This window comes from Mustelus asterias, chromosome 29, assembly GCF_964213995.1.
Source record: "Mustelus asterias chromosome 29, sMusAst1.hap1.1, whole genome shotgun sequence".
Taxonomy (NCBI): domain Eukaryota; kingdom Metazoa; phylum Chordata; class Chondrichthyes; order Carcharhiniformes; family Triakidae; genus Mustelus; species Mustelus asterias.
The window spans coordinates 7,253,577-7,397,755 of NC_135829.1; the positions used below are offsets into that span (position 1 = coordinate 7,253,577).

Here is a 144,179-nt window from a genome sequence, read left to right on the forward strand (position 1 = left end):
ACAGTGAACCCAAGCCGGGAATCGAACCCGGGTCCCTGGTGCTGTGAGGCAGCAGTGCTAACCCACTGTGCCACCCTTGTTTTGATGCATAGCACTTTTTGGAAATAAAAATTACTTGGAAGCATGTTTAATGGTAGCGTTACCTCGACTATCTCACGCAGCCCTCCTCAGCTTGTGAAGATAGTGGGGGGGGGGGGGGGGTAATGGCAGCACGGTGGCACAGCGATTAGCACAGCTGCCTCACAGCGCCAGGGACCCGGATTCAATTCCCGGCTTGGGTCACTGTCCGCGTGGAGTTTGCACGTTCTCCCCGTGTCTGAGCGGGTTTCCTCCCACAGTCCCGAAAGACATGCTGGTTAGGTGTGCGTTGGCTATGCTAAATTCTCCCTCAATGTACCCGAATAGGTGCTGGAGTTGCAGTGTCAATGTAAGCCTGCTTATAACATTAATAAATTTGAATATGCACACTCAACATTGGGGAGTTGGTAGTCACTGATATTATCACATTTGCTGCTCTTGAATTGTCGATCACAGACATGTGTTTTGGAATCAAACTGATTTGGAAAGAGGGCATTTTGCTTTTGATGTTTAGAGAGGGGAAGTTTAATTGACTGGCAAGAAACCTGTGTTATTTTGGGGCATGCCCCTTTAAGAGAATAGGTCATGTGACCCAGGACTTTGCCAATTCAGTGTTGACTGTGTTTGAGGAGAGGTGTTAGTTCCAGTTGTTAACTTCCATTGACCTTGTCATTATATCAAACCTAAAACCTGTTAAATAAACCATGAGGTCAGTTTTTTTTTTGCGGAAGTGGCCAGTCAGCCCATCGAGTTTGCACCGACTCTTTGACGGAATATCTAACCCAGACCCTCTTGCTCACCCTATCCTCATACCCCACATATTTATCATGGTTAATCCACCTAACCTGCATATCTTCGGCCATTAAGGGGCAATTTAGCATGGTCAATCCACTCAACTTGCAAATATTTGGACTGTGGGAGGAAACCAGAGCACCCGGAGGAAACCCACGCAGACACAGGGAGAACATCCAAACTCCACACAGTTACCCAAGGCCGGGATTGAACCTGGGTCCCTGCTGCTGTGAGGCAGTAGTGCTAACCACTGTGCTGCCCCAATTTCCAGCAGGATTTAATAGCTATGCTTTTTTTTTTAAATATTGAAAAGCAATGGATATCTGGTGAAATGTTATTGCCCTAAAATATTTCTCTCTCCAAAGATTCTGTCTGACCTGCTTAGTACAGGATTTTATTTCCAATTTATAAATTTTGATCTGATCCATGACAAAGTATTAATCAATGGGAAAGAACAAGGCAAGTTAACATGGGGTTCTATAGTCACATCCTGGTTCAGCCCTTTTGATGTCAACATTGCTAAGGTTGCCTGCAGCAGCTGATCCAATGACAATGTTCCTTATTGAGGAGAGTGGGAGGATCTGGGGTTATGAACTTTGCTCCCAATGATCAGCTGACAGAAGGTGCAACTCAAACAAAAGCAGAGGCTCAGCAAGCTATCCCTTGCAAATCATGATAATTACACAATACATAAAGGTAGGCAGGCCTGACCCAGGTTTAGCAATCCAACCCACGCCCTATCCCCGTAACCCCACATATTTATCCGCTAATCCCTCTCCTATGCATCCCGGGACACTAAGGGGCAATTTAGCATGGCCAATGCACCCAACCTGCACATCTTTGGACTGTGGGAGGAGGCCCATGCAGACGCGGAGAGAATGTGCAAACTCCACACAGTGAACCGAGCCGGGAATCGAACACAGGTCTCTGGAATAGAGGCAGCAGTGCTAACCACTGCGTGTAAGTTAGGTGGATTGGCCATAGTAAATTACCCCACAGTGTCCAAAGATGTGGTTAGGTGGATTGGCCTTGCTAAATAAACCCTCAAGTGTTCAAAAAAGTGTAGGTTAGATGGATTAACTATTGGAAATGTGTGGGGTTATAGGGATAGGGCACGAAGAGGGCCTGGGTTAGATACCCCAATCAGAGTCATTGCTGACTCAATGGGCTGAATGGCCTCTTCCACAAAAAAAAATGACCTTATTTCCCAGGTCAATCTATTGGTAGAATTGAATATGTCACTCACTAGGAAGATATTATATTGCTTCAAAAGCTTGCATTCTGTAAAACACTTGTACTCATTCTTGCAGAGACTCATCTGGAGGTGAGCTGAACGGGATCGGGGAAACAGAGGCGACCCAAACCCAAAACATAGAGCCGAAACTACGATGTGTGAGATTCATTATCTGTGTTATTGAAATTGTTTGGCACATGCTGTCTCTGTCTGCCAAAACAATCCTCGCAGCTGTGGCCATGGAATGCTGCTGCTTGCAGCACTGCAATGCATCAATTTTTCTAGCTGACCAAGCATGCCTTCTGAATCTTAAAATGTGGTCACACGTTAGCTGTAGTCAAGTTATTTAACCCCTGCAGTCTAGCATTTAAATTCAACAGCATAGGCAGAAAGATATGATACAAAAGTCTGAGGTCACGTACCAACCGACTCAAGAACAGCTTCTTCCCTGCTGCTGTCAGACTTTTGAGTGGATCCCTACCTTGCACTAAGTTGATCTTTCTCTACACCCTCGCTTTGACTGTGTAACACTACATTCTGCACTCTCCTTTCCTTCCCTATGAACAGTATGCTTTGTCTGCATAGCGTGCAAGAAACAAAACTTTTCACTGTATCCCAATACATGTGACAATAATAAATCAAAATCAAATCTTAAAATGAAGTCCTTGCATAAATTAAGTGAACCATACAGGTGCTCAGTCTGAAGAGTCAAAGAACAACTGCAATTGAGTTAAAGACCTTTATTTGACCACAAATGTTTTAAAAGGACATTTGCATGGAATTAAGTTTGTTTTTAAAACAATGAAAAGCTAACACCATACATTCCATCGGAAAACTTGTTCAAGCGAATGAGCATCCCATTTACATTTGTGAAATCAAAAAAAATTACACCAGCTCACTTTGATATGATTTCAAAATAAAAATACTCGAATTATAAAGGCAAGTCCTGTAAACCAACAGCTGTGAAGCTAAAGGGTGACAATCTCTAAATTGACACTGTACTCATCCTGCCCAGTTTTGTCCTAAGCACGTGTACCCATTCCCTGTTGGTAGCACAGTACCTGTTGTATGCCAAACTAACCTGGAGGGAAAAAGAGGGGGGTCTTTGTGAATAATTCAAAACCAGGAATTTCATAGCTACAGCTTCTTTCTTATATGTTCTAACACTTGGGTGGGGATTACAATCATCGCAGGGGTACTAGTTACAGTCAGCTGGAAGGGATCTGCAGCAGCAGTCCTGGAGGGCACTGGGACTTCCAACTAGATACCAAGAGGCCAAATCCCAGGTCTCAGCCAACACTCACGTACTTGTAGCTTCCTGTGGTTTATCCACTTGCCTGGGAGAAGGGCAAAGAAAGCGACACAGCTCAACAAAGACACCACTGAACCGGTCCATAGGGAATCACGTTTACCCAAGAAGGGTGAAGTTGCTTTTTGGGGGGGGGGGGGGGGGGGGAGGGGGAAAGAGAGAGAGAAGGGTGAAGTGGCAAGAGAAGAAAAAAGCTTCCCAAAATAATTAAAGGTTTCTAACTATTGCAAATATGGGAAGGAAATCATTCTACCGACAGAATACCAATTGGAAGCGGCGATCAGTTTTTTTTGGTCTTCCTGATGAGACTTAGTTCGACAATGGATTAAAACAGGAAAACCCATCGAACCGAAAGTTGGGGGAGGGGGATGACTGGGATATCCCAGTTACAAGAAAAAAAATCGACAAAGGATTATTAGGAGATCAAAAAGGTGCCACTTAAAAGATGAGTTGAAAGAAGACACTTATTTTCCCCCCAAATCAACTAAAAACTGGGTCAACAACTTGAAGCATTTCCCCCCAACTTTCCACAGCTGCCGCCTTACTTGCTGGGTCTTTCCAGCATTTTTACTTTTCTTTCAGGGTTCCAGCATCTGCGGTAGTTTTATTTTGATTCAGTCACATGATTCAGGGTGAATAATTAAATCTGACCAATTAAATCCTATAGCAAATACTCTTCTAATCGTACCCACATCCCCCCAACAATACTTCAGATATAATTTAAAAAGGTGGGGGGGGGGGGGGGGGGGGGTAGAGATGGTTCTTAAAAGGAGCATTAGTATTCCAGAGCAAACATTAAGCGATGGCTTTGATGAAAGACTAATCGCCCGAAAGCACAGCTTTAAATACCCAGAAAGAAAGCGACAGGAACAGAAAATCTACAGCTGCAGGCAAATCAAACGCAGCGAGAAAATACTGGAAATGTTCACAGGTCATTCAGCGTTTGTGAATAACAGATCAGTTCAATTTTTTTGTTTAAAAGTGTGGTCAGAGTTGGAAAAGAAATTACAGGAACATAACGAATGGAAGGAGAAAGAGGGAGCATTGTGTGCATGTGTGTTGTCACCTCTCATTATATCCAAAATATTAACATCGGTTATCGCCATAGATGCTGCCCGACTTGCTGAATGTTATTAGGACATTCTCCCTTTAAATACCCAATTGTTTTTAAATAGCCCAACGTTTGGTGAGAATTTATGATTAAGAAACTAATTGACAAGAGGCAAACCCAAGCGAGGAACTTGAAGCTTTTGCCCCAGGTTTCTGTGATGTAACTTTTACCCCAGTGTAAATAGAGGAAATAAAACCCACTAAGCCTGGCCACCCCATGACAAAAACTAACTGCGCCCAGCATAACCCCCACTCAGTTCACCAGACTGATGTAAAGCTACAGAACGACAGATGACCAGCCGTGGCATACACCATCATAGTGTTGAACAATACTTAAGGTGCTATTAAAACTTGCTGTGCTTAATGTATTATTGAAGACGCTCATTAAAGTATGAAGACTTCAAAAATAAAGAGTTAACTTGATACTTTACTCTCTTCTACAAACGTACCGCCCCAACAGTCCAATGCACCGACCAATGATTCTTCATAAAACAAGAAAATATCAAACGCAAACTGCCAAGCAGTTGGCTTTCTAAGTAGAAAATGCAGCGATATTATCAAACCGTTTGTGTGAAACCCTTTCATTAAAGCCAAGTATATCCTTCCCCCTTTTTTTTTTGTAAAAAAGGTAGACACACAAAATACACATTTTTGTCCAATGAAAGTGCATCTTTATAAAGAACGTACAAAGAGGAAAAGTTTTGAAAGCAGTAATTTCCAATATTTAGTTTCCTTGGAAGGTGCTTTGTGCAGCAGTAGATGCAGCAGTAGCTGCAGCACTCCGCACCGTGGTGTTGGTGAAGACCCCGTGGGAAAATTCTTCCTGTGCTCTCTGAAAACTGGCTCCTGTGCTGCGGAATATCGAATGTACCTGGAAGAGAAAACAGAATAATAGGATTCGTCAGGGCATTTCTTATTCTTCCCCATTTTAAATCAACAGCACGGTGGCTAGCACTGCGGCCTCACAGCGTCAGGGATCTGGGTTCGATTCGCGGCTTGGGTTACTGCCTGTGCGGAGTCCTTCCCCGTGTCTGCGTGGGTTTCCTCAGGGAGCTCCGGCTTCCTCTCTCAGTCCGAAAAGACGTGCTGGTTAGGTGTGCATTGGTCGTGCCAAATTCTCCCTCAGGTGTACCCGAACAGGTGCCGGAGTGTGGCGACTGGGGGATTTTCACAGTAACTTCATTGCAGTGTTAATGTAAACCTGCTTGTGACACTGATAAATAAATGGTTTAAAAAAATGTACTGCATTTATATAGCACCGTTTCATGTAGAGAAACATCTGCTTTAGAGGCACAAGGCAAAAATGGATGTGGAGTCAAAAAGAAAAAGCAATTGGAGGCAGGTTAGAGACCAAAGACTTTAAGAGGTGGGTTATTAAAGGAGTGTCTTGGCTCCTGTACGGAGGTTTAGGGATTCAATTCCAATTCAGTGAAGGCGCAGTTTCAATTAGGGTAGGATGCACAAAACCACCTCATACAAATGAGGTACATAGGAACAGGAGGAACCCATTCCAGCTCAGAGTTTGTTCCCTCAATGGGAGCACTAGATGATTGGTATCTTAAATTATTTAATGGCCTCACTAACAAGAACCTATCAATTTCAGAATTAAGATTAATTGAGCTCGCATCGACTGGTTCCTGTGGGAGTGTTCCGCACTCCGACCCTAACTTGCATGAATAGTTCTTGCCCAAATTTCTCTCAAAAACTGTTTGGCTCCGATTTCATAAAATCACGACAGTGCAGGAGGCCCGCAATTCAGCCCATCGAGTATGCACCGACTCGGACAGAGCACCCCACACAGGCCCCATCCCCATAATCCCATACATTTACCCCGCTAATCCCCATAATGTACACATCTTGGGACACTAAGGGGCAATGTAGCACAGCCAATCCACCTAACCGACACATTTTTGGACTAGAATCATAGAATGATTCTAGTTGGACTGTGGGAGGAAACCCACGCAGGACACAGGGAGAACATGCAAAGTCCGCACAGGCAGTGACCCCAGGCCGGGAATTGAACCCAGGTCCCTGGCGCTGTGAGGCAGCGGTGCTAACCACTGTGCCAGCCCCTTAGCCCTGAACTCCGCCACCAGTGGAGCAAGTTTTCATCTACTCTACAAATTCCTTTCAGTATCCTCAGAATTTCAATCAAATCAACGTATAACCTTCTATATTCCAGGGAATATAATCCTCATAGTTAAACCTTGGGAGTCCCGTTAACATTCTGGTGAATCTGTATTGCACTTTACCAGAGACCAATAAATCCTTTCTAAGCTGCGATGCTCAGAACTGTTCACACAGTATTCCTGATGTGTTCCAGTTCCGGTATTGCTGTTGTAAACCTCCCCCCCCTTTATATTGCAGCTCTTCAGATGTAAAGGCTAATATTTGATTTGCCTTTGGATTTTTTTTTTTTTACCTCTTTGACCCTACACTGGATGGGGTGGAGCTGAGAGAGAGATAAAAGGAAGGATTTAAACACCAGGATAAAAAAAAGTTTAAATTTGATGGGCTGGGGGAATTAGGAGCCAATATAGGCTAGCAAGATAAAAAGCAAATTACTGCGGAAGCTGGAATCTAAAAGCAAAAGAGAAAATACTGGAAAATCTCAGCAGGTCTGGCAGCATCTGTAAGGAGAGAAAAGAGCAGACGTTTCGAGTCCAGGCAAAGCTTTGTCAAAGGGTCATCTGGACTCGAAACGTCAGCTCTTTTCTCTCCTTACAGATGCTGCCAGACCTGCTGAGATTTTCCAGCATTTTCTCTTTTGGTTTTAGGTCAGCAAGGGCGAGGGGTAATTGAGATAGAACAAAGGAAGGTACAGCACCGGAACAGCCGCTTCGGCCCTCCAAGCCTGTGCTGATCATGATGCCCTAACAAAACCTTCCGCCCTTACTCGGTCATTATCCCTCTATTCCCTCCCTATTCATGTACCCATCCAGGTGAATACAAGCAGCAAGTTTTTGGATTGGTTTTGGTTTGATTTATTATTGTCACATGTATGAGCATACAGTGAAAAGTATTGTTTCTCACGCGCTATACAAAGCATACCGTTCATAGAGAAGGACAGAGTGCAGAATGTAGCGTTACAGTCATAGCTGGGATGTAGAGAAAGATCAGCTTAATGGAGAAATTGAATTAAAGCATTGTTAGAGAGTTTAAGAGAGTTAGAATGAAGTTTTAGAAACATAGAACTGGAAGGTATGCTGGGCACAGCAAGAAATCGCTTCCCTCCGGCGCCATCTTGGAAAATCTTTTCACGGCTGAAGTTTACAGGTGAGGGGGTGGAGCGCCAGCACAGCAGCAGAGTTATTAAACCAGAGGCAGCAAACGCTAGGATGAGAGTTTCAGCAGATGAGGAGTAATGTTACAAAGAGCAAATTAGACATTCTTACCCTCTGTACCAGCAACAAAGACAGGACTGCACACACTGTGAAGAATACTGACACCACCATCATGACCACTCCCACAGCGAGGTTTTTACTTGTCCAACTCAGAGCTGCAATCCAACCACTGAAACGAGAGACACAAACGGGTCAGGTTTGTTGCGTGGTGTGAGCACAATTTTACATAATTCAAGGACCATTGTTAAGACCCAGGAGGTAACCCATTCCGTTAGGGGAAACAACTAAACAAAAAAACAAATGCAAAACCATGGCACTTCATCAATATAATAAAAACTTGAAGGAAAAGCCTTGGAGATATTACTGCAGTTCTACGTAACTTACAGAAAGCATGGCAAACGGCAAGTCTTTGTCAACTGTGTAGGTCTGAGGGAAGGTGAAGGAGATTCACAGCTAGCAGACCGTCTGAATTTGGAGCTGCCAGAGATATCTTGAGTTCAGTGTGTCAGCTGCTCCCTAAGCAATCTGGTCACTGTTTTTTTGCCTCTCCCCTGCGCTGTGTATCCCTAGAGCAGTCAGTCAGTCCCGGGAGAGCATTTAAACTTGTGTTCTCTGTGCCTTATACACAGGTACTCCCGTCAATCTCAGAGGATGGACTGAGTTAACAGTAGATATGATGTTCCATGCAATTTGTAAGCTGCTTTACTCCAAAATAGACACTACACCGGGTACAGAATTTGTTTAACTTCAGTTTGTATACCATTATAAGAATACGTGTATGCTAACCAGCCCAGTGGACCCTTTGACATGAAAGGACTAGCTCACCCTAACCAGAGCCAAAATTCTCCCTTTGTCGCCTGGTGCTGCCTGTATTATTGGCATTGGCTCGAATTTTAAGGGCGGCATTGTGGCTCAGTGGTTAGCACTGCTGCCTCCCAGTGCCAGGGACCTGGGTTCAATTCCGGCCTTGGGTCAGTGTGTGTGTGTGTGTGTGTGTGTGTGTGTGTGTGTGTGTGTGTCTGTGTGTGTGTGTGTGTGGAGTTTGCACATTCTCTCCATGTCAGTGTGGGTTTCCTCCGGGTGCTCTGGTTTCCTCCCACAGGAAACTGACACACAAAATAAAAAAAACATAGCACGACCTTGCAGTACCAATCTCCCTGCCGAAATGCCAGGTTTACCAAAGGCCCGCTTATATCTGTTAGTGATATTCTCCCTCAGGTGTATGCGAACAGGTGCCAAAGCCAGGGGATTTTCACAGTAACTTCACTGCAGTGTTAATGTAAGCCTACTTGTGACACTGATAAAACAAATAAACTTAAATCAGACAATACTGGTAAAGGTTTGTGACGTCAGAGATGCATGAAATTCAATTGTAGCATCACCTTGTGCCAATGCAGAAGAGTGTGTGTTTTGGGGCTGCAGTGAATCTGATCAACTAGCAATACAGCAACCTACTGACTATAGCTAGCATAGTCAGTAGGGAACAAGGCTTATCGGCTGCCTGTACAGACTACTGGAGTCTGTTGAAGAAACGTGCTAAAAGTGGGTGACAAATCGCTAAGGGATCAGCCAAAAGCAAGCTTGTTTTGGGATGCTTGAGCCTAGATCTTGCAGAGCAGAGAACACGGATTAAGAAAATGGAGAGGTTTATTAAAAAAAACCGCGCACACACAGCAAGCATTAGGAGTGGGAAAGAATTGCTCAGTGTAAGAAATACGTGCCTCTCCAGTAGCTAGCATAGTCAGTGGGGAACAAGGCTTATCGGCTGCCTATACAGACTACTGGAATCTGTTGAAGAAAGGGTATAGAGAAATATGCAGAAAGCCACACAGACGGTTCACAGAAGACACTAAACTCACGCCGAAGAATTAATGTTTCTTTTGCTTATCACAGAACAGATTCCTTACCTGACCCCCCAGTTGGGAATGCCGACTGCCTGAATGATATAGAGAACAATTTGACAAAAGAACACAAAGAAGAAGAAAAAGAAGTTGAATGAACTGTCGGACCTGAAAAACAAGTTTGAGAATAAAATCAGTAAAAAACATTTGCGTTAGACATTTAACCACTCCCACAATTCATTCCAACAGCAGTCCCTTCACACTTCTTGTTATACAAGGCAACCACTTCTGAAATCAATCTCCGTCCCCCAAAATAAATGACACTTTTGCTGCCATACCGCATGTTTTTGATTTGATTTATTATTGTCACATGTATTACATGGGTGGCACAGTGGTTAATACTGCAGCCTCACAGCGCCAGGGACCCGCGTTCGATTCCCGCCTTGGGTCACCGTCTGCATGGAGTCTGCACGTTCTCCCCGTGTCTGCGTGGGTTTCCTCCGGGTGCTCCGGTTTCCTCCCACTGTCCAAAAAACATGCTGGTTAGGTGCATTGGCCATGCTAAATTCTCCCTCAGTGTACCCAAACAGGCGGCGGAGTGTGGCGACTAGGGGAATTCCACGGTAATTTCATTGCAGTGTTAATGCAGTGATAATGTAAGCCATATTCGTGACTAATAAATAAACTTTACTTTAGTATACAGTGAAAAGTATTATTTCTAGCACGCTATACAAAGCATACCGTTCATAGAGAAGGAAACGAGAGTGTGCAGAATGTAGCATTTACAGTCATAGAACGAGGGTAAAAGATAGAATTAGAAGGTATGCTGTGCACAGCTTGCAAGAAGTTGCCTTGCTCCGGTGCCATCTTGAATGATCTGCTGAGTTCCACAAATTTGAGTTTGGTAGCTTCATTTCAAGGCTGCTAAAATAGTTTTATATTTAGTCTGCCCACTGACTCTTAAAATTTAAAATCATTTCATGCCTGAATCTCAAGGTAAACAAGATTTTTCTATCTCCATTTGTATTCTCGTCTGTTCAGACTATTGTTCTGAAACTTACGCACGGTCAGTTCACCGCCGAAAGCATTCAAGAAAATGTTGGGAAGCAATAATGATATGGAAGCACCACAGAAGACGGAAATAATTACAGTGGATAATATAACTATCAGGATTGAATAGACGGAGGCTCTTTTCTAAAAGGAAAGGCTGAGGTGCGACCCAATAGAGACGTTTAAAATTTCAAAGGGATTTGATATGCTATATATAGAGATGATTTCATTTATGTGCAGTAGGAAGTCTCACAACATCAGGTTAAAGTCCAACAGGTTTATTTGGTAGCACGAGCTTTCGAAGCGCTGCCCCTTCATCGGGTGAATGAAGAGTTCGGTTCACAAACAGGGCATATATAGACACAAACTCAATGACAAGATAATGGTTGGAATGCGAGTCTTAACAGGTAATCAAGTCTTTACAGGTGCAGACAATGCAAGTGGAGAGACGGTTAAGCACAGGTTAAAGAGATGTGTATTGTCTCCAGACAGGACAGTTAGTGAGATTTTGCAAGCCCAGGCAAGTGGGGGGTTACAGATAGTGTGACATGAACCCAAGATCCCGGTTGAGGCCGTCCTCATGTGCGCGGAACTTGGCTATCAGTTTCTGCTCGGCGATTCTGCGTTGCCGTGTGTCGTGAAGGCCGCCTTGGAGAATGCTTACCCGAAGATCAGAGGCTGAATGCCCGTGTCTGCTGAAGTGTTCACCGACAGCAAGGGAACACTCCTGCCTGGTGATTGTCGAGCGGTGTCCATTCATCCGTTGTCGTAGCGTCTGCATGGTCTCGCCAATGTACCATGCCTCGGGACATCCTTTCCTGCAGGATCTCTGACCTTCGGGCGAGTGTTCTCCACTCACCCTGATGAAGGAGCAGTGCTCCGAAAGCTCGTGCTACCAAATAAACCTGTTGGACTTTAATAATCTGTTGAGAGACTTCTTACTATGCCTACCCCAGTCCAACGCCGGCATCTCCACTTCATTTATGTGAGAATACAAAACTAGGGGGCTATAAATTTAATATAGTTGCTAATAAATTCAATAAGGATCTCAGGAGAAACTTCTTTACCTGGAGAGTAGGTAGAATGTGGAATTTGCAACTATACGGAGTTTTTAAAAGTTTATTTATTAGTGTCTTAAGTAAGCTTACCACATTAATACTGCAATGAAGTTACTGTGAAAAATCACCTGGTCGCCACACTCCGGCACCTGTTCGGGTACACAGAATTTAGCACGGCCAATGCACCTACCCAGCATGTCTTTCGGATTGTGGGAGGAAACCCACGCAGACAAGGGGAGAACATGCAGATTCCACACAGTGACCCAAGCCAGGAATCGAACCCAGCTCCCTGGCGCTGTGAGGCAGCAGTGCTAACCGCTGTGCCACTGTGCCACCAAGTAGCTAAGGCAAATGGAATATATTTGCCAACGATTTGCGGGCTAGGTTGATTGGCTATGCTAAATTGACTAGCGTCAGGGGGATTAGCAGGGTAAATATGTGGGGGTTACAGGAATAGGGTCTGGGGTGAGATTGTGGTCGGTGGAGACTCAATGGGCTGAATGGCCTCCTTCTGCATTGTAGGGATCCTATGATGTGCACTTAAGAGGAAACAAGTAAATAGACGAGGGAGAAAGGGATAGAAGGAAATATTGACGGGATTAGATGAAGTACAGAGGGGTGAGGCTCCAAGACTGACATTGAGCAGCTGGGCGAGTCACATTTTTGTTTTGCAAATTCTGTGTAATGTAATAAATTGGCATGTTTACCAATTTGAATTTCTAGCATCTTCTTCAAATGTTGTGCGTTACTGACCAGTGTTGATTTAGTCCTATAAATCATTATTATTTAAGTGCCCCTATCATTCTATAAGTAAGAGCAGATAAGTGAGACCCTAAAAAGCCATTAACAGTTTGACTATTGAATTGGCCCATAATATGCGGAAGAATAGCCACAACTTTAAAAAAAAAATTCATTCATGGGATGTGGGCGTCACTGGCTGGGCCAGCATTTAATGTCCACCCCTAATTGCCCTTGAATTGAGTGGCTTCCGAGGGCCATTTCAGAGGGCAGTTGAGAGTCAACCACATTGCTGTGGCTCTGGAGTCACATGTAGGCCAGACCAGGTAAGGACGGCAGATTTCCTTCCCTAAAGGACGTTAGTGAACCAGATGGGTTTTTCCAACAATCGACAATGGTTTCATGGTCATCAGTAGATTCTTAATTCCAGATTTTTAAAAAATTGAATTCAAATTCCACCATCTGCCTTGGCGGGATTCGAACCCAGGTCCCCCAGAACATTAGCTGCGTTACTACGTTAATAGTAGAGTGATAATATCACTAGGTCATCGCCTCCCCATTTAACTGTTCCTCAGATTCAGTCGGCAAGAGGATGGTTCAACCCCAGGGTGAACTAAACAAAGGCCCAAAGATAATGTACTTTTCCAAGATAGCACTATCCAGTTCTTCTGATACAAGCACCTTTATATCCATCATGTTAAAAACGCTATGTATGTACTTCAAAATTCCTATGACCACATTTAAAATGGAAGCCACCTAAATAAACTTGTCACACTAACTATTCTTCGCCAGCGGAGGCAACACCAAGATGACAGCAGGACGTTAACACAATACAGGTACTGGATCTTAAATCCAATGATCTGAAAATTGGAGTCGCCTGAAGACTGGACATTTTTATAAGCTGCCATGCATCAATTTTAATTGTGATGCGGAGATGCCGGCGTTGGACTGGGGTGGGCACAGTAAGAAGTCTCACAACACCAGGTTAAAGTCCAACAGGTTTATTTGAAATCACTAGCTTTTGGAGCGCGGCCCCTTCATCAGGTTTGGACTCTAACCTGGTGTTGTGTGACTTCTCACTGTGCTCAATTTTAATTGTTATTAAATGAGTAAAACAGACTAACAGGACAGTTTAGTGGTGGCGTGCCAGATTAGTTATTGGTTTTGCAGGCCAGTCCTTTCCTGCGCTCCAACTGGTCTGAGCAACTCTTGACGACACACCCCCCCCCCACAAACAGAACCTGCATAAAAAGCAACTTCTTTCATTTGATTTCATGCATCTGCTATTAATTGAATTAAGGTTCCACTGATTTTCTCCAGACACCAGAAGATCTAAAATTCGGCACTGACAAAACTTCGCACTGATTCAGTCCAGAGATTGTAGCTTTGATGCACAGTAACCGTACGACCAGTTTATACAGGTAGTTTCTAGAATAAATCAGACTTTAGTGCTTGGTTTCTGTTAGGCTCTGATTATCCTTTACATCAATTACAGCCGTGTATGCAGATTTAATTCTATCCCCAAATCAAAATAGCTTTTGTTAGAATATTGTAGAAATATTGTTAGTGGCACAGCATTGCCACCGTACAGCTCCAGGGAACCGGGTTCGATTCCCGGCTTGGGTCACTGTCTGTGTGGAGTTTGCACATTCTCCCCGTGACTGCGTGGGTTTCCTCCGGGTGCTCCGGTTTCCTCCCACAGTCCAAAGATGTGTGGGTTCGGTGGATTGGCCATGCTAAATTGACCCTTAGTGTCAGGGGGACTAAGTAGGATAAATGCATGGTGTTATGGGGATAGGGCCTGAGTGGGATTGTGGTCGGTGCAGACTCGATGGGCCGAATGGCCTCCTTCTGCACTGTAGGGATTCTATGATTCGATAAATCAGACTTTAGTCCTTGGTTTCTGTTTGGCTCGGATTACCTTTCACAGTAAATTACACCTGTGCATGTAGATCTAATTGTGTCCCAAAATCAAAAGAGTTTAGTTGGAATATTGTAGGAATGCGGAGTTTGTTCTGGTGCATTTGCCATCAGAAACGTTCTGTAAAGGCGAGTTCCAAAAGTTCTGCCACCAGAGTTCAGAAGCATTCTGACGCCATCTCATTATTAGCTGCAGATGCAAAGTGAAATGAAAACCACCACCGACCCAAACTGCACTTTACCTGAAAGCCTTGTAAATTGGCCGATACCAACAGAGGAAGGCACAGGGAGTGAAGAGTAAAAACCACAAGATCGCCAAGCCAAAATCTACTCCATGACTGGAGTCAACAATAAACTCAGCCAGACAAGCCAGGAGGTTCAGGAATAGTGTGACTGCGTGAACTGTGGGAAGAAGAAACAGGATTTCAATGATTTACGTGGGCACATTCGACAAGACGATCACTCAAAAAGTACCTTCGGAATCACAGAATTTACACCCCCATTTGAACCTCCTCAGGGGCGGCATGGGTGGGCACAGTGGTTAGCACTGCTGCTCCACAGCGCCAGGGTCCCAGGTTCGATTCCCGGCTTGGGTCACCGTCTGTGTGGAGTTTGCACGTTCTCCCCCGTGTCTGCGTGGGTTTCCTCCGGGTGCTCCGGTTTCCTCCCACAGTCTGAAAGACGTGCTGGTTAGGGTGCATTGACCCGAACAGGTGCCGGACTGTGGCGACTAGGGGAATTTCACAGTAACTTCATTGCAGTGTTAATGTAAGCCTTACTTGTGACAAATAAATAAACTTTACTTATTTCTGTGAACCCTCCAAACAGCGAGGATGCAACCAGAGACCCTCATCATCTGTAGAATTCACTCTTGCCTTTCACCAACTGAGGCATCACAGAGCTTCTAGTTATGCTGCACCTTGATTTAATAGCTTACATCAGTGATGTTATTTCAAACGCTCTCTCTATGCTGCGAGTTTGCACAGCAGTTGTAAAGGTACTGTACAAGCCGCTGAAACTGTTCTCCACGATGCTGCGCCCGTGTAAAACAGTGCAGCTGCACTGTGCACTAAAATGCACTCAACTAAACAGGAAATGCACAACAAAGAAAACACTGAGGAATAATTGATAGCAACTCACACATCCACAGGTAGTACAGCATTTTTACTGTCCTCTGGAAGCCTGATGGGATCTCAGCTGCAAAATCCTGGTAGAAGCATGGTTTGATAGGGCAGAACGAAGGGAGAGGGGGCCAATTATTCCTTTTTGCTGTGTGAAAGAACAAAGAAACGCAAGTTTTCAGGTTTGTTAAAGGAGAAGGCATATTCTAAAACACCAGAGAATTTGGAAGAGAAAGGTTAGTAAATTCATACTTTCAGCTGACCAGCTTTGCAAACTGCAATTCTTATTGCAGCTTAGGAACAGATGCATGACAGGGAATTCTACTCTTTGGGGGCGGCACAGTGGCAGTGGTTAGGACTACTGCCTCACAGCGCCAGGGAACCGGGTTCAATTCCCAGCCTTGGGTCACCGTCTGTGAGGAGTCTGCAAGTTCTCCCAGTGTTTGCGTGGGTTTCCTCCGGGTGCTCCGGTTTCCTCCCACAGTCTGAAAGATGTGCTGGTTAGGTGCACAGGCGCCGGAGTGTGGCAACTAGGGGGATTTCACAGTAACTTCATTGCAGTGTTAATGTAAGCCTTACTTGTGACTAATAAATAAATAAACCTTAATTAATTAGTGATTCAGGACAACTGCTTCCATCATTTTTCACTTCATGCAACAATTCTTCTTTTAAGGGCTCCAAGCGTTAATAGTGTTGCAACACAGAAAAATTGCAACCGATCCGGGTTCAATTCCGGCCTCGGGTCACTGTCTGTGTGGAGTTTGCATATTCTCCCCGTGTCTGCGTGGGTTTCCTCCGGGTGCTCAGATTTCCTCCCACACTCCGAAGATGTGCGGGTTAGCTGGATTGGCCATGCTAAATTGACCCTTAGTGTCAGGGGGACTAGCGAGGGTAAAGGCATGGGGAATACGGCCTAGGTGGGATTGTGGTTGGTGCAGACTCGATGGGCCGAATGGCCTCCTTCTGCACTGTAGGAATTCTATGATTAAACCACTGCTGGAAATGATCACTGTTCAGGGAGTTAACTGTGTTTCCGGTCTTTTCTCAATGCTTTTTGCTGCAATTTACATTTATTCTTGTAATCTTTACCCAAGATTCTATAATGCTGCGTACACGACGCTTCAATTTATAGCTTTTCTTCATCAAGCCTTAATGGTTATAAATAACTTTTACTTACATAGCAGCTTTAACATGACAAAACTGTCCCCACCAGCTTTCCCAAGTGCTGTAACCAGGGCAGCAATAATAAAGGAATTAGAGTAGATATACAAAGAGATAAGCAAGCTTTTGAAGATGGCGAAAGCTGTAAACAAGGATATGATGAAAGAATTCCACAGTATAAAGGCAAGTTAGGTTTTTTGGGGTGGGACAGAGAGAGTTCATGTCCCCTTTTCTTCGCACTCTGCCACTTTTCTTTCGGCTCACGTCCAACCCTCGTCGCCCCGTGATGCCTTGCCTTTATACTGTGGTTTGTCGTCATGCCTTCTGGGCCTCTTCCATTTTTAAAAATATATTCTTACTCCTGTTAGTTTTTTTTCTTGTGCAGGGTGGTGAATGGGGATTGCACAAATCTCCAGTGTCTGCAATCAAGGCAGGTAAGAAAACAGACAGGAGGCGAGAGGCTAAAAGGCAGAAGACTTGAGCAGGAGCGTTTGGTTAGGAGCTAATAACAGATAGGGGAAAAACGAGACGAGGACGAGCAGGGTTATCCCTGCTACCCAAGAAGGGTAGCAGGGATAACCTGGGAAATTATAGGCCGGTGAGCTTGACGTCCGTGGTAGGGAAGTTGTTGGAGAGGATTCTTAGAGACAGGATGTATGTGCATTTAGAACGGAACAATCTCATTAGTGACAGACAGCATGGTTTTGTAAGAGGGAGGTCGTGCCTTACAAATTTGGTGGAGTTTTTTGAGGAAGTGACAAAAACGGTTGACGAAGGGTGGGCCGTGGATGTCGTCTATATGGATTTCAGTAAGGCATTTGACAAAGTCCCACATGGCAGGTTGGTTAAGGCTCATGGGATAAAAGGAGAAGTGGCTAGATGGGTGGAGAACTGGCTTGGCCATAGGAGACAGAGGGTAGCGGTCGAAGGGTCTTTTTCTGGCTGGAGGTCTATATAAATAAATGATTTGGAAGAAGGTGTAACTGGTGTTATCAGCAAGTTTGCAGATGACACGAAGATGGCTGGACTTGTGGATAGCGATGAGCATTGTTGGGCAATACAGCAGGATATAGACAGGCTGGAAAATTGGGCGGAGAGGTGGCAGGTGGAATTTAATCCAGATAAATGCGAAGTGATGCATTTTGGAAGAAATAATGTAGGGAGGAGTTATACAATAAATGGCAGAGTCATCAGGAGTATAGAAACACAGAGGGACCTAGGTGTGCAAGTCCACAAATCCTTGAAAGTGGCAACATAGGTGGAGAAGGTGGTGAAGAAGGTATATGGTATGCTTGCCGTTATAGGACGGGGTATAGAGTATAAAAGCTGGAGTCTGATGATGCAGCTGTATCGAACACTGGTTAGGCCACATTTGGAGTACTGTGTCCAGTTCTGGTCGCCGCACTACCAGAAGGACGTGGAGGCATTAGAGAGAGTGCAGAGAAGGTTTACCAGGATGTTGCCTGGTATGGAGGGTCTTAGCTATGAGGAGAGATTGGGTAAACTGGGGTGTTCTCTTTGGAAAGACGGAGAATGAGGGGAGATCTAATAGAGGTGTACAAGATTATGAAGGGGATAGATATGGTGAACGGTGGGAAGCTTTTTCCCAGATCAGAAGTGACGATCACGAGGGGTCACGGGCTCAAGATGAGAGGGGTGAAGTATAACTCCGATATTAGAGGGATTTTTTTTTTTTTTTTTTACACAGAGTGGGTGGGGGCCTGGAATGCACTGCCAAGTAGGGTGGTGGAGGCAGACACGCTGGCATCATTTAAGACTTACCTGGATAGTCACATGAGCAGCCTGGGAATGGAGGGGTACAAATGATTGGTCTAGTTGGACCAAGGAGCGGCACAGGCTTGGAGGGCCGAAGTGCCTGTTACCTGTGCTGTACTGTTCTCTGATGTGTAGATAAGGATGCAAATTTTTAAGTCAATATACTGGGGAGCAGGGAGTTAAGAGATCAGTGCCCCGTGATGCCTTGCCTTTGTATTGTGGTTTGTCGTCATGCCTTCTGGGCCTCTTCCATTTTTAAAAATATATTCTTACTCCTGTTAGTTTTTTTCTTGTGCAGGGTGGTGAATGGGGATTGTACAAATCTCCAGTGTCTGCAATCAAGGCAGGTAAGAAAACAGACAGGAGGCGAGAGACTGAAAGGCAGAAGACTTGAGCAGGAGCGTTTGGTTAGGAGGAGGTAATAACAGATAGGGGAAAAAACGAGACAAGGACGAGATGTGTAGATAAGGATGCAAATTTTTAAGTCAATATACTGGGGAGCAGGGAGTTAAGAGATCAGTGCGGAAAGGAGTGATAGGCAGTGAGGACTTATAAACCGGTTAGCAAATACTTACAAGGATAACTTTCATTCTTCAGTTCTTGCTCTTTACGGTCTAGTTCTGCAGCTTTCTTTTCTAGCTCTTCCTGTTGTCGAAGTAAAGCCAGCTGCGCAGCTGTAGCAGAGGCCTGAATAGTACATAAACAAAACGTAAGCAAGGGCAAAAAACCAGGAGCTTCGCAGAAAAATTGCTCGTTACTAAATTTTCCAATTCCCCAGAACCTTTTCACTCTGCCAAAGCAAGTGACAACCCAACCGGCAAAGACTGGCAGGGCCGCCATATTCAGCTAGCTATCTGCTATATCATCCTAATATTGGACTGGTCCTGCTCATTTTCATTTCCTTTCTTCCCATCTTGAATCAAACAATACAATGTTAGAACTGGAAGTTCCTCCCCTCCCTCCCTAACTTTGGCACTCGGGTCCGGTACTCAAGTCCAAATCTAACCAAATGTGTTAGAAGATTTGCTCCATTTCTGCTGATGCAAAGTGCCCAACATGGGATGATAGACACCAATGCAACCCAGTACTTGGTGGATACGAACGCACAGCAAAAATAGTCAATAACTGTGTGAAAATAAAGAATATTTGTGCATTAGGAGACACTCTTCCAAGACTGGAATTGGGCTGCATCCTTAAGCTCAGGTAAGGGATGTTTTACTTAGCATTCCATGACGTGAGAACCACTTTGTGCAAAATCATAGCCAAAACAGAAAAGTGAGTTTAAAAAAAAAAATCATTCCTGGGACATGGGCGTCGCTGGCTGGTCAGCATTTATTGCCCATTCCTAGTTGTTTGGGGGCAGGTCTGATGGCAAAGGACTTGAAACGTTAACCCTGTTTTCCTGCAATGCTGGCAAACCTGCTGAACTTTTCCAGCATTCTCTACTCTTGTTTCAACACTTTATAAACCTCCCTTCAGCCCATTCTCTGCCCATCTCCCCCTCAAGATGAATTTACAGTTAACACTTCTGCCGTGAAGCAATCTTTTTTTAAAATTCATTCACAGGATGGGAGCATCATTGACTGGGCCAGCATAAATAACCCGTCCCTAACTACCCCGCATTTCAGGAGACTTTTGATAGTCAACCACATTGCTGTGACTCTGGAGTCACATGTAGGTCAGACCGGGTAAGGATGGCAGATTTCCTTTCCAGGTGGGTTTTTCCAACAATCGACAATGGTTTCATGGTCAGAAGATTGTTAATTCCAGATTTTCTTTTTATTGAATTCAAATTCCACCAGCTGGCGTGGTGGGATTCGAACCCGGGTCCCCCAGAACATTAGCTGAGTTTCTGGATCAACAGTCTAGCGATAATACCACTAGGCCATCGGCTCCCCCATTGGAGTCATTTCCAGATGTTTGAAATTTTAATAATCTTTTGCGAGATGGCTATTAGTGAAACATAATACAATGATAACCATTCTCCTGTACAGGGAATCTGACACGATGTCGACGACAGAAATGAAAGTAACTGAATTTTCAATTCGAGAATGAGGCACTATGTACAAGAAGGGGCTGGCTCACGAAGGGGTAGTACCTTAGTGGTTCCTCACCCCCAGTACGTATGACCACTTGTTTAGCTGTACATATAGGATCCAGAAACCAATGAAGCAGTTGGATTACATTCTCAGACTGGGATTTGAATTTGGGATTTCTGTCTTTGATACTAAGATAGTTTTTTTCTGCAAACCAGATTGAAAGAGAAATGTTTCTTTCAGATAACTGAGCAGGAAAAAAAAAATACGCATAATAACTCCATTTACATATTTCGAAATCTGTCTTTCTTCAAGAAGCCTACCTGATCCTATCTTCCTTCTCACCTGGTCTTTACATTCGAAAGGATTTCCCCCTAACAACCTGCAGGTCTCTGAGTACTTGTCATTGTTAATTGGAGTAGACAATGGGCTGGATAAGGTAGTCAGAAACTTCCTGGCCTGCTGAAAGAGTAGTACCTGCAACACAAGCTAGACAGTCTAACTCCATGATCGTCAATCGCTGAAAGGGCCCATCTCAAAAGTTCTCACTCTTAAACTGAAGTGTGCAGTCACTGTCACAAGTTACGATCACACAGTTAGTGTTGCACATTATAAGTATTCCAAATTGAAAAAAATCAGAATAATTGCTCAAAATAAAAAAATCATAAGGGCCCTACAGTGCAAGAGGAGGCCATTTGGCCCATCGAGTCTGCACCGACCACAATCCCACCCAAGCCCTATCCCCCCCCATAACCCCATGCATTTACCCTAGCTAGTCCCCCTGACAGTAGGGTCAATTTAGCACGGCAAATCCACCTAACCCACACATCTTTGGAGTGTGGGAGGAAACCGGAGCACCCGGAGGAAACCCACGCAGACACGGGGAGAATGTGCAAGCTCCACACAGACAGTGACCTGAACTCAGGAATTGAACTCGGGTCCCTGGCGCTTTGAGGCGGCAGTGCTAACCACTCTGCCACCATGCCGCCCTAAATATTCCATCCCAAGTTGTGGAAAGTAGCCAATATTTTTTTTTTAAATGCTCAAAAATAAGTTACAGCTGAAAGGAAGGATTCTTAAAAAGGATAATAGATAAATAAAGCAAATCATACCAAATATTTTAAGACACTAGCAGGTTTAAATTTGCCTAAAATGCAAAATGCACTATTTCAGGGTAATCTGTCATATGGAGGTTTAAAAGGATCATAACCCTTAAAATCAATGAAACTTTATATAAATCAGAAGCATAACTGAACTTTTGAGACGGACTCTTGTTTTACCATCATGAATATTGAGCACTGTATAAAAGCAACTGTAATTCTTAAAGATACTATTTAGAATAATTCTGAAATTAAACTTGACTAAATGCTAACTTTTAGGATACAGAAATTTGAGTTCAGTTCAGCTGTGAAATGATGCACTATTGAAGCTCAGGTGGTTTATAAATGTCACTAGGTATTTCTCGATTGAATTTCTGTCTCTTAACTCACCCTTGCTGCTGGCTAATTGTCTGTGAAAGTTAAAGTTCAGAGAGTGGATAATGCCCCATGCTTCTCAATTATAGGTTCGGGGGCAGGAAGTGGTTGCAAGTTAGCAAGTAAACTTCAGTATGAAAATTGCAGGGATATGTGGAACTACAAAATAGGGCAAAGTTGGAAGGACCCTGTAAGACACGTTGACTTTAAGTAGCATTTGTGTCAGGAAGAATATTGCAGCATCAGTGCTATAGATGAATCTTGCTCAACACAAGGCCAAAAGCAGAAATTCAAAGTATATGCCTGCTTGGGATTAAGTAGCAGCATTCTAGAACCGGCATTTCAAATTCAGTGCCTATTAAAAATAGACGGCCTAACCCGCTTCAAGGTACTAACACCCGGCAAGGGTTTGGCAGTACAATAAAATTTCAGCCATAGTAATCATCATAGAATCCCGACAGTGCAGAAGGAGGCCATTCGGCCCAATGAGCCTGCATCATGTAGAGTTTCTACATTTCCCGAATTCCTTGTTATAAATCATGGACACCAACTAACTCAATGGTCTGAGCTTTGAAGTAAATGGCAAAGCACATCACTCACTGTTGACCTTAGGAAGCTGCCCACAAAGATCTAGCAACCTTAGTGACGGGATTTGTTTTATTTCCTGGCAGTTTGCACTTGGTGCCAATGCAAGGGAATATATTGACTTACAGCAACAGTCACATCAGCAAGTAGGTAACCACAGAAGCATTCACACATAGCAAACCATAAATATATATATACAATATTCTACTCCAGACAGTGAAGTGATTGGATTCAAATAAAAGCCAAAACGATGAACAAAGTTCTGATTTTTTTTAAATGTGGAGTTTATTATGGAACCACTTAACATTAGAGAAATATAAAATTAGCTTTTCAGGGGCTGTGAGGTTGTTCAGCAGTATCATAGAATCCCTACAGTGCAGAAGGCGGCCATTTGGCTCATCAAGTCTGCACTGACAACAATCCCACCCAGGCCCTATCCCTGTAACCCTACGTATTTACCCTGCTTGTCACCCTCAGACTAAGGGGCAATTTTGCATGGCCAATCAACCGAACCTGCACATCTTCGGACTGTGGGGAGCATCCAGAGGAAACCCACGCGCACACGGGGAGAACGAGAGGGCTCCGCACAAACAGTGACGCGAGGCCGGAATTGAACCCGGGTCACTGGCACCGTGAGGCAGCAGTGCTAACCACAATGTCACTATGCGGCTTGCGACAGTGGCACACCATTAAAATCCGTTTACACCTCATTCAGAAAGATGCAATCTTTCCAAGAGCTTTTACAGCAAGACTAACAGCGTAAAAGTGGAAATTCTCATTCCAGAAGGTTCCCATTGATTATAATCTGGAGTGGGAAGGTGGGAAACTCAGCAACATATCCTCTGGACAAACGTAGAATCACCAAAAGCAATTTCCGAATTTCCACGTTATTGTACATTTGTGCAAACTCCAGAAATGATCAGTTTCAGTGGAGTAATAAGAGGAAGAGAGTTTATTGATCAGTCACAAGTAGACTTACATTAACACTGCAATGAAGTTACTGTGAAATTCCCCTAGTCACCATAGTCCGGTGCCTGTTCGGGTCAATGCACCTAACCAGCAAGTCTTTCAGAATGTGGGAGGAAACCAGAGGAAACCCACTCAGACATGGGGAGAACATGCAAACTCTACACAGACAGTGACCCAAGCTGGCAATCGAACCCGGGGTCTCTGGCGCTGTGAAGCAGCAGTGCTAACCCACTGTGCTACCGTGCCACCCACAATGCTGGCAGTTTCATCAGTATTACTGTTTGCTGGCACTAAGTATTAAAACAAGTGATGTGCCCTCTATCTATGAGAAAGCAATCCCAGTCACCAATTTCATTAGAAACCAAGTTGTACTGAGATTTTGTTTAACAGCTAAGCAAATTGGGAGTTAAGGTGGTACTAGAAATAATCCCAAAATGGAAACAAAAAGGACCCATGAAACTGTCTCAAATCTACTCAAATATTACTTCATAGAATCTCAAACAAAAAACCTAGAATGATGAATGCAAAGTGTCTCCACAAAGTGCGTCAAGACTAAGTAATTGCAGATGCAGGACAACATAATGTTGCTGCAATATGCTGCATCATGAAGTGGTCAGTTAACTTGAAGGACTGTTTTCCTGCAAAGATAATGTTAATTTTCTCCTCGGAGGAAGCGTCCAAGTTACAACAGACTGTTGCTACAAAGAAGTTCCTAATTATAGCTAGTCACGGGCAAAGGCATGGAAACAACTTGGCAACCCAGTCAATGGGAAATTGCAATGGCGGGTCCAGGATTAAACTATGTTGCTCCGAAAATTCTACACAAAATACAAAAATTGACTTCAGCAACAATTAGTTTACAGATTATATCAACTATACTATGAAAATATGGTGAGGAGGGAAGGTCAAAAGTTAGTCATATTTTAGATGTTTTTATTCTCTCTCTACACAAGACAATTAGAACAAAATTGCACTCGTGTAGCATCATCACATCCTCAGGATATTTTGCAGCATTACAATAACCAAGGTACAAACAAAACAACCAATTTGCTCACAGGAACATCCCACAAATAAGTTAACTACCACCACCAAAACCAGGTTAAGGAAGGAACATTGGATAAAAGAAAATTACTGCAGATGCTGGAATCTGAAACCAAAAGAGAAAACGCTGGAAAATCTCAGCGGGTCTGGCAGCATCTGTAAGGGGAGAAAAGAGCTGACGTTTCAAGTCCAGATGACCCTTCGTCAAAGCTCAACGCTATGACAAAAGAGTCATCTGGACTCTAATCCTTACAGATGCTGCCAGACTGAGATTTTCCAGCATTTTCTCTTTTGGTAAGGAAGGAACATTGATCAGGATCCAACTCCCAGTTCATGGGGATCTTTCACATACATAGACAGACAGACAAAAGCTTGGCATCTCTATCTGAAAGATGACTTCAGTGACAATGCAGCATTTAACTGTCAGCCTTGGATTTTGTTCTCAAGTGACTTGAGCCCACAACCTACGATGGGAGCGCTACCAACTGAATTAAGTTGAACTCTACAAGGTTTTGCATTTATTGTATTATTCAGCAGTGCTAACTGCTTAATGGATTTCTGTAACTTCAACTCGTCACTGCATACCTGAGGACTGGGTTCCACTGTAGTCTGCAATATTGCTGGCTGGGAAGGAGTAGTCTTCTGTCCAGCTGGCACTTTGGTGTCTGAAATAGGAGGTGTCTAAAAAAAAAAGCCAAGTTAGGAATGCATTAAATTGCTAATTTTGAATTAAGCAGCTACAATCACTCTCCACTCGCACGCACCGAGAATCAAACAGACAAGGGTTATTTGCAAACTTATAAAACAAAACGTTGAACTTTTAAAAGTAACACTTGCTTTTATATAATTCCTTATTATATCTCCACATAATTAAATTACTTTTAAAGCAGTTACTGCTTATACTCAAATACAATAGCCAATCTTTAATTGGCAACCCTGTACAAGCAGCTTCTGAGGCAAATAACCAACGAATAAGTATTTTTATTGCCGTTAGCTAAGGGAGGAATGTTGGCCGAGGCAGCAACTAACATTGTTGCTTTCTTTTGGTTGCTGCCACGGTATGTAATGTCTAGCTGAAAAATGAAAGGAGGAGACAGAGCTTTTATCTAATATCTCATTCAAGATAGTATGGTATTGAAATAGGTTTGAATTCTGAATGTGTTGCTGCATAAACCTGCAAACTAAATGTCAATTTCATTGTTAATTTCATTCCTGTTCATTTATTCTTAAAGAATGAGTTTATCTTTTCTTAATTCAGATACCAGAAATGTTGGAGAACGAAAGATTTAGAGAGAGGGAAGAACTGAGGGAGATCAATATTAGTAGAGAAATGGTGCTGGGAAAATTGATGGCAGATAAATCCCGAGGGCCTGATAATCTACATCCCGAGTACTTAAGTGGCTCCAGAAATCGTGGATGCATTGGTGGTCATCTTCCAGGATTCTATAAACTCTGGAACAGTCCCTGCAGATTGGAGGGTAGCAAATGCCATTCCAATATTCAAAAAGGAAAGTAGAGAGAAAACAGGGAATTATAGATCAGTAAGCCTAATATCGGTAGTGGGGGAAATTCTCAAACCCATTATCAAGGACTTGATAGCGGAGCACTTAGAAAGCAGTGGCAGGATCAGTCAGAGTCAGCATGGATTTATGAAGGGGAAATCATGCTTGACAAATCTGTTGGGATTCTTTGAAGATGTAACTAGTAGAATTAACAAGGAGGAGCCAGTCGATGTGATGCATTTGGACTTTAAGAAAGCATTTGACAAAGTCCCGCATAAGAGATTATCGTGCAAGATTGAAGCACATGGGATTAGGGGAAGTGTATTGAGATGGATAGAAAATTGGCTGGCAGAGAGGAAACAAAGAGTAGGAATTAATGGGTGTTTTTCAAATTGGCAGGCAGTAACTAGTGGGTGCCACAGGGATCGGGGCTGGGACCCCAGCTATTCACAATATATATTAACGTTTTGGATGAGGGAACAAAATGTAACATCTCAAAGTTTGCAGATGATACCAAATTGGGTGGGAGGGTGAACTGTGACGAGATGCAGAGATCCTTCAGCATGATCTGGACAGGTTGGGTGAGTGGACAAATCAATGGCCAGATACAGTATAATTTGGATAAATGTGAGGTTATTCACTTTGGAAGCAAAAACAAGGCGGCAGATTACTACCTGAATGGCTGCAAATTGAGAGTGTGCAGCGGGACCTGGATGTCCTTGTGCACCAGTCGCTGAAGGAAGCATGCAGGTGCAGCAGGCAGTAAAGAAGGCAAATGGTATGTTGGCCTTCACTGTGAGAGGTTTCGAGTACAGGAGCAGGGATGTGTTGTTACAATTATACAGGGCCTTGGTGAGGCCACACCTAGAGTATTGAGTGCAGTTTTGGTCTCCTTTTCTGAGGAAGGATGTTTTTGTTCTCGAGGGAGTGCAGCAAAAGTTTACCAGGCTGATTCTGGGGATGGCGGGACTGATGTATGAGGAGAGATTGACTAGGTTAGGATTGTTTTCGCTGGAGTTCAGACGAATGAGGGGGATCTTATAAAATTCTAACAGCACTAGACAAGGTAGATGCAGGAGGATGTTCCCAATGGTGGGGGAGTCCAGAACCAGGGGTCACAGTCTGAGAATTCAGGGTAGACCATTTAGGACGGAGGTGAGGAGACATTTCTTCACCCAAAGAGTGGTGAGCCTGTGGAATTCATTACCACAGGAAGTAGTTGACGCTAAAACATTGATTGTATTCAAGAGGCGGCTAGATATAGCACTTGCGGCAAATGGGAGAAAGCAGGGTTAGGCTATTGAGTTGGACGATCAGCCATGATTGTGATGAATGGTGGAGCAGGTTTGATGGGCAAAATGGCCTCCTCCTGCTCCTATATTCTATGTTTCTAAAGAACAAGCTGAAACTGTTTTGGTTGTATAACTGGATCCATGATTTTTAGGTTGGTTTCAGAACAATTTTCTAACACGGTTTAATTTGGGTCAGAATTATAGCCTCATAACATTGAAGTTATTCACACATTCTCAGAATTATAGCATGCACTCAATAAAAGAAGCTCTTCTGAAGTCGTGTAGCGTGGCAAGTCTTCTAATTTTAAGTTTACAGTGCACCGAGTTCACTGCTCTCAAACTAGGATGACAAAATGCCTCAGTACCCCGAGTTAGGAAAGGAAAAGGAATACATTCATTCCTGGTCCTGATCCAGATACTTCCCACTGGCATTACTGAATGTCAGGCAGTGACTGTGTCAGGTTTAATTGTGCTTGCTCCCCCACCTTCACTGTCATGCCCACTTAGGTGAGGTAGCACAAGTCAATGGGTGCTCATCTGTAAATTAGCCAAGCTTGTTTCCCAACCAATTTACAAAATCCACTTCAGCTATTTCAAAGGTATGTTTTGCAACATTTCCATTATTGCATTAGACCAAACTAGACATTTAAAATGAAACTGCCACTAACCCAAATCTCAAAATGGTCCCATTCAAAAACAGTTCGGTGGCACGGTGGCACAGTGGTTAGCACTGCTGCCTCACAGCGCCAGTGACTTGGGTACAATTCCGGCCGCGGGTGACCGTGCAGACTCTGGACAGACATTCTCCTAGTGTCTGTGTGGGTTTCCTCCGGGTGCCCCGGTTTCCTCCCACAGTCCAAAGATGTGCGGGTTAGGTTGATGGGCCATACTAAATTGCCCCTTTGGTGTCAGGGAAACCAGTGGGTTCCTGCATGGGTTTATGGGGTTAGGGCCTGGGTGGGATTGTTGTCCGTGCAGGCTTGATGGGCCAAATGGCCTTCTTCTGCACTGTAGGGATTCTGTGATTACACAGTGTTGTGCATCTTACCAACAATATGCACAAAGTCGAATCAAAAGTTTTGACATGTTAATAATTTGAACACTAAAACCTTTTTATAAAAAAAAAGAGGAATTTCCGGTGGATTAAGCAACTTATGCAATTTACGCAACTTTGGAACAAGTACTTCCGGCTCTAATTGCCTGCTGTATTGTGTTCAATGTCACCTCAGTTACTCATCACCCAACCACCTTGATAATGAAACGCCATAACTTTTCTGAATCCCTTTTGTCTACCCTGCTAAGATTGAAATCTCAATGACACGCAGCAAAAAAAACTTAAGCAGAAAATATATAATCACTTTCTTCCCAAGGTTTCTGTCCACCTACACCTTGCACTACAGTCGGACTAGAAATAAGGTGCATGCTTAAGCACAAAAATCACAACATACAAATCAAACTTACCAATCTGGAGTTCTCAGTGAATGGGTTAAAGTCATCAATACCTTGCTGGTTGGCATTAGTCAGCTGAGTTACTGATGGATCCTGAGAAAAACAAACAATTGTGGCTGTGAGCACCAGTACTTTGCAGTATTAACATAAGGTTCAATCTTCCACCTCCCTTGTGAGAAAGTGCAAATGAAGCTGGATTGATTAATGGGTAATGGTTTAACTTAATTCAGAGCAGGATAAGTGCCTTTGCTAAATTGTGCTCACAAGTGTTGTGATATGTTACAGCATGCACTCAACAAAGGGAGCTCTATTTAAAAAGTCAGATAGTGGGATATATTAACTTTGCTCTGTTTCTCAGTCTGTTCCCCTGATTCCTATTTAGAGCATAGTAAAGAAGTCTCACAACACCAGGTTAAAGTCCAATAGGTTTATTTGGTAGCACAAGCGTTAAGAGTGTCGCTCCTTCCTCAGGTGAGTCACTCACTTCTTCAGGAGTGACACTCCGAAAGCTTGTGCTGCCAAATAAACCTGTTGGACTTTAACCTGGTGTTGTGAGACTTCTTACTCGAGTCCAACGCCGGCATCTCCACATCCTATTTAGAGCACAGAGGGAGTAGATATGAGAATAAAGTGCACCCACTCCAACCCCACCACCTGTGCAGTACCAACTCACTGATATACTGATCCTTTCCTGCTGGGACTCTTCCAGAACTTGACCCAAGGAGGCATTTTGCGTGCAAGCCTAGGTAGAGATAGCAACAAATTGTTGAGGGCAGAGGTCACAACAGCGATCCAGATTTTCAGAAGGTTATCGGGGGAGTAGATGGAAATGTAGAATTTGAAATAGAGGTTGCTGTAAGGGCATTTAATAGGATCTCCTGAAGGCATAACACACAATTATAACACAAGTATTTCATTTATTTTTCAGCCAAAATTCATGCAAATACAATTTCAGCAAGCAACACTGGATAATTATCATGAGGTACCTCGATTAAACTAATTCAATTTTAGTTCTGTTCATTCGCACTCAGATTGCCAAACTCAATCACAAGACAAATGTCTTATTCTTCTTCAACATCAGCATGCTGGTTGAACAAAGATCTTTCAGCATTCAACTGTGTATCATAAACACCAGCAGTAATTATACCCTCATTGACAAGCTGTTTGAGCCTCACAAAATGCATTAACAGCTGGCACGTACAGCACTGTTGGAACGATTAAAAATAAAACTAATGCTAAATTGGATCATTACTGTAAATACCGGGGAGGGAATTTTACTTTCTAACCCAAGATCAAATTAGCTCGCGACTTCAATTAATATTCTAAATAAGGTTACTAATTCGATCACTGCACATTGTAAATTGAGAGAGATGGATACTCAGCGAGACCTTGCTGTCCTCATGCATCAGTCGCTGAAAGCAAGCACACCGGTAGAGAAGGCAGTAAAGAAGGCCTTCATAACGAGAGGATTTGAGTACAGTGATAGGGATGTTTTGCTGCAATTGTTTAGGGTGTTGGTGAGGCTACACCTGGATATTGTGTGCAATATTGGTGTCCTTATCTGAGGTAGGGTGATCTTGCTATAGAGAGATTACAGTGAGCGTTTACCAGGCTGATTCCTGGGATGGCAGGTCCATCATATGGAGGAGAGACTAAGTCGGTTAGGATTGTATTCACTGGAGTCTAGAAGAGTGAGAGGGAATCTCATAGAAACTTATAGAATTCGAACAGGGTTAGACAGGATAGTTTTAGAAAGAATGTTCCCAAATGGTGGAGGAGTCCAGAACTAGGGGTCATAATTTGAGAATAAGGGGTAAACCTTTTAGAATGGAAGCAAGGAGAAATTTCTTCACCCAGAAAGTGGTGAGCATATTGAATTCGATGATCAGCCATGATCAAAATGAATGGCGGAGCAGGCTCGAAGGGCCGAATGGCCTACTCCTGCTTCTAGTTTCTAAACTTCTATGCACTCAGTATCTGCAGTTTTAAACTTCAACATACATCTGGGGAAAAGATGCACAAGCAGGCGATCAACAGTTCAGGTGAAAAAGCAGAGAACGATAGCCGAACCATATCATCTTGTAATACAAACTAAACGATTGCAAATTGCTGATCACCCCCCACAACCTTCCTGCTTTGATGACTATTGGTTAGTAACTGCTTCTGATTATTAAAGTTAGATGCGTCGGAAGGTTTAACAGGTTTAGTGCAGTGCGGAGATAAATAAATCCCCAATATTCTGAATTAATTCTCTTAGCTGTTAATGGAGATCCTTCAATTTCCTCTTCTCCACAACCTCTGGCCAGGGCTTCAAAGGTAAAGCAAGCGACAATGCAAATCAAGAGAAATTAAAAAGTGAATCCCAGGAACACTGATTGAAAAGGCTGCTTGCATTATCTTGGGGTATTCATCCAGAAAGACCAGTCATCCCAACACATCGTCCATTTATATATTTTTAAATTTAATTCCTTTCCCTCTTATTCATCTCCAATTTGTACTTGCAAGTTGATCATTGTTTGTGTGAACTCTCTGAAAAGTGACCTAAATTCGCCTTTCACTCATGTGACCGCTCACGTTTTGGCTCATCTTTAGTGCTGAGATATACCTTTCCCCATTCCATTCACTACTTAGAATCATAGAATCCCTACAGCGCAGAAGGAGGCCATTCGGCCCATCGAGTCTGCACCGATCACAATCCCACCCAGGCCCGATTCCTGTAACCTCACATTTACCCTAGCTAGTCCCCTTGACACTAGGGTCAATTTAGCATGGCCAATCCACCTAACCCGCACATCTTTGGACTGTGGGAGGAAACCGGAGCACCCGGAGGAAACCCACGCAGACACGGGGAGAACATGCAAACTCCACACAGACAGTGACCCAAGCCAGGAATTGAACCGGGGTCCCTGGCACTGTGAGGCAGCAGTGCTAACCACAGTTCTACCATGCCACCCATGGGTCACCCCTCAGTTGCCTCTTTTGAAGGCTGAAAGGCCAGGCTCCTGCCATCTTTTTCACCCTCAATTCTTCGTTACTTGGGATAAATGCCTCATGGTTTGAATACCTCCTTTTCAGCTTATCGATTGGAATTGGACGCAGTAGTCAAGGTATAGTTTTACTAGAGCATGATACTATTGTTTGTGAAATATAGTTAGGCATCCAATTTGCTTTACTGACTGTGCTGTGCTACAGCTCAGAGTCTCTTCCCCCTATTTTATGGTACTTTGATTGCTCCAGGGACCCAGGTTCAATTCCGGCCTTGGGTGACCTTCTGTGAGGAGTTCGAATATTCTCCCAGTTTCTGCGTGGGTTTCCTCCCACAGTCCAAAGATGTGCAGGTTAGGTGGATTGGCCATGCCAAATTGCCCCAAAGATGCATAGGTTAAAGTTTATTTATTAGTGTTGCCCTCTTTTTAGGTCAAACCAAATAAACAAACTCAGATGAAGTCAGGAAAATAGGCTTACATTAACACTACAGTGGAGCCACTGCAAAATCCCCTAGTTGCCACACTCCGGCACCTGTTCGGGTACACGGAGGGAGAATTTAGCAAGGTCAATGCACCTAACCAGCACGTCTTTCGGACTGTGGGAGGAACCCAGAGCACCTGGAGAGAACATGCAGACTCCGCATAGACAGTGACCCAAACCAGTAATCAAACTTAGGTCCCTGGCGTTGAGGCAGCAGTGCTAAACACTGTGCCTCCCTAGATGGAGCCATGGTAAATGTGTGGAATACAGGGATAGGGCGGGGATCTTTGTAAAATACTCTGTCAGAGAGTCAGTGCAGACTCGAGGGGTCGAATAGCTTCTTCTTCACTGTAGCAGATTCTATGATTATTAGTCCTGAAATTCCTTTCTGAATGCTTAAATGGATCAGATTTTTAAAAATGGACTTCAATTAATTTAAAAAACTTTTGCAGCAGTGTCAAGCTGAACCAACCAGGCCAGAAAGACATTAGGTTCAATCATAGCCTATCCTGAGACAGAGAAATGGCCTCGGTATAACAATAAGTCACATCAATCCAGATTGAGGAGAGGGGAAAAATGCAACTAAGATTCTATTCCTATCGAGCAATACCCACAGAAAGAATGCATGTCGATGCTAGGTGAGCACATGATCAGGTTCAACTGTAGTGTCCTCACACAGCCCTTACGGTCAATTAGTCTGAAATTCAAATCATGCCTCAAATGAAACCCTCCAGCTGAAGACAATCAGGTAGCGACTATTTTTCGCAGCACGGTGACACAGTGGTCAGCACTGCTCCAGGGACCCGGGTTTGATTCCCGGCTCGGGTCGTTGGCTGTGTGGAGTTTACACATTCTCCCCATGTCTGCGTGGGTTTCCTCCCACAGTCCAAAGATGTGCGGGTTAGGTTGATTGGCCGTGCTAAATTGCCCCTTAGTCTCCCAGGATGCGTAGGTTAGAGGGATTAATGGGGTAAGTATGTGGGGTTACGGGGATAGGGCCTGCGTGGGATTGCTCGTCGGTGCAGACTCAATGGGATGAATGGCCTCCTTCTGCATTGTAGGCATTCTATGTGGGAGCAAGAAAAATTAAGGATACATCCTCTTGCAACATAAAAACATCCAATACCACAGAAAGATCAAGTGAACTACTCCAATTCCTAACAGCACAACGCTACTTCCCTTGTGTACAACTCAACAATCACTTGCCCGCCACGGTACTTTGTAGATAGAACTAACTGTTATCTTTTGGCAGCCTGGAAGGAAGGTTTGTGAACTCTGCTTTACTATGAAGTGAATGACTTAATAAACATTGTTAAAATTACTTAAAATCAAAGTGCAGTATTAGCCAGAGATGTGGCAGTCATGTTTTGTTCACCATCATCTCAGCACTGTGTGGAAACTTAATTAAAGTTCAAAGCAGGATCAAAACTATTGCATGTTTGTGACGATCCACCAACCAGAAATGATGCATAAATTTGTCTCCAAATTATGTTCCATGCTTGGTGTTTTCTAAGGTGTTGTAGGCATTGGAGAGTAATACTGATCCAAAAGACCATTCGGCCATCAAGTCTGCTCTGCCATTCAATCATGGCTGGTATGATTCTTATCCCCATTCTCCCTGTAACCCTTATCCCCTTAGGAACCTATCTGTCTTAAAGACACTCAATGACCTGGCCTCCACAGCCTTCTGCAGCAAAGAGTTCCACAGGTTCACCACTCTCTGGCTGAAGAAATTCCTCCTCATCTCAGTTTTAAAGGATTGTCCCTTCACTGAGGTTGTGCCCTCACGTTCTAGTCTCTCCCACTAATGGAAACATCCTCTCCACGTCCACTCTATCTGAGCCTCTCAGTATTCTGTAAGTTTTAATTCGATCCTTCCTCATCCTTCTAAACTCCATCGAGTATAGACCCAGACTCCTCAAACGACAAACCCTTCATTCCTGTGATCATTCTTGTGAACCTCCTTTGGACCTCCTCCAAGGCCAGCACATCCTTCCAACTATCCAAATGATAGTTTAAAAAACTCAGTAAAGTACCAGTTGTGAATTGACAAATCCTTCGGGTTGTTTGATGTTTTTTGCCTGCCGGACTAAACAACTTGTGCTTCCTTTGCAACTCCATTTCCTGGCAATCTCATCTTTTGACAAATCCTTTTGGTCCAGAGGAGGTTCACAAGCATGATCCCAGGAATGAAGAACTTGTCATATCAGAAGCAGTTGAGGAGTCTGGCTCTATACTCAATGGTGTTTAGAAGGATGACGGGGGATCTAATTGAAACTTACAGAATACTGAGGGGCCCATTTAATATTGTCTTTATTTACAATTTCATTGAAAAAGTGATTTTCAAATGTAAATATGTTGAGGATCCCATTGCAATATTTTGGCCCTACGCTTTGGGATACTTGGCTTAAACACCCAAAGACAAGTCACTCACTCAAAGCAGTGTTTTCATGTACAGAAAGTTAGAGTCATAGAGGTTCACAGCATGGAAACAGGCCCTTTGGCCCAGCTTGTCCATGCCGCCCAATTGCCCGCATTTGGCCCATATCCCTCTATACCCATCTTAACCATGTAACTGTCTAAATATTTTTTTAAAAAGGACAAAATTATACCCATCCCTACTACTACCTCTGGCAGCTCGTTCCAGATACTCACCACCCTCTGAAAAAAATTGCCCCTCTGGACTATTTTGTATCTCTCCCCTCTCACCTTAAACCTATGCCCTCTAGTTTTAGACTCCCCTACCTCTGGGAAAAGATGTCGTCTATTTACCTATCAAGTTAAGTTATAAAATAGAAATAAGATGTCGGCAAATTAAATATACAGAAAAACAACAAAAAGAACCAGCAGAATCCCCTTTTTGGAGGGGGTTTGAAAACTACCTTCAACAAAAAGTAATAATTGGTCCATTAAAAAAAAACTAATTTTTTTAAGCAAGAGGCCAATACCAGGGCTGAATGAACTTAATGCAATTCAGTTGGTCATTTGGACACGCACACTAGCTGCACAAACTGGCTATGTCAAGTGCAGATGGATATCTCTCTACCAAGCACTGTAAATGTGCAATAAATGTGCTTTTTAAACTCAACTATTGATTCCCCTGCAGACAACATTTTAAATCTTGCTTTTGAATACATAACAGCAACTGGCATGCACGAGTCCGAAAGAAAAACTGATGTAATTAAATTGGGAGGTAAAAGTGGATCAATAAAATGGAATAAGTAACTGTATAAGTACCATAAATGGATTTGCTTGTGTATTCAACACAATATTTTTACAACATGCGCCATTAGTTCTAGTGATATGATGATGAAAGTCAGTTTGAACTAAAAAGAGGGCTCACTGTCCAATAACAACGGCATTTGAAAAATTTGTCAGAAAACAAAGTTAGCAAGGGTAAGTTACCTTGCTTCCTAGCACATACTTGCAGACTGGCACATTCCAAAATTCAAGACTATGTGTTGAGGGACGCACAAAAGGTTGGGGCAGCTGCTGCAGGAGTTCAGTGAGGAAAGGTCACTGTCTGAGGTCCTTCTGAAATAGCATAGTAGGCAGCATGGTGGCACAGCGGTTAGCACTGCTGCCTCACAGCACCAGGGACCCGGGTTCGATCCCGGCCTGTGTTGAGTTTGCACGTTCTCCGTGGGTTTCCTCCGGGTGCTCCGGTTTCCTCCCACAGTCCAAAGATGTGCGGGTTAGGTTGGTTGACCGTGCTAGATTGACCCTAGTGTTAGGGGGACCAGTAGGGTAAGTGTGTGGTGTTACGGGAATAGGGCCTGGGTGAGATTGTGGTCAGTAGACTCGATGGCCGAATGGCCTCCTTCTGTACATAGGGATTCTATCATTCCAAGCATACCAAGGGACTGGAAACTGTAAAACCACACAGGCCATAGCACCAGAGAATGTTTGATGTAAAATGTGTAAATCTATCTTGTAAATATAATCTGCATTAGCAAGCGTGGTGAAGCACCTCATGTACTGTATTGAGAGAAACTGATTGGAATTATTACATAATTGTACAAATTTAATGAGTAATATTTTTGGAAAAAGATGTTTGCTTCTCCTCATCTCCATGTTAACATACTATCTTTCATCCTAGACAGGGAAGCTCCTTAACGAAGGTTACTTGTGAATAAAAGGAGGTAGTTGTAAGTGCAAATAAAATACCCAACAGGGTACAATTCATGACAAAGTACTGTATTTACTTGTTCAGTTTACTTAGGAGTCATGGCTCAGTGAGGAAATGCATCACGTGGTCTGGTACAGAGTTACGCAGACTCGAAAGGTGGTAGGTTCTGCACCAAATTAGGCCGTCTGAGCTGGAGGCTTTATTGGGACTTTTGGGTGTGGGAAAAGTGGGAGGAAGGGAAAGAGTAAGGAACAGAAACTTAGAACAAAAAAAAATTATTAAATTTCAAGCAGTGGCAACCGGTTATCAGCAATTATCGGGCAAGAATGAAACTAGCCCTGATTAAATAGGTCACCACAATTCTCTGATTCACATGATGAATAGTCAAAAACAACATTAATGGTGCAGGAACGTAGCAGTGCTGTGATAAAAATCACACCGACAGCCTGCCCAAACAGTGTTGGCAACTAAATACTTGCTTCAGTTCTGCAGAGATTATTTTACATTGGGGCACTGCCACTAAAACTGAAAGCATATCCCAGCAGCTGGGTTCAAGTCCCTCTCCAGGATCTGAGCGCACACAAAGAAAATTCAAGGCCGACAACTCCAGTACATTGAGACGTCTGTGGTTGTGAAAACTCCAAATAAATGCAAGTCTTTCTTTTCCTGACATGACTATTAGAAAAAAAAATAGTAGAGGAAGGGATGAACATGAGCATAAAAGTAAATTAAGCTGCAAGTAGCATCACATTAAAGATGAATCTGGTGCTAAACTAATTTCACGGAGTTGCATTTTGATTATTGTCCTTTTGTAAATAATGACGCAGAACAGGGTGTTCACTATAGGGGCTGAAAAGGAACCACCCATTAAAATGGACCCAAGATGTACGAGCGTCACCTGAGACTTTCTGAACAAAAAGTTATCTGTGCAGATTGCAACAGAGAGGGAAGGTACCAACCCTAGAACCAGTTGTGACTGCGGAATTTAACCAGTCAAACTTGTATTCTAACTAACTTGCTTGGAAAGTCAGATCATATTACGTAATTTTAAAAAAAGAAAATGAAATTAAGGGAAGCAAAATTTAACAAAGCTGTCTTGGAAGAGATCGGAATGGAGATAGAAAACTGTATTCTGGCCTTAAGAATTATTCAAAATTGCTGTATTTTCATTTATTTTATACATTGTCAGAAATTGTCATATAAATGCACACACACCTTTGTGAGTTCATGTGTGCAGGAAATCTATATGCACCAAAGGTTAAGCAAATATGCAACTAAATCCAAAAGAATTTAGTGCTTAGAATGCACAAAGAGGAGTTGAGAAATTAAAAACTGCATCCACTAATATCATTTTAGTGGGGGACCTGATTCCACAAGGATAGCTTTCTAATCTGTCACCCTCCCATTTTCATTCTTGGCTGGACTATCTTTCCATTTTACTTTTGCATAACAAACCCACTCTATAATTCAAGTAAGTTGCCATCAACACTGTCACATGTCACACTAGTCCAAGCCAGTAGTGTCAAATTGCGATTCATCACACTGCCTGGCTGGCTCCCATCTACACATTTCAGCAAATTTAACTCGACCAAAACTCTGCTGCCTGTATTTTAACCAGCACCAAGTCCAGCTCAACCCTGTTCTTGCCAATCTATATTAACTCCCAGTCCAGCGACATCTTAACTTTAAAATTCCCATCCTGGTTTCCTCACCCATTAGCCCCTCCTCCAGCCCTAGAACCCTCCAAAATCTTTATGCTCCCCCCACTTCTGCCTCTTTCACATCTCCTGCTCCAACGTTGACAGCTCTGTCTTCAGCTGCCCGGGCTGCAGACTTGTATTCCCTTCCTAATCTCCTCCACATCTTTACCTCTCACTTCCTCCCTTTTTCAATGCCCAACTCCAAGGTTCTTGGAATTGTTGTTTGCGTCATACAGGTCAACCAGAAAGTAGAAAGTGTGTATTTTTAAAAAAAACCCAAACATAATCCTGGATTAAAACAAATTTAAATCATGCTGAAAACCAGTTTGTGGACCTTCCACACTCCAAGTGACTTCAGGGTAGGAAGCGGCCATTCGGCCCATCAAGTTTACACTGACTCTCCGACGGAGCATCTTATCTAGGTCCACCTGTTCCGCTATCCCCATAACCCACACATTTACCCCGCTAATCCCCCTAACCCACACATCTTGGGACACTAAGAGGCAATTAGAATGGCCAACTCACCTAACCTGCACATCTTTGGAGTGTGGGAGGAAACCGGAGCAGTCGGTGGAAACCCACGCAGACACGGGGAGAACATGCAAACTCCACACAGACAGTGACCTGAGGCTGGAATTGAACCTGGGTGCCTGGTACTGTGAGGCAGCAGTGCTAACCACTGTGACACCGTAACATCACCTGACGCATAGCTTTCATTCATAAAAATACAATAAACTTTATCATTTGACCCTCCCACGTTGAATCAGTCAATTGCCAGCAGCTCAAGGTGGCTCACTCCCACCTTCTCAAGGGCAATTAGGGATGGGAAATAAATGCTGGCTTTGCCGGCGACACCCACACCTCATGAAAGAATTAAAAACTTATACACAATATTTAGTTTTTTAAAAACACTACAGGTGTTTTTCTCCAAAGCTCAATCAGCCTATATTTTAAGCTCCGCCGATGTAAGCATGCTTGCTCCAAGGACACTTCAGATCAATCCCCATTTCCATTCTCCATCATGCAAATTTGCACCAAACTATTCTTTCCACAAACATTATGGTGCAACCATACAGCACGATAACTTTCACACAGACAACCTATTGCTGAAATTGAGGTGGTAAATTCTTTCAATTCTGCAGGACTGAGCCACATATTTTAGCTGATGAAAGTTAAGGGATCTGAAACGTGAATCATTGTGTTACACAGATACTGCCTGACCTCCTGAGCATTTCCAGCATTTGTCTTCGATGTAAGTTTACCTTCTTCAAATCCAAATAGAAATAATCATGGAAAAATAACTAAGAATCGTTGGCCAGAATATTCCAGGATGGATTCTTGAATTAACTGGAGCCTTCAGTTACAATGTGTGTCAATCTACAGCACACATTATCAATTTACCAGGTTTCCACCATATCCTATCCAAACAGGGCAATTACTTAGATGCTCAAAAGCTCAAAGCATTCAAAAGTATTTTCATAGAATCCCGACAGAAGGAAGACATTTGGCACATTGAGACTGTGCCGACAGCAATCCCACCCTATCCCCGCAATCTCATGTATTACCCTGCTAACCCCCTTGACATGAAGGGTCAATTTTGGCATGGCCGATCCACCTAAGCCGCACATCTTTGGAGTGTGGGAGGAAACCGGAGCACCCAGAGGAAACCCACGCAGGCACAGGGAGAATATGCAAACTCCACACAGACAAGGCTGGAATTGACCCCGGATCCCTGGCACTGTGAGGCAACAGTGCTAACCACTGCTCCACCGGGCCATTCCAAAAAGAATAAACAGCTTCTATCACACTGGCTGCGAGCAGGATTCGAACCTGCATGGAGAAACCCCATTGGATGCCATGTCTACCGCCTTAACTGCGCAGCCATCGCAGTTCCACCTTTTGGGAAGAAATATTGCTCCATGGTTTGACTGAACTGAAGATGTGAAGAGATCATAGAAATTAGCTCACTAATGCACAATATGAAGTGGTTGGGGGTTCACACTGTAACCCTGTCACTCTTCCTATAACAGCGCCCCCAAAACTAGATTTCCACCTCAACAATGATCTTCCAATTCCCTCTGTGGTACAAATATAAATGTCAACATATTCAAAAGAAAACTGTATTTAGAGGAGCAAAGGGATCTAGAAGTACAGTCCCCATGATTAAAATAACAATGCCATTAACGAACACAAACTAACTGGGTTCAGTTCTCGAGTATCAGTGTTGAAAAGCAGGGAGGTGGTGTTAAACTTGTATGAAACCTTGGTTAGACCAAACTTAGTACCACAGACTATCCCTATAGTCCGTATTACAAAAAGGATTTGATGGTACTGAAGGTGTAAAAATGATTGACAAGGATGATCATTTTAACGCTGCAGTTATGTCATCAGCGAAATCTTAAAACAGACTGGGGCTCTTTTCTCCAGGAGTGACCCAATAGAAGTTTTTAAGATTATGGCTTTGACGGGGTGGACAGAGATGTTTCACTTGGTGACAAGTCCGGAACTGGAGGCCATAAAAACGCGACTGAAAAATCCAACACGGAATTCAGCAGAAACTTCTTTGCTCAGTGTCAGGATGGAACTCATTACCAATTGCTGCGTCTAAGGCAAATGGCATAGATGAATTTAAGGGAAAGCCAGATATGGAAATGATGGAAAAAGAATAGAGGGGCCCCAGACAAAGCAACATGCTTCATCAGTACCGCAGACACCACCTGAAATATTCACTCCCTCGATCACAGGAGCACAGCGACAGTGGTGTGTACCATCTACAGGGCGCACTGCAGCAACTCACCAATGCTCCTTCGGAAATTCAGCGCGGCGCTACGACTCTCACCAACTTTTACAAATGCACCATAGAAAGCATCCTTTCTGGTTATATCACAGCTTGGTATGGCTCTTGCTCTGACCAAGACCGCAAGGAATTACAAAAGGTCATGAATGTAGCCCAGTCCATCTCGCAAATCAGCCTCCCATCCATTGACTCTGTCTACACTTCCCGCTGCCTCGGAAAAGCAGCCAGCATAATTAAGGACCCCACGCATCCCAGACACACTCTCTTCCCATCTTCTTCCGTTGGGAAAAAGATACAAAAGTCTGAGATCACGTACCAACCGACTCAAGAATAGCTTGTTCCCTGCTGCTGCCAGACTTTTGAATGGACCTGCCTTATATTAAGTTGATCTTTCTCTACACCCTAGCTATGACTGTAACACTACATTCTGCACTCTCTCATTTCCTTCTTCCCTATGTACTCTATAAACAGTATGCTTTGTAAGTATAGTATGCAAGAAACAATACTTTTCACGTATCTCAATACATGTAACAATAATAAATCAAAAGCACCTTCCAAACCCAATGATCGCCACCAGCTGGAAGGACAACAGCAGCCAAGGCACGGGTACTCCCCCAACCCACACATCGGGACTTTTTTGATTTGATTTATTATTGTCACATGTATTAGTATACAGTGAAAAGTATTGTTTCTTGCGCACTATACAGACAAAGCATGCCGTTCATAGAGAAGGAAGTGAGAGAGAGTGCAGGACTTGCAATTATATCATTGTTCCAGGAAGCCATTCAGCCGCCACCAAGCCGGGAACATCATCCCTGATAGCAATGCAAGTGCACCTACATAGTAGGTTTAAGGCGGCAGCTCACCACCTGCTCAAGAACAATTAGGGATGGGCAATAAATGCTGATCTTGCCAGTGATACTCACCCCCAAGAACAAATAAGAAAAAAAAAGATATGCTGATAGGGTTAGCTGATTAGCAGTGGGAGTACCACCCCAGTGAAACCCTGGTGTCGGTTTCCGTGCTGTAAAACCCATTCGTCTCCAATATTAACAAAAACTAAAGCAAGTCTGGAGAACCAAATGTGACAACTGACGCTTTTAAAGTTTTACACTGGTTGGATTTAAAGTAGAAATCAAACCGCGATAACAATTATGAGCTGGGTGTGGGCAAATAGCTTGTGATGTGATGACCTTTACTAAGGAATGAGCTGCACCTGCCTCCAGCAGAACCCTGTACCCAACCCTGTCAGGAAAATCACTTGCAAAACTTGCAAACAAATATTGCCCAAGCAAATAATAATTTGAGTATGGGGGGGGGGGGGAGAAGAGAGAACTTTCAAACAATTATTTTCTAAAGTTTAAGCTCATCAGTGTCACAAGTAACTTCATTGCAGTGTTAATGTTGTGTGAAAATCCCCTTGTTGCCACACTCCTGCACCTGTTCGGGTCCAGTGAGAATTTAGCATTGCCAATCCACTTAACCAGTCTTTCAGACTGTGGGAGGAAACCAGAGGAAACCCACACAGACATGGGGAGAACTTGCACGGGGAGTGAGTGACCCAAGCTGGGAATCGAACCTGGGTCTCTGGCGCTGCGAGGCAGTAATAATTTAAGTGGGGGAAACTTTTAAGCAAATTATTTTCTAAATGATAATTTAAGTGGGGAAATTTCAAACAAATACTAAATAATAATTTAAGGGGGGAGAAATGTCAAACAAATACTTTCTAAATAATGATGCAGCTATATTAGACCCTCGTCAGACCCCACTTGGAGTACTGTGCTCAGTTCTGGTCGCCTCATTACAGGAAGGATGTGGAAAAGATTGAAAGGGTGCAGAGGAGATTTACAAGGATGTTGCCTGGATTGACTGGCATGCCTTATGAGGATAGGCTGAGGGAGCTCGGTCTTTTCTCCTTGGAGAGACGTAGGATGAGAGGAGACCTAATAGAGGTATACAAGATGTTGAGAGGCATAGATCGGGTGGACTCTCAAAGGCTTTTTCCCAGGGTGGAAATGGCTGCTACGAGAGGACAGAGGTTTAAGGTGCTGGGGGGTAGGTACAGGAGAAATGTTAGGGGGAAGTTTTTCCACACAGAGGGTGGTGGGCCAGTGGAATCAGCTGCCATCAGTGGTGGTGGAGGCAAACTCAATAGGGTCTTTTAAGAGACTCCTGGAAGAGTACATGGGACTTAATCATCATAGAAATCATAGAAACCCTACAGTACAGAAAGAGGCCATTCGGCCCATCGAGTCTGCACCGACCACAATCCCACCCAGGCCTTACCCCCATATCCCTACATATTCTACCCACTAATCCACACATCCCAGGACACTAAGGGGCAATTTTAACATGGCCAATCAACCTAACCCGCACATCTTTGGACTTTAATAGGATGGAGGGTTATAGGTAGGCCTAGAATGTAGGGATATGTTCGGCACAACTTGTGGGGCCGAAGGGCCTGTTTGTGCTGTAGTTTTTCTATGTTTCTATAATTTAAGGGGGGAAATTTCAAACAAGTACTTTCTAAATAATAATTTAAGTGGGGCGGGAAAATTTCAAACAAGTACTTTCCAGGTACTAATAATTTAAGTGTGGGGTAAGGAGCAGAGTCTCAAGTTGCTGCTGTTGCTGCATTTTACACTGACTTTCCTAACACCAGGTTAAAAGGGCGAGGAGGCAGTGTGCGCCTGCAACGCAACTTGACAGAGCCCTCGCTTCGACCCCGCCCCCCGGCTGGGCGCTGCCGGCTCTCCGATTGGCGGAGCGCCACGTCAATCAAGCGGCCCCAGCAGGTTCGGTTGTCTCAGGAATGCGCCTGGGCCTTCGGTGGTGGTGGCGGGGGGGGGGGGGGGGCGCACCCGATTGTTTACTCTCCCCGCCCCGGCCGGCACTCCCAACATTCAAAGATATTCTTTTCACTGACCTGAAAAGGATTGATATCCACCGGATCCGCGAACGGGTTAGCGTCAAATTCCGACATATTGAAGTTGACGAACGGCTCCCCTCAGCCGCCCCTCCTCCTCCTCCCGTCGCTCGCGCTCTCTTCCTTCTGCCAACCGACCGGAGGCGAGTGGAAGTGCGCACGCGCCAATAACAGCTCGCCGTTGCCAGCCAACCGCCCTTTGTGACATCACGGAAGGCATGGGGGCCGGGGCGGGGCCATGCGTCGGCGACGCGCTGACCTCACCACGCCTGAAGAAGTCTCACAACACCAGGTTAAAGTTCAACAGGTTTATTTGGTGGCCAAAGCCACTAGCTTTCGGAACAGGCTGTTCCTTCGTCAGGTGAGTGGGAGATCTGCTCATAAACAGCAAACAGGGCATATAAAGACACAAACTCAATTTACAGAATAATGAATAATGGTTGGAAAGCGAGTCTTTACAGCTAATCAAATCTTAAAGGTACGGACAATGTGAGTGGAGAGAGCATTAGGCACAGGTTAAAGAGATGTGTATTGTCTCCAGACAGGACAGCCAGTGAGACTTTGCAAGTCCAGGCAAGCTGTGGTGGTTACAGATAGTGTGACATGAACCCAAGATCCCGGTTGAGGCCGTCCTCATGTGTGCGGAACTTGGCTATCAGTCTCTGCTCAGCGACTCTGCGCTGTCGTGTGTTGTGAAGGCCATCTTGGAGAACGTTTACCCAAAGATCAGAGACCGAATGCCCGTGACCGCTGAAGTGCTCCCCCACAGGAAGAGAACAGTCTTGCTTGGTGATTGTCGAGCGGTGTTCATTCATCCATTGTCGTAGCGTCTGCATGGTTTCCCCAATGTACCATGCCTCGGGACATCCTTTCCTGCAGCGTATCAGGTAGACAACGTTGGCCGAGTTGCAAGAGTAGGTACCGTGTACCTGGTGGATGGTGTTCTCATGTGAGATGATGGCATCCGTGTCGATGATCCGGCACGTCTTGCAGAGGTTGCTGTGGCAGGGTTGTGTGGTGTCGTGGTCACTGTTCTCCTGAAGGCTGGGTAGTTTGCTGCGGGCAGTGGTCTGTTTGAGGTTGTGCGGTTGTTTGAAGGCAAGAAGTGGGGGTGTGGGGATGGCCTTGGCGAGACGTTTGTCTTCATCAATGACATGTTGAAGGCTCCGGAGGAGATGCCGTAGCTTCTCCGTTCCGGGGAAGTACTGGACGACGAAGGGTACTCTGTCCACTGTGTCCCGTGTTTGTCATTAGCTGTAAAGATTCGCATTCTAATCAGTATTCTGTAACTTGATTTTGTGTCTCTGTGTGCCTTGTTTGTGAGCAGATATTCACTCCATCTGACGAAGGAGCAGCGCTCCGAAAGCTAATGGCATTTGCTACCAAATAAACCTGTTGGACTTTAACCTGGTGTTGTTAAAACTCTTACTGTGTTTACCCCAGTCCAACGCCGGCATCTCCACATCATGACTCACCACACGTGCCAGGCATGGTTGCGTCACAGCAGCCAATGGTCCAGAACTTGTTAGGGTGGCATGTGCGGGTGGCACAGTGGGTTAGCGCTGCTGCCTCACAACCCCAGTGATCTGGGTTCGATTCCCGGCTTGGGGTCACTTGTCTGTGCAGAGTCTGCACGTTCTCCCACGTGTCTGTGTTCGGTTTCCTCCGGGTGCTCCGGTTTCATAGAACATAGAACATTACAGCGCTAAATTGCCCCTTTGGCCCTCGATGTTGCGCCGACCAGTGAAACCAATCTAAAGCCCCTCTAATGTACACTATTCCAATATCATCCATATGTTTATCCAATGACCACTTAAATGCCCTTAATGTTGGCGAGTCCACTACTGCTGCAGGCAGGGCATTCCACGCCCTTACCACTCTCTGAGTGAAGAACCTACCTCTGACATCTGTCCTATATCTATCACCCCTCAATTTAAAGCTATGTCCCCCTCATGCTAGCTATCACCATCCGAGGAAAAAGGCTCTCACTATCCACCCTGTCTAATCCTCTGATCATCTTGTATGCCTCTATTAAATCCTCCCACAGTCCAAAAGACGTGTTGGTCAGGGTGCATTGGCCATGCTAAATTCTCCCTCAGTGTACCCGAACAGGCACCAGAGTGTGGCGACTAGGGGATTTTCACAGAAACTTCATTGTCGTGGAAGCCTATTTGATTTATTATTGTCACGTGTATTAGTATATAGTGAAAAATATTGTTTTTTGCTCGCTAGACAGACAAAGCATACAGTTCATAGAGAAGGAAACGAGAGAGCGCAGAATGTAGTGTTACAGTCATAGCTAGGGTGTAGAGAAAGATCAACTTAATGCGAGCTAGGTCCATTGAAAAGTCTGACAGCAGCAGGGAAGAAGCTGTTCTTGAGTCGGTTGGTACGTGACCTCAGACTTTTGTATCTTTTTCCCCGACGGAAGAAGGTGGAAGAGAGAATGTCCGGGGTACGTGGGGTCCTTAATTATGCTGGCTGCTTTGCCGAGGCAGCGTGGAGTGTGGACAGAGTCAATGGATGGGAGGCTGGTGACGGATTGGGCTACATTCACGACCCTTTGTAGTTTTGTTGTGATACTAAGTAATAAACCTTTTTCTGCTTTTTCTTCCAGGCTTCTTAAGATCATAAGACATCGGAGCAGAATTAGACCATTCAGCCCGTCGAGTCTGTTCCGTCATTCAATCATGGCTGATAAGTTTCTCCATCTCATTCTCCCACTTTTTTCCCTTGATCCCTTTACCAATTAAAAACCTTGCACCCGCAAACTTTGAAAAAGTTTGACGGAAAGTTTGCTGCGCCTCTTTTGATCTTCTGCTTTGTCTGTTTCAGCACCACAGACTGAGAGAGATGTGTAGGTTCGGTGGGATTGGCCATGCTAAATTGCCCCTTAGTGTCCAAAGATCTACAATTTAGGTGGGATTGGCCATGCTAAATTGCCCATTAATGTCCAAAGGTGTGCAGGTTATGTTTTTAATTTGATTTATTATTGTGACATGTATTGGGATACAGTGAAAAGTTTTGTATCTTGCGTGTTATACCGACAAAACATGCCGTTCATAGAGTACATAGGAGAGAAGGAAAGGAGAGGGTGAAGAGTGTAGTATAGCAGACACAGATAGGTTGTAAAGAAAGATCAACTTAACATATGGTAGGCCCATTCAAAAATCTGATGGCAACAGAGAAGAAACTTCTTGACTTGGTTGGAATGTGTTCTCAGACTTTCTCAGACAGGTGGATTGGCCATGCTAAATTGCCCGTTAGTGTCCAAAGATGAGCAGGTTAGGTGGATTAGCCATGCTAAATTGTCCCTTAGTGTCCAACGATATGTAGGTTATGTGGAGTTGCTGGCATTGGACTGGGATAGGCACAGTAAGTAGTCTTACGACACCAGGTTAAAGTTCAACAGGTTTATTTGGTAGCACGAGCTTTCGGAGCGCTGCTCCTTCCTCACCTGATGAAGGAGCAGCGCTCTGAAAGCTTGTGCTACCAAATAAACCTGTTGGACTTTAACCTGGTGTTGTGAGACTACTTACTGTCCAAAGATGTGCAGGTTAGGTGGATTGGCCATGCTAAATTGCCCCTTAGTGTCAAAATATGTGTAAGTTAGGTGGATTGGCCATGCTAAATTGTCGCTTAGTCTCCAAAGGTGTGCAGGTCAGGTGGATTGGCCAAACTAAACTGTCCCTTGGTGTCCAAAGATGGGAGCTCTGACGAAGGGTCATCCAGACTCGAAACGTTGGCTTTATTCTCTCTCCACAGATGCTGTCTGACCTGCAGAGATATTCCAGCATTTTCTGTTTTTGTTTCAAGGTTCCGGCATCTGCAATATTTTCCTTTTGTCTCAAATGGGGGAGCAACAAATGCTGGCCTTGCCAGTGACACTCATCTCATTAAAAACAAAACTGTGAAAGTTAACATTTCAGGTTGATGATCTTTCCTCCAGATATCCATCTGGGAAGCTGGCAATGAGCTGCCTGCTTGATCATCTGCAATCCACCCACTTGCTGCCAGACTGGCTGAGAATTTCCAACATTACCTGTTATTATTTCAAATGTCTAACATCTGTAGCATTTTGCTTTTGGCTGAGGTATGGGTTGAGTTTTATTTTTGAAACATTCTACATATATTACATATAGTGTTAGCAAGGGCTAACATGTGTAGCTTCATTTCTCAGCTGTGCAGATGTTTGCGGGGGACAGGCTACACTGCAGCACATAAGTATAACAAGCACTTAACTCTCAGAAATGGCCGAGCGAGACAGTCAGTTCAAGGGACAATTAGGGATGGGCAACATATGCTGGTGCAGCCAGCGATGCCCACATCCCATGAAAGAATAAAGAAAAAAAAGGTGGATACAAAAACTACTAATCAGAGAAAAAAAATCGAATGTTCCAGCCGATATTTCTTCTGAAAAAAGCTGATCGTTTTATATTTGTGGTACTTTAAGGTGCCTAGATTGGGTATCATGTTTGCCTACATAACAAATGCGGCAGTTCATAGTTAGGTCGTTGGAAGTGCAAAGTCTGCGTGGGTTTCCTCCGGGTGCTCCGGTTTCCTCCCACAGTCCAAAGATGTGCGGGTTAGGTTGATTGGCCAGGTTAAGAATTGCCCCTTAGAGACCTGGGATGTGGGCGGCACGGTGGCACAGTGGTTAGCACTGCTGCTTCACAGCTCCAGGGACCTGGGTTCAATTCCCGGCTTGGGTCACTGTCTGTGTGGAGTTTGCACATTCTCCTCGTGTCTGCGTGGGTTTCCTCCGGGTGCTCCGGTTTCCTCCCACAGTCCAAAGATGTGCGGGTTAGGTTGATTGGCCATGCTAAAAAATTGCCCCTTAGTGTCCTGAGATGTGTAGGTTAGAGGGATTAGTGGGTAAATATGTAGGGATATGGGGGTAGGGCCTGGGTGGGATTGTGGTCGGTGCAGACCCGATGGGCCGAATGGCCTCTTTCTGTGCTGTAGGGTTTCTAAGATTCTAAGATCTAAGATGCATTGCGGAAATTCACCAAAGAGCCTAAGACAGCACCTTCCAAACCCTCAACCATTTCCATCTAGAAGGACAAGGGCAGCAGATACATTGGAACAACAACACTTGCAAGTTCCTCCCCAAGCTACTCAACATCCTGACTTGGAAATATTTTGCTGTTCCTTTGCAGCCGCTGTGTCAAAATCCTGCAGCATGTGGACTGCAATGTTTGAAGAAGGCAGCTCACTGCCATCTTCTCATGGGCAATTAATGCTGGCCAGCCAGCGACATCCATGTCCCACGCATGTATAAAAAGAGGTGGTTGCCGGAGGAGATCCTGAAGATGTAATAAATTATTGGATATGTGTATTATTCTTTCCAGAATATAAAATCAGGACCATCACCCCAGGGACAGCATCAACAGCCCCATGTGTCAATTCAAACTGCAATGACACCCAGAGTGGCGCGGTGGCACAGTGGTTTGCACTGCTGCCTCACAGCGCCACGGACCCGGGTTCGATTCCCGGCTTGGGTCACTGTCTGTGTAGAGTTTGCACGTTCTCCCCGTGTCTGCGTGGGTTTCCTCCGGGTGCTCCGGTTTCCTCCCACAGTCCAAAAATGTGCGGGTTAGGTTGATTGGCCAGGTTAAGAATTGCCCCTTAGAGACCTGGGATGTGTAGGTTAGAGGGATTAGCGGGTAAATATGTGGGGGTAGGGCCTGGGTGGGATTGTGGTCGGTGCAGACTCGATGGGCCGAATGGCCTCCTTCTGCACTGTAGGGTTTCTATGTTTCTAAATAAACTTTATAAAAAACTAAACTTCCCCCTCTCACCTTGAACCTGTGCCCCCTTTGTAATTGACACTGCCACCCTGGGCAAAAGCCTCTGACTATCCACTCTGTCTATGCCCGTGATAATTTTCTAGACTCTACCGAAATATAAAATACAATAGAATATAAAATCAGGACCATCACGCCAGTGAATCTAACATTTCAGCACCAACAGCCCCACAGGTCAATTCAAACAGCAATGTCACCCAGAACCAGCCCCACTTTGGACCTGGGAACTACAACTCCCAGCAGGTGCCGCGGGTACCGTGCATCACGTGGGGGTGACGCGAGTGGCGTTGATGACGTATCGCGCAGGCGCCGTGAGTGGTAGTGGCGATGATGACGCGTCACGCAGGCGCCGTGAGTTGCCTTGATGACGCGTCGCGCAGGCGCCGTGAGTGGCGTTGATGATGTATCGCGCAGGCGCCTGGTGGTCGTGGTGATGACGCGTCGCTCAGGCACCGTGGCGGTGATGACGCGTCGCGCAGGCACCGTGGCGGTGATGACGCGTCGCGCAGGCGCCGTGGTGGTGATGACGCGTCGCGCAGGCGTGGTGAGTGATGATGAAGACGCGTCACGCAGGCGCCGTGGAGGTGATGACGCGTCACGCAGGGGCCGTGAGTGATGGTGGTGATGATGACGCGTTGCGCACGCGCAGAGCCGGCGGAGCGGGGTAATGGCGGCGGTGGCAGTGGAAGGTGAGGAGGGTGAATGTTCAAGCCGCGGGGAATGGCGAATCCCGCCCCCACTCCCACCCTTCTCCCTCATGTGGAGGATGAAGTGTGCTGGCCTTGCACTGGTCACACCTGCCCCCTGTCCAGAGGCTGCTGCAGACATGCACTCGCTGCACTGTCCACCTCTCCAGCACAGAGATTCACAGAGCACACTGTAACTGGCAACTTGGGCTGTGGTCCTACCTCCTGAACCAAATGTTTGGGGGTTGAAATCCCCACTCAAGAACAGCTTCTTCCCTGCTGCCCTCAGACTTTTATTTTTGATTTGATTTATTATTGTCACATGTATTGGGATGCAGTGAAATATATTGTTTCTTATACAGACAAAGCATACCGTTCATAGAGAAGGAAAGGAGAGAGTGCAGAATGTAGTGTTACAGTTATAGCTAGGGTGTAGAGAAAGATCAACTTAATGCAAGGTAAGTCTATTCAAAAGTCTGCCAGCAGCAGGGAAGAAGCTGTTCTTGAGTCGGTTGGTACGTGACCTCAAGACTTTTGTATCTTTTTCGTGATGGAAGAAGGCGGAAGAGAGAATGTCCGGGGTGTGTGGAGTCCTTAATTATGCTGAATAGACCTACCTTATTATTAAGTTGATCTTTCTCTACACCCTAGCTACGACTGTAAGACTACATTCTGCACTCTCTTTCCCTTCTCTATGAACGGTGTGCTTTGTATAGTGTGCAGGAAACAATACTTTTTATTATGCTAATACATGTGACAATAATAAATCAGATCAAAATCCAGAGACTTGGGCACCATCCAGGCTGGTGTCCTGGGTGCAGTACATCTCCATATAATCCCTCCAGTGCAGGAAGAGGTCATCCGGTCCATCAAGTCTGCATCAACTCTCCGAAAGAGCATCCCACCTAGGCCCTCCCCTCTGTTACGGTTGATATAACATCACTGCTGCCTCACAGCACCAGGGACCTGTGTTCAATTCCGGCCTCGGGTCACTGTCTGTGTGGAGTTTCAACATTCTCCCCGTGTCTGCATGGGTTTCCTCCTGGTGCTCCGGTTTCCTCCCACAGTCCAAAGATGTGCGGGTGAGGTTGATTGGCCATGTTAAATTGACCCTAATGTCAGAGGATTAGCAGAGTAAATATGTGCGGTTACGGGAATATGGTCTGGGTGGGATTGTGTTCGGTGCAGTCTTGGTGGGCCGAATGGCCTCCTGCACTGTAGGGATTCTATGATCAAGATGATACCTGGTCTGTCAGGACTTTCCTGCTCTGAAGAGCTGACGAAGATAATTGGTGAGGGAAATGCTGTGGATGTAGTTTGTATGGACTTTAGTAAGGTGTTTGAAAAGGTCGCACATGGTAGACTGCTGCAAAAACTAAAATCACATGGGATTTGGGATGGGCTGGCCAGATCTGGCTTGGCATAGAAGACAGAGTAGCGGTGTAAATGTGTTTTTCAGAATAGAGATCTGTAGCTCGTGGTGTTCTGCAGAGATCAGTGCCGAGACCTCTGTTGTTTGTCGTATATATAAATGATCTGGAGGAAAACGTGGGTGGTCTGATTAGTAAGTTTGTGGATGACGTGAAGATTGGCGGAGTTGTTGATAGTGCTGGAAATTGTCAGAGGATGCAACAGGGTATAGATAGGTTGGAGACATGGGCACAGAAATGGCAGATGGAGTTTAATCCGGACATATGCGAGGTGATGCATTTTGGAGGATCAAATTTAGGTGTGAATCATACTGTAAATGACAGAACCCTTAGGAATATTAACATATAAACATATCTGGGTGTACGGGTCCACAGTTCCCTAAAAGTGACAATGCAGGTGGCCAAGGTTATTAAGAAGCGTATGGCATGATTGCCTTCATTGGCTGGGGTATTGAATACAAGAGTTGGCGAATCATGTTGCAGCTATATATAAAACCTTGGTTAGGACGGATTTGGAGTATTGCATGTAGTTCTGTTTGCCACACTACCTGAAGGATGTGGAAGCTTTGGAGAGAGCGCAAAGAGGGTTCACCAGGTTGTTGCCCGGTCTCGAGAGTGTTGACTATGAGGAGAGGTTGAATAGACTAGGATTGTTTTCACTGGAAAGGAAGAGGCTGTGGGGAGACCTGATAGAGGTCTACAAAACTATGAGAGGCATAGACAGGGTAGATAGTCAGAGGCATTTTCCCAGGGTGGAAGTGTCAATTACAAGAGGGCGCAGGTTCAAGGTGAGAGGGAGGAAGTTTTTCACGCAGAGAGTGGTGGGTGCCCGGAACGCACTGCCAGAGGAGCTGGTGGAAGCAGACACATTAGCAACATTTAAGAGGAACTTGGATAGGTACATGAATAGGGAGGGAACAGAGGGATATCGTCCAAGTAAGGACAGAAGGATTTTTCTTAGGGCATCATGATCGACACAGGCTTGGAGGGCCGAAGGGCCTGTTCCTCTGCTGGTTTCATGGTCATCAGCAGATTCTTAATTCCAGATTTTAAAAATTGAATTCAGATTCCACCATCTGCCGTGGCGGGATTCGAACCCAGATCCTCAGAACATTAGCTGAGTTTCTGGATTAATTGTCGAGCGATAATACCACTAGCCATCGCCTCCCCATAAAGCCTATGAGGTCCTGAGGGGGATTGACAGGATGAGAAGGATGCTTCATCTTGTGGGAGAGACTAGAACTAGGACACACAGTTTAAAAATAATGGATTTCCTATTTAAGACGGTGATGAGGAGAAACGTTTTCTCTCAGACAGACAGTCTGTGGAACTCTCTTCCCCACAGACCAGTGGAAGCAAGGCAAGTGAATATTTTAAGACTGAGTTAAGTTCTTGAATAAACAAGGGAGTCAAAGGTTGTAGGGAATGCAGAGGAAAGTGAGGGAGTGCAGCAGTGCCAATGAGATGTTAAACCGAGGCCTCATCTGCCAGGGCAGGTGGGTGTTAAAGATCCATGGCCTTTATGCATCCTTAATTTTGTCAAAAAAGGACCTGATTTATAAGCAACGAGTGAGCTTGTCAAAGGACGATGGCACAGAATCATAGAATCCCTACAGTGCTGAAGGAGGCCATTTGGCCCATCGAGTCCGAACTGACAACAATCCCATCCAAACCCTATCCCCATAACCCCACGTATTTACCTTGCTAATCCCCCTGACGCTAAGGGGCAATTTAGCACGGCCAATCCACCTAACCCGCACATTTTTGGACTGTGGGAGGAAACCGGAGCACCCGGAGGAAACACATGCAGACACGGGGGGAATGTGCAGACTCCACACAGACAGTGACCCGAGGCCGGAATTGAACCCGGATCCCTGGCGCTGTGAGGCAGCAGTGCTAACCCACTGTGCCAACCACTAATAGGCCGCGCTTTGAGGCTGGCAACATGTAATCAGTTTATGTTCTGTTGGGCAAAGAAAATGAAAAATTACCTCAAGAATTTTAAATCCATACTAATTGTGGACTGATTCCTAGACCAGATTTGGGTGAATAATCAATCAATCATATCCACTGTGAAATGCAAAGAAAATGAGGTTGATGGTTTTCATGGTACTTTTCTAGAATTTGCCTAGATTCGCGCAGCATATGAGGCCATTCAGCTCATTGTTCCTGTACTGGCTCTTCAAGAAAACTATCCAAATAGCCACAACCACCCCTCCTCTTGGCCCTTTTCCATGGTCTGCCATTTTACCCCCTTTTCCGCCAACCCCCTTTCGAGAGTTGTTATTGAATTTACTTCCACCATCCTTTAAGACAGCGCATTTCATAACTCTGATTAAGCGCTTTATAAGCTCTGAAAGATTATCCAGACACACGACATTGGCTCTATTCTCTCTCTACAGATTCTCTCAGACCCACTGAGTTTTTCCAGCATTTTCTGTTTTTATTTGACTCCAGCATCCGCAGTATTTTGCCTTACACTTTGTAACTTGATGCCTTTAAAGAGAAGTTATCCTCATCTCCCTCATCATTTCTGCACTTGTTTTTTTTTTCAATATAAAAATGGTAATATAAAACCGATTTATTTGACCTTTATCCACAATATCAGCCCAACCTACTGGCTGGAGTTTATTATCACCCAACAGATCCCAACGAATATAATCCTGGATGTCATTGACAGCAAAATCCAATCATTGTAATTGCTTGAGTTTGATGGTATCTCATCTTGTCAACAGCTTCATCCTTCTAATCTGAATGTTTAAAGTCATTGAACAGAGAGATTCATTGTTATGTTCTTGAGAACCTTTAATATTGTTATTGCCAAGAAGTTTTACTATAATTCTCAGCTCTTTCACCCTGCCTATATAAAATCTTGGTTAAAAAGGGCATCTTTTGTAACTCCGGCAGGCTTTATAATTCAGTCACAGCTTGTTTTGAATTGCAAACCTATGAGGCAGGGGAGGCAAAGGCGTAGTGGTATTGTCACTGGACTAGTAATCCATAGACCCAGAGTAATGCTCTAGGGATCTTTGAATCCTACCATGGAAAATGGTGAAATTTGAATTCAGTAAAAACAGAATCTGGAATCAGGAATCTACTGATGACCATGAAACCATTGTCAGAAAAACTTATCTGGTTCACTAATGTCCTTTAGAGAAGGCAATCTGCCATCCTTACTTGGTCTGGCCTAGATGCGACTCCATCGCCCATTGTAGATTCTATATGGATTGAGAAACAAGGGGGGCTTGGAGGTCACCTGATTACGGTCCTTGAGATCACGGTGCTGGTTTCTTGTGTGGGCGTTCCCCCAATATTAATCAGCTACTAAGGGTACCACAATTGAATTTGATTTGTGCCGTTGCCCGTCAGTGAGTATTTGAGTAGTGATCGTGCACAAGCTCAAACGTAGTGGCCCCAGTTGCTGCTTCCACTAACATCAGAGGGTTCAAATTCTCTCTCGTTGTTGGATCCCTGTGGGATTGTTGTCGGTGCAAACTCGATGGGCTGAATGGCCTCCTTCTGCACTGTAGGATTCTATGATTCCATGAAATTCAACCTCGCTGGTGTGTTCTGCAGTAACCCACTGCGCAGCTGTTTGGATTTTGATGGTCGCCTGTGACTCACGGGTAAGATTGCATTTCTGTAATCATTGCAGGGTGTGTATCCATTTTAATTTTGTTTTTGTGGCTAGAGTGGTTAATGTTAATAATATGCTTAGTGACTGACAGGTAAAGATGAATAATTGTAACACCACTGCCGCAAAGTTCCACCCCTAAATAATTCATAGTTTCTCACCAGGAATTCTCCCCCCCCCCCCCCCGAGCTATATCTAATTTCTTCTTGAAACCAATGTTTTGGCCTCAACTACTTTCTGTGGCAGTGAATTCCACACATTCACCACCCTCTGGGTGAAGAAATTTCTCCTCACCTCAGTTCTAAAAGGTTTACCCCTTATCCTCAAACTATGACCCCTAGTTCTGGACTCCCCCCACCATCGGGAACATTCTTTCTGAATCTACCCGATCTAACCCTGTTAGAATTTTATAAGTTTCTATGAGATCCCCTCTCACTCTTCTAAACTCCAGTGAATATAATCCTAACCGATTTAGCCTCTCTTGATATGACAGACCAGCCATCCCAGGATTCAGCCTGGTAAACAGTAAATGGTAGAACCCTTCAGAGTATTGATGGGCAGAGGGATCTGGGTGTACGGGTACACGGGTCACTGAAAGTGGCGACGTAGGTGGAGAAGGTAGTCAAGAAGGCATGCGGTATGCTTGCTTTCATCGGCCGGGGTATTGAGTTTAAAAATTGGCAAGTCATGTTGCAGCTTTATAGAACCTTAGTTAGGCTGCCCTTGGAATATAGTGTTCAATTCTGGTCGCCACACTACCAGAAGGATGTGGAAGCTTTGGAGAGGGTACAGAAAAGATTTACCAGGATGTTGCCCTGGTATGGAGGGCATTAGCTATGAGGAGAGGTTGGAGAAACTTGGTTTGTTCTCACTGGAACGACGGAGGTTGAGGGGCGACCTGATAGAAGTCTACAAGATTATGAGAGACATGGATAAAGTGGATATTCAGAGGCTTTTCCCCAGGGTGGAAGAGTCAATTACTAGTGGGCACAGGTTTAAGGTGCGAGGGGCAAGGTTCAAAGGAGATGTACGAGGCAAGTTGTTTTTACACAGAGGGTGGTGGGTGCCAGGAACTCGCTGCCGGGGGAGGGAGTGGAAGCGGATACGATAGTGACTTTTAAGGGGCGTCTTGACAAATTCATGAATAGGATGGGTGTAGAGGGATATGATCCTTGGAAGGGTAGAGGGGTTTAGTTAAGTCGGGCAGCATGGTCGGTGCAGGCTTGGAGGGCCAAAGGGCCTGTTCCTGTGCTGTAATTTTCTTTGTTCTTTGTTCTAAACCTTCGCTGTACTGCCTCGATAGCAGAATTTCAGGTAACATTTGTGTCAAGTCTGCCTTTGTAAATGTCTTTTAACCTTTCCCATGCAAATGAGCTTTTGTGGCAAGGCTTTGGTCATTAGGTAGCTCTGTGTCGTGCATTGTTAAGACCTATTGCCTGCCATCAGCACAATCCTGGACTTTATCAGAACATGTACTTATCGATTAATCATGGCAGTGTTACTGGCACTTTCCTTGTGCCAGAACATTAGGATGAGAAGTGTTCTGCCTATCTATTAGTGCCGTCTCGGGAAGCTCCCTGTTGGTTTGTCTAATGCAAGTATGAACCTGGAGATTTGACAGGTTGGATATAAGCGGGAGGGGCAAACTAAAATATCCTGTTTGACTTGTAAAACAATTCAAAATATGCTTTGTTATTGTTCTCTGTCGATTTGCAGTTTTCTAATTGCATGTTTGGCCGAAAAGCTAAGACTGAGTCTGTATCTTTCTGCTATACATTCCAATCCAAGTTGATGTTACTACAGGGCAGTCAGGTCCCAGAGGGAAGTCTGGCTCGATGGATCGTAACTTTTATTTTTTGTTTAGAGAGACAGAGTTGTAGGACTGCTGGTTAATTAAATGGAAGGATAAAACATTTATTAAACAGGAAAATATTAACTATAGTGCAATATTCCTTCACCCCGGATTTATAAGGATAACACAAGTTGCAAAATTGATCTTACGCTCTAATGTTCTCAGTATGTACACAGAAGGCAAAATGTGGTCCTACTCTGAAAACCAAGACACATACCACTCAATACAACTTCTGTGGCTTTCTCATCAAACCGCCCCAGATACTTGTCACACTGTGAGCCAACTGGTCTCAATGGATCTCTGACTTCCACATGAGTATTTGAGAAGAACATGCTCGTAATCTTCCCCCAAACAATGCTTTCTCTCGGATGCTTTCACCAAGAATCCGCCTCCAGGATTTCAGTCTTTCCTTTTAGTATTCCTCTTCCTTGGGATTGTCATGTGAATTCAAGCTTCCATACACTCAGCCGCCTAGCCATGCCAGAGGACTGCTTCACAGGCTGCATTAAGATGTCACCACACCTTTGCTTTACCTTGGAGAACTGGCTTCTCATCTAGCCAATTTTAAATCTTCAACACAAAGCCCTTTCTCTGCCTATTACTTATTCTCCTGAACAGGACCTTGTTCAGCTTCTTGTTCTTCGTTCCTTCAACTAAACTGCCTTCCTGAGACATTATTTTTGTCCCCACTTCCTGGTTTTTGAGACTTCCTTCGATTCTTTTGAGAAGTCCGCTTTCTGCAGCTCCCGAGTCATGTCCAGCTTGTCCAGCTTCTCCTGCCTCTAGCTTACAACTAACTCCAAGGTTATTTCTGTCCTAGGGTGGCCCCTTGTTGCTAAGCAACAGCCTAGTTTTCCTTTAAGCCCTGTTTTCTTTCATGTCGTAAAGCTCATGAATCTAAACCAAATACAGAAACGCAAAATTAAACTTACTTAAAAGCTATATCGCATTTCTAATATCCACGATTATAATTTATTTAAAACCACCTATGTTTCCGGACATAACCTACGCCCGATATTTGGCGATCAAGTATCTTTAGTGCTGTGCTATTATTTGGAGACCGATCGCGATCTTCACTCTTTTGTTTCCCCAGTGTTCCCGCTAACATGCGCTGTGCAGCATTATGCCTGGGGGAAGATTGGCCTGGACAGCGAAGTGGCAAGACTCACTTTAAGTGATGATCCCACCACAGTCATTGAGCAAGACAAACCCTATGCCGAGGTATTTCTGTTCACTTTGTTCACAGACAGAATCCAGGGTGGTTATTTTGGGGGGTAGGCTCCCCTTTTCCTTCGCACTTGGTCTCTGTCCAGATCTTCAGATAGGGAAAGTGGATCGATCAGAGGCTTAGAAATCATAGAAACCCTACAGTGCAGAAGGAGGCCATTCGGCCCATCGAGCCTGCACCGACCACAATCCCACCCAGGCCCTACCCCCACATATTTTACCCGCTAATCCCTCTAACCTACGCATCCCAGGACTCTAAGGGGCAATTTTTTTTTTAACCTGGCCAATCAACCTAACCCGCACATCTTTGGAATGTGGGAGGAAACCGGAGCACCCGGAGGAAACCCACGCAGACACGAGGAGAATGTGCAAACTCCACACAGACAGTGACCCGAGCTTGGAGATGTACGTTAACATGAGCTTGCTTCCCCCCCCCTCTCGTGATGCTGTGCTCGTGACGACTCTTACAATTATTAAGCAGTTAAAGAGCATTCGAATCAGCATCATCTAAACAGTGTTTGCAGCTGTCAGAAATTTGTGTTGTCAAGTTTGATTTTGGGGCGTTGAGTACGTAATCTAGACTGGCACTTCAGTGTTTTTTAAGTTTATTAGTGTCACAAGTAAGCTTACATTAACACTGATGTGGAGATGCCGGCGTTGGACTGGGGTGGGCACAGTAAGAAGTCTCTCAACACCAGGTTAAAGTCCAACAGGTTTATTTGGTAGCACGAGCTTTCGGAGCGTTGCCCCTTCATCAGGTGAGTGAAGAGTTGGGTTCACAAACAGAGCATATATAGACACAAACTCAATTACAAGATAATGGTTGGAATGCGAGTCTTAACAGGTAATCAAGTCTTTACAGGTACAGACAATGCGAGTGGAGAGAGGGTTAAGCACAGGTGAAAGAGGTGTCTAACTGTCCTGGCTTGAGGCAATACACATCTCTTTAACCTGTGCTTAACCCTCTCTCCACTCACATTGTCCTCCACTCACATTGTCTGTACCTTTAAGACTTGATTACCTGTAAAGACTCGCATTCCAACCATTATTCTGTAAATTGAGTCTATATATGCCCGGTTTGTGAACACAACTCTTCAGTCACCTGATGAAGGAGCAACGCTCCGAAAGCTCGTGCTACCAAATAAACCTGTTGGACTTTAACCTGGTGTTGTGAGACTTCTTACTGTACATTAACACTGCAAGGAGGTTACTGGGAAAATCCCCTAGTCACCTGTTCAGGTACACTGAAGGTAAATTTAGCATGGCCAATGCACCTAACCAGCATGTCTTTCGGACTGTGGGAAGAAACTGGAGCACCCGGAGGAAATCCACGCAGACACGGGGAGAACGTGCAGACTCCACACAGACAGTGACCCAAGCTGGGAATCGAACCCGGGTCCCTGGCGCTGTGAAGCAGCAGCGCTAATCACTGTGCCGCCATGCGTATAGAAGGAGTACTATGCCATCTGATGTGTCTTTTGGATAAGATGTTAAACAGGCCTGTTCAAGTGGATGTAGTCTATGGATGTTCTGCTCTTCCTTATCCATATTTCTCTATTCAGCCCAATCTAATTCGCCCTCAACTCAGACAGGCCTAAAGTTCTCCGCAAAATACCAGCATCCCTGAGATTTTGAGTAATCCTGCTCAGAACGAGAGGAACCACAGGTTCAGATATTTGGTTTATGTGTTTGGTTGAGGAGCCACCATTTGTGGGATTATGACTGAATGTCTCTAAATCAGAATCCTGCCTAAAAGGTTCTCACTTCTGAGAGCTCTGAAGGTTTGTCTAATGCTAGTTCACTTAAAGTTTATTTATTAGTGTCACAAGTAGGCTTACTTTAACACTGCAATGAAGTTACTGTGAAAATCCCCTAATCGCCACACTCCGGTGCCTGTTCGGGTACACTGAGGGAGAATTTAGCACGGCCAATTCACCTAACCAACACGTCTTTCGGATGTGGGAGGAAACTGGAGCACCCGGAGGAAACCCGCGCAGATACGAGGAGAATGTGCAAACTCCCACACAGACAGTGACCCAAGCTGGGAATCGAACCCGGGTCCCTAGTGCTGTGAGGCAGCAGTGCTAACCACTGTGCCACCGTGCCGCCCTTATCGACAGGTACAGAAAAGCACTGAAATAAAAACAGAAAGTGATTGAAAAACTCAGCAGCATTAAGAAAGATCAATTAAAAAGAAAAATTTAAAACTCCAATAAAGAGGCATATTGGACCCAGACCGTTTGCTCTGTATCTCTCGCCACGGATGATGTCAAATTTATTAGAGAAAAGTTGGGAGGTCTTGTGGCACAGTGGGTAGCACCCCTGCCTCTGGGCTGGAAGTTTCCAGGTTCAGCTCCCACTTCAGGCCTCAATGATCCCGGTAGGAGCGTTTCATAGCGTGGAATGTCTCATTAACGGGTTGTTAATCGACCTGTTAATCCTTCCAGTGTGCCTGACGGTAGGCGGTAAGAGCGAGAAAGCTTCCTGGTCAGCCGCTGAAGGCAGAGGCAAAGCATTTGGCCAAACGTAATCATAGACCAATCCAATGGCAGTCCATGGTTGCCAATGCCGCTTTAGGGCATGGTGCCTGAAGGAGAATTAGTTTGGAATTCCTACAGTGCAGAGGGAGGCCATTTGGCCCATCAAGTCTGCACCGATCTACCTTTTTAATCTAACCCAGGCGATATCCCCGTAACCCCATGTATTTATCCTGCTAATCTGCACATCTTTGTGACTGTGGGAGGAAACCAGAGGAAACCCACGTAGACATAGGGAGAATGTGCAAACTCCACACAGACAGTCACCCAAAGAACGGCATGATGGCACAGTGGTTAGCACTGCTGTCGCACAGTGCCTGGGACCCGGGTTTGATTCCCGGCTTGGGTCACTGTCTGTGTGGAGTTTGCACATTCACCCCGTGTCTGCGTGGTTCCCTCCGGGTGCTCCGCTTTCCTCCCACAGTCCAAAGATGTGCGGGTTAGGTGGATTGGCCGTGCTAAATTGCCCCTTTGTGTCAGGGGGGACTAGCTAGGGTAAATGCGTGGGGTTATGGGGATAGAACCTGGGTGGGATTGTGGTCAGTGCATAGAAATCATAGAAACCCTACAGTGCAGAAGGAGGCCATTCGGCCCATCGAGTCTGCACTGGCCACAATCCCACCCAGTCCCTATCCCCATATCCCTCAAATCTCAGGACTCTAAGGGGCAATTTGTAGCATGGCCAATCAACCTAACCCGCACATCTTTGGACTGTGGGAGGAAACCGGAGCACCCGGAGGAAACCCACGCAGACACGAGGAGAATGTGCAAACTCCACACCGACAGTGACCTGAGCCGGGAATCGAACCCGGGTCCCTGGAGCTGTGAAGCAGCAGTGCTAACCACTGGGCCACCATGCTGCCCAGACTCGACAGGCTGAATGGCCTCCTTCTGCACTGTAGGATTCTATGAATCTAAGGCCGGAATTGGACCTGGGTCCCTGGTGCTGTGAGGCAGCAGTGTTAAACACTCTGCCACTATGCTGCCCTAAAGGAAGAGACAGAAAATAACTGACCCACTTTCTGAAATGTCAATTCTTCATTGCAGTGTTCTGGCGACCATTGGATAAACCACAAACAAATCGGTATTGTGGTAAATCTTACCCCTCTGCTCTGGGCCGCATCGGGTCCCTTGCAGTCCAGTTATGGGAGTGTTGATAAATTCAGATGGCAGCTTGAGAAAGAAACTCAGGACATACAAAATTATTGGTAACATATTGCGATTTACCCTGTTAATGAGCTGCGCCGTAACACTAAAATGTGCAAAATAATTAAGGAAAACATGTTTTACAATCTGGCAGAATGCAGAAGTGATCAGTTTGCTTGAAAGGTGACGCTCTTCTGTTGTAATTTTCTATTAGTTATGGATGGGGGCTCATCCCAAAGGCGACGCCGTCATCTGCGACAACAGAATTTCCCAGAAGACTCTTGGGGCATGGATTGCCGAGCACCCCGACTGTTTGGGGTCAAAGGTGAAAGGCGCTTTCCAAGGGCAGCTGCCTTTTCTGTTCAAGGTGCTCTCGGTTAACATCTCGTTATCTATTCAAGCCCATCCAAACAAAGTAAGTGAAGAAATGGTCAATAACAACTTTAGAAGTGCTTCTCGTTATCCGGGCAAATGACCATGTTTATTTTCGCGTAGAATCTACACTTTGTTTGACTTTGGACGTGGTTTTTTTTTGTATACCCAGAATCTTACATTCTGGACAAATTCGCGCTTCTAAGAGAGGAAAACTTTAGCCTGGAGCTGAAATGTAATTTCAAAATGCTTTGTTCTGAAATATATCGTGTGCAAAAGCAAAACTTTTATTATCCTTGACAGTGTTTTCCATCTCCGACTGCAAGTTTAGTTTATTTATTAGCATCACAAGTAGGCTTACATTAACACTGCAATGAAGTTACTGTGAAAATGCCCTAGTTGGCACACTCCAGTGCATGTTTGGGTACACTGAGGGGGAATTTAGCACGGCCAATGAACCTAACTATTGACATACTTCAGATGCCCATGTCCTGTCTTAAAGATTGGAGCAGTTGCCCACAGGAAAATAGTTCTGTTTTTAGAGAATAATATCTCTCTGATGCCCGGCAATGTAAAGAATGTGTTAGTAAGTTTATACAGAATTGTCAAAATATCACGCATTTCTGCTTAAGACAGTCTGCCTGACTCCACACTGACACAGTTGCGGAATCATAGAATCCCTACAGTGCAGAAGAGGCCATTCAGCCCATCGAGCCTGCACCGGCTCTCTGACAGAAAGTATCTTATCCAGGTCCTTTCCCCGCCCTATCCCCATAACCCCGCATATTTACCCTGCTAATCCATCTAATCTACACATCTTTGGGCACTAAGGGGCAATTTAGCACGGCCAATCCACCTAACCCGCACACTTTTGGAGTGTGGGAGGAAACCGGAGCACCCGGAGGAAACCCACGCAGACACGGGGAGAACGTGGAAACTCCACACAGTCACCCAAGGCCAGAATTGAACCTGGTTCCCTGGTGCTGTGAAGCAGGGGTGGGGTGGGGGGGAGGGGTGTGTGGTTGGGGGGGGGGTCGGAGCTGGCCAGCGATTGGGAGGCCAGCAGTGCCGTGTGACTGCGCATGCGCCGGTGTCCGCTCTGACAGATGGGTGCATGCGCGGTGGCCCGCTCAGCACTGTGCTGCCAGCCTCTCCAGCGGGAACAGGCCCTGGCTCAGATTTTCAATGTGAATCTGTGGGAGATTCATTTTGAAAATCCCGCTTTTAAAAAAAAACCAGTGGAAGTTACTCCAGTCTTTATGCGAATTCGGCACTTAGAATTTTTTTGGGAGAATCCCAGCCATTATTTCTGAAAATGCTGAAACAATGAAAATATATCAGTTTATCTATAGACCATGAGATATAGGAGCAGAATTAGGCCATTCAGCCCATCGAGTCTACTTCACCATTCGATCATGGCTGATAAGTTTCTTAACCCCATTCTCCTGCCTTTTCCCCGTAACCTTTGATCCCCTTACCAATCAAGAGCCTATCTATCTCTATCTTAAATACACTCGATGACCTGCCCTCCACTGCCTTCTGTGGCAATGAATTCCACAGATTCACCACCCTCCGGCTGAAGAAATTCCTCCTCATCTCGGTTCTAAGGGTTCGTCCCTTTACTCTGAGGCTGTGCCCTCGGATCCGAGTCTCTCTGACTAATGGAAACAATCTTCCCCACGTCCACTCTATCCAGGCCTTTCAGTATTCTGTAGGTTTCAATGATATCCCCCTTCCATTGGTTGTAGACTCTGAGTCTTCAATTGCTCCTCGTGTGTCAAGCTTCTCATTCCCGGGATCATTCTTGTGAACCTCCTCTGGACCCTCTCCAAGGCCAGCACATCCTTCCTTAGATACGGGGCCCAAAAATGCTTTCAGTACTCCAAATGGGGTCTGACCGGAGCCTTATAAAGCCTCAGCAGTACATCCCTGCTTTTGTATTCTATGGTCCATATTTGCGCATTGATGGTGACTGAGTGGTGTAGAGGGTTTACATGCCCTACGTTCACCTCTGGTGCTTTTAATTCAAGCTGAGGCTGATTGGTCTTGGTTGTCTTCTGTCCCTCTGTCAACTGCAAGGGCCCTAAATGAACACAAGAAATAGTAGCAGGCGTGGGTCACCAGGCCCTTCAAGCCTGCCCTGCCATTCAATACCATCATGGCTGATCTATGCCGGCCTCTGCTCCCTTTGTGTTATTTCTCCACATCCCTCTAGTCCTCAATCTATCATATATTTATCCACCTCCACTTTAAATACTTCTAATGATCCAGCCTCCACCACCCTTTGGGGCAGAAAATTCCAGAGCTTCACCACCCTCTGCGAGAAGACACTTCTACGCTCCTCAGTTTTAAATGACCAGCCCATTATCTTGTAGCTATGTCCCCCTTGTTCGAGACTCTGCAGTGAAAACATCTCACCATCTACTCTGTCAAGCCCCATTTGAATAAGGTCACCGCTCACTCTTCTCATCGAATCCTACAGTGCAGAAGGAGGCCGTTCGGCCCATCGAGCCTGCGCCGACCACAATCCCACCCAGGCCCTACCCCCTTAACCCCACGTATTTACCCCGCTAATCCCCCTGACACTAAGGGACAAGATAACATGGCCAATCAACCTAACCCGCACATCTTTGGAGTGTGGGAGGAAACCGGAGCACCCGGAGGAAACCCACGCAGACACGGGGAGAACGTGGAAACTCCACACAGTCACCCAAGGCCAGAATTGAACCTGGTTCCCTGGTGCTGTGAAGCAGCAGTGCTAACCACTGTGCCACCGTGACGCCCATTCCGAGGAACTCCAAGGAAATGAGCAGTCTTGGTCAAAAGGTGAATACGCAGTACAGAACTATTTAGCTGTTGCAATTTGATGGCCAGTTTCACTGGAGTCAGTAAATATAGCTAATGTTGATTTACATTGGTATATTAAGCGGGACTCTCCTCAGGTTGGAGTTAAGTAGTGGAAGAGTATATAAATATATATCCACTTTCTACTGTTTATAGAATCATAAATGTATAATGTATACATTTATGATTTTGCTAAAAATAATGAAGCGGGTGAATTGGGGACAGAATGGGTAAAGTTGTGCCTCCATGCACTTTGGACAGAATGAATTGTGATTGATGCTAAGCTTTTGCCACACTTGGAAATGCTTCATTCTGTTCCTGCCTTAGTCCCAAGGCTGGACCACGTTGTAAAACCTACATGTGTATTTATTTTTACAGAAATCAACCTGCTCATAGAATCGTAGAATCCCGACATACAGAGGAGGCCATTTGGCCCATCAAGCCTGCACCAACAACTATCCCACCCTATCCCCATAACCCCATACATTTACCCTGTTAACCACCACCCACCCTGAAACTAGAGTCAATTTAGCATGGCCAATCAACCTAACCCACACATCCCCCTAGTCACCACATTTCGGTGCCTGTTCGGGTCAATGCACCTAACCAGCACGTCTTTTGGACAGTGGGAGGAAACCGGAGCACCCGGAGGAAACCCACGCAGACACGGGGAGAACGCGCAGACTCCACGCAGGCAGTGACCCAAACTGGGAATCGAACCCGCGTCCCTGGTGCCGTGAGGCAGCAGTGCTAACCACTGTGCTGCCCTGCCGCTATACTGTACTGTTATAAAACTTGTATGGTCTTTTTCTGAATTGTTTAGAGATTAGTCAGTGCTGTGTTCCTCATGGTTTTACAAAGTTTGTCTTTTGCAGGAACTAGCTGCACAACTTCACGCACAGTATCCAGATCGCTACCCAGATAAAAGTCACAAACCAGAAATGGCCATTGCACTGACTCCATTTGAAGGGCTGTGCGGATTTAGACCAGTTGAGGAAATTATTGGATTTTTGAAAAGTAAGAGAATTTCTAATGTATTGGTAAGAACGCAAGGGAATCTTGATCGTAGACTTATAAATAAAAGTGTGTCTTTTCCTCATTCTAATAGGGTGGATAGTGAGAGCCTTTTTCCTCGGATGGTGATGGCTAGCACGAGGGGACATAGCTTTAAATTGAGGGGTGAGAGATATAGGACAGATGTTAGAGGTAGGTTCTTTACTCAGAGAGTAGTAAGGGCGTGGAATGCCCTGCCTGCAGCAGTAGTGGACTCGTCAACATTAAGAGCATTCAAATGGTTATTGGATAAACATATGGATGATATTGGAATAGTGTAGATTAGAGGGGCTTTAGATTGGTTCCACTGGTCGGCGCAACATCGAGGGCCGAAGGGCCTGTACTGCGCTGTAATGTTTTATGTTCTAATGTTAAGAACACAGTAAAAGCTGGATTATTCCAAATACCAGAAGGGAAACTTGGAACAACTGCCCTCAACTTGCAGTTTGATGCAATCTGAGAAAAAGTTTGAAATCCAGAGAATGGATCATTTGTGATAATTTTAAATAAAATAAATGTTTATTAAGCAAAAAAAAACAATACAATAAACTAGAAGCGCGACACAGTGGTTAGCACTGCTGCCTCACTGTGACAGGGACCTGGATTCAATTCCTGCCTCGGGTCACTGTCTGTGTGGAGTTTGCACGTTCTCCCCGTGTCTGCGTGGGTTTCCTCCGGGTGCTCCGGTTTCCTCCCACAGTCTGAAAGACGTGCTGGTTAGGTGCATTGGCTGTGCTAAATTGACCGTTGGTGTTGGGGGATTAGCAGGGTAAATATGTGGGATTACAGGGATAGAGCCTGGGTGGGCTCAATGGGCTGAATGGCCTCCTTCTAGAATCCTACAGTGCAGAAGGAGGCCATTTAGCCCATTGGCCCTGCATCAGCCACAATCCCTCCAAGACCCAATCCCCATAACCGCATGTATTTACCCTAGCTAGTCCCCCTGACACTAAGGAGCTATTTAGCATGGCCAATCAACCTAACTCGCACATCTTTGAATTGGCCATGCTAAATTCTCCCTCAGTGTACCCGAACAGGTACCAGAGTGTGGCGACTAGGGGATTTTCACAGTAACTTCATTGCGGTGTTAATGTAAGCCTACTTGGGACTCTAATAATTCAACTTAAGCTTGACTAAGATGATGACTATCCACAGTATCTCGACCCAGTTCCAAACACCTTTATTTCACTATGTCCCAAGCTAATTCTCCCCAAGCGTTCCACAACATCTTATACTAAAATAAAAATCCAGTAACAGTTACCACACCATGCAGTTAGATCTCATTGGGTTTGCTTCTGAGGTAAAACAAACAATTGGCTTCTCAAGGCAGGCTTTCTTAACAGACCCGGCTTGTTAAGTGTTGACAGCTATTCCTGCTGTGGCCGAGGTTGGAAACAGCTACCCTTTGGTTCAACCATCTCCTGATGTACAGTATTCCCCTTTTGATCTTCACTCATCTAAACTAATGCCTTCAGAAGTCAAACTTAATCACCATTTCATGAGTCTATCTTTCCGAGCGTAAGTTCAAAGTTCACACCTTGTCTCCGCCTTTTGAATTTCTAACATCTTATTGACACCCATTATGTTCTGTTCCCCATTGCTACCAGCTTGCCTGAGGTAAACATCTCTTTGCAGTGTTGCTAGGCTCATAGGAACATAGAAGATAGGATCAGGAGGAGGCCATTCGGCCCTTCGAGCCTGTTCCGCCATTCATCACGATCATGGCTGATCATCCAACCCAATAGCCTAATCCTGCTTTAGAATCATAAAATCGTAGAGTGCAGAAGGAGGCCATTCGGCCCATTGAGTCTGCACCGACCACAATCCCACCCAGGCCCTATCCCCGTAACCCCATGCATCTACTCTAGCTCGTCCCCCTGACACTAAGGGGTAATTTAGCACGGCCAATCCACCTAATCCGCACATCTTTGGACTGTGGGAGGAAACCGGAGCACCCGGAGGAAACCCACGCAGACACGGGGGAGAACGTGCAGACTCCACACAGACAGTGACCCAAGCCGGGAATCGAACCTGGGTCCCTGGCGCTGTGAGGCAGCAGTGCTAACCACTGTGCCACCGTGCTGCCCCATCACCGACTCATCAATATGTCAAAAGCACTAGTTCTATTAGCATAACCACATCGCACCTGCCTTAAGCAGCTTACATTTTCCAATTTTTTTTTTAAAGAATATAACCAGCAATTTATTGAATTGACAGTAAATATACTGTTATGTTACATCTTGGAATCTTTGGAGCAGTTTCGTTCCTGTTAATATCAGTGTGTGAGATGTCTGAGCAATCAGTGATCAGATGGGTTCATTTGAACTGAGGGTCCTGGGTTCGCGCCACACATCTGGGCTAACACTTTGGCGCAGGAATCAGCGATGACTGCATTGTTAGATGTATCCCCCATTTGCCTGCTCAGGTGGCCATAAAAGCGTCATATACCCCCAACTGAATGAAAGCAAGGAGTGCTCCTGGTATCCCAGCCAATTTTCTCCAACCAGTTCCAACAAAATGGTGTTATCTGGGCATTCATTTATATGCTGTGTGTCAGATATTGCTATATGCAATTAAAACAGAAAATGTTGGATAAACTCAGCAAGTCTGGCAGCATCTGTGGAGAGAGAAACAGAGTTAACATTTCGTATGTTCGTCTGACTCCTTCTCCAGAACTCTTCCAAAGAAGAGTCATAAAGCTTATTTATTAGTGTCACAATTATGCTTCCATTAATACTGCAATGAAGTTACTGTGAAAATCCCCTAGCCACCACGCTCTGGCGCCTGTTCGGGTACACCTGAGGGAGAATTTAGCACGGCCAATCCACCTAACCTGCACGTCTTTGGACTGTGGGAGGAAACCGGAGCACCCGGAGGAAACCCACACAGACACGGGGAGAACGTGCAAACTCCACACCGACAGTCACCCAAGCCAGGAATTGAACCTGGGCCCGTGGTGCAGTGAAGCAGCAGTGCTAGCCTTCGTGCCACTCTGGGGACTTGAAACATTGGGCTTGAAACATTATGTTGGGGAGAATATACAGAGTCGAGGGAGAATTTCTTTGTCTTGACTGGTGTGAGTCTTTAGAACTCTCTTCCCCAGGGAGCAGTGGAGACTGTCATTGAATATTTCTAAGGCAGAGGTAGATAGACTGGTGAGGGTGAGGTTGGAATGTGGAATTGAGGCCACAATCAGATTTTGATTTGATTTATTGTCATGTATTAGCACACAGTGAAAACTATTGTTTCTTGCATGCCATACAGACAAAGCATACCGTTCATGGAGAAGGAAATGAGAGAGTGCAGAATGTAGTGTTACAGTCACAGTGAGGGTGTAGAGAAAGATCAGCTTAACGCGAGGTAGGTCCATCCAAAAGTCTGACAGCAGCAGGGAAGAAGCTGTTCTTGAGTCGGTTGGTAGGTGACCTCAGACTTTTGCATCTTTTTCCTGACGGAAGAAGGTGGAAGAGAGGATGTCCGGGGTGCGTGGGGTCCTTAATTATGCTGGCTGCTTTGCCAAGGCAGCGGGAAATGTAAACAAGAGTCGATAGATGGGAGGCGGGTTTGCGTGATGGATTGGGCTACATTCATGACCTTTTGTGGTTTCTTGCGGTCTTGGGCAAAGCAAGAGCCAGACCAAGCTGTGATACAGCCAGAACCCTATTGAACAGCGGAGCAGGGTCAAGGGGCCACATAGTCTACTACTCCTAGTCTGTCTGTTTGTTTGTATTCAAATACTTTGCAGTATTGCGCACAAAGCATTAGCCTGCCTCTCTCTTTCAGAGGGAAACTGAAGTTTCCAGCATTTAGCGAATGTCTGATTTGCACCTCTTACCTCTGAGATGCGTCCACTTTGTTACAGATGTCCCAGAGTTCCACGCAGTGATTGGGAACGAGGCTGCTGAAACGCTTGGAAACAGCACGGGTGACCCACGCCAGGTATCTGCTGCTTTGAAAAAGTGCTTTACCAGAATGATGAACTGTGAGAAGAAAACCTTTGTCGATCAGCTAAACATGTTGGTGAAGAGGGTGTTGGAAGAAGGTTTGTGACATTAACAATCAGGCTGACAAACATTGTTAAACTCAAACGTAAAATAGTTTGCGTTCACTGAACTAATGTCTATCGTGAATTGTTTTAATGAGTAAGTGTGTTGACCTATGGAATTATTTAGTTTTTGCATTTACCTAATAAATCACAGCTGTCAGAAATGTAAGTGTACAGTTCCTGCTATGCAATATGTGTCACGGCTGTTTTACATACGTCAAGATCTCCCCAGCTAGAATAAGATGTTTTTATTTTGTTTATTTGTTCATGGGATGTGGGCGTCATTGGCAGGGCCAACATTTGTTGCCCTTCCCTATCTACCCTTGAAACTGAGTGGCTTGCTAAGCCATTTCAGAGGGCATTTAAGAAACAACCACATTGCTGTGGGTCTGGAGTCACATGTAGGCCAGACCAGGTAAAGGACGTTAGTGACCCAGATGGGTTTTTACGACAATCGACAATGGTTTAATGGTCATCAATAGACTTGTAATGTCAGATTTTTTGCTGTCGATCTGGAGTCACATGTAGGCCAGACCGGGTATGGGCGGCAGTTTTTTTTAAAGCTTAAAAGTTTGTTTATTAGTGTCACAAGTAGGCTTACATTAACATTGCAATGATGTCACTGTGAAAATCCCCTAGTCGCCACACTCTGGTACCTGAGGGAGAATTTAACACGGCCAATGTTAGAGGTAGGTTCTTTACTACAGATGTTAGAGGTAGGTTCTTTACTTACAGATGTTAGAGGTAGGTTCTTTACTCAGAGAGTAGTAAGGGCGTGGAATGCCCTGCCTGCAGCAGTAGTGGACTCGTCAACATTAAGAGCATTCAGATGGCTATTGGATAAACATATGGATGATATTGGAATAGTGTAGATTAGAGGGGCTTTAGATTGGTTTCACTGGTCGGCGCAACATCGAGGGCCGAAGGGCCTGTACTGCGCTGTAATGTTCTATATTCTAATGCACCTAACCAGCAAGTCTTTCGGACTGTGGGAGGAAACCAGAGGAAACCCACGCAGACACGGGGAGAATGTGCAGACTCCGCCCAGACAGTGACCCAAGCCGGGAATCGAACCCGCGTCCCTGGCGCTGTGAGGCAGCAGTGCTAACCCACCGTGCTGATTTCCTTCCCGAAATTGCATTGGTGAACCAGATGGGTTTTGTTTATTAACGACAATCGACACTGGTTTGATGGTCATCAGAAGACTTTTAATTCCAGATTTTATTGAATTCAAATTTCCCCATTTGCCGTGGTGGGATTCGAACCCGGGTCCCCAGAGCATTACCCTGGGTCTCTGGATGCCCAGTCCAGCGACAATACCACTGCGCCACTGCCTCCCCGTATGACCGAGAGAGTGATGTTGTCCAGGACATCAGGAGAACTCTCTTACCTTAATCCGCAAGGGCTGCTAGTTCTTAAATGCATTTCCTTACCTACAGGACAGTGGCTTTTCAAGTTACTATTCCCCCTTTGAAGTTACTGAATCTCTTTCCACCTTCCATTTCAGGCAGTCCATTCCAGATTGTACTGACCTATTGTGTTAGAAAAGATTCTCCTCGTCCATCTCCCATGAGTCGGGTGTAGGCTATTCAGCCTCTTGAGCCGGCTCTACCATTTATTAATATCATGACTGACCAAATTGTGGCCTTAACTCCACATTCCGTCTATTATTATCTGTTTAGAATCTGTCTCGCTCTGTCTTAAAAATGTTAATTGACCTAATTGTGTGCAGTTCTGGTCACCTCACTATAGGAAGGATGTGGAAGCGCTGGAAAGAGTGCAGAGGAGATTTACCAGGATGCTGCCTGGTTTGGAGGGTAGGTCTTATGAGGAAAGGTTGAGGGAGCTAGGGCTGTTCTCTCTGGAGCGGAGGAGGCTGAGGGGAGACTTAATAGAGGTTTATAAAATGATGAAGGGGATAGATAGAGTGAACGTTCAAAGACTATTTCCTCGGGTGGATGGAGCTATTACAAGGGGGCATAACTATAGGGTTCGTGGTGGGAGATACAGGAAGGATATCAGAGGTAGGTTCTTTACGCAGAGAGTGGTTGGGGTGTGGAATGGACTGCCTGCAGTGATAGTGGAGTCAGACACTTTAGGAACATTTAAGCGGTTATTGCATAGGCACATGGAGCACACCAGGATGATAGGGAGTGGGATAGCTTGATCTTGGTTTCAGATAAAGCTCGGCACAACATCGTGGGCCGAAGGGCCTGTTCTGTGCTGTAATGTTCTATGTTACCTCCAGCGCTGTTTGGGAAAGAGAGTTCCAAAGATTCACAGCCCTCTGAGAGAAAAAAAATCTCTTCCCATCTCCATCTTAAATGGGCGACCTCTTATTTTTAAACCGTTGGGCGGCACGGTAGCACAGTGGTTAGCACTGCTGCTTCACAGCTCCAGGGACCTGGGTTCGATTCCCAGCTTGGGTCACTGTCTGTGTGGAGTTTGCACATTCTCCTCGTGTCTGCGTGGGTTTGGGTTTCCACAAGGTGCTCCGGTTTCCTCCCACAGTCCAAAGATGTGCGGGTTAGGTTGATTGGCCCTTCTAAAAATTGCCCTTAGTGTCCTGAGATGTGTAGGTTAGAGGGATTAGCGGGTAGAATATGTAGGGATATGGGGGTAGGGCCTGGGTGGGATTGTGATCGGTGCAGACTCGATGGGCCGAATGGCCTCTTTCTGTACTGTAGGGTTTCTGTGAAATTCTATTCTATGAACGCCCCCCACACCCCTCTAGACCTCATCTCTCCCACCAGGGGAAATATCCTTTTAGCACCCACCTGTCAAGATCCCTCAGGATCTTAAGTTCCAATGATGTAATTTTTAAACCTGTGCTTTATGGTTACCGACCCCTCTCGCTAGTGGAAAGACCTGCCTGGTTTTGAGCACATCAATTAAATCTCCCTTTGAACCTTACTCTGCTCCAAGGAGAACAAGTCTCTGTTTCAGGCACGGCCCCTCATTGGAGCTAATAAATGCAGCCAGCTTGGAAGGGCTCTCAATTCCCCGCCAGTGCAAAGTTCGATTCCTGCCTTGAGTCACTGTCTGTGCGGAGTCTGCACGTTCTCCCCGTGTCTGCACGGGTTTCCTCTGAGCACTCCGGTTTCCCCTCTCAGTCCGAAAGACGTGCTGGTTAGGGGTGCATTGACCATGCTAATTTCTCCTTCAGTGTACTCGAACAGGCGCCGGAGTGTGTGGCGACTAGGGGATTTTCACATCGGAATATTAATGTAAATCTACTTGTGGCACTAATATGCTGACTACGTGCTTTATGTTCGTATTATTTTTACATTTTGGTATTTGCCTTTTTTTTCACTTGCCGTGGTACATTTTTACACTGTGCATGCCGCAGTTTGGAGCTAACAGATTATGTCCCGTGTTCTGTAGCTGCTGCGGGAAAGGACACCACGGGAAGTAACGGTCAGCTGTTGCTACGGTTACACTCCCAGTTTCCGGGTGACGTTGGGTGTTTCGTCATTTACTTTCTGAACCTGGTGCAGCTGCAGCCTGGGGAAGCCATGTTTCTGGGCGCGAATGAGCCGCACGCATATCTTTACGGAGGTAAGATTTGAAGAAATAGCAAGGCAGCAATGGTATGTGGTACCATTAACTCAATGAAGTGTAACGGTTTAGCTGCTCAATGTTTGGCATTGTTACATTATAGGGTCACCACCCCCCCCCCCCCCCCCCCTCCCCACTCCCATCACTCATTTTGACAACAGCATAATTGTGGCTATTTGTTTTTAAGTTTAAGTTCATTTATTAGTGTCACAAGTAGGCTTACATTAACACTACAATGAAGTTACTGCGAAAATCCCCTAGTCGCCACCCTCCGGCTATAGAGTTTAAACCTGCATTCCCATTAATTCACTTGTATTTCAGCTTGCCTGAGCTCACAGAGTTTGGGGTCCTGAGGTTCTATTTATCCGCCACTAGTGAAAGTTCAAAGTTTACTTATTAATGTCACAAATAGGCTTACTGTACTGTGAAAATCTCTGAGACCCCACACTCCGGCGCTTGTTCGGGTGCACTGAGAGAGAATTGAGCATGGCCAATGCACCCTAACCAGCACGTCTTTCGGACTGTGGGAGGAAACCGGAGCACCCGGAGGAAACCCACGCAGACACGGGGAGAACTTGCAGACTCCGCACAGACGGTGACCCAAGGCTGGAATTGAACCCAGGTCCCTGGCGCTGTGAGGCAGCACTGTGCCACCCTAATGGCTCTCATTCAAGTGGAAAAACAGCCAACAATATTTTTCAAAATTGTCCTTCCACATTTGGGCTGAGTCTGGAGAGTTATTATGACTTGTGTGTGAGCAATGGGAGGAATTCAAAGTGGGTTTAAACATTGCACAACTTTCATGCACGTTAACTCCCATGAAATATATTTCCTGTGCTGTGTTCATATCATTGTTGGTTTAGCAATCAGCAGTGCTATATCTTGACACAAAAGCATGACCAATAATGATGACAGCAGCAAATAATGTTTGTCAGTTGGAATGGTGATCAATTTTTAATAACCTGTACTGTTTAGAATAGTTACATCTATTTCTTTGTTACTTTCCCCTTCAATCATGTTTTAAAATGCACAGTGATAGCAGTGTGTACTGTCTAAAAGATGCACTGCAGGAACTCACCAACCCTGCTTCGACAGCACCATCCAAACCCACAACCTCTACCGTCTCGAAGAGGTGGCACAGTGGTTAGCACTGCTGCCTCACAGCACTAGGGACCCGGGTTCGATTCTGGCCTTGGGTCACTGTCTGTGTGGAGTTTGCACGTTCTCCCCGTGTCTGCGTGGGTTTCCTCCCACAGTCCAAAGATGTGTGGGTTAGGTGGATTGGCTGTGCTAAATTGACCCTACTGTTAGGGGGATTCGCAGGGTAAATATGTGGGGTTACAGGAATAGGGCTTGGGTAGGATTGTGGTCGGTGCAGACTTGATGGGCCAAATGGCCTCCTGCTCTGTAGGATTCTATGGTAAGGGCAGCAGATGCAAACCACTCACCATCCTGATTGGGAAATGTATCATCGTTCCTTCACTGTCACTGGGTCAAAATCCTGGAATTTCCTCCCTAACAGCACTGTGGGTTTACCTACACCACGTGGACTGCAGCAGCTGGAGATATTGGCTCCACCACCAATTCAAGGGCAATTGGGGATGGGCAATAAATGGTGGCCTAACCAGAGACACCCACATCCCGTGAAAGAATATAATAAAAAACAGGATAGTTGGCCAAATCATGCTGTAAAAATCCACTCTCTTATTCTGGAATCGGATCCTGGTGTAACTCTGAAATGGTGTGATGTCCATCTCCAAGGTGGCCGTATTGCTCCAGTGTAGTTTTAAACTGGATTTAAAGGCACTCAGGAGGTCCCTTGCACTTTTAGAAGCTTATCCAGAGTTTCCTCTAATTGCTTTGAGTTTGATCCCTGCCCTGACCTCTGCCCTGACCTCTGCTTACCTGTGAGTAAACGCACTTATATAGAGCTGTTGTCTGCGTTGCCAATGTGTGTAAGTGAAATGGTGCTGACTGCAATTCATAGAAACTGGAAGCAGGAGTAGGCCATTCGGCCCTTCGAGCCTGCTCCCCCATTCATTTTGATCAGAGGTGATCATCGTTTTCAATACCCTGATCCCCCCCCGCCCCCCCCCCCCCAACTTCCTCCCAAATCCCTTGACCCCTTTAGCTCCAAGAGCTATATCTAATTTATTTTTGAAATCAGACAATATTTTGGCCTTAACTACATTCGATGTGAATTCCACGTGTTCACCACCCTCAGGGTGAAGAAATTTCTCCTCACCTCAGTCCTAAAAGGTTTACCCCTTATCCTCAAACTATGACCCCTAGTTCTGGACTCCCCCACCATCGGGAACATTCTTTCTGAATCCACCCTGTCTAACCCTGTTAAAATCCTATTAGTTTCTATTCATTTTATAGCTTTCGATCTCAGGAGTTGGTTTAAACCGTAGTAACTGTGTTTCGTTGATGTTCATTCCACATAGGGTGGCACAGTGGTTAGCACTGCTGCCGCACAGTGCCAGGGATCCAGGTTCAATTCCGGCCTCGAGTGATTGTCTGTGTGGAGTCTGAACATTCTCCCTGTATCTGCATGGGTTTCCTCCCACATTCCAAAGATGGGCTGGTTAGGTGGATTGGCCATGCTAAGTTGACCATTAGAATGTAAGAACTAGGAGCAGGAGTAGGCCATCTGGCCCCTCGAGCCTGCTCCGCCATTCAATAAGATCATGGCTGATCTTTTCGTGGACTCAGCTCCACTTACCCGCCCGCTCACCATAACCCTTAATTCCTTTACTGTTCAAAAATCCATCTTGGCCTTAAAAACATTCAATGAGGTAGCCTCAACTGCTTCACTGGGCAGGGAATTCCACAGATTCACAACCCTTTGTGTGAAGAAGTTCCTCCTCAACTCAGTCCTAAGTGACAGAGGGATTAGCAGGGTAAATATGTGGGGTTACAGGGATAGGGCCTGGGTGGGATTGTTGTCGTTGCAGGCTCGATGGGCTGAATAGCCTCCTTCTGTACTGTAGGGATTCTGTATAGAACATAGAACAGTACAGCACAGAACAGGCCCTTCGGCCCATGATGTTGTGCCGAGCTTTATCTGAAACCAAGATCAAGCTATCCTACTCCCTATCATCCTGGTGTGCTCCATGTGCCTATCCAATAACCGCTTAAATGTTCCTAAAGTGTCTGACTCCGCTATCACTGCAGGCAGTCCATTCCACACCCCAACCACTTTCTGCGTAAAGAACCTACCTCTGATATCCTTCCTATATCTCCCACCATGAACCCTATAGTTATGCCCCCTTGTAATAGCTCCATCCACCCGAGGAAATAGTCTTTGAACGTTCACTCTATCTATCCCCTTCATCATTTATAAACCTCTATTAAGTCTCCCCTCAGCCTCCTCCACTCCAGAGAGAACAGCCCTAGCTCCCTCAACCTTTTCTCATAAGACCTACCCTCCAAACCAGGCAGCATCCTGGTAAATCTCCTCTGCACTCTTTCCAGCGCTTCCACATCCTTCTTATAGTGAGGTGACCAGAACTGCACACAACATTCCAAATGTGGTCCCACCGAGGCCCCGGACAGTTGCAGCATAACCCCACGGCTCTTAAACTCCAACCCCCTGTTAATAAAGGCCAACACACCATAGGCCCTCTTCACAGCTCTATCCACTTGAGTGGCAACCTTTAGAGATCTGTGGATATGAACCCCAAGATCTCTCTGTTCCTCCACAGTCTTCAGAACCCTACCTTTGACCCTGTAATCCACATTTAAATTAGTCCTACCAAAATGAATCACCTCACATCTATCAGGGTTAAACTCCATTTGCCATTTTTCAGCCCAGCTTTGTATGTATAACAATATTGGGGGGAATATCTGTTTAGCCTTGTGGGGTTCATGCAAGTTTTGCAACAAACCTTTGGCTCCACCAACAAATAAATAAGCTATTCAGATAGTGGGTATATTTAAGAGATTGCGGGTAATTACGAGCGCGTGCCGATTAACTTTCTTCTATCTTTTCTAGATTGTATTGAATGTATGGCATGTTCTGATAACACTGTGCGAGCAGGGCTCACTCCAAAATTCATTGATGTTCAGACTCTATGTGAAATGCTCAGTTATGTACCGGCACCAGCAAGTTCGAAGATCTTCCCGTCCATCCGAGATTCCAGTGATCCATTTGTTTTCCTGTATGATCCCCCGGTGTCTGATTTTACGGTGGTACGGATAGAGGTATGGCACAAGCTATTGATTTGCAATCGCCGCCGCGTTACTGCTGAATGCTTGATCTTGCGTGGTCCTTGGCTGGGTGCACCTTTGGGTGTCTCTGCATTGCAGTGAAGCTGTTTCTGTGTCGCCGCGGCACCAAACTCCGTTTGCAAAGAGACGTTGTTACGAGTGACCCCGGAGAGCAGGCTGCACTGTCAAAGCTGTGGTGAAACCTCGAGCTGGTGACTTCGCACGCAAACCACACGTTGCAAACACACTGGTTGGCGCTGCTGCCTCACAGCGCCAGGGACCCGTGTTCGATTCCTGGCTTGGGTCACTGTCTGTGCGGAGTCTGCACGTTCTCCCCGTGTCTGCGTGGGTTTACTCTGGGTGCTCCGGTTTCCTCCCACAGTCTGAAAAATGTGCTGGTTAGGTGAATGTGCTAAATTCTCCCTCAGTGTACCCGAACAGGCGCCGGAGTGTGGCAACTAGGGGCTTTGCACAGTAACTTCATTGCAGTGTGAATGTAAGCCTACCTGTGACTAAATAAACTCTACTTTTACTAAACGCAGCGCACACTTCTAATGTTGGACGAGGGAAGGATTTTGTGTAACAACGGGGGATGATGGTGATGTGATTGTATTATCACTGGACGTGTAATCCAGAAGCCCAGGGTCCCAGCTCTGGGGACACAGGTTCAAATCTCACCACAGCAGCTGGTGGAATTTAAATTCAATTTATTAAAATAATATGGAACTAAAAGCTAGCCTCCAACCATGGAACTAATTTTGATTGGTGCAAAATTTTGATTGGGGTGGCACAGTGGTTAGCACTGCTGCCTCACGGCCCCAGGGACACAGATTCGATTCCCGGCTTGGGTCACTGTCTGTGCGGAGTCTGCACGTTCTCCCCGTGTCTGCGTGGGTTTCCTCCGGGTGCGAAAGGCATGCTGGTTAGGGTGCATCGGCCGTGCTAAATTCTCCCTTTCGGAGCGCTGCTCCTTCATCGGGTGAATCTCATCCAGTTTTTGCTCTGAAAGCTCGTGATTCCAAATAAAGCTGTTGGACTTTAACCTGGTGTTGTGAGACCTCTTACAGTGTTAATGTAAGCCTACTCGTGACAGTAATAAATAAGGTTTAAACTTTAACTTTAGTTAAGCTCCTTCTCTTCTGGTATCATCCTAATAATTCCTAATTACACTTTCTCCAGTACTTCTGTGCAATATGGAGACCATTAGAATGATACCAGAAGCGAAGGGGCTTAACTAAAGTTAAAGTTTATAGTTTATTTATTAGTGTCACAAGTAGGCTTACATTAACACAGTAAAAGGTCTCACAGCACCAGGTTAAAATCTAACAGGTTTATTTGGAATCACGAGCTTTCGGAGCGTTGCATTCTAAGCATAAGCTGAACGAGGTCTTGTATAAGATATACAGTTGCACTGATCACTCCGCACAGAGGAAAGGACTGAATCCGTTAACTTTTGTATCATCCGATAACTTCACGATCAAACACTACATTCTGCACTCTCTCTTTCCTTCTCTATGAACGGTATGCTTTGTCTGTATAGCGCGCAAGAAACATTATTTTTCGCTGTATGTTAATACATGTGACAATAATAAATCAAATCAAGTCAAACATAAAATCTCTTCAACCTCAGGTTCCAAGTTCGGTGAAACGGTACACGGTTTCCTCCATCGATTCGGCAAGTATCCTGCTGGTTATTCGGGGTGAGGCCACAGGAACCGCTGCCCCGTCTGAGGTCAACATTCGGCGAGGGTCTGTGCTGTTCATCGCCGCCAACAAGGCTGTTGACTTGTGTATTAGCTCAGTGGATGGGATGCTGCTCTTCCGGGCGTGCTGCATACTGTAACTTCTCTCGACCTCCATTCCGTATCCTTGTGATTGAATAATGCACTACACTGTAGTACTGTAGACAGATTGTACTGGGACAATCCTATGGAAGAGGTTAATCCATAATGCATTTGTGACAGGATTCAAAATTTACACTGTTAAAATATTTTATCTGCTAATCACTTTTTCCTGTCGCTCTTGCTTTATTTCAGTTGAGATAACCCAGTATCTTTTGGTTCTTTGCACTGGAACAGCACTTCTGTCTTCATTTTGAATTGTCCAGTTCCAAACCCCCCCCACTTCTCCTATCCATGAATTCACGGTACAGCCTGGCTGTTTGACTAAGCTTTCGTCGTGACGCTCTGCAGTCAGGAGGCTGTTTCACTTGTTGGTGCACCTTGATGTCCAGTTCCTGGTGGCACAGTGGCTTGGGTCACTGTCTGTGTGGAATCTGCACGTTCTCCCCGTGTCTGTGTGCATTTCCACCTGGTGCTCCGGTTTCCTCCCACAGTCCGAAAGACATGCAAGTTAGGTGCATTGGCCATGCTAAATTGTCCCTTAGTGTCCAAAGATTTGTACGTTAGGTGCATTGGCCATGCTAAATTGCCTCTTAGTGTCCAAAGATGTGGTTAGGGGGCTTGGCCATGCTAAATTGCCCCTTCGTGTCCAAAGATGTGCAGGTTAGGGGAATTGGCCGTGCTAAATTCTCCCTCAGTGTCCTCGAACAGGCGCCGGAGAGTGGCGACTAGGGGATTTTCCACAGTAACTTCATTGCAGTGTTAATGTAAGCATACTTGTAACTAATAAATGAATAAACTTTTGATCAGGGAACGAGCACACTTTTAAACGGTGGAAGGAACAATCCAACTTGGGAGTCAGAGCCAAAGTTGTTGCAATACTGACGGTCATGACCAACGGTCTACCCTCCTGATATTGAATATCGTATTTCTGTTACGCTAACCCTGTGGTTGTGTAAGAGTGGCAGCTGCTGTAAATCCTGAGGCATCCTTTCAATAGGACAGGGCATTAAGTTTCTAATGGTAAAAAGTTTTAATGTGCTGGTGAGCCTTTAGATTTTGATGTTTTAAGTTTCGTTTATGCTTCTTTTTTGTTTTGGACGGTCCTATCTTTAAGGGGCTTGTTTTATCTCTCGATTTGTTTGATTTAGTTTACTTGATTTGCCAAAAAAAAAGAGTGTTCAGTGAGGATTCCTTCCCCTGTCCAGCTGTGTCTCCGCACGCAAATAGGATGGTGCACCAGATTCCTTTGAACTTTCAGAAACTTCCATCTTTTGTTTGGACTCCCTATTCTCCTCTCTGACGATGCTGTTACAAATGCTCCAGAATTGGCCGTTCAAACAACCCTTCAAAGACTATTTCCGATTAATTTCCAAAAGTTTTTTTGTAGTTTATTTATTTATTAGTCACAAGTAAGGCTTACATTAACACTGCAATGAAGTTACTGTGAAATTCCCCTCGTTGCCACACTCTGGCGCCTGTTCGGCTCAATGCACCCTAACCAGCACGTCTTTCAGAATGTGGGAGGAAACCGGAGCACCCGGAGGAAACCCACGCAGACACGGGGAGAATGTGCAAACTCCACACAGACAGTGACCCGAGCCGGGAATCGAACCCGGGTCCCTGGCGCTGTGAGGCAGCAGTGCTAACCACTGTGCCACCGGGACCATGATATGGAGGGCTTGTTCAAATACTTGGACACTTTCAATTCAGAAGAAAAATTCTTTTTTTTTTAAACTGCTGCAAAAATGAGGCTATGCAAACTTTAGTGCTTTTCTATGAAGAATTATGGCAGAGGCCCATCTCTGCCAATTCCTGTAGGAATGGGCAGCTCTTGTCAGCAGGCCTCTGGCTTGAGTTACCCACCAACCATTTACACTCCAGAAGAAAATACCTCCAGCTCTGCAACACTTCGGGCCGTTGCAATGCATCCGGGGATTGAACGCTGGCCAGTGGAGGGAGGAAGTATACCCACTCAGGGTGCAACCAGGTACTAGAATCATCTGCAGAATTTCTAACCGTGTGTCGGGCAGGTGACTTGCCCCCCTGTGTTTTTAAAAAAAAAAAATTAACCAGCATTTCAGTGCTGGGGGGAAGAGCTCGACAGGCTGGCTAACATTTTAACTATATTGCCTCCTCCACACTGTGTCCGACCAGTATCTGTGGATTAGCAGCAACGCTGACATTCTATCCTTGAGAGATTGCTGCAGACACGTCTGAGCAGATGATATCAAAGGCATGCTATATTGTACATTTGGTCATTTTAATTACACAGTGAAAGTTTACCTTAGATCTTAAACATTTGCTGCTGTGAATTGAAGCTCATTGTGTATTCTAGAAGCTCAGAGGAAGAGGAAACTGATATTTTAATGAATATAGTTAGACGAGATTTTATTTATAAAGTTGAGTGTTTGACATTAAATCTTAAATTGTTGCAGGAAGTAATAAGAGTTGAAACCAAAAGAGAGAATGCTGGAAAATCTCAGCAGGTCTGGCAGCATCTGTAAGGAGAGAGAAGAGCTGACGTTTCGAGTCCAGGTGACCTTTTGTCAAAGCTCAAAGGCATAGAAAGTGGGAAACATTTATACTGCAGGGGGGAGGGAATGAAAGATGAGTCACAGCCACAGAAATCAGGGGAAAGGCTACTAATGGCAGTCCATGGGCGGCACGGTAGCGCAGTGGTTAGCACTGCTGCTTCACAGCTCCAGGGTCCCGGGTTCGATTCCCGGCTCGGGTCACTGTCTGTGTGGAGTTTGCACATTCTCCTCGTGTCTGCGTGGGTTTCCTCCGGGTGCTCCGGTTTCCTCCCACAGCCCAAAGATGTGCGGGTTAGGTTGATTGGCCAGGTTAAAAATTGCCCCTTAGAGTCCTAAGATGCGTAGGGATTAGTGGGTAAATATGTGGGGGTAGGGCCTGGGTGGGATTGTGGTCGGTGCAGACTCGATGGGCCGAATGGCCTCCTTCTGTACTGTAGGGTTTCTATGATTTCTATGATAGAGAGAATCGAAGGCAAAAGAGAAAATGCTGGAAGATCTCAGCAGGCCTGGCAGCATCTGTAAGAGAAAAGAGCTGACGTTTTGGGTCCAGATGTCCCTTTGTCCAGCGTTTTCTCTTTTGGTTTCAGGTTCCAGCATCCACAGTAATTTGCTTTTATAGAGGGTGTGAATGGCCAAACGGCAGAGAAGCTGAAATCACAGATCAATGTCAGATCAACGTCAGCTCTTTTCTCTCCCGACAGATGCTGCCAGACCTGCTGAGATTTTCCAGCGTTTTCTCTCTTGGTTTCAGATTCCAGCATCCGCAGTAATTTGCTTTTATTTAATAAACGCTGAGAATGGTGTAAACGGTTTGGCTGCTTCAAGAAATGATGCTGAAGTTTCACAACGCCGAGGGGAAATGTAAATTAATCATCTGTCTTCCATTAAACAATTTGAAATGTGAAACTGTTGTGTTTTTTAAAAATACTGGGCATAATTTAACATTATAAAGTCTTGACCTGATCTGAAGCAGTTACAGCCGCTGAATGGGCGGCACGGTGGTTGGCGCTGATGCCTCTCAGCGCCGGGGGCCCGGGTTCGGTTCCTGGCTCGGATCGCTGTCTGTGTGGAGTTCTCCCCGTGTCTGCGTGGGTTTCCTCCGGGTGCTCCAGTTTCCTCCCACACTCCAAAGATGTGCAGGTTAGGTTAATTGCCGCTGCTAAATTGATCCTAGTGTCAGGGGGATTAACTTGGTAGATATGTGGGGTTACAGTGATAGGGTCCGGATGGGATTGTTGCCGATGCAGGCTCGATCGGCCTCCTTCTGCTTCCATAATCCAAAGATGTGCGGGTTAGGTGGATTGGCCATGCTAAATTGCCCCTAGTGTCAGGGGGATTAGCAGATTAAATATGAGGGGTGACGGGAATAGGATCTGGGTAGGATTGTGTTCGGTGCAGACTCGATGGGCCGAATGGCCTCCTTCTGCACTGTAAGGATTCTATGAATTAGTAACAATAAGATAGGTGGGATTGTGGGCGGCACAGTGGCACAGCGATTAACACTGCTGCCTCACAGTGCCAAGGACCCGGGTTCAATTCTGGTCTTGGGTCGCCGTCTGTGTTGAGTTTGCACGTTCTCCCCTTGTCTGCGTGGGTTTCCTCTGGGCGCTCCGGTTTCCTCCCACACTCCGAAGATGTGCAGGTTAGGTTAATTGGCCATGCTAAATTGCCCCTTAGTGTCAGGGGGATTAGCTTGGTAGATATGTGGGACAGTGATAGGGTCCGGATGGGATTGTTGTCGATGCAGGCTCGATCGGCCTCCTTCTGCACCAAAGGGACTCTGTGATTACTAGAAAATAATATAAGGAAAGATGAGGGAGTAAAGCAAAGTTGCATATTAGGTACAAGGTATGGCAAGGCGGGGAGACTCTCTGCAGAGCGGACCCAGCCTAGATGCTCTAATGCAAGCCAGTGATCTAGAAGTGTCGTCCTCCCCAGTTAGAGGCCTGTATTTTGGGCTGCCTTCAGCACGTGGTCTTGCTGAGATGCTGACACAGGGCTGGGAGATGTAATCTGCTCCCTTGCTCTGTGCTTGCGGTTAGAGGGCAGATTATCGATATGGAAGCATTTTTTAAGGTTCATTTTTGGGGTTCACAATTGACTCGTGGCTGCTGTTCACAGCTCGAGATGGTGAAAAACAAAAGGGAAACTGATGGAAAATCTGATTCCGTTAACCTCTTAGAAAAGACATGCAAACGGGCTGGAATTTTGCACATTCACCTTTGATTTGCTGTTGGAAGTACGTATGAGTAGGGAGGGATCGAGATCAGATTGTCTGACCACCGAGGCAGGAGGAAGTTAATGGTTGCGTGGTCTGTGAACCGAATAACATAGAAGCAAGAAATAGTGTTACCTCGAACACAGTATTTAGACCATAAGACATAGGAGCAGAATTAGGCCACTCGGCCCATCGAGTCTACTCCGCTATTCAATCATGGCCGATACTTGCAGCATTGAAAGAGACCATGTGTGTTGGCGGCACGGTGGCAGAATGGTTAACACTGCTGCCTCACAGCTCCAGGGACACGGATTCGATTCCCAGCCTCGGGTCACTGTCTTTGTGGAGTTTGCACTTTCTCGCCGCGTCTGTGTGAGTTTCCTCCGGGTGCTCCGGTTTCTTCCCACAGTCCCGGAAGACGTGCTGGTGAGGTGGATTGGCCATGCTAAATTCTCCCTCAGTGGCCCAGGATGCATAGGTTAGAGGGAATAGCGGGGTAAATATGTGGGGTTACGGGAATAGGGGGGTGTGTGGGGTGGGGGGGGGGTGGGAGGGATTGTTGCCAGTGTAGACTCGATGGGCCAAATGGCCTCCTCCTGCACTGTAGGGATTCTATCTAAGACTCACCTGGTCTCTGCTGGTGTTTGTGCTCCAGGTGAGCAGCTTTGCACACTTCTTCAATTCCCTCAACTCTTTCCATTCCCCCCTGCTCCATTTATGTTTGAATGCATCTCTGGTATTTGCATGAACTCTTCCTTGCAGTACTGAGTTCCACATTCTAAAGTTTAAAGTTTATTACTCACAAGTAAGACTTACATGAACATTTCAATGAAGTTACTGTGAAAATCCTCTAGTCGCTGCATTCCGGCACCTGTTCGGGTCAATGTACCCAACCAGCGCGTCTTTCAGACTGTGGGAGGAAACCGGAGCACCCGGAGGAAACCCTCGCAGACACGGGGAGAATGTGTAAACTCCACACAGACAGTGACCCAAGCCGGGAATCGAACCCAGGTCCCTGGCGCTGTGAGGCAGCAGTGCTAACCATTGTCCACCATGCCGCTCTCTAACCACTCTCTGGGACAAGATCATAGAATTCCTACAGTGCAGAAGGAGGCCATTCGGCCCATTGAGTCTACACCAACCTACCTTTTTATTTTGCCCAGGCCCTATCCCCGTAACCCCACGTATTCACCCCGCCGGTCCCCTAACCTGCACATCTTTCGACACTAAGGAGCAATTTATCATGGCCAATCTACCTGACCTACACATCTTTGGACACCAAAGGACAATTTAGCATAGCCAATCCACCTAACCTGCACCTCTTTGGACTGTGGGAGGAAACCGGAGCACCCGGAGGAAACCCACGCAGACATGGGGAGAATGTGCGGATTCTGCACAGTCGCCCAAGGCCGGAATTGAACCCAGCTCCCTGGCGCTGTGAGGCAGCAGTGCTAACCACTGTGTCGACCATCTCAGTGAGGCAGTGAAAAGAATATTAGAAAATTCAAGTATGTACCAATAACAAGGGCGATTTAAAAACTTTAAGAAGTTTCACACAGCATCCACCCCCCCCCCCCCCCCCCTTGGCAAAACCTGAGAGCAGTGTTCTGACCAAACGGGTCTGTCCACCAGCCCTTTTACCCAATCGTTCTGACATTTGTTTTCAGTTCGTCGTTACATGACCTGAATTAGCAATTCCCAACCTGGCTCACTGCCAGTGGAGCCCAGACTAAGGGAGTGAACTCTGGGAACTGTGACTCAGTTTCAAAGGCGCGTTGAGTTCCGCCGGTGTTAATGGGCAGGTACGTTCTTCTGGGAGAGTAGCAGTGTTGTAAAAGCAGTGACGTGTCAACCACTGACTGTTCTGCCCCCCCAGATGTCCCCTCTGTGGCTGCCTTGCAGTTCCGCCCCCAAGCTCATTCCGCCAACTCTTGGGGACTGCTGTTTCTACTCTTGAATTCTCTAGAGTTTAAAAACAAACATAAAATGGGATTCTTTTCAGGGAATGTGCTCGTTGTACCTTGGGAGGTTTGTTGGGAGGTAAATGTTGTTCTGAGGAACAGAGACCAGGAAGCTCTCAGCGTTGCGCCATATTGAGTCTGTTCCCGACTGATGAGGCAGTAAGGGAACGCCGTTGTAGGGGTTGGAGAGGAAAATTAGAATAACATTCCCAATCCCAGTTGCTGTTCAGTGACTGACCTGCTGGAAGTATGGAAGATAGGTTCAAGTTTGACCTTGAAAGCTTAGTCCCTTACTGACAATCAGTGGCACATCTGTTGTTCTGCGCCTTATCACACTGAGGACGAATTAAACTGCAGTCACCTGTACAAATGTTTTTTTTTACATCCCTGCAGTGCAGAAGGAGGCCATTTGGCCCATTGGGTCTGCACCGACCCTCCAACAGAGCATTTTACCCAGGCCTGCCCTATCCATGTAACCTACACATCTTGGGACACTAAGGGGAAATTTAGCCCGGCCAGCCAACCGACCTAACCCGCACACCTTTCAGACTGTGGGAGGAAACCGGAGCACCCGGAGGAAACCCACGCAGACACGGGGAGAACGTGCCAACTCCACACAGACAGTCACCTAAGGCCGGAATTGAACCCAGCTCCCTTAGGATCATTTAGCCTCCATGTCGGCTCTATTCTCTCTCCACAGAGGCTGTCAGACCAGCCGAGATTTTCCAGCGTTTTCTGTTTTAGTTTCAAATTCCAGCATCCACAGTAATTTGCTTTTATCTGGATATTGGGAGAATGTTTCCATTTGAGAGGGGGGACAGCCAGGTGGCACAGTGGTTAGCACTGCTGGCTCTCGGCACCAGGGACCCGGGTTCGATTCCGGCCTCGGGTCACTGTGCAGAGTTTGCACATTTTCCCCATGTCCCTTCTCTCCGCAGAAGGCTGTGGAGGCCGGGTCATTGAGTGTCTTTAGGACAGAGATAGATAGGTTCTTGATTAATAAGGGGATCAGAGGTAATGAGGATGAGGAAAATTAGCAGCCATGATTGAGTGGCGGAGCAGGCTTGATGGGCCGAGTGGCCTAATTCTGATCCCATGTCTTATGGGTTTCCTCCGGGTGCTCCGGTTTCCTCCCACCCTCCAAAGATGTGTGGGTTTGGTTGATTGGCCATGGCAAATTGCCCCTTAGTGTCAGGGAGATTAGCAGGGTAAATACGTGAGGTTACGGGGATAGGGCCTGGGTGGGATTGTGGTCGGTGCAGACTCGATGGGCCAAATGGCCTCTTTTTGCTCTATGGGGATTCTATGATGTGGAGATGCCGGCGTTGGATTGGGGTAAACACAGTAAGAGTTTTAACAACACCAGGTTGAAGTCCAACAGGTTTATTTGGTCGCAAATACCATTAGCTTTCGGAGGGCTGCTCCTTCGTCAGATGGAGTGGAAATCTGCTCTCCAGTTTAAGAATCAGAGGTCTACCATTTAAGATTCAAATTCAGAATCTCTCAGTGCAAGAAGAGGCCCTTTGGCCCATCGAATCAGCACCGACACGTGAGAACACCGTGCTGATCCCACTTATCAGCACTTGGTGGGGACGAGAATTATTTTCTCTTGGAGGCCGTTAGTCTGTGGAATTATTTTCCACAGAAAGCAGTGAAGGCTGGATCATTGAAATTATTCAAGGCAGGATTAGACAGATATTCCATGGTTAAGAGTGTTGAGGGTTAAAGTTCATTTATTAGTGTCACAAGTACATTAACACTGCAATGAAGTTACTGTGAAATTCCCCTGGTCGCCACACTCTGGTGTCTGTTGGGGTCAATGCATTGGGGGAGAGAGGGCAAAGTAGTTGATCAGCCAAGAATTTATTGAATGGCAGAAAGCTGAATGGTCGCCCTTGCCCATTCCGGTTTGGGTGCATTGGGCCGTGCTAAATTCTCCCTCAGTGTACCTGAATAGGAGCCGGAGTGTGGCGACTCGGGGATTTTCACAGTAACTTCATTGTAGCGTTAAATGTCAGCCTACTTGTGACACTAATGAATAAACTAAACTGGATTGGTCATGCTAAATTGCCCCTTAGTATCCAAAGACGTGCTGGTTAGGGTGCATTGGCCGTGCTAAATTCTCCCTCTGTGTACCCGAACAGGTGCCAGAGTGTGATTTTCCACAGTAACTTCACTGCAGTGTTAATGTAAGCCAACTTGCAACAATAATAAATATACTTTATGACTTTAAACTTTAGTTTATATGTGATTCTAGACCCACCGGTGGCGAGAAAAATACTTGAATGTAAACCACCCACAGCAACGAGGGATGGGCAATAAATTCTGGTCTTGCCAGGGATCCTGTCACCCTGACAATGGATTAAAAAATAAAGCTTGACATCTTGAGAATGGAAGGAATGTGAGTGGGAGCAGCCATTTTTGAGGTATGCAAGTCTGTTTATCATAATAAAGTCCCTGAATCTAGCCACTCAGCATGAATCGAGGCTAGTTATAAATAAATTTCCACTTTTCTTTTATTTATTAATGTCACAAGTAGGCTTATATTAACATTGCAATGAATCATAGAATTATACAGTGCAGAAGGAGGCCATTCAGCCCATCGAGTCTGCACCAACCACAATCCCACCCAGGCCTATCATCATAACCCTATGCATTTACCTTAGCTGGTCCCCCTAACACCAAGAGGCAATTTAGCATAGCCAATCCACCTAACCCGCAAGGAAACCGGAGCACCCGGAGGAAACCCACGCAGACACTGGGAGAATGTGCGAACTCCACACAGTGACCCAAGCCAGGAATCGAACCCAGCTCCCTGGCGCTGCAGGCAGTAGTGCTACCCACTGTGTCACCGTGCTGCCCCAACCACTGTGCCGCCCAAGTTACTGTGAAAATCCCCATGTCGCCACACTCCGGCGCCTGTTCGGGTACAGTGAGGGAGAATTTAGCATAGCCAATGCACCTAACCTGCATATCTTTGGAGTGTGGGGGAGGATTCCGGAGCACCCGGAGGAAACCCATGCAGACACGGGGAGAATGTGCAGACTCCACACAGTGACTCAACCTCGGAATCGAACCCAGTCCCTGGTGCTATGATGCAGCAGTGCTAACCACTGTGCTGCCCTATACTTCTCCCCTATACCTCATGCATGGTGTTTGAAGGATTTAGTAAAAATGGGGAGAAGGGAACAAGATCAATAGCTGAAAAACTAGAGATGATGGACGGCTCACTAATTGCATCAGAAAGAATCACTTTTCCATTCAGACAAACCTTTGGTTTTACGCAAAATTTAGTGATCAACACGGTGGTATTAAATGAGGAAGAGTAGATAATGCAAAATATGTTCATTTATTTACCTGTGTTCTTAGCTGAAAATTGGGGTGAATGTTGGTGTTAGTGATCAGCATTCCTTCACCCTGTATTCAATGTACATGTGCAATTTGAAATAAAATATGGGATGACTTTCTAGTGTGTCAAGAATCCATCCTTTCCTTTTCGCAATTGTGAATTCTCTTGGTAACTGAATGCGTGAAATCTGAAATGCAAACAGAAAATTCTGGAAAGGTGCAGAAGTCCATCAGCACTTGAAGGAGAAAAGACGATTCTGTGTAAGGGCCCTCATGAGTTTTATATTGTTTTTATTCATTCGTGGGATACAGGCGTCGCCGGCTGGGCCAGCATTTATTGACCCATCCCGAGTTGCCCTTGAACTGAGTGGCTTGCTTGGGCCATTTCAGAGGACAGTTGCCATGGCTCTGGAGTCAAGATGTGGAGATGCCGGCGTTGGACTGGGGTAAACACAGTAAGAAGTTTAACAACACCAGGTTAAAGTCCAACAGGTTTATTTGGTAGCAAAAGCCACACAAGCTTTCGGAGCTCCAAGCCCCTTCTTCAGGTGAGTGGGAAGCCAAGTTCCGCACACACGAGGACGGCCTCAACCGGGATATTGGGTTCATGTCACACTATTTGTAACCCCCACAGAGTTTCACTGGCTGTCTTGTCTGGAGATAATACACATCTTTTTAGCCTGTCTTGATGCTCTCTCCACTCACGTTGTTTTGTTTCTTAAAGACTTGATTAGTTGTAAGTATTCGCATTCCAACCATTATTCATGTAAATTGAGTTTGTGTCTTTATATGCTCTGTTTGTGAACAGAATTCCCACTCATCTGGAGTCAAGACCATGTAAGGATGGCAGATTTCCTTCCCTCAAGGACCCAAACTGGGAATTGAACCTGGATTCCTGGTGCTGTGAGGCAGCAGTGCTAAGCACTGCACCATTGTCAATGGTGGGTAGAGTTTAGGGAGTCGTTCGGAGCCGAATAAATAAATTTTAAACTTGAGTTCCTGCAAAGAGCCAGGCCAGTCACAATGGGCTGAATGATTGGGGGGAGGGGGGGGAAGAGGTCTGATGAGTCCTCCCAGTCTCCAGATGGGGGTGGGAGGTCTGATGAGTCCTCCCAAGCTCCAGATGGGTTGGTGGGAGGTCTGATGAGTCCTCCCAGCCTCCAGATGGGTGGGTGGGAGGTCTGATGAGTCCTCCCAGCCTCCAGATGGGGGTGGGAGGTCTGATGAGTCCTCCCAGTCTCCAGATGGGTGGGTGGGAGGTCTGATGAGTCCTCCCAAGCTCCAGATGGGGGTGGGAGGTCTGATGAGTCCTCCCAGCCTCCAGATGGGTAGGCGGGAGGTCTGATGAGTCCTCCCAGTCTCCAGGGTAGTGGGAGGTCTGATGAGTCCTCCCAGCCTCCAGATGGGTGGGTGGGAGGTCTGATGAGTCCTCCCAGCCTCCAGATGGGTGGGTGGGAGGTCTGATGAGTCCTCCCAGTCTCCAGGGTAGTGGGAGGTCTGATGAGTCCTCCCAAGCTCCAGATGGGTGGGTGGGAGGTCTGATGAGTCCTCCCAGCCTCCAGATGGGTGGGTGGGAGGTCTGATGAGTCCTCCCAGTCTCCAGATGGGGGGTGGAAGGTGTGATGAGTCCTCCCAGCCTCCAGGGGAGCGCTGTCGGGAGCTGAGTCGGAGGCCGAGTGTGACGGCAGCTCTTGGCGCGGCTCGCTACTCCTTGGCAGCGGCGGCGGAGGTCACAATGGCCGAGAAGCGGGAGGGAGACCGAGCCTGGCCCGGGAACCCGGGCGGAGGGAAGCGGGGAGAGGGAGGGAGAAGGCGGCCCCAGGCAACATGAGCCACCAGCCGCTGCCCGGCAGCGAGGAGAATGTCCGGAGCGGGGAGCAGAGCCAGAGCCCCGCCCGCAGAGACCTCCGAGCCGGTAAGGAGGGGGGAGGTACCAATAGGGGTCAGGGGGCTTCAGGGTGAAGGCCAGGGGTATTCAAGGGAGGGGGGGGGGGGGGGGTCTGTGGAGGATCAGGGGGTGCCCTGGGGATGGGGGGCTGGGACATGTTTATGAGGGGGGGGGGGGGGATTAATGGTTATCAGTGGGGGTGTCAGTGGTGTTCAGGGGGTGATTGGGGTGTGGGTCAGTCAGGTGGTTATACTGAGGGGGCGTTCGGGGGGGGGAATTGTGCAGGTATCTATGGGGGTCGGGGGGTGAGCTAGGGGTCAGAGGGTTTCAGAGTGAAGGTCAGGGGTATCCAGGGGTGGGGGTGGGGGGGCGGTGGTGGTATTTCCAGGGGTTTGATATTTGTCACGTATATTAGTCTACAGTGAAAAGTATTATTTCTTGCGCGCTATACAGACAAAGCATACCATTCATAGAGAAGGAAAGGAGAGAGTGCAGAATGTAGTGCTATAGTCATAGCTAGGGTGTAGAGAAAGATCAACTTAGTGCAAGGTAGGTCCATTCAAAAGTCTGAGCAGCAGGGAAGAAGCTGTACTTGAGTTGGTTGGTACGCGTTGTGAGACGTTTGTATCTTTTCCCCACCGGAAGAAGGTGGAAGAGAGTGGGTGGGTGGTGTCTATGGAGAGTCAGGGCGTTGTCTGGGGTGGGGGGGCTGGGACATGTCTATGGAGGGTGGGGTCAAGGGGCAGTAACGGGTATCAGTGGTGTTCAGGGGCTGATTGGCCTGAGGGTCAGGGGCTGATTGGCCTGAGGGTCAGGTGGTTATCCTGGGGGGGAGGGGTTCAGGGGTATTTGGGCAGGTGTCTAGGTCGAGTTGGGGGATGTCCTGGGGGCAGTGGGGGAGAGGGGAGTATCTGTGGGAATCGGGATGATTGGAATGAGGGTCAGTTGGTGTCCTGAGGGATGCAGATAATATCTGTGTGGGTGTCTATGGCAGGTGGGGGGCGGTCAAGGGATTCAGGGGTATCTCTGGGGGGTGTCATTGATTTGATTTATTATTGTCATTGTATTAGTCTACAGTGAAAAGTATTGTTTGTTGTGGGCTATACAGACAAAGCATACCGTTCATAGAGAAGGAAAGGAGAGAGTGCAGAATGTAGTGTTACAGTCATAGCTAGGGTGTAGAGAAAGATCAACTTAGTGCGAGGTAGGTCCATTCAAAAGTCTGATGGCAGCAGGGAAGAAGCTGTTCTTGAGTTGGTTGGTACGCGTTCTGAGACGTTTGTATCTTTTTCCCACCGGAAGAAGGTGGAAGAGAGTATGTCCGGAGTGCGTGAGGTCCTTGATTAAGCTGGCTGCTTTTCTGAAGCAGCGGGAAGGTGATCTGGGTGGGGGTTGTGGGATTTGGATGAGCTGAGAGGGGCATGCGATGGGGCTGGATCTGAAGTTTGGGGGGGCGGGGGGAGCGGGGAAGATCCAGGGAGTCGTGAGGGGAGAGATTGTGGTTCGGGTAGACTCTGAAGTGATGGGATCTGGGGAGTGTCAAGGTGCAGGGCTGGTGGTGGGATTCAAGGGGAGAGTCGAGATCCAGGGGTCTCTGGGAGGTCTGGGGATTTTAGTCGGTGGAGGGGAGGGGGGTGGTGTGATCAAGGAAGAGGGGGGAGGGTTTAGTGGTGACTGCAGAGCAATGGTTAGAATATTCCTCATTTAATAATGAAATGATGATGCATTTTATCACGAGCGGCATAGTGGCACAGTGGTTAGCACTGCTGCCTCACAGCACCAGGGACCTGAGTTTGATTCCTGCCTCGGGTCACAGTCAGTGCAGAGTTTGCTTGTTCTCCCTGTGTCTGTGTGGGTTTCCTCGGGGTGCTCCGGTTTCCTCCCACACTCCAAAGATGTGCGGGATAGGTGGATTGGCCATGATAAATTGCCGCTTAGTGTCAGGGGGACTAGCTAGGGTAAATACATAAGATTACGGGAATAGGGCGTGTGTGGGATTGTGGTGGGTGTGCAGACTCGATGGGCCAAATGGCCACCTCCTGCACTGTAGGATTCTATATATAAGATTTTTAAATAAATATTTAAGAATAATTTTTCATTAACATTAAGACAGTTTAAAGACAGGAAAATGTTAATTTTTCAATACATTATCTAGTTTTATAAAGTTAAAAATCTGAACTGTGTCCCAGCAAGAAAGAGTTGGTGCTTCAAAGAATGAGGTCAAATGAGCACTTATTTTTTTGTATTCTGAAGTTAATTTCTTATTCTTCTTGAATGGATCATATCTGGAATGTCAGAAATTTTCTCCCCAGGTCTCCTGTTGCAAGTGAGTGCTCTGTACCAGGAACATAACATCTTCATCTTAATTTTTCTATTGCTCAGACCCGGAATGGGTTGGAGAAATGATCAAACTTACTTTCTGTACCATTTACTGAGGTGGTAAATCTAAGAGTGTAAGGTGCCAAAATTGTGCTTTGTTTATGGGATCGCAGTGAGTCATTGCCATTACTGATGAGTCTCACTTGACTTCTACACCTGGGCTTGTGATGTTTTTTTGCTTTCAGTCACAGCTGCCCCCTTCTGGAAACCCCCACAGATTATTTACCCGCCTGTATTGTTACTTTGGAGAAAGATGGTTTGTTTGTTACAAGGTGAGGTTAATTCACCGGTGAAAAGGGAGAGTGGGGGAGAGTATTGCACCCTTCAACAGAAAAAATATATGGTTCATTTAGCATACATAGAATCCCTACAGTGCAGAAGGAGGCCATTCAGCCCATTGAGCCTGCACCGACAACAACCCCACCATGGCCCTATCCCCAGTGCACAATGCAGGAATCAACAGCACTTTCAAGACCCAGCATATTCACGATGGGCTGAATGGCCCCCTTTCCCTGTGCTGTGTCATTCTACAAAGACACCTGAGGATTGCAATTCCAACATGCATTACAAGCTTTTGGGTAGAATTTGCAGCACAGGAACAGCGGTTTTGGCCCCTGTGCTAGTGTATCAACCTTTAGTTAAAGTTTATTTATTAGTCACAAGTAGGCTTATATTAACACTGCAATGAAGTTACTGCGAAAATCCCCTAAGTCGCCACACTCTGGCGCCTGTTCGGGTACACCGAGGGAGAATTTAGCATGGCCGATGCACCCTAACCAACACGTGGGAGGAAACCGGAGCACCTGGGGGAAACCCACGCAGACACGGAGATAATGTGCAGACTCCGCACAGGCAGTGACCCAAACTAGGAATCGAACCCGGGTCCCTGGCGCCAAAAGGTGTCAGTGCTAACCACTGTGCCACCGTGCCTTGTGGTTAATGCAAGAATCTCACCCATAGACAAAAATCCATGCCTCCAAATGAGCTGAAACCTTGACGTAATCCATAAAAGAAAGGAGAAAGGAAAGACTTGCATTTAATAATACCTTTCATGACCACCGAATATTCCAAAGCAGTCTGCAGCCAATGGAGTATTTTTGATGTCTGGTCAGTGCTGCAGTATAGGAAGCCAGTTTGCACATAGGGAACCCATAAGCAGCAGCTGCTACTCATTTTGTGATGTTGATTGAGGCATAGATATTGGCCAGGACACTGGGGAGAACTTTCCAACTCTTCAAAATGGTGTTGTGGGATCTTTTATGTCGCCTGAAAGGAGACGAGACCCTGCTTTCCTCACCCAAAAATGGCAGCTTCAACAATGCAGTACTATCCTGGAGTGTCAACCTTAATCTTTGTGCTCAAGTCCTGGAGTTAGACTTGAACCCACGACCCTATGTCTCATAGGTAAGGGTGCTATTAACTGAGCCATAGCTAACACAACATCAAGGATGGTATTGCACCCTTCAACAGAAAAAATATATGGTTCATTTAGCATACATAGAATCCCTACAGTGCAGAAGGAGGCCATTCAGCCCATCGAGCCTGCACCGACAACAATCCCACCATGGCCCTATCCCCATAACCCCACAAATTTACCCCGCTAATCCGTCTAACCTACGCATCCCGGGACACTAAGGGGCAATTTAGCATGGCCAATGCACCTAATCCACACATCTTTGGAGGAAGCCCATGCAGACACGGGGAGAACATGCAAACTCCGCACAGACCCTGACCCGAGCCGGGAATTGAACCCGGGTCCCTGGAGCTGTGAGGCAGCAGTGCTAACCACTGTGCCACCATGCCGCCCACTGTTACAGATCAGGTCTTTCCCTAACAGCCGCAAAACAACCTTTCACCAGCAAATGTAGCTCTGGCTAAGATGATGTGGAGGTGCCGGCTTTGGACTGGGGTGGGCACAGTAAGAAGTCTCACAACACCAGGTTAAAGTCCAATGGGTTTATTTGGAATCACAAGCTTTCGGAGTCAATAAATGTACTGATGAAGGAGCAGCGCTCCGAAAGCTCGTGATTCCAGATAAACCTGTTGGACTTTAATCTGGTGTTGCGAGATTACTTACCAGGCTAAGATGAGCTAAGTAATTTATTGCCAAAATGTATGATTATATGGAAGCAGTAAAAATCAAATTTTAAACAGTTCCTGATTATTACAATTATTTAAAAACCCCTTAAACCAAACATTTTTGTTAGGCAATATGTCAAGGGATACAGAGCAAAAAGCAGGAAAATGACATTGAGGTACAGATCAACTATGATCTAACTGAACGAGAACAGACTCAAGGGGCTGAAAGGCCTACTCCTGCCCCTATGTGAATGAGCAAAATAATTCCAGTAATCGGAGTAAGCACCCTAACTTTACAATCAAGTTCTTCAAACGATGTTGCTGGTCTTGATTCAACAGATTGATGTATGTATGTTTTATAAGTTGCAACGAAAATGACCTATCGCTGCCTATCTTACCTTGATTGATCAGTCTAAATCTGCTCGCCTTTTTTAAAAAAGCAATTGCCTTTCCTCTTTCAGACAATACTCAGGGCTGTTCAGAGTTGTTATGCAGTTGGATTCTGATCGTCCTTGCCTCGCTGTTGGTGGCCGTCACTTTTCCAATCACGGGATGGTTTGTTCTAAAGGTACGGAATCCAGAGTGGCAAACCTGACTTGTACTCTCTCTCCTTTTTTTCCCATGGTGGCCCCTTCGGTGTGGAGATGCCGGCGTTGGACTGGGGTAAACACAGTAAGAAGCCTCACAACACCAGGTTAAAGTCCAACAGGTTTATTTGGTGGCACGAGCCACTAGCTTTCGGAGCGCTGCCTCTTCATCAGGTAAGTGCCACCGTGCCGCCCACTGCTATAAATCAGCTCTTTCCCTAACAGCCACAAAACAGCCTTTCACCAGCGAATGTAGCTCAGGCTAAGTTGATGTGGAGGTTACCTGATGGACCCACTTACCTGATGAAGGGGCAGCGCTCCGAAAGCTAGTGGCTTGTGCTACCAAATAAACCTGTTGGACTTTAACCTGGTGTTGTGAGGCTCCTTCGGTGGCAGAATCGGGAGTGTAGGAAGTCCTAGGTTACCAGTCAGCGGTGAATTGGGCTAGACTTGGAAAAAATTCAGAGTGCCCACTCCTTTGACACCACGTAAGCGCACCATCAGGTTTGCCTGTGCTACAGAAATTCTCATTAGCAGAGAAGAGTTTTCTTGAAATAGAATTGTGAACGAGATAGATTCTCGATAAGCAAGGGGTGAGCGGTTATTGGGGGCAGTTGGATTCTGATCGTCCTTGCCTCTCTGTTGGTGGCCGTCACTTTTCCAATCACGGGGTTGAGGTTAAAATCAGATCAGTCATGATGTTGTTGGACGGTGCAGTGGGCTGAGTGGCCTACTTGTACTCCAAATGTTTTAACATACAAGCTTGAGCACACTGCACACAGTAAGATCCCACAAACGGAACTGAAGCTTAATAAATCCTATACTATGGTTGTGGGAGGAATATTACTTCAGCCACTAGTGGAACTCCCTGCTCTTCGTTAATGCTATGGGATCTTTAACTTTGACCACAACCATTGAGTTAGGAGAGTTAGCTTTAGAGATTTTCTGAATAGTAGTGCAACACCTCAGTGACTGAGGAAGAGTTTGGACTGGGCCGTTGAGTTGTGGTGTGGGACGGAGGGGTCTGGTTCTCACTAACAGCTCGCTGTTTCTGCTTGCAGTTGGTGCCCAAGTACGAGCGATTAGTCGTGTTCCGCTTAGGAAGGATCATCGGCAGCAAAGGCCCCGGAATGATCCTCTTGTTGCCTTTTGTTGACCAGTGGCAGAAGGTTGACCTCCGACCTAAAACTGTCGCTATCGCACCATTTGAGGTACGTGACCGCTTCAGCCCTGATTTCTAGAAGGTAAATCTGAGGCCTTAAGTTACTGCTGGTGGCCTTAGGAAGCCACATGCCAAACATTGCTTCTCATAGAATCATAGAAACCCTACAGTACAGAAAGAGGCCATTCGGCCCATCGAGTCTGCACCGACCACAATCCCACCCAGGCCCTACTCCCATATCCCTACATATTTACCCAACTAATCCCTCTCACCTATGCATCTCGGGACACTAAGGGCAATTTTTAGCACGGCCAATCAACCTAACCCGCACATCTTTGGACTGTGGGAGGAAACCGGAGCACCCGGAGGAAACCCACGCAGACATGAGGAGAATGTGCAAACTCCACACAGACAGTGACCCGAGCTGGGAATCGAACCCAGGTCCCTGGAGCTGTGAAGCAGCAGTGCTAACCACTGTGCTACCGTGCCATCCGGTGGGCAGAATCATAGAATCCCTACAGTGCAGAAGGAGGCCATTTGGCCCATCAGTCCCACCCAGGCCCTGTCCCCATAACTCCACATATTTACCCTGTTAACCTCAACATCTTTGGACACTGAGGGGCAATTTAGCATGGCCAATCCACCTAACCTGCACATGTTTGGACACCAAGGGGCAATTTAACATGGTCAATCCACCTAACTTACAAATCTTTGGACTGTGGGAGGAAACCGTGCATCTTAACCAGACCCCATTCCCGTCACCCCACATATTTATCCCGCTAATCTCCCTGACACTGAGGGGCAATTTATCATGGCCAATCCACCTAACCCGCCCATCTTTGGACAGTGGGAGGAAACTGGAGCACCCGGAGGAAACCCACGCAGACACGGGGAGAATGTGCAGACTCCGCACAGACAGTGACCCAAGCCGGGAATCGAACCCGGGTCCCTGGCGCTGTGAGGCAGCAGTGCTAACCCACTGTGCCACCGTGCGGAGGCTGAAATGAGGCTTTGAGTGATGCCCAGGGCCGTTACTTGTCCTTCGGCGAGGAACAGCAGCGTGAGGCATTTTTTTAAATGTGGGAATTTAGCCCACTGTCCTTGTTCCCAGTGTCTTAATTTGTTTTTCTGTTGCACGTGTGATAAAGCTCTCTTTATTTTCTGTGTGTTTTCTTGGTGCTAAGGATCAACTCTCTGGCTCTCGCCGTGCTCCCATAATCCTGACCTGTAGCGACCTTGATACAAGGATCTTGCTGCCTTATGCTCTTTTCCCCTTTTTGGCTGAGGTCTGAGTGTCAGTAGGTTTGGCCGCTGAACTGCCCCGGAGAATGGTGAACCTTGTGCAAGAGTAGGATTGGCTGTGTTTCAATGCTTGGCACTGCCGAGCTCTTCCAGCTTCTCGGTGAATTTTTCATTGCTCAGATCTTTTATCAGAAACCAGCATTTTCCTGCACTGTCTCTACAACACGGGCGATGGCACAGTGGTTAGCACTGCTGCTTCAAAGCACCGGGGGCCTGGGTTCGATTCCCGGCTTGGGTCACTGTATGTGTGGAGTTTGCACATTCTCCCTCGTGTCTGCGTGGGTTTCCTCCAGATGCTCCGGTTCCCTCCCACAGTCTGAAAGACGTGCTGGTTAGGGTGCATTGGCCGTGCTAAATTCTCCCTCAGTGTACCTGAACAGGCGCCGGAGTGTAGTGACTAGGGGATTTACACAGTAAATTCATTGCAGTGTTAATGTAAGTCTACTTGTGACACTAATAAATAAATACTAATTTGAGGATCTTGTTGCAGTGCATCCTACCTGTCGTAATTTGTCACTAAACCCAAATATATTAGTGACTCACCTGTGTGAGATGCTGGCAGGTGCCTGGTACCTGTGGCAGTAAACAAGCAGGCATCAGAGCCTTCCACAAGTAGAACTTAAAAATAGATGAAAACAGAGAATGCTGGAAAATCTCAGCAGGTCGGGCAGCCTCTGTAAGGAGAGAAAAGAGCTGACGTTTCGAGTCCAGACGACCCTTTGTCAAAGCTTTGTCAGATTTAAATTGTTGTGGTCTAGTGTACAAGAGACTTCTAAACACCAGTCGGAGCCCTGAGAGTAACTCCCAATCGCAGTTCACCTTTTTCTTTAACCGCGATCCCCCTCCCTGCAGTTAATCATCGAAGAATCATTGCAGTGCAGACGGAGGCCATTTGGCCCATCGAATCTGTACCGACCATAATCCCATCCAGGCCCTAACCCCACTTATTTACCCTGCTAATCCGCCTGACACTAAGGGGCAATTTTACTCTGGCCAATCAACCTAATCTTTGGCCTGTGGGAGGAAACCGCAGCACCCGGAGGAAACCCACGCAGACACGGGGAGAACGTGCAAACTCCACACACACAGTGACCCGAGGCCAGTATGGAACCCGGTCCCTGGCGCTGTGAGGCAGCAGTGCTAGCCACTGTGCCACCGTACCGTCCCAAGGAGGAGTCTTTACTCCTCTTCTGGCAGCATTGACTCATCGTGTGGGGACCCGGAGTGACTAAGCACATCTTCCATGGCATTGCTGATAATAAGTCAGAGGCTAAACTATTTTATAAGGAGTGAAACATTCTAACCATCTTACCGACCGTCTTGAGAATGCCTCAGAATCTGGAAAAACTCAGCAGCACTGGCAGCATCTGTAGAGAGAGAACATTTAGAGTCATTTAACTCTTCAATGGAATTTTCCTTACTTTAGTACTGATGCTGTTTTTTTTTTGCCGTTTGATCTGTCCCTTTAAGGCTGCAAAGTTCTGTATCTCTGAGATTAATTGCGGACACGAGGCTTCCTGAACTCAATAACAGATTGTTTTGTAAATCCTTGCAGCCTCGTCCCCGAGGTCTAAAGACACCCCAAGGAAATGACTCGCTTTTTATAGAATCCCTGCAGTGCAGAAGGAGGCCATTCCTTCTGAGCGGCACAGTGGGTTAGCACCGCTGCCCCACAGCGCCAGGGACCCAAGTTCGATTCCCAGCTTGGGTCACTGTCTGTGCAGGGTTTGCACGTTCTCCCCGTGTCTGCGTGGGTTTTCTCCCACAGTCCGAAAAATGTGCTGGTTAGACGCATTGGCCGTGCTAAATTCTCCCTCGGTGTACCCGAACAGGCGCCGGAGTGTGGCGACTAGGGGATTTTCACAGTAACTTCATCGCAGCGTTAATGTAAGCCTACTTGTAACACTAATAAATAAACTTTAAAACTTTAAAAACTATTTAGCCTATCAAGTCTGCACTGACCACAGTCCTACCCAGGCCCCATCCCTGCAACCCCATGCATTCGCCCTGTTAGTCCCCCTGACACTAAGGGGCAATTTAGCATGACCAATCCACCTAACTCGCTCTTCTTTGGGTATGTGTGACCTGCAATTTTGTGTTCGAGGCAAAGTGTGATAATTGGGTCAAATATTTTGCTTATATATTGGTTAGGTTGATCGGCCTGGATAAATTGCCCCTTAGTGTCCAAAAATGTATAGGTTAGGTAGATTGACCATGCTAAATTCTCCCTCAGTGTCGGCGGATTAGTGAGGTAAATATGTGGGGTTACGGGGACATAGCCCGGGTAAAATGCTCTGTCAGAGTTGATGCAGACTTGATGGGCCGAATGGCCTCCTTCTGCACTGTAGGGATTCTATGATTCAAAGAAGACAACAGGGCCTTTCAAGCTGCTCCACCATCCAATAAAACCATTCCTTAGATCTTAACTCGAGTCCAAAAATCAGCCAACCTCAACCTTGAGTATGCTGAATGATTGGGCATCCAGAGCTCTCCAGGGTGAAGACATCCAAACATCCACTAGCTTCCGACCAAAGAGTTTCTCCACACCTCTGTCCAAAATGGCTGACCTCTTACCCTAGGTCTGTGACTCCCTCATCCTGGACACTCGAGCCAGGGAGAAACAACCTTTCAGCATTGACCCTGTCTCAACCCTTTGAGAATTTTGGATGTTCAAGAGTCCATATGTTTTACTGTAACCTGAGGACCAGTTGTTGGAAAGTGGGATTAAAATGAGAGGCTGGTGCAGACCAATGGGCTGCCTGACCTCTTTCTGCACTGTAACATTCCTGTGATGATCACTCCTCATTCTCCTAAATTCACGAGATTATGGGGCCATTCTATCCAATCTGTCATTAAATTAATCCAGAGATCAATTAAAACGCTGCGGACATTGAGTAAACTTCTCTTTCAAATCATAGAATCCCCACAAAAGGTCATGAATGTAGCCCAATCCATCACGCAAACCAGCCTCCCATCCATTGACTCTGTCTACACTTCCCGCTGCCTCGGCAAAGCAGCCAGCATAATTAAGGACCCCACGCACCCCGGACATTCTCTCTTCCACCTTCTTCCGTCGGGAAAAAGATACAAAAGTCTGAGGTCACGTACCAACCGACTCAAGAACAGCTTCTTCTCTGCTGCCACCAGACTTTTGAATGGACCTACCTCGCATTAAGCTGATCTTTCTCTACACCCTAGCTGTGACTGTAACACTACATTCTTCACTCTCTCGTTTCCTTCTCTATGTACGGTATGCTTTGCCTGTATAGCGTGCAATAACTTTTCACTGTATACTAATACATCTGACAATAATAAATCAAATCCAAGCGGAGGCCATTCGGCCCATCGAGTCAGCACCGACCACAATCCCACCCAGGTCCTATCCCCATAACCCCATGCATCTACTCTAGCTAGTCCCCCTGACACTAAGGGGCAATTTAGCATGGCCAATCCAACTAACCCGCACATCTTTGGAGTGTGGGAGGAAACCGGAGCACCCGGAGGAAACCCACGCAGACACGGGGAGAATGTGCAAACTCCACACAGACAGTGACCTGAGTCCGGAATGGAACCCGGGTCCCTGGCGCTGTGAGGCAGCAGTGCTAACCACTGTGCCAGTGGAATGTGCCATTTTGAAACGTAGCAGAAATGCATACCAGGGGAAAATTGCGTACCAGGCGTACCTTTTATTTTAATGATAGATATGGAGTTGCAGTTTTATCAATCCATAATATAACTGTCCAATGTCCCAGTACATCTCGCGGAAGGAAGGTTAAACTTTCATCTCGTTCATACAGGCAGGAAGTAAAGATGGAGCGGTGATCGCGATGGGTGCTGAGGTCCACTACCATATCTGGAACCCAGTCCTATCCGTGGCAGTGGTGGAAGATATAAACAGTGCCACAGCATTCACTGCCCAGAATATGATGGTACACTTACTGCAGAAGAAATCGTTGGCCAAAATCCAGACAGACAGGGGTAAAATTGAACAGCATATTCTGGTGAGTATGGTGTTCCGTTTCGTTTTGGCTGTTGTGTCAATCACCGATAACAGATCCAGCTGGCTTGCAGCGCATTCTATCACTCTGTCTACTGCTGTTAGAAAGTTTAAAGTTTATTTATTAGTGTCACAAGTAGGCTTACATTAACACTGCAATGAAGTTGCTGTGAAAATCCCCTAGTCGCCACACTCCGGCGCCTAAGAATCATAGACTCCTAGAGTACAGAAAGAGGCCATTCGGCCCATCGAGTCTGCACCAACCACAATCCCACCCAGGCCCTATCCGCATATCCCTACATATTTACCCACTAACCTGTGCATCCCGGGACACTGAGGGTCAATTTAGCATGGCCAATCGACCTAGCCCGCACATCTTTGGACTGTGGGAGGAAACCGGAGCACCCGGAGGAAACCCACGCAGACACAGGGAGAATGTGCAAACTCCACACAGACAGTGACCCGAGCCGGGATTCGAACCCAGGCTGTGAAGCAGCAGTGCTAACCACTGTGCTACTGTGCCGCCCATTTGGGTACACTGAGGGAGAATTTAGCACGGTCAATGCACTGTAACCAGCACGTCTTTCGGACTGTGGGAGGAAACTGGAGCACCCGGAGGAAACCCACGCAGACCCCGCGCAGTCACCCAAGCCAGGAATCGGCACGGTGGCGCAGTGGTTAGCACTGCTGCCTCACAGCGCCAGGGACCTAGGTTCAGTTCCAGCCTCGGGTCACTGTCTGTGTGGAATCTGCACGTTCTCCCTGTGTCTGCGTGGATTTCCTCCGGGTGCTCCAGTTTCCTCCCACAGTCCAAAGATGTTAGGTGGATTAGCCATGCTAAAATGTCCCTTTAGTGTCGGGGGATCTAGCTAGGGTAAATACATGGGGTTACAAGGATAGGGCCTGGCTGGGATTGTGGTTGGTCCAGACTCAATGGGTCTAGTGCCCTCCTTCTGCACTGTAGGATTCTATGAACCCAGGTCCCTGGCGCTCTGAGGCAGCAGTACTAACCACTGTGCCATGAAATGGTGGCCTTAGTATCCAAACAGCACAGCTACCAGTGGCAGAGCAATGTAAATTATCCTTTCAGGCAGAGTGTTCCGGAGAAATCCTAAGAGGTTTGAATTGGAGGAGTGTTGTGACCCCTGGTGGGTTGTAGGGCTGAAGGAGATTAGGGAATGCCAGCTTTCATGTACAGAACTGGGTGAACCGTCAGTTAACACGGTGTCATAGAATCTCTATGGTGCAGAAGGAGGCCATTCGGCCCATCGAGTCTACACCGACTCCACAACAAAGCATCTGACTCAGGCCGTATCACCATAAACCCATGTATTTATCTCTCTAATCCACCTAACCTGCACATCTTTGGGCACTAAGGGGCAATTTAGCATGGCCAATCCACCTAACCTACACTTTGGGCACTAAGGGGCAATTTAGCACGGCCAATCCACCTAACTTGCACATCTTTGGACACCTAAGAGGCAATTTCACATGGTCAGTCCACCTAACCACATCTTTGGACACTAAGGGGCAATTTAGCATGGCCAATCCCCAAACCTACACATCTTTGGGCACTAAGGGGCAATTTAGCATGGCCAATCCACCTAGCCTGCACATCTTTGGACACTAGGGGCAATTTAGCATGGCCAATCCACCTAACCTGCACATCTTCGGATCGTGGGAGGAAACCGGAACACGTGGGGGAAACCCAGGCAGAACGTGCAATCTCCACATAGACAGTGACCCGAGACTGAAATTGAACCTGGGTCCCCCCCTGGCGCTGTGAGGCAGCAGTGCGCCACCGTGCCACAAAACCGTGCTGAGGCAGTGCCTCCGGGGGAAGGTAGGGAGTGAAGGAGAAGGTGACTTAACATGGGCGTGTTTATTATCAGAGTCTATAAATCATGAACACCCGGGGTTTTGAACGCTGTAATTGATTTTGGTTTGACTCATTTTCCCGTGCAGCTTGAGGTTAACCGCAAGACCAAACACTGGGGTCTGGAAGTACAGCGGATTGACCTGATTCTGCACAAGGTGGTAAAACAACCGGAGAGCGTTCTTCAAGTGGAATCTCCCTCTGGCCCTCGGTTGAACAAGCTTCCCGCCCCGTTACGGAAGTTAGCTGCGCAACTTCTGCAAAACAAGAGCCCTCAGCAACTGGACCAGCTTTCTGCGCTCTCTAGTGACAGTGAAGGTGAGCCAGAGTTCTGAATGGAAGTGTGTGCTTCATGCAGCTTCACCCCTCCCAGAGGCATCATGAAGCCCGGCCCAAGCTTTTGGCTTGTGCAGGCACTCCAGTAGCCGGCTTCAGAATTTAAACCTCCATTCCCATTCCTTCACTTGTATTTCAGCTCGCCTGAGCTCGCAGAGTTTGGTGTCCTGAGGTTCTATTTATCCACCTGTGAGTGAAAATTCAAACTGTATTAGTGTCACAAAGCAGGCTTACGTTAACACTGCAGTGGAGTTACTGTGAAAATCCCCTAGTCACTACACTCCGGCCCCTGTTCGGGTAACACTGAGGGAGAATTTAGCACGGCCAATGTACCCTAACCAGCATGTCTTTCGGACTGTGGGAGGAAATCAGAGCACCCGGAGGAAACCCACACAGACACGGGGGAGAATGTGCAAACTCCACACAGACAGTGACCCAAGCCGGGAATCGAACCCGGGTCCCTGGCGCTGTGAGGCAGCAGTGCTAACCACTGTGCTACCGTGCCGCCCTACGATACGCAGCCCTGTCCAAGACGCTACAGTTACTGAGCTCAAACAGGTCAAGGCAGGGAACGCTAAATGTAAGCACAAATCCTGGGCCACAGGCACAAGGGTTCTAATTTAGACCCTTAAAGACAATGTTACTGAGATATGGGACTGCATCCAGCCTTGGATAATAAACAGGAATACAAATCTCGAACAAGTTTGCCTTTCCTGACCATTGAGGCCAGTCCTATCACCATGTCTGCCTCCTTGACTGTGGGATTTTTATTCATTCATTCATTCGTGGGACATGGGCATTGCTGGCTGGGTCAGCATTTATTGCCCATCCCTAGTTGCCCTTGAGAAGGTGGTGGTGAGCTGCCGCCTTGAATCGCTGCAGTTCTGTGGGTTGACCCACAATGCCGTTAGGGAGGGAATTCCAGGATTTTGACCCAGCGACTGCGAAGGAACGGCCGATATATTTCCAAGTCAGGACGGTGAGTGGCTTGGAGGGGAACTTGCAGGTGGTGGCTTTCCCATGTATCTGCTGCCCTTGTCGTTCTAGGTGGAAGTGGGTGTGAGTTTGGAAGGTGCTGTCTAAGGATCTTTGGTGAATTGGGATCAATTACATCGGACCAGTGTCTGTGACACCAACAGCTCTTAATTACATATCTAGGATATAGATAGGCTGGAAAATTGGGCGGAGAGGTGGCAGATGGAGTTTAATCCGGATAAATGCGAAGTGATGCATTTTGGAAGAAATAATGTAGGGAGGAGTTATACAATAAATGGCAGAGTCATCAGGAGTATAGAAACACAGAGGGACCTAGGTGTGCAAGTCCACAAATCCTTGAAGGTGGCAACACAGGTGGAGAAGGTGGTGGAGAAGGCATATGGTATGCTTGCCTTTATAGGACGGGGTATAGAGTATAAAAGCTGGAGTCTGATGATGCAGCTGTATAGAACGCTGGTTAGGCCACATTTGGAGTACTGCGTCCAGTTCTGGTCGCCGCACTACCAGAAGGACGTGGAGGCATTGGAGATAGTGCAGAGAAGGTTTACCAGGATGTTGCCTGGTATGGAGGGTCTTAGCTATGAGGAGAGATTGGGTAGACTGGGGTTGTTCTCCTTGGAAAGACGGAGAATGAGGGGAGATCTAATAGAGGTATACAAGATTATGAAGGGTATAGATAGGGTGAACAGTGGGAAGCTTTTTCCCAGGTCGGAGGTGACGATCACGAGGGGTCACGGGCTCAAGCTGAGAGGGGCAAAGTATAACTCAGACATCAGAGGGACGTTTTTTACACAGAGGGTGGTGGGGGCCTGGAGTGCGCTGCCAAGTAGGGTGGTGGAGGCAGGCACGCTGACATCGTTTAAGACTTACCTGGATAGTCACATGAGCAGCCTGGGAATGGAGGGATACAAACGATTGGTCTAGTTGGACCAAGGAGCGGCACAGGCTTGGAGGGCCGAAGGGCCTGTTTCCTGTGCTGTACTGTTCTTTGTTCTTTGTACACAGCAACTTCAGTGTAGCAAAGATTCACGGAACTGTTAATAGACAAAACATGGCAACTCATAAACCACACCAGGAGACATTGCGACTGCTGACCAGAAACACAGATTAGTTTTAAGTAGTGACTGAAAGGAGATGTGAGAGGTTGAGGGAGGGAATTCTAGAGCTTGGGCTTAAGCATCTGAAAGCAAATGGAGTCATACAGCGCAGAAAGGGCCCTTCAGCCCATCGAGTCTGCACCAACAAGATCTATCACTAAAACCGCGCTAGTCCCATTTTCCTGCACTTATCCCATTATCCTTGAACGTTGTGATGTTTCAAGTGCTCATCCAAATATTTATTTAAAGGTTCTAAGGTTTCCAGCCTCCACTACCTTCCCAGGCAGCGCATTCCAGATTCCCACCACCCTCTGGGTGAAAAAGGTTTTATTCAAATCCCCTCTGAAATCCTTCCCCTCACCCTAAAACAAGCCCCTCGTGATTGACCCCTCAACCCAGGGGAACAGCTGCTCCTTACTCACCCTGTCCATATCTCTCATAATCTCATACACCTCAATCATTTTCCCCCCCCCTCAGCCTTCTCTGCTCTAGAGAAAACAATCCAAGCCTATCCAGTCTCTCCTTATAGCTCAAATGCTCCATCCCAGGCAACATCCTGGTGAATCTCCTCTGTACCCCCTCCAGTGCAACCACATCCTTCCTATACTGAGATGACCAGAACTGCGCACAGTGCTCCAGCTGTGGCCTAACCAACGCTCTGTACAACTCCAACATTACCTCCCTGTTCTTAAACTCAATGCCACGCCTGATAAAAGCAAATGTCCCATTTAAAAAAAAAATTCATTCGTGGGACATGGGCGTCGCTGGTATTTATTGCCCATCCCTAGTTGCCCTTGGAGGGCAGTTGAGAATCAACCACATTGCTGTGGCTCTGGAGTCACATGTAGGCCAGACCAGGTAAGGACAGCAGATTTCCTTCCCTAAAGGACAGTAGTGAATTGCCTCCTTGGCAAAGCTCCAAGAATATTGAGGATGCAGAGACCTTGGAGGGTATAGAACCATAGAAAATTACAGCTCAGAAACAGGCCTTTTGGCCCTTCTTGTTTGTGCCGAACCATTTTTTGCCTAGTCCCACTGACCTGCACTTGGACCATATCCCTCCACACCCCTCTCAATAGAACCATAGAAATTTTTTTTTTTTATTGAGTCCCCCATCACCATAGCCCTGCCACTCTTTTTTCCTGCCCCTCCCTTAGCCATGTTTAAGTAGAGCCTGCCACGGTGCCATGAACTTGGTTGTTGCCACCTTCCCCTGGTGAGCCATCTCCCCCAAAAGTATCCAAAACAGTATATCTGTTTTGGAGGAAGAGGACCACAGGGAACCACTGCACTGCCTTCCTACTCTTCCTCTGTCTGGTGGTCACTCATTCCCTATCTCCCTCAGTAATTTTTATCTGCGGTGTGACCAACTCACTGAACATGCAATTCACGACTTCCTCAGCATCGTGGATGCCCCAAAGTGAATCCATGGGAAGAACCCAGAGCTGTGGGGGGGGTAGGAAAGGGCCAAGGAGAGAATTGAACAGGACAATTTTAAGTTGAGGCATTGCTGGATTAAAAGCTTGTATAGATCAATGTGCCGATGAGTGAACAGGGCTTCAGAGTTAAGCTTGGGGCAGCAGAGATAAACTAAATTCTCCCTTCACCTGACGGGCCATCTCTCTGAAATACTATTGGACTTCCTTACAGACAGTGGTCGGACCTCATCTGGGGAGTCTGTGTCTGAACAGTCTGAGGGCGACCTTATCAATCCAGACTGGATACTTTCCAAAGTCAAGCCCTTCCTTTCGGAGGACCTTGTGAAGCAGATTGGAGCCTGTTACCTTTTCACTGTTAACCAGAAGGATGGCACTCAGAATTTATATTATCTGGACCTCAGCAATGGTGAGCCCAATGTTTCTTCATTTGTGTTGTGTAATGCAGCTTTGTGTGAAGATAATACTGTAATTGCTTTGTATTGGAAGAATGAGATTGCGTTTGCATGCACCGGGGTAATTGGAGTCACTGGTTGGAACACACCAGTAACTGCTGCTCTGCCTCTGGTTAAACTGATAATCAGTCACTTGATAAAATTTAAATATTAGTGTTTCAAGTCGACTTACATTCACACTACAATGAAGTTACTGTGAAAATCCCCTAGTCGCCACACTCCTGTTCGGGTAACACTGAGGGAGAATTTAGCACGGCCCAATGCACCCTAACCAGCACGTCTTTCGGACTGTGGGAGGAAACTGGAGCACCCGGAGGAAACCCACGCAGACACGTGGAGAACGTGCAAACTCCGCACAGACAGTGGCCCAAGCCGGGAATCGAACCCGGGTCCCTGGCGCTGTGAGGCAGCAGTGCTAACCCACTGTGCCGCCCCCACTGTGCCACCGTGCCGCCCATAACAAGTTGAATTCCGCGTGCATTCCCTTCCCTCCTGTGCTGTACCTGTTGGGCTGCAGCTTTCGGGCGATAGTATAGCTACTGTATAAAGCCTGGGATCTCGGGCCTTGTATCGTATCAACTTGCGTTAAATGTTTTGTCGCTAGGTGTTGCTGTAAAAAGAGGTGCACAGTTGACTTTGTTTGGCTCCAGGACAGATACGGATCTCTGTTCGCAATAGGCAGAGTCCTGACTCTACTCAACCTGCCTTACTTGCAAAACTCAGAGCATAATGTCTAACATTAGGTGAGATTTCAAGGTAGCCTACTCCTGCTCCTAGTTCTTATTATAGAATCCCTACAGTGCAGAAAGAGGCCATTCAGCCCTTTGAGTCTGCACCGGCCACAATCCCACCCAGGCCCTATCCCCATACTCCCTCTGAAATGGCGTAGCAAGTCGTTCAGTTCACCACCACCTCAAGGACAACTAGGGATAGAAACATAGAAGATAGGAGCAGGAGGAGGCCATTTGGCCCTTCGAGCCTGCTCCACCATTCATCACAATCATGGCTGATCGTCCAACTCAATAGCCTAATCCTGCTTCCTCCCCATAACCTTTGATCCCATTCGCCCCAAGTGCTATATCCAGCCGCCTCTTGAATACATTCAATGTTTTGGCATCAACTACTTCCTGTGGTAATGAATTCCACAGGCTCACCACTCTTTGGGTGAAGAAATGTCTCCTCACCTCCGTCCTAAATGGTCCACCCCGAATCCTCAGACTGTGACCCCTGGTTCTGGACTCCCCCACCATCGGGAACATCCTCCCTGCATCTACCCTGTCTAGTACTGTTAGAATTTTATAAGTCTCTATGTGATCCCCCCCTCATTCGTCTGAACTCCAGCGAAAACAACCCTAACCCAGTCAATCTCTCCTCATACATCAGTCCCGCCATCCCCGGAATCAGCCTGGTAAACCTTCGCTGCACTCCCTCCAGAGCATGAGCTCAAGTCTTGGAGGAGGATCCTCCCCCTTCTCCAATCAGCTTGACTCATGTAGATCAGGCCCAGGACAGGGTGGTTTTGGTCTCCCGCCCTGTCTTGTCAGCCTGGATCTGAAATGTCTCAACTTGTTGAGACTCTGAATTGGATTTGATTTGATTGAATTGGAAAAGTATAAAAAAAAAGAACATCCTTCCTCAGAAAAGGGAGACCTAAACTGCACGCAATACTCTCGGTGTGGCCTCACCAAGGCCCTGTGTAATTGGGGCAACAAGTGCCAGCCTAGCCAATGACAAATGAATTTTAAAATAATTCTCCAGTTAAGAAAAAAATGCAACAAAAAAAAAACTTTACGAAGCAAGATATCGCGATTGGTTATTGGCCGTCTATAATCACCTCTCGTTAACTTTCAGGTACTGGTCTGGCAGGCTATGGGATGCCTGAGGGAGACCCCGATGTCAGCCTGGAGGTATCCGAAGACACCATGCAGTCCCTGTTCTCGGGGTACCTGAAACCCTTCTCTGCCTACATGAGTGGACGGATCCGCGTTCAGGGCGACTTGAAACTTGCGATGAGGCTGGAGGATCTTATCAAGAAACTGAATCGATGATGCGACGGAAACGCGATCGCGCACTCGCCTCGGTCACAGACCTCAGTTCCTCGTTCTGTGTTTTATTTATTTTTATTCTGTTATTTTCTCAAAGGTGCTATATTAACTTATTGTTTATAGTTTTCAATGGATTAATAATGCAGTCCTTGAGGGGGGGGGTTCGGGGGGTAAAAAATAATAAATTTGTAATACTAGATCACAGTGCTTTAACTCTAACTCAGGTACTAGGCTCCAGTTAGCTTTGCTGCTCTCTCCTCTGTGTCTCTCCTGTGCTTGTTACATAGTTGGTGCTTATGCTGTGCCTCGGGAGAGTGTTGGAGGCAAGTAGCTTTCAAAGGAATTGGACCAGCACCAAGAGGAGATTGGCAGGGGAGTGGGGTGGGACCAATTGGATAGCTGTTTGAGAGAGAGAGAGAGCTGGCATTGGCATGAAGAGTAGTGCAACACCTCAGTGCTGCAACTGGAGATTCAGACTCCATTGTGTGTTTGAGATCTGAAATGGGGCTTGAATGTAAACCAGAAGGCCACTGAGTGACACTGATAAGGTTGGCCACACGGTAGGGCCAGTCTTCCACCCCGCCTGCCCTCCAGACAGCTTCCCCGTGCTCCAATAACCCACCCGGCCACATCTTCAGGAATTTGAATAACGCCAGGTGGCTGTTGTGACATTAGCTTGCGGCACGGTGGTTAGCACTGCTGCCTCACAGCGCCAGGGACCCGGGTTATCCAATCGGATAGCTGTTCGAGAGAGAGAGAGAAAGAGAGCTGGCATTGGCGTGATGGGGCTGAATGGCCATTTCCTGTGCTGCGCGGTGCTGCTGTTCCGGCTCCAGCTGGTGTGTTGACTGCACTCGCTGATATAGGGTGCGATGTGGGCCCGTGAATCTGGCCACTGGCTAAAGGAAGGAGCAGGTTGCAGCTGAGGAAGACCAGCCCAAACAGCACGCAGACACGAGGTCTAATTCCCTGTTGCCCGTGAAAGCGCGCATGGGCAGTGACTCAAATTTGAGGCAGGCTCAGATGAGATGGCAGGAGAGTTTTAGTCCCTTTATTTAAAATGAGTGGGGAAATATTTTTATTGGAACAATTGTCGCCATCACGACACCAACAGTGGAGATGAACCAGCACCTCGGATTGATGAATTTCGTCGTTGCTGTTTGTCGGAGTCACCCCAATTCCTGCCTTAACAGTGGTTACACTTCAGAAGTAGTTCATTGACTGTAAAGTGCTTTGGGTTGATCAGAGGCCATTAAAGGCGCTATATAAATGTAAGAAAGAATCTCTTTTTAAGGCAGAAGGTTGGAATACAAGAATTTAGATTGGTGTGGGCATGCTTGGTAGCTGTTCTAATATTTTTTTGTACAAAATCAGAATCTGTTTAGAATTGAAGCAATGGATAGAAGGGAGTGGAATTTGGGTTGAGATTGTTGTAAAAATGTAATCGAGGCTTAATTGTGATTCCTTTCTTAGTTTATTTGCCGCACTTTGAATCTCCAAGATGGAAAACTTCTGTACTGAGATCAAAATAAATTGTGTCTCTGTTTGTATTTTGGAGTCTGTGCCGTTGTAATTAGTTCCACGCTTCCGAATATCCAGCCGTATCTTCAATATCATGGCGGCACAGTGGGTTAGCACCGCTGCCTCACAGCGCCGGGGACCCGGGTTCGATTCCCGGCTTTGGGGTGACTGTCTGTGTGGAGTCTGCACCTTCTCCCCGAGTCTGCGTGGGTTTCCTCCGGGTGCTCCGGTTTCCTCCCACACCCCAAAGATGCGCGGGTTGGGTTGATTGGTCATGATAAATTGTCCCTTAGTGTCAGGGGGATTGGAAGGGTAAATGTGTGGGGTTACGGGGATGGGACCTGGGTGGGATTGTTGCCGGTGCAGACGCGATGGGCCGAATGGCCACCTCCTGCAATGTAGATTCTATGATCACACCCATTTCCTATATTGGCTGCACCGTTTGTTTCTCATTTATTATTTCACGGGACGTGGGTGCGTCAGCATTTATTGACCATCCCTAATTGCCCTGAATTGGGTGGCTTGCTAGGCCGTTTGAGGGAAGCCAAGAGTCGACCACATCAGTCCCATGTTGTCCAGACCAGGGTGGCAAGTTTCCTTCCCTGAAGGATGGGGTTTTATGACAATCAAACTGAAGAAACAGCAGGAGAATTTGGAGCAAGTCTCCTGGGAATTAAATAACTTGTCGAAAAGGGGGCCCAGAATCTTGGACCCTCAGGATCAAAAGTCAAACATTTTGTTACTCAGACTCCATGATGGTTATCAATTCTTGCTTTCATTTCCACAAGTATCGATTGAATGCAACGGTAGGATTTGAACCCATGTCCCCCAGAGCCTTGGCCTCTGGATTACTAGTCCAGTGACATTACCACTACATCATGATCTTAGAATCATAGAATCCCTACATTTGGCCCATCGAGCCTGCACCGACCACAATCCCACCCAGCCCTATCCCATATCCCCTTGTATTTACCCTAGCTAGTCCCCCTGACACTAAGGGGCAATTTAGCACGGCCAATCCACCTAACCCGCACATCTTTGGACCGTGGGAGGAAACCGGAGCACTTGAAGGAAACCCACGCAGACACGAGGAGAATGTGCAAACTCCACACAGACAGTGACCCGAGCCGGGAATCGAACCCGGGTCCCTGGTGCTGTGAGGCAGCAGCGCTAACCACTGCGCCACCGGGCTGCCCATCTTCCCCAGTGTGGGTGCTTACAGCTTTTTCTTAATTCTGGGTAAATTTCTCCACTACCCACCAGTTGACATTTTGCAGCTGAGATCAAAGTGGTGGCACGGTGGCACAGTGGTTGGCACAGTGGTTAGCACTGCTGCCTCTGCGCCAGGGACCTGGGTTCAACTCTTTGCTAGGGTCACTGTGCGGAGTCTGCACGTTCTCCCCATCTCTGCGTGGGTTTCCTCCGGGTGCTCAGGTTTCCTCCCATCGTCCGAAAGACGTGCTGGTTAGGTGCATTGGCCGTGCTAAATTCTCCCTCAGTGTACCCGAACAGGTGCCGGAGTGTGGCGACTAGGGGATTTTCACAGTAACTTCATTGCAGTGTTAATGTAAGCCGACTTGTGACGCTAATAAATAAACTAAAATACCGCAGAGTATGTAGTCAGATATTAAATGCCACATCAACCCCTCCTCAACCCGACTTCCCCTCCCCTTTCGTCAGAGTGGCCAATCTTTGTGTGTGTTTGAGCACAGCGAATCAAAGATACTTTTAATCATAAAATCATACATGGAACAGGAGGAGGCCATTCAGCCCCTTGAGCTTGTCCTATTCAACTAGGTCACAGCTGATCTGTACATTCACTTCAGCTAACCTCTTTGGTTCCTATCATCCCTGGAGATCCTTGTATAACAAAAATCTAGCAACCTCACTTCTGAAATGTTCAATTAACCCCTCCGGGTGTTGCACTTTCCAGATCACATGACCGTCTGACTTCCAACGCTACATTCCTATTAGTCTGGTTATTGGAAAGTTTTGTGCTAGTTTTAATTAGCTATCGGGGACAGACTCTCTTGGGTGAGCTTGATTCGGCATTTCAGTACAGCAAGGTGGTTAGCACTGCTGCCTCACAGCGCCAGGGACCCGGGTTCGATTCTGACCTTGAGTGACTGTCCATGTGGAGTTTGCACATTCATAGAATCCTACGGTGCAGAAGGAGGCCATTGGGCCCATCGAGTCTGCACCGACCACAGTCCCACCCAGGCCCTATTCCTGCAACCCCTCATATTTACCCTGCTAATCCCCTGACCCTAGGGTCAATTTAGCATAGCCAATCAAACTAACCCGCACATCTTTGGATTGTGGGAGGAAACCAGAGCACCCGGAGGAAACCCACACAGGCATGGGGGGGTGGGTAACGTGCAAATTCCACACAGACAGTGACCCAAGGCAAGAATTGAACCCTGGTTCCTGGCAATGTGAGGCAACAGTGTTAACCACTGTGCCATCCCAGGTTTGCCCGTGTCTGTGTGGGTTCCTTCCATGTGCTCCAGTTCCTTCCCACAGTCCAAAGATGCGCTGGTTAAGTGGATTGGCCATGCTAAATTGTCCCTTAGTGTCCAAAGATGTGCAGGTTAGATGGATTGGCCATGCTAAATTGTCCCTTAGTGTCCAAAGATGTGCAGGTTAGGTGGATTGGCCATGCTAAATTGTCCAAAGATGTGCAGGTTAGATGGATTGGCCATGCTAAATTGTCCCTTCGTGTCCAAAGATGTGCAGGTTAGGTGGATTGGCCATGCTAAATTGTCCCTTAGTGTCCAAAGATGTGCAGGTTAGGTGGATTGGCCATGCTAAATTGTCCAAAAATGTGCAGGTTAGATGGATTGGCCATGCTAAATTGTCCCTTCGTGTCCAAAGATGTGCAGGTTAGGTGGATTGGCCATGCTAAATTGTCCCTTAGTGTCCAAAGATGTGCAGGTTAGGTGGATTGGCCATGCTAAATTGTCCAAAAATGTGCAGGTTAGATGGATTGGCCATGCTAAATTGTCCCTTCGTGTCCAAAGATGTGCAGGTTAGGTGGATTGGCCATGCTACATTGTCCCTTAGTGTCCAAAGATGTAGGGGGATTGAGGGGTAAATGTTTGGAGTTACAGAGATAGGGTGAGGGAGGTGGACCTGGGTAAGCTGCTTTGTGGGAGTCAGTACAGACTCGATGGGCCGAATGGTCTCTTTCTGCACTGTCGGAGTTCTATGAACTCCTCTGTAGTGTGTTCAACGTGTCTCCGAGGCTGATTATTAATTGCAGTTGCGTTTTCTTGACACCAGATGGTGCCATGTTGCTGGGAATTACAGAGCTGTCTGATAATGGGCAATAATTAAGTAAGAAATTGGATAGAGAATAATCTTCAGCGTTGTAAAGAGGGTGCACTTTATTCCAACCATGGGCGCGGTGCAAAATGTATTGTTAATCGTTGTGCAAGACAACAGCTGGCCCCGGAACGTGTTGGTTGCAATAATCACAGGGTCAGTATTCCATTCTGGAATAATCCTGCAATCACCCAGGGTAAATAATCCCGATTTTCAAATCAATTCTGCCGACGTGACGGTGTTTAAAACATGCTTTAATCAGACACACGATTTGCACTCCCAGCTGCTGCCATCAGCCTGGCTCTGTGACCCCACTCTCCCCAAAGGCTGAAGCTTGTGGCTTCAGGTCCCACTTTGAGCTTCAGAGAGGGGGGGGGGGGTGCTACACGGTCGGAGGTCCTTTCTGCCCCCGATGTGAAAGATCCAACTCCCCCTGCCTCCCATCCCTCACCCAACAGCCCGAAAACAGTTCACCTGTTGCTGTCTAGAACACAAGACCAGGAATGTGCTTCTGTGTAGACTCCACACAGACAGTGGCCCAAGCCAGGAATCGAACCCAGGTCCCTGGCGCTGTGAGGCAGCATTGCTAACCCACTGTGCCACCGTGCTGGCCATTACTTAAATGCAACATCAGTTACCAGCTGGCACATGAGGATAATTTTTAGGCAAAAAGCAATGTTAAGTATTGATTTTTTTCCTGCATGCAATAGTACAGAATATTCATAGAATCCCTACAGTGCAGAAGGAGGCCATTCAGCCCATCGGGTCTGCACCAACCACAATCCCTCCCATGCACTATCCCCATAGTTTGTTTATTAGTCACAAGTAAGGCTTACATTAACACTGCAATGAAGTTACTGTGAAATTCCCCCAGTCGCCACACTCCGGCGCCTGTTGAGGTACACTGAGGGAGAATTTAGCACCCTAACCAGCACGTCTTTTGGGCTGTGGGAGGAAACCGGAGCACCCGGAGGAAACCCACGCAGACACGGGGAGAACGTGCAAACTCCACACAGACAGTGACCCAAGCCGGGGATTGAACCCGGGTCCCTGGCGCTGTGAGGCAGCAGTGCTAACCCACTGTGTCACCCCCACCATGTTCAAATTATTCAGCAGTAGGCTAGATACAAAGAACAATACAGCACAGGAACAGGCCCTTCGGCCCTCCAAGCCCGTGCCGCTCCCTGGTCCAAACTAGACCATTCTTTTGTATCCCTCCATTCCCACTCCGTTCATGTGGCTATCTAGATAAGTCTTAAACGTTCCCAGTGTGTCCGCCTCCACCACCTTGCCTGGCAGCGCATTCCAGGCCCCCACCACCCTCTGTGTAAAATATGTCCTTCTGATATCTGTGTTAAACCTCCCCCACTTCACCTTGAACCTATGACCCCTCGTGAACGTCACCACCGACCTGGGGAAAAGCTTCCCACCGTTCACCCTATCTATGCCTTTCACAATTTTATACACCTCTATTAAGTCTCCCCTCATCCTCCGTCTTTCCAGGGAGAACAACCCCAGTTTACCCAATCTCTCCTCATAACTAAGCCCCTCCATACCAGGCAACATCCTGGTAAACCTCCTCTGTACTCTCTCCAAAGCCTCCACGTCCTTCTGGTAGTGTGGCGACCAGAACTGGACGCAGCATTCCAAGTGCAGTATTCCAAAAGATAGAATGAGTATTCAGGGAGGGGAGAATTTCTTATACACTTGTGTTTGGATATTAGTATTTTCAGAAATATAGAATGGATTGAAATCTGGCTTGAGACAGCTTATTGTGTTCAAATCAGATGTGAGTTGATTGCTACTCAAGATCAGAATCTTTTTCTCAGAAGCATTTCAATTCTCTGAAGGTGATGATGGAGAAGCTATGGCAATGAGACCCACTACAGTTCAAGCAAATTGGGTTCGTGACAAACAGGCTGTTCTTTGGAGAACAGCATGTAATTATTTCAATCCTGGCTGATGGATCTGGTTAATTGGATGGTCGGTAATCGGGAAAAAAAAGACACAGCTGGGGTCAACCATACGCAGGAGAGAGAAAAAAATAATTTATATATCACATTCGCACAAGATTATACTGTGGGCGGCACGGTGGCACAGTGGTTAGCACTGCTGCTTCACAGTGCCAGGGACCCGGGTTCGATTCCCGGCTTGGGTCACTGTCTGTGTGGAGCCTGCACCTTCTCCCCGTGTCTGCGTGGGTTTCCTCCGGGTGTGTGGAGTTACAGGGATAGGGTGGAGGTGTGGGCCTCGGGAGAGATGCTCTTTCAGAGAGTTGGTGCAGAGTGGATGGGCTTAATGGCCTCTTTCTGCAGTGTAGGAATGGAAAGAATCATAGAAACCCTACATTCAGCCATTCAGCCCATCGAGTCTGCACCAACAACAATCCTACCCCAGGCCCTGTCCCCGCAACCCCACACATCCACCCTGCCAATCAATCTAACCTACGCATCCCGGGACACTAAGGGGCAATTTAGCATGACCAATGCACCCGACCTGCACATCTTTGGGCTGTGGGAGGAAACAGGAGCACCCGGAGGAAACCCACGCAGACACGGGGAGAACGTGCAAACTCCGCACAGACAGTGACCCAAGCCGGGAATCGAACCCAGGTCCATGGAGCTGTGAAGCAGCAGTGCTAACCACTGTGCCACCGTGCCGCCCTATCTGCCATTCTTACATGGTCTGGTCGACATGTGACCCCACAGACTCTGAAATGGCCTAGTCTAGCAGTTGGGGAGGGATGCTGGTCAGCCGTTATCTCCTGAATGAATAATAAACAGTGAAGTACGACTGTTGGAAATTCTGAAGCCAATTTGTGCACAGCAAGCTCCCACAAACATAAAACCATAAGACCATAAGACATAGGAGCAGAATTAGGCCACTCGGCCCATCAAGTCTGCTCCGCCATTCAATCATGGCTGATATTTTTCTCATCCCCATTCTTCTGCCTTTTCCCCATAACCCCTGAACCCCTTATTAATCAAGAACCTATCTATCTCTGTCTTAAAGACACTCAATGACCTGGCCTCCACAGCCTTTTGTGGCAAAGAGTTCCCCAGATTCATCACTCTCTGGCTGAAGAAATTCCTCCTCATCTCTGTTTTAAAGGATCGTCCCTTTCGCCTGAGGTTGTGCCCTCTGGTTCTAGTTTTTCCTACTTGTGGAAACATCCTCTCCACGCCCACTCTATCCAGGCCTTGCAGTATCTTGTAAGTTTCAAGAAGATCTCCCCTCATCCAACTAAACTCCAACGAGTACAGACCCAGAGTCCAAGACCGCAAGGAACTACAAGCGTTTGTGAATGCACCCCAATCCATCACGCAAACCAGTCTCCCATCCATTGACACTGTCTACACTTCCTGCTTCCTTGGAAAAGCAGCCAGCATAATTGAGGGCCCCCACGAACCCCGGACATTCTCTTTGCCACCTTCTTCCGTCGGGAAAAAGATACAAAAGTCTGAGGTCACGTACCGACTGACTCAAGCACAGCCTCTTCCCTGCTGCTGTCAGACTTTTGAATCGACTTATCTTGCAGTAAGTTGATCTTTCTCTACACCCGAGCTATGACTGTAACACTACATTCTGCTCTGTCTCATTTCCTTCTCTATGAACAGTATGCTTTGACTGTATATTGCGCAAGAAACAATACTTTTCACTGCATGTTAATACATGTGACAATAATAAATCAAATCAAATCAAATCCTCAACCTCATACGACAAGTTCTTCATTCCAGGGATCATTCTTGTGAATCTCCTCTGGACCCTTTCCAAGGCCGGCACATCCTTCCTTAGATATGGAGCCCAAAACTGTTCACAATACTCCAAATGGGGTCTGACCAGCGTCTTATACAGCCTCAGAAGTACCTCCCACTGTCCAAAGATGTGCAGGTTCAGTGAATTGGCCATGCTAAATTGTCCCTTAGTGCCCCAAGATGTGTAGGGTAGGGGGATTAGCGAGGTAAATGTGTGGGGTTAGGTGGATAGGGTTTGGGTGGGATGCACACTCAATGGGCCGAATGGCCTGCTTCTGAACTGTAGAGATTTTTGATTTGATTTGATTTATTATTGTCACATGTATTAACATACAATGAAAAGTATTGTTACTTGCGCACTATACAGACAAAACATACCGTTCATAGAGAAGGAAAGGAAAGAGTGCAGAATGTAGTGTTACAGTCATAGCCAGGGTGTAGATCCTTGCGGTTTTGGGCAGAGCAGGAGCCATACCAAGCTGTGATACAACCAGAAAGAATGCTTTCTATGATGCATCTGTAAAAGTTGGTGAGAGTCGTAGCTGACATGCCAAATTTCCTTAGTCTTCTGAGAAAGTAGAGGTGTTGGTGGGCTTTCTTAACTATAGTGTCGGCATGGAGGGACCAGGACAGGTTGGTGGTGATCTGGACACCTAAAAACTTGAAGCTCTCGACCATTTCTACGTTGATGTAGACAGGGGCATGTTCTCCTTTACGCTTCCTGAAGTCGATGACAATCTCCTTCACTTTGTTGACATTGAGAGAGAGATTATTGTTGCCGCACCAGTTCACCAGATTCTCTATCTCATTCCTGTACTCTCTCGTCATTGTTTGAGATCCGACCCACTACGGTGGTGTTGGAATCTATGATTTGTATAATTTATATGAATGATTGGAGAGCTGTTTTGAAGAGCTAGTATGGAAGTGATGGGCTGAATAGTCTCCTGCTGTGCTGGCTGATTCAATACAGTGCCGCTCCATTCTTAGAGACAATGAATCTCTAGTAATGTTTCAATGTAAAGTGTGTTTGGAATTTGATCAGCTTGTTAGCATTGACTCGAATGGCTGTATAATCAGAATTTATTCATCTAGTATGATTGTTTGTAAGGACATTTCCTTATGGAGCTAACGGCAGAATTACTGCAGCTCTGGCTAAATGCAGGGGCGAGGGTAGGTGGGGGAGGTGGGGGGGGGGTGTGGGGAAGGTGGGGGGTGGTGTGGGGGAGGTGGGGGGGTGGGGGGTGTGGGGGAGATGGGGGGAGTGGGGGAGGTGGGGGGAGGTGGGAAATTGGGGGGTGGGGGGAGAGGGGGTTGGGGGAGGTGGGGGGAGGTGGGAAGTTGGGGGGTGGGGGAGGTGGGGGGAGGTTGGGGGGGTGGGGGAGATGGGGGGAGGTGTGGAGGAGGTGGGAGGAGGTGGAGGGAGGGGGGGAGGTGGGGGAGTGGGGGAGGTGGGGAGAGTGGGGGAGGTTGGGGGGGTGGGGGAGATGGGGGGAGGTGTGGAGGAGGTGAGGGGAGATGGGGGGAGGTGTGGGGGAGGTGGGGGGAGGTGGGAGGAGGTGGAGGGAGGGGGGAGGTGGGGGAGTGGGGGAGGTGGGGAGTGGGGGAGGTGGGGAGAGTGGGGGAGGTGGGGGGAGTGCGGGAGGTGGGGGGAGTGGGGGGGGTGTGGGGGGAGGTGGGAGGAGTGGGGGAGGTGGGGGGACGTGGAGGGAGTGGGGGAGATGGGGGAGTGGGGGAGGTGAGGGGAGTGGGGGAGATGGGGAGTGGGGGAGGTGGGGAGAGTGGGGGAGGTGGGGAGAGTGGGGGAGGTGTGGGGGTGGTGGGGGAGAGGGAGGTGGGGGGAGGTGTGGGGGTGGTGGAGGAGAGGGAGGTGGGGGGAGGTGGGAGGAGGTGGAGGGAGGGGGGGAGGTGGGGAGAGTGGGGGAGGTGGGGGGAGTGGGGGGGACGTGGAGGGAGTGGGGGAGATGGGGGAGTGGGGGAGGTGGGGGAGTGGGGGGAGTGGGGGGAGTGGGGGAGGTGGGGGTCGTGGAGGGAGTGGGGGAGATGGGGAGTGGGGGAGGTGGGGGGAGTGGGGGAGGTGGGGGGAGTGGGGCGGAGGAACAATGTGATGAGGAACCGGTCAAACCCTGAATAAGTGATGGGGCAGTTTGCCCTTTTGATATGGAATGGAGTAAATTCCATATTATGAATTCAGATAAGGTTATTTACATCCTTCGAGGATATCAGTATCGCACAGATTACAGAGACAGCGTGTCCAGGTCTTGCCGATAGGTCTGGACAGTGAGGAGTTGCACGACGCCCCAGGACTCCCATCCCATGCAGTTTCCTGCTGAAGTGAGGGAGCCTGGAGCAGGATGCTGCCAAGGTTAGGAGCCAGTGACACTGACAGGAGCTGAACTGCGGGAGCTCGGGCAGTCAGTTCATTTGTACTTTCACTCTCTGTCAGGCTCCAGCCTGCAACAGAGCGGGCTGCATTTGTACATAATTTAATCAATTGCATTTTTCACTTTAATCTGTCACAACAGAGTCAATTTGTGTTAAAAATACATTTGATGATCCCCAGGAAGTGGCAATTATGACAATTGAGTCAGAGTTAGTTTGTTACCTGCTCTCTGACGGACCCTCGTTAGCAGATTGTCACGGCTGTTGGCCATTCAGTGAGAACCCCCAACAGTGGGAGCTGGAGGGCAGCACCATGCCATCTGATTCACCGTACCACCCCCCCAGCCCTGGACCAGCATCCAACTGCAGCTCACCCTCTGGGACCCCAGCCATGTCCCCACATCAGTAATCATGAGTACAAGAATCAAATCCCACACTGAGGGAGTGCTGCCCTGCCAGAGCAGCTGTCTTTTTGGGTGCGACCCTCAAACAATGCTCCCACCTGCCCTCTCAGTCCTGCGGGTGCTCCAGTTTCCTGCCTCACAGCGCCAGGAATCCGGGTTCGAATCCCAACCTCGGGTGACTGTGTGGAGTCTGCACGTTCTCCCCGTGTCTGCGTGGGTTTCCTCCGGGTGCTCCGGTTTCCTCCCACAGTCCGAAAGACGTGCTGGTTAGGGTGCATCGGCCGTGCTAAATTCTCCTCCCCGAACAGGCGCCGGAGTGTGGCGACTCGGGGATTTTCACAGTAACTTCATTGCACTGTTAGAGCTTAAGAACTAGGAGCAGGAGTTGGCCATCTGGCCCCTCGAGCCTGCTCCGCCATTCAATAAGATCATGGCTGATCTTTTCGTGGACTCAGCTCCGCTTACCCGCCCGCTCACCATAATCCTTAATTCCTTTATGTTCAATCTATCCTTGCCTTAAATCATTAAACAAGGTAGCCTCAGCTGTTTCACTGGGCAGAGAATTCCACAGATACTGTGTTAATGTAAGCCTATTTGTGACACTAATAAATAAACTTTAAACTCTTCAAGGTGGAGGTAAGGTACTGTTTGGAAGGAGCGTGGGGGAGTTATTCCCTGGTGTTCTGGCCAATAATTACCCCTCAATCCACATTAGTGAGAAGCAGGTGATCTGGCCAATACCGTATCTCTGTTTGTGGGATCTTGCTGTGCACAAATTGAAGCATTTTCCTTCATGAGAACAATGAACGCAGGTCAGGTAAGTACACATTGTTTATCCAGCAGTTCTGTTGGGCAGCCTGGAGCTGGGAAAGGTGATTTTGTCAATGTCACTTCCTGTTTTCTATCTCGGAGCTTTTGTGTATTTTTCTCAAAGAAATGGACTCATTGAAATGGGTTCGTCCCCAACCCACAGCACAGGCCCACCCAGCGTTCCCCCCCCACCAACCCCCACCCACTCCCACCCACTCACCCCCACTCACCCCCACCCACTCACCCCCACCCACAGCACAGGCCCACCCAGCGTTTCCCCCCCCACTCACCCCCACCCACTCCCACCCACTCACCCCCACCCACCCCCACCCACTCACCCCCACCCACAGCAAAGGCCCACCCAGCGCTCCCCCCCACTCACCCCCACCCACTCCCACCCACTCACCCCCACCCACCCCCACCCACTCACCCCCACCCACAGCACAGGCCCACCCAGCGTTCCCCCCCACCCACCCCCACCCAATCACCCCCACCACCCCCACCCACCCCCACCCACTCCCGCCCACCCACCCCCACCCACTCCCACCCACTCACCCCCACCCACTCCCACCCACTCACCCCCACCCACAGCACAGGCCCACCCAGCGTTCCCCCCCACCCAACCCCACCCACTCCCACCCACTCACCCCCACCCACCCCCACCCACTCACCCCCACCCACAGCACAGGCCCACCCAGCGTTCCCCCCACCCACACCCACCCACTCACCCCCACCCACCCCCACCCACTCACCTCCACCCACACCCACCCACTCACCCCTACCCACTCACCCCCACCCACTCACCCCCACCCACTCACCCCCACCCACTCACCCCCAACCCACAGCACAGGCCCACCCAGTGTTCGCCCCCACCCACACCTACCCACTCACCCCCACCCCACTCACCCCCACCCACAGCACAGGCCCACCCAGTGTTCCCCCCCACCCACACCCACCCACTCAACCCCACCCACAGCACAGGCCCACCCAGTGTTCCCCCCCACCCACCCCCACCCACTCACCCCCACCCACAGCACAGGCCCACCCAGTGTTCCCCCCCACCCACTCACCCCCACCCACAGCACAGGCTCACCCAGCGTTCCCCCCCCACCCCCCCCCCCCACCCACTCACCCCCACCCACTCACCCCCACCCACTCCCCCCAACCACAGCCCCAGGCTCACCCAGCGTCCCCCCACTTACCCACACCAACTCCACACTCACCCCCCAACTCCCCCATTCACCCCCCAACTCCCCCACCTCACCCCCAACTCCCCCACTCACCCCCCAACTCCTCCACTCACCCCACAACTCCCCTCCTCACCCCCCCAACTCTCCCAATCACCCCCAACTCCTCCACTCACCCCCCAACTCCCCCACTCATCCCCTACTCCCCCACTCACCCCCAACTCCCCCACTCACCCCCAACTCCCCCACTAACCCCCAACTCCTCCACTCACCCCCAACTCCCCTGCTCACCCCCAACTCCCCCACTCACCCCCAACTCCCCCACTCATCCCCCAACTCCTCCACTCATCCCCCAACTCCTCCACTCACCCCCAACTCCCCCACTCATCCCCCAACTCCCCCACTCACTCCCAACTCCCCCACTCACCCCGCAATTCCCTCACTCACCCCCAACATCCCCACTCAACCCCCAACTCCCCCACTTACCCCCCAAACTCCCCCACTCACCCCCAACTCCCCCACTCACCCCCAACTCCCCCACTCATCCCCCAACTTCCCCACTCACCCCAACCCCTGCACTCACCCCCCAACTTCCCCACTCACCCCCAACCCCCGCACTCACCCCCCAACTCCCCCACCCACCCCCAACTCCCCCACTCACCCCCCAACTCCCCCACTCACCCCCCAACTTCCCCACTCACCCCCAACCCCCGCACTCACCCCGCCAACTCCCCCACCCACCCCCAACTCCCCCACTCACTGCCAACTCTCCCACCCACCCCCATCTCCACCACTCACCCCCCAACTCCCCCACTCACCCCCCAACTCCCCCACTCACCCCCAACTCCCCCACCCACCCCAATTCCCCCACTCACCCCCCAACTCCCCCACTCATCCCCCAACTCCCCCACTCACCCCCCAACTCCCCCACTCACCCCCAACTCCCCCACTCACCCCCAACTCCCCCACTCACCCCCAACTCCCCCACTCACCCCCAACTGCCTCATTCACTCCCCAGCTCCCCTACTCTCCCCCCAACTCCCCCACTCACCCCCCAACCCCCCCACTCACCCCCAACTCCCCCACTCAGCCCCAACCCCCCTCACTCAATCCCCAACTCCCCCACTTACCCCCCCAATTCCCCCACTCGCCCCCAACTCCCCCACTCACCCTCAACTCCCAACTCCCCCCAACTCCACCACTCACCCTCAACTCCCAACTCCCCCGCTCGCCCTCAACTCCCCCACTCACCCCAACCCCCACACCCACCCCCAACTCCCCCACCCACCCCAAACTCCCCCACTCACCCCAACCCCCACACCCACCCCCAACTCCCACACCCACCCCCAACCCCCCCACCCACCCCCAACTCCCCACTCATCCCCCCCAACTCCCCCAACAGCCCGTCAATTTACTTTCAAAACACAAGGGCTGGTGCGGATGTGCCCACACTGATACCTGGTTTCTTACTTATTATCCATGCGCCAAGATAGAGCAGCAGTGGGATATTCAACCATGGGACTATCACAGGTGAATACCAGGTCTACAGTGTATTTTCCCATTGGGGGACATTGAGTCGCAGTCGCAGCAACATTGACTGATCTATTTCCTCATTACCCAGGCCACTGAAGGCTGTTAGTGACTTCCTAATTATTGCCCAAGGGGAGATTAGCTAACTCAGCGCTGAGGTGTTATTGATCCAGAGTCCGCGCTGAGACACTAGTGGGGCAAAGGCATACTTTTAAAGTGTTATGTTTTAATTGAATGATATTTATTAGCAGTCTTATTGCCGTGAGGAGGTTTGCACATTACCCCCCTTGGCATTACAACCAAATGCAAAACTCCCATTAATGAACAATTTATGTGTTTGGAAAGCTGTCCAATAAACTTCATCCTGTGTCTCACAACATCAGTCAGTTCTTCATCAGTCCAGTTACTCTGAAGTCTTAGCATTCAGCAGCCCTTTCAACTCGTGGGAGCTGCTAGAATTCAGGACGGCCAGCGTCAATTAACCCTTTAACTGCTTCACTCCCAAGCTCTGAAATGATACCCTTAAAAGTTTATTTATTAGTCACAAGTAAGGCTTACATTAACACTGCAATGAAGTTACTGCGAAATTCCCCGAGTCGCCGCATTCCGGCGCCTGTTCGGGTCAATGTACCCTAACCAGCGCGTCTTTCAGACTGTGGGAGGAAACCGGGGCACCCGGAGGAAACCCACGCAGACACGGGGAGAATGTGCAAACTCCACACGGACAGTGACCCAAGCAGGGAATCGAACCCGGGTCCCTGGCGCTGTGAGGTAGCAGAGCTAACCATTGTGCCACCATGCCACCCCAATATTACAACCCTTATTGTTTACAAGGCAGTGTTCATCTGTAAGGAGATGTATCATAGAATCACAGAAACCCTACAGTGCAGAAAGAGGCCATTTGGCCCATCGAGTCTGCACCGACCACAATCCCACCCAGGCCCTTATCCCAACATATTTACCTGCTAATCCCTCCAAACTACGCATCTCAGGACACCAAGGGGCAATTTTAGCATGGTCAATCAACCTAACCCGCACACCTTTGGACTGTGGGAGGAAACCGGAGCACCCGGAGGAAACCCACGCAGACACGAGGAGAATGTGCAAACTCCACACAGACAGTGACCCAAGCCGGGAATCGAACCCAGGACCCTGGAGCTGTGAAGCAGCAGTGCTAACCACTGTGCTACCGTGCCGCCCCTTGCCTTGTGGATGCGGTCATATGTATTGATGTATGAGGCAAGTTTTTTTACACAGGGTGTTGGGTGCCTGGAACTCACTGCTGGGGAAGGTCGTGGAAGCAGATACAATAGCGACATTTAAGGGGCATCTTGAAAATACATGAATAGGATGGGAATGGAGGAATATAGTCCCCGGAAGGATAGGGGACTTTAGTTCAGTTGGGCAGCATGGTCGGTGCAGGCTTGGAGGGCCGAAGGACCTGTTCCTGTGCTGTAATTTTCTTTGTTCTTTGTTCTTTGTAACCACTGCAAGCTTTTTCCAGGACAGATTGCTAAATGGTTGCCAGGGGGCTTATGGAAGAACCTTACAAAATGGATATAGATAGGGTGGGACAGAGAGAGGACATGTCCCCTTTTCTTCGAGCTCTGCCACTTTTCTTTAGGCTCCCGTCCAACCCTTCGTTCTCCCTGTGATGTCTTGCTGGTGGCTTGTTGTCTTCTTGTCTCCTGGGCCTTTTTCTTCTTATATATTATATATGATTATTCATGTTAGTTTTTTCTTGTGTGGGGTGGTGAATGGGGGGGGGGGTGGGTACACCCCCTGTGTGGCAGAAGAGAAAGAGTAGGTGGGGTGGGGGTGGGGGGGAAAGAACAAAGGAAAACAGGGTGATGGTCTGCTCCTGTTGTATTTTAGGTGGTTGGGGGGAGGTGGTTGTTGAGGTGCTGTGTGTTAGGAGGAGGGGGCTGCTAGGTCGGGGGTTTACGTGTTTCCGGGAGCTGGGATGGATGTCCAAGTGATGTGCGTGTTGGAGAGTTGTTTTTGGGGAGGTTTTGTGTCTGTTGCTGAGTCAGATTCTGTTTTTTCGGGAGGGAGAGGGGAGGGGGGCAAGGTTTTGTTAGTGGATGGGCTACTGGGTGGGAGGGGGGCAAGAGGTCAGGCGGTGGTGGGGGGGGGGGGACGTCCTGGGTGTTTCCTGATAGGGATGTTGGTGGGTAGGTTGTTGGTTGAAGGGGGGGTTTGTTGTCCTCCCCTGTCTTGGCGCTTTCATCTCCCGTGTGTGCCTGTTAGGGTGGGTGGGGTGTGGGGGCTCCCAGAGCTGCTGGGATGGGGTGACTTTTTATTCTTTGTGGGTGTTTTATATTGTGGTGGGCAGGATGTTGTGGTGTGGATTCAGATAGTATGTATTGGCCATGTATTGGCCATGTATTGGCATGTATTGGCCATGTATTGGCCATGTATTGGCCATGTATTGGCCATGTATTGGCCATGTATTGGCCACTCTAAATTGCCATGTTGTGGTGTGGATTCAGGTATGTATGTAGTGGGGGCACTAGTTGGCGGAGCAAGTTGGTGTAGGGACATTCCCGTTTATTCGGATGGTTTATGGGTTTGGTATGAGGATAGGTCTTTTGTTGGCAGTGCAAAAATTACTTAATTGACAATTTATATGTTTATTTGTTTATTTATTAATTAATTAGTGTCCCCAGTAGGCTTACATTCGCAATGTAATGAAGTTACTGTGGAAGGGTACACCAAGGGGGAATTTAGAATGGCCAATTCACTTCACTAGCATGTAACTACCTTACAAATGGATATAGATGGGTTAGGAGAGTGGGCCAAAATGTGGCAGATGGAGTTTAATGTGGATAAGTGTGAGGTCATGTATCTTGGTCAGAAAAATGGGAAGGCGACTCATTATTTGCTAAATGGGGAGAGACTTCGGGGTGCTCCGGTGCAGAGGGATCTGGGTGTCCTTGTTCATGAGTCACAGAAAACTAGCTACAGCACATAATAAAGAAAGTGAATGGAATGTTGGCATTTATAGCTAAAGGAATAGAATATAAAGTTAAGGAAGTATTGTTGCGACTGTACAAGGCATTGGTGAGGCTGCACCTGGAGTATTGTGCACAGTTTTGGTCCCCTTATTTGGGGAAAGATGTAGTGACATTGGAGGCAGTTCAGAGGAGGTTCACTAGATTGATTCCAGAGATGAGGGGTTTGTCGTATGAAGAGAGATTGAACAGTTTAGGCCGATACTCTCTGGAATTGAGAAGAATGAGGGGAGATCAAATTGAGGTACACAAGATGATAGAAGGTGTGGATAAAGTAGACGTGGAGCGGATGCTCCCTCTTGTGGGGCATTCTAGGACGAGAGGTCATAGTCTTGGGATAAGGGTTAGCAAATTTAAAACAGAGTTGAGGAGAAACTACTTCTCCCAAAGGGTTGTGAATCTGTGGAATTCGCTCCCCCAAAGTGCGGTGGATGCTGGGACAGTGAGTAAATTTAAGGAGGAGTTAGACAGATTTTTAATTGGTAATGGGTTAAAGGGTAATGGGGAGAAGGCAGGAAAATGGGGATGAGGAGATCCCCATCAGCCATGATCGAATGGCGTAGCAGACGGGATGGGCTGAATGGCCTAATTCTGCCTCTATATCTTATGAACTTATAGCTTGAGGAGCGCCACTCCACATCGAGCGCGGCTGATCCGGAGTCTCTCTTAATGCCAGTCATTGGCGTGTTGGGAAGGATCTACTCAACCTGTTTGGCTGCATTATGAATGCACCTTCCTCAGCCATGGGTTAGCAGTGCTAACCACTGTGCCACCATGCCGCCCAATGTGGCAAGACTAGCATTTGTTGTCCATGCCTAATTGCCCTTGAACTGAGTGGCTTAATGGGTCATTTCAGAGGGCAGTTGAGAGTCAACCACATTGCTGTGGCTCTGGAGTCACATGTAGACCAGACCGGGTAAGGACGGCAGATTTCCTTCCCGAAAGGACATTAGTGAACCAGATGGGTTTTTCTGACAATCGACAATGGTTTCATGGTCATCATTTAATTTCCAATTCTTATTGAATTTAAATTTCACCAGCTGCCGTGGTTGGATTTGAACCCAGGATCTCTGGATTGGTAGTCCAGCGACAATACCACTACGTCACTGTCTCCCACAGCATTCTGCATCACGGTGTAGTCATCTAGCCAATTGAGCTAAATATTTAAGCCAACTCTCATCAATTAACAAGAAAATTGGGGGGCCTAGTGGCACAGTGATTAGCACTGCTGCCTCACAGCGCCAGAGACCTGGGTTCGACTCCCGGTTTGGGTCACTGTCTGTGTGGAGTTTGCACGTTCTCCTTGTGTTTGCGTGGGTTTCCTCCGGGTGCTCTGGTTTCCTCCCACAGTCCGAAAGACGTGCTGATTAGGTGCATTGGGCCGTGCTAAATTCCCCCTCAGTGTACCCGAACAGGCGCCAGAGTGTGGCGACTAGGGGATTTTCACAGTAACTTCACTGCATTTTTTTTCCCCATATTGGCCCTGGGGTTTTCACTCTGGGTTTTCGCCTCTCCCTGGAGATCACATGGTCTGGAATGGGGGGGTGGGGGTGAGTTAATAGGTTGTGATGAACAAAGCATCGTAGCTGTGAGGGACAGCTCGGTGGATAGGATATTGGTATGTAGATAGGCTGGAAAATTGGGCGGGGATCCTGGATTCAGGATTCAATCCTGGACCGGGGAGCGGCGCGGGCTTGGAGGGCCGAAGGGCCTGTTCCTGTGCTGTATTGTTCTTTGTTCTTTGTTCTTTGTTCTTTGCAGTGTTAATGTAATGCCCTATTTGTGACTAATAAATAAACTTTAAACACCAATCATGGGGATATCTCACGATGCTTACCAGATCTGATTCCGACCATTTTGGAATAACACTCTTGGTTTGTTCTGGGGGCGTGGGTGCTGATGACTAGAATATATTTATTGTCCACTTTTAGTTAAATTGAGAAACTTGTAGCAAAGCTTCTTCTTGATCTTTGCAATGATTATCTTACAGCTGAGGCAGTATGTGCCGTGTGGGACTGGAGTTACATTATCATAGAATCGTACTGTGCAGAAGGAGGCCATTTGGCCCATCGAGTCTGCACCGACCACAACCCCATCCAGGGCCCATCACCACAACCCCACACATTTACCCTGCTAATCCCCCTGACACTAAGGGGCAATTTAATATGCCTAACCCGCACACCTTCGGACTGTAGGAGGAAACCGGAGCACCCGGAGGAAACCCACACAGACATGGGGAGAACGTGCAAACTCCTTACGTTGTGAGGCAGCAGTGAGGCGTTGTGAGGCAGCAGTGCTAACCACTGTGCCGCCCTCCGTTTCTGTACTGGGACAAACAGGATGCTGATACCTCACGTTGCATTATGTGTAGATCGTAGAATCAGATTGCACCGACGGATTGAACCCAGCTCCATCTCATCTTAGTCTCACCCTGACCTCAAAGGCAATGTATCTACTTCCCGCCTCCTCCCTTAATGTGTGCCTGAGCCCTATCTTGTTGGGGCAGGGATAGAGGGAGCTTCATATCATTCCCAACCTGGGGAGTGATCCATGCAGACTCTGCTTGGCTGAACTGAGAGAAGTGATCTATGCCTCACATTTGATCAGTACGAATACAGGGATTGGGGGGCGGGGAGGAACCAAAATGCCTTCAGAATAAATCAAAGAAACGGCAGATTAAATATGCTTATGAGGATGTACTGATGGCCTTTTATTTTTAGCAGATCACGCCAAGCCTGTTCTGAAGGTTGATGAAGATTGAGAACATTTTTTTAAAAAAAAATCTCGCTGGCAGACATGCCTACGAGAGATGAAAGATGAAATAGCTTTATCTGAAATATACGAGACGCAGGTCCCGGCAGAAATGACTAAAAACCCCACTGCAACAGGAGAGTGTGACAGTAATTGGAGGCCAGCACCGCATGTCTGAAGCTAGAAGGCGTGTAAACATAATTTCATTTTTGTATGTGTGTGACAGTTCAAAGTCTGTAGCCGACAACAGAAAGAGACAAAACCCGCGACAAACCTCCTCCTCTGTTCTTCAGTTGTTTAAACCTTCCCCCCTGTCTCTTTGCGTATTTCAAAATAACATTTGCAGGAAAGAAAGAAGGAAGTGGGACTTGTTTTGGAAGAGCTAGCATGTGAGCTAGTATCCTTGTATATACATCCTCTACAATTCTGGCGGCTAATGTAGCTGAAACTAAATGTTATTTTAGCTTGCATTTCATTTTACCCCCCACGCGAAGCAAAATAAAGCCTTTGAAAAGATGTCCCAGTGGAAAGGGTTATTTTTTGTCCAGGGCAAGTTAGCAACTGAAACTCGTCGGGATCAAGATCCGAATAATAAAATTTGCCACCACACCGGTTCCCCACCGAGGGGAAATAATGATTCAGGCAACCGACCCACCATGAGAATCCAAAACGAAAAATCAAATCATTTTATCGAAATGAGACAAAAGGGAATGGTGATTGAGAATTGCAAAGACCATTTTGCCTCACACTTCTCTCTCCCTTTTTTATAAAGCAAAGCAGACACAGAAAAGGTGCGGAAATTCCCCCCTTTGTCCGCTTTAGGAATTACTGTGGAACTGGTTGTTGCTGTGATGTTTTTTTTTGCTACGGTTTTTTTCTCTCCCAGTTTGTTTAATGTTGGGGGTTGAGAACACATCTTTAGCTCCCCACACCCCCACCCCCCCAACCTCTCTCCCAAAGGATCTGGGGAGCGTCCCCCTTTTACCAAATCTTCATTTTAACACGGTCCTTCAAACGGGTTGATTTGATACCCAGTTACAAATAAAACATAAAGAGTTTAAAACATAAAGAGATCTCACTGTCCACTGGCGGGGAAGGGGTTGATGGTAGGAAACATTTAGATGACATTTTTTTGAATGGTCCTATCACACATTAAGCGGATCTTTCTCTTCACTCTATCTGTAACTGTAACACTATGTTCTGTACCCTCTCCTTTCCTTCTCCCCTATGTACTCAATGAACGGTATGTTTTGTCTGTATAGCTCGCAAGAAGTTATACTTTTCACTGTATCCCAATACATGTGACAATAAATCAAATCAAATAGTGTAAGCCTACTTGTGACACTAATAAATAAACTTAAACTGTTGATCTTTCTCTACACCCTAGTTGTGACTGTAACACCTTATTCCTTCTCCCTTATGTACTCTATGAACGGTATGTTTTGTCTGTATGGCGCGCAAGAAATAATACTTTTCACTGTATCCCAATACATGTGACAATAATAAATCAAATAGTGTAAGCCTACTCGTGACACTAATAAATAAGGCTTGTATTGTGTGACATTATTTAGTTCACTTTGAGATTCCGCTATTTTAACCGCGCACCCGTTGATCTTTCTCTACACCCTAGCTATGACTGTAACACTACAATTCTGCACCCTCTCCTTTCCTTCTCTATGAACGGTATGTTTTGTCTGCAGAGCGCACCGAGAAACAATGCTTTCCACTGTATCCCAATACATGCGATAATAATAAATCAAATCAAATCAAAACACATCCCTCTCTTGCTGGCTGAGATACTCAGGGTAGTGTTAATTCCAAAAGGAAAATATTGTGGGATGCTGGAATCTGAAACAAAAACAGAAAATGCTGGAAAATCTCAGCAGGTCTGACAGCATCTGTGGAGAGAGAATGGAGCCAACGTTTCAACCCTGGCATTCAGATTCGAAACGTTGGCTCTATTCTCTCTCCACGTGTGCTGTCAGACCAGCCGAGATTTTCCAGCATTTTCTACCAGCATCTGTGGAGCTAATGGAGCTACACATCTGTGGAGCATCTGTGAAGATAGAGCTAATGTTTCGAATGTGATTTTCCAGTATTCTCCGTTACCGTTGTAGCTTTAACTTTAAACGGGTTCGCGGTTAAAATAGCGGAATCTCAAAGTGGACTAAATAATGTCACACAATACAAGCCTTTGTGCTGTTTAATCTCCATTCCACACCTGGTACCGCCAATTCGTTTTTTCAAAAAAAAAACTGTTTTGCTTCCTGGGATAAAGTTTAATTTACACTGCATTTTCTTTCCATCATTTTCCTCTTGAAGGTGTTGACGCAAGGGCGGACCAGATCATCATTAAACCCAGCCAGAAATTGAAAGCAACATTCTCCCCAGCGAACCATCCAATCCCTCCACTAATTTTAACCGGAGCTTCGATTTTAGTGTCTTGGGGGACCTTAGAAGTCGGGACAATATATGTAACGGGAATCACGGAAGACACGCTGAATGTAGCTTATCCTTAAAGGAGGACTTTGTGCTCTTGTGATCAGACAGATTTCGACATTGTCCCCATCTAACCCCGTGAACTACGGAGTAACAGCTCCAAACGCTGCCAGCCAAGGGGATCCCGTTGCCAATTCCTTCAGAACTCGAAGGGGTTTCAATTCCCCAGTACACCTCAACAGCGGTCAAAAAATATATATCCGAACACAAAACATCTGCAAACAAATTACTGTGTCAGTGGATTAAAATCCATAATTTCCGTTCGAGAATTCTCGATTTATCTCAACAAAGATAAAATATATGAAATATATTTATAAATAAAGATAAAATTTACAAAATTATAGAGTTTCCCAACACTGACACAATGAACTATTATAACTGCACTCAGAATATCTCACCCCTTGTATGTGGCACTGTTAAAAGGTTCTATAAATAGAAATCATTATTTTTTTTTCTCCAATAAGATTTAATTCTATACAACTCTGAAGAGGAGCCTGCAAAGATTTTGGGAGGTATTGGCGGAAGGAGAAGACAGAGACAGACAGACAGACAGACAGATAGATAGATAGATAGATAGATAGATAGATAGATAGATAGATAGATAGATAGATAGATAGATAGATAGATAGATAGATAGATAGATAGACAGAGGTATTGGCGGAAGGAGAAGACAGAGACAGATAGATAGGTAGATAGATAGATAGATAGATAGATAGATAGATAGATAGATAGATATAGATAGATAGATAGATAGATAGATAGATAGATAGATAGATAGATAGATAGATAGATAGATAGATAGAGGTATTGGCGGAAGGAGAAGACAGAGACAGATAGATAGGTAGATAGATAGATAGATAGATAGATAGATAGATAGATAGATAGATAGATAGAGAAAGAGAGACAGATAGATTGACAGACAAATTGAGAGACAGACAGACAGATAAAGAGAGAGGGGGAGACTTCAGATAGACCTCAGTTTGGGTGTGGCCCGGTATATAAAGGAACACACAGCGCCAGGTGAGACACGGGGCTGCCCGCTGGAGAGGCAGTCTGAACAAGCGCCTGTTCCACAAGCGGGGAACGTCTGTCAGGACTGCTCCCGGGCGCTTTTCCCTGCACTGTGGAGAGGGCAGCACTGGCATTGTGAGGGGAGGGAGAGGCCAGCAGAATTCCTGCAGGCAATTCCTGGGGGGGGGGGGGGGGGGGAATTGGGGAAAGGGGATATTGGAATCCATTATTTAGTTCCATTAAGCTGGATTTGAATTGTGTCCCCCTCCAATCTTAGAAGTATTTTGATCTGATTTATCACAACATTATGCTGTATGTACACACCTACATCGCGGATAATAAAGATTCTATAACATATATATTTCTGTTAATGCATACATCCTTTAGGCATGTCTCTCTATTTGTGAGAGGGTGTGTGTGTGTGAGAGAGATACATCCTTTAGGCATGTCTCTCTATTTGTCTATCTTTCTGTCTCTCTCTGTCTCTCTCTCTCTCTCTCTCTCACTATTTGTCTATCTGTTTCTCTGTCTCTCTATCTCTCTCTCCATTTGTCTTTCTGTCTCTCAATTTATCTATCTATCTATCTATCTATCTATCTATCTATCTATCTATCTATCTATCTGTCTGTCTGTCTGTCTGTCTGTCTGTCTGTCTGTCTGTCTGTCTATCTATCTATCTATCTATCTATCTATCTGTCTGTCTGTCTGTCTGTCTGTCTGTCTGTCTGTCTGTCTGTCTGTCTGTCTGTCTGTCTGTCTGTCTATCTATCTGTCTATCTATCTATCTATCTATCTATCTATCTATCTATCTATCTATCTATCTATCTGTCTGTCTGTCTGTCTGTCTGTCTAGCTATCTGTCTAGCTATCTGTCTGTCTGTCTGTTTGTCTATCTATCTATCTATCTATCTATCTATCTATCTATCTATCTATCTATCTATCTATCTATCTATCTATCTATCTATCTATCTATCTATCTATCTATCTATCTATCTGTCTGTCTGTCTGTCTGTCTGTCTGTCTGTCTGTCTGTCTATCTGTCTGTCTATCTGTCTGTCTATCTGTCTAGCTATCTATCTGTCTGTCTGTCTGTCTATCTATCTATCTATCTATCTATCTATCTATCTATCTATCTATCTATCTATCTATCTATCTATCTATCTATCTATCTATCTATCTATCTATCTATCTCTGTAATGTGATGCGGACTATCTATCCCATACATACCGAGTGTGAGAGTCCAGGTGTGGTCCCGTTCCCCTGTCTTCACGCTCTCGGTTGCTGGGTCGGTGTTGCCCGGGGTTGCTTCAGTCGCTCTCCCCAGTCCAAAGCAGCGGGTTGTCTGTCCTTGCAGCCCCCACAGTCCTGGCTCCCAGCCCTGGGGTCTATCCCTCCCGCAAGCTCCTTCTCATGCCTGCAACAAGAACAACAACATGTTACTAATGGATGTTACAAATTGTGCTTTTGATGCCGAAGGGACTGATGACAGAAATTGCGCTGAGCACTGCTGTCTCTGTCTAGAATTCAGAGTGGGATTTCTGTCAGTCTATCCCAGGGACTGTGGTTCGGTTCACTCTGCCTCTCTTCCTCTCTCACACGCTGTATCTCTCTCTCCATCTCACACACTCCTCTCTCCATCTCTCCCATTCTCCCTCACACAAACACTCGTGTCCCTCCCTCTCCCGCACTCTCTCACTCACATACACACTCTCCTCCCCACACACTTTCTCTCCGTCTTTCTCACTTTCTCTCTCTCAATAACACTCTCCTCTACGCGCTCTCACACTCACATTCTCTCTCTCACACACAATTCTCTCTCCCTCTCTCTCCCTCTCACACGCTTTCTCACACACACTCTTACTCTCCCACCCTCTCACACACTCACTCTTTCCCTCTCACACACAAATACATTCTCTCTCATACACTTTCTCTCACACTCTCACTCTTACACGCACTCTCTCTCAGACGCACTCTCTCCCCCTCTCACACACACACTCATACACAAACATACTCTGTCACATTCTCTCTCTCTCTCACACACATTCTCTCTCACACACATTCTCTCTCCTACACACACACTCTCTCACACACACACTCCCTCTCCCTCTCTCTCACACACATTCCCTCTCTCTCACACACACTCTCTCTCTCTCACACTCTCACTCTCTCCCTCCCTCTCTCTCTCTCACACACACACACCCTCTCACTCTCTCTCTCTCACTCTCAATCTCTCCCTCCCTCTCACACACACACACTCCCTCTCCCTCGCTCTCTCACACACACACACTCTCTCTCTCACGCACACACACTCCCTCTCTCTCTCTCCCACACACTCTCACTCTCTCCCTCCCTCTCTCTCTCACACACGCTCCCTCTCCCTCCCCCCCTCTCTCTCTCTCTCTCACACACACACACACACTCCCTCTCCCTCTCTCTCTCTCTCACACACACTCTCTCTCTCACACACTCCCTCTCTCTCTCTCTCTCACATTCTCTCTCTCTCTCCCACACACTCTCACACTCTCTCTCTCACACACACTCCCTCTCCCTCTCTCTCTCTCACACACACACACTCCCTCTCTCTCCCACACACTCACTCTCTCCCTCCCTCTCCCGCTCTCTCTCTCACACACACTCTCACACACTCTCTCTCTCTCTCTCACACACACATACACACTCTCTCTCACACACACACACACACACTCTCTCTCTCTCCCTCTCTCTCTCTCACTCTCTCACCCTCCTTTCATTCTCCAGGCTGTCATTGCAAAGGGGAGGTTCGGTACCTGGGAGAGGCTGCGCGCTCCCGGGGCTGGCGGGGGCGCGCCTTGGAGATCCCAGCCAAAACTGACAGCTCAGGCAAAGGGTGTGTGTCTGTGTGTGTGTGTGTGTGTGTGTGTCCCCTACCCCCCCCATCTAGCCACCCATCCCTTTACACACACAACACCCTCTCCCCAAAACAGCCAAGCTGCAGTGTGGAAATGCCTGCTGGAATCCAGTCTCCCCCAGGAAGATCCCAGCCCGGAGACTGAACAACTTGCGCTGGCTGGGAGCCTGTCCGCCGCCGCTTCGCCGCTTTTACCCCGAACTGGGTAAGTGACTGGGGTGGTGGGGGGGACTCGCATTCCGACGGGCGTGTTTCTAGACCGAGAAAAGCTATCAAACTCCTGCTCCAGACGGTAAAGAGAGGTGAAATCTAATCCCTTATCCCACCTTTCTTAATTCCAGGCTGGCCAACATTCAGATGCAACAGAAAATTTCGATAACCTTGGGGTTAAAATCGAGTTTGTGTCGCGGGGAATGTGCCTGCAACAATGTCCATGGGCCAGAAACATAGTATAAAGGTAACACAAAATAAATAGGAAGTCAGGCATCAGTAATATAACAATTTAATCGCTTTTTTCAGCCAACATGTGGTCTAATTTCAAAATTCAATTTACCAGGAACCAAATAGTCTTCAAATTGGTCCAAAATTCTCTGTCATGAGATACCAGCCTCTGAGAAAGGGAGAGAGACACGCACACACGTTGATTATCCTTGAATTAATATTTAATTACATACATAACATCCACCCACCCTCCAAAATGAAGAATAAAGTAACCCAGGAACGAATTCTGGTCATTGTAACAAGAGAATTGATTTAAACCCAGTGCTTAACGATTGAAAAATGATTGAGAAATCCCCTGTTATTATTAAGCACAATTTTTCGATTGCCATCATCTTCCCCCCACTCCCGACCACCTAAACAAGAAGCCTTTGATTTGCAGATGGGCTTTATAATTTGATACAGTGTCAATCTCACCCTGATAACACTCCTGTGCTCCCAGCCACCGACGCAATTGTTTGAAATCTTGCCGCTAATTAGTAACCAAAAAAAAAACTAGCTAATTCCCAAATTCTGAATTAGAGGTTAGGGGGAAAAGAATTAGCGCAAACTGGGGGTTGAATATTTGGAATTAGTCGCAATAATGCACAGACGATTGTCCATCACGACAGAATTATTCAAGAGATTCTGTCTGCTCCTTGATACCAATCTTGTATTTCGAGTGTTTAATATTACCCTCCCTAAAATGTTCAACTTGCGGATTTATGGCTTGGGAAATATAGAATCGCTACAGTGCACAGGGAGGCCATTTGGCCCATCGAGTTTGCACCGACAATAATCCCACCCAGGCCCTACTCCCGTAACCCCACACATTTAATCTGGCTACTCCCCCTGACATAAGGGGCAATTTAGCATGGCCAATCCACCTCACCTGGAACCCCGTCATATTTACCCGACTAGTCCCCCTGACTCTTAGGGGCAATTTAGCATGGCCAATCCGCCTAACCCCCTCATATTTACCCTGCTAAATCCCCCTGACACTAAGGGGCAATTTAGTACGGCCAATCCACCTAACCCCCTCATATTTACCCTGCTAATTCCCCCGACACTAAGGGGCAATTTAGCACGGCCAATCCGCCTAACCCCCTCATATTTACCCTGCTAGTCCCCCTGACACTAAGGGGCAATTTAACATGACCAATCCACCTAACCCGCACATCTTTCAGACTGTAGGAGGAAACCGGAGCACCCGGAGGAAACCCACGCAGACACGAGGAGAACGTGCAAACTCCACACAGACAGTGACCCAAGCCGGGAATCGAACCCAGGTCCCTGGTGCTGTGAGGCAGCAGTGCTAACCACTGTGCCACCATGCCACCCTATATTGCCGATTCTTCACTGTGGGTGAAAAATCCTGGAATCCCCATCCCTAACAGCACTGTGGATGTACCTACACCTGGCTCACTATCATTTATTTTTAATAATTAGTGTCACAAGTCGGCTTACATTAACACTGCAATGAAGTGATTGTGAAAATCCCCGAGTTGCCACACTCCGGCGCCTGTTCGGGTACACTGAGGGAGAATTTAGCACGGCCAATGCACCTAACCGGCACATCTTTCGGACTGTGGGAGGAAACCGGAGCACCCGGAGGAAACCCACACAGGGGAGAATGTGTAGACTCCGCACAGACAGTGACCCGAGCTGGGAATTGAATCCGGGTCCCTGGCGCTGTGAGGCAGCAGTGCTAACCACTGTGCCACCCACTCTTTTGAGTCACCCACCACCTTCTCGAGGGGTCATTAGGGATGGGCAATAAATGCTGGGTTTAGCCAGCGATGCCCAACTTCCCAAGAATAAATTGTAAACAAAAAGCTTCCTTGCCTATTATTTTGTCCACTGTGTGTAGTTTATTTTTGGATAGAAATGTGGGGCGTGGGGGGGGAGACAATGGCATTTTTAAACAATTGGCTGATCTTGCCACCTATTAGTTCAAAAAATTCAAACTCAATCAACACACCTTTGAGTTTAACATCAAATGTTTCCAGTCCAGAATGCCTGAATTTGAACTAAGATTCACCTGTCTTTTTTCTTGACAGAATTTGCCTTTCAAAGAATTCTCTCCTCCCCAACTCTTCATTCCGATTCCAAAACCGTCAACAAATGGAATCCTGTTACCTTAACTGATTGCTAGTAATTATTGCCATCTCTCTCTCTCTCTGTCTCTGTCTCTCTCTCTCCTCAAGAAGGAGACAGGGTTCTGGCACATTTGAGTGTGTGTCGATACAGAGTGTGTGTCGAGAGGGGACAGGGTTGTTGAGCAGTGGGTTCGTTGCTTTGGTCGGATGTCATCGCGTGTTATTGCCGGGCTCTTGAGAACCCATTTAGGAACTGGTTTCCTGAATATTCGGTTCTGTGGACAGAGAGAGAGGGAGAGGGAGGGAGAAAGGGGCTGGGAAGACACTGAGGGAAGTTGGAATATTATCAAAAGGCTTGGAATAGGAGTAAATAAAAGAGAAATTACTTCCCCTGTAATCAGCGGACACGCATATTTCAGGTAGATCATAGAATCGTACAGTACAGACAGAGGCCATTCAGTCTATTGGGTCTGCACCGGCCACAATCCCACCCAGGCCCTATCCCCATAACCCCATGCATTTACCCCAGCTCGTCCCCCTGACACTAAGTAAAAGCAAATTACTGCGGATGCTGGAATCTGAAACCAAAAGAGAAAATGCTGGAAAATCTCAGCAGGTCTGGCAGCATCTGTAAGGAGAGAAAAGAGCTGACGTTTCGAGTCCAGATGCCCCTTTGTCAAAGCGTCAGGGTCATCTGGACTCGAAACGTCAGCTCTTTTCTCTCCTTACAGCTGCTGCCAGACCTGCTGAGATTTTCCAGCGTTTTCTAACTTTTGGCCCCTGACACTACAGAGGCAATTTAACACGTCCAATCCATCTAACCCCCACATCTTTGGACTATGGGAGGAAACCGGAGCACCCGGAGGAAACCCACGCAGACACGGGGAGAACGTGCAGACTCCGCACAGACAGTGACCCAAGCTGGGAATCGAACCCGGGTCCCTGGCGCTGTGAGGCAGCAGTGCTAACCCACTGTACCACCATGCAGCCTGTAATCGTTTATTTTTAAGTTACAAAAGTCTGAGGTCACGTACCAACCGACTCAAGAACAGCTTCTTCCCTGCTGCTGTCAGACGTTTGAATGGACCTACCTCGCATTAAGTTGATCTTTCTCTACACCCTAGCTATGACTGTAACACTACATTCTGCAACTGTCTCCTTTCCTTCTCTATGAACGGTATGCTTTGTCTGTATAGCGCGCAAGAAACAATACTTTTCACTCTATACTAATACATGTGACAATAATAAATCAAATCAAATCAAATTTTTATTAAATAGTGAGTGGCTGGGGATGATGGAGCGGGGGGCATGGGTGTTGAAGAAGTTTATTTTCTCTCAGGCAGAGAGTTAAGAACTGAAATCTGATATTCCTACAGGGCAGTGGAAGCAGATTCAATTCCGAAAGGGAATTGGATGAAATGAATCCTTTGGGGGGCTGTCGGAGAGGAAGGTGGACAGTAACACTAATTGGACATTTCTTTCAAAGGGCAGGTACAGGCACGGTGGGCTGAATGGTCTCCTCTTGTTTATTTATTTATTTATTAGTCACAAGTGAGCTTACATTAACGCTGCAATGAAGTTACTGTGAAAATCCCCCTAGTCGCAACACTCCGGCGCCTACTCGGGGACACTGAGGGAGAATTTAGCACGGCCAATGCACCCTAACCAACATGTCCTTCAGAGTGTGGGAGGAAACCGGAGCACCCGGAGGAAACCCACTATTGTGCTATAGCACTGAGGCAGGTTGGGGGGAAGAGGTTTGGAATGGGATGAATAATATGAAAGTGTTAACCTTTGGTCTTTGATTGTTTTTCAGAAGGTGAAGATGGTTCTTAAATTGCTGTGTTGTTGCCTGGCTGTTCTTGGCATCGCCCAGGCTTGCCCAGACCCTTGTGTGTGCCAGGACAAGTACTCGCACCAATTCGCCGACTGCGCCTACAAGAACCTGGCCGTGGTGCCCGCGGGTCTGCCCCACAATGTCACCACCCTGAGCCTCTCTGCCAACAAGATCCAGTCCCTGCTCCGGGACTCCTTCTCTGACGTGCTGCAGGTGAGTTCCCTGTGGCTGGCGCACAACGAGATCGCCAGGATCGAGGAGGGCACCCTTGCCCCCCTGCTGCAGCTGAAGAACCTGGACTTGAGCCACAACCAGATCGTGGAGTTCCCCTGGGGCGACCTGGGCAACCTGACCGCCCTCCAGCTCCTCAAGATGAACAACAACCTGATGGCCACCCTCCCCAGGGACTCCTTCACCAATCTCAAGGACCTGCGCTCCCTCCGCATCAACAGCAACCACTTCCACACCCTGCACGAGGGCACCTTCGACACCCTCACCTCCCTGTCCCACCTGCAGATCTACAGCAACCCCTTCTCCTGCGGCTGCCGGCTGGAGTGGTTAAAGGGCTGGATCCTTCAGGCTCTCATCTCCATCCCGGAGAGGCAGGATATAGTGTGCTCGGAGCCCGAGAGGCTCAAGGGGACCCCAGTGGTGGAGCTGCCCGAGTTGCAGTGCCAGGCCCCGGGGGTCTTTCTCACCTGGCAGCCCAGTAACCCCAGGGCAGAGTTTGCCGAGGGTTCCAGCCTGGTTTTACACTGCAACGCAAGTGGGAACCCCGTCCCTGACATCCAATGGAAGATCCGTACGGCCAACAAGGAGATCGAGTTGAACGAGGCCAATGAGGAGGAGG

The 144,179-nt window shown here is 47.0% G+C and overlaps 4 protein-coding genes across 7 annotated transcripts in view; 3 read left to right on the forward strand and 1 right to left on the reverse strand.

The window, feature by feature from the left end:
* Positions 1–2,829: 2,829 nt before the first annotated feature.
* Positions 2,830–44,119, reverse strand: LOC144480531 (secretory carrier-associated membrane protein 2-like). Its single transcript, XM_078200095.1, has 9 exons — positions 43,902–44,119; positions 28,894–28,974; positions 25,224–25,319; positions 19,108–19,219; positions 15,615–15,743; positions 14,717–14,876; positions 9,775–9,876; positions 7,919–8,036; positions 2,830–5,394 (listed from the first exon to the last, which is right to left on the reverse strand). The coding sequence occupies exons 1-9, from the start codon at positions 43,956–43,958 to the stop codon at positions 5,248–5,250; spliced, it is 1,002 nt and encodes a 333-aa protein (XP_078056221.1). The 5' UTR covers positions 43,959–44,119; the 3' UTR covers positions 2,830–5,247.
* A 6,199-nt stretch (positions 44,120–50,318) lies between these two features.
* mpi (mannose phosphate isomerase) lies at positions 50,319–90,314 on the forward strand. 2 transcript variants are annotated; one of them, XR_013495679.1, is made up of 9 exons: positions 50,319–50,397; positions 58,404–58,531; positions 62,435–62,635; positions 66,312–66,453; positions 70,352–70,531; positions 73,919–74,092; positions 78,090–78,298; positions 79,935–82,683; positions 89,119–90,314. XR_013495679.1 is itself a non-coding variant. In XM_078200030.1 (8 exons), exons 1-8 carry the CDS (start codon positions 50,376–50,378, stop codon positions 80,145–80,147), a joined length of 1,269 nt encoding a protein of 422 aa, XP_078056156.1. In that variant the 5' UTR covers positions 50,319–50,375; the 3' UTR covers positions 80,148–82,916. The 2 variants fall into 2 exon arrangements, 1 of the variants encoding a protein (XP_078056156.1); XM_078200030.1 differs by lacking the exon at positions 89,119–90,314 and having other exon boundaries at positions 79,935–82,916.
* Positions 90,315–91,850: 1,536 nt separating this feature from the next.
* On the forward strand, positions 91,851–113,394 carry stoml1 (stomatin (EPB72)-like 1). 2 transcript variants are annotated; one of them, XM_078200088.1, is made up of 7 exons: positions 91,851–92,124; positions 97,017–97,123; positions 98,204–98,353; positions 103,404–103,607; positions 105,569–105,797; positions 109,559–109,753; positions 111,651–113,394. In XM_078200088.1, exons 1-7 carry the CDS (start codon positions 92,037–92,039, stop codon positions 111,845–111,847), a joined length of 1,170 nt encoding a protein of 389 aa, XP_078056214.1. In that variant the 5' UTR covers positions 91,851–92,036; the 3' UTR covers positions 111,848–113,394. The 2 variants fall into 2 exon arrangements, with proteins under 2 accessions (XP_078056214.1, XP_078056215.1); XM_078200089.1 differs by lacking the exon at positions 91,851–92,124 and adding an exon at positions 93,808–94,423.
* Positions 113,395–138,974: 25,580 nt separating this feature from the next.
* islr2 (immunoglobulin superfamily containing leucine-rich repeat 2) overlaps positions 138,975–144,179 on the forward strand; it is a 6,971-nt gene continuing 1,766 nt past the window's right edge. Inside the window, exons 1-3 of one of the 2 annotated variants that reach the window (XM_078199793.1) lie at positions 138,975–139,121; positions 139,258–139,373; positions 143,309–144,179. The exon at positions 143,309–144,179 is cut by the window's right edge and continues 1,766 nt beyond it. In XM_078199793.1, the coding sequence (XP_078055919.1) occupies positions 139,344–139,373; positions 143,309–144,179 (901 nt within the window). In that variant the 5' untranslated portion in view covers positions 138,975–139,121; positions 139,258–139,343. The remainder of the gene's footprint in view (positions 139,122–139,257; positions 139,374–143,308) is intronic. The other variant, XM_078199794.1, reaches the window with a different exon arrangement.

Coding starts and splice junctions, on each gene's coding strand:
- stoml1 (XM_078200088.1), top strand. CDS start 92,037: ATGAGCCACCAGCCGCTGCCCGGCAGCGAGGAGAATGTCCGGAGCGGG. Junction 103,608..105,568: donor AAATTGAACAGCATATTCTG/GTGAGTATGGTG, acceptor TTTCCCGTGCAG/CTTGAGGTTAACCGCAAGAC. Junction 105,798..109,558: donor GCTCTCTAGTGACAGTGAAG/GTGAGCCAGAGT, acceptor ACTTCCTTACAG/ACAGTGGTCGGACCTCATCT.
- LOC144480531 (XM_078200095.1), bottom strand. CDS start 43,958: ATGTCGGAATTTGACGCTAACCCGTTCGCGGATCCGGTGGATATCAAT. Junction 14,877..15,614: donor GCTGTACTACCTGTGGATGT/GTGAGTTGCTAT, acceptor TTCTTCCCACAG/TTCACGCAGTCACACTATTC. Junction 8,037..9,774: donor ATTCCCAACTGGGGGGTCAG/GTAAGGAATCTG, acceptor CTCTCGTTTCAG/TGGTTGGATTGCAGCTCTGA.
- mpi (XM_078200030.1), top strand. CDS start 50,376: ATGGCGGCGGTGGCAGTGGAAG. Junction 62,636..66,311: donor TTCAAGCCCATCCAAACAAA/GTAAGTGAAGAA, acceptor TGTCTTTTGCAG/GAACTAGCTGCACAACTTCA. Junction 78,299..79,934: donor TTACGGTGGTACGGATAGAG/GTATGGCACAAG, acceptor CTTCAACCTCAG/GTTCCAAGTTCGGTGAAACG.